The sequence below is a fragment of the Nycticebus coucang genome, chromosome 14 (genome assembly GCF_027406575.1).
Source record: "Nycticebus coucang isolate mNycCou1 chromosome 14, mNycCou1.pri, whole genome shotgun sequence".
Classification (NCBI taxonomy): domain Eukaryota; kingdom Metazoa; phylum Chordata; class Mammalia; order Primates; family Lorisidae; genus Nycticebus; species Nycticebus coucang.
The window spans coordinates 11,695,014-11,834,604 of NC_069793.1; the positions used below are offsets into that span (position 1 = coordinate 11,695,014).

Sequence of the window (139,591 nt, forward strand, 5' to 3'; positions counted from 1 at the left end):
TTTGTTCCACAGTCCCCTGAAGGGACGCAGGGGAGTCTGGTTATTGCAGGGAGAGGTAGCCAGCTATTCTACAAACAGTGGCTGTGCATCCTCGGGCAAGTCCTGTGCCCTTTCTGTTTGGTTTCTTCCCATGGTGCAGGGACGGCATTGCTAAGTGATGTCTGAAGTCACCCAGTTCAAGGATTGTCTCTCAACCCTGTGCCATGGCCCTGCTTGGGGGCAATGACTCTTATCCCTGAGATATACAGAGGGAGGAGCACAGGGGCAGGGCTGGGCACAGGAGCTGGGAATGGGCAGTGGCCTGTCTCTGCCAGGCTTCTGGGAACCTGCACTTTATTAGGCTGCCTACGTGCAGGACACAGGAGTGATCAGAGCAGCCAGGCATCGTCAGGGCAGGCACCAGCCTCTGCCGGGGCCTGAAAACAAAGCTGCTGGCAGATGCTGGCTGGCTCATTAAAGGGCTGAGGGGCAGGGCTGGGGCTTTGCTGAGCACTTCCTCTACCCCTACCCCAACTCCAGCCTTAACACACCTGGCACTTAGTGGTTTCTCCCCACCAAGCATTAGGGAATGATAAAGAACATGGTGTCTCTCATAATAGTCTATGGAGCCCATTCCACCCATTAGCTCATTGCAGGCCCCCTGTGAGGGAGTCTTTATTTCTACCTCCAGGTTGAAATAAGGTTGGGGATGGGTGGAGCAGGAAGTTCCAGGAAGCAGAGGCCTCAGCAGGGCAAGGCAAAGCAGGTCTCCGTACAGGACTGTGAGTCCCATCCCAGGGCTCCAGATCCTATCTTGTGGACAGCCATGGTCTGGGGCCAGCCAGTTAGAGGAGTACAAGGCCACATTTGTCCCGATTCATCCTCCCTTTTCCCTCCCTACACACACACACACACACACACACACACACACACACACACACACATATCTTCATATCTTCAGCAGAGCCCCCTACCCCCTGAATTACAGCCTCTAGGAGTCCCAGACCTGGACCTAGAGGTTCACAACTTCAGAAAGCTCTTGGCTGTGTACAGAGAAAGTAATACCCTGCCGTGGCCCCTTGGAGGAAATGGCCTCCAGAGGGTGGGGAAGGAAACACAGGAAGGGCCAGGCTGGGGCGGAAGTCTGGAGGGCGGGGCTCAGGGGAAGAGGCGCCAACGCCAGCCCTTCACTTCCTCCCTGTGCTAGTGGGCTCTGCCAACAGAGTGGCCAGTGTAGCCCTCATGGGCTGAGCTGAGAACTGTCCTGGGCTGCAATGGTGGGTCTGTACCCAGTTGGCTGCTGCCCACCTGAGAGCTTTTTTTTGGGATCCCAGTTCACATGATGGGAGCTGAGCCCTGTGGTTGGGGAGTATGAGTCTTCCATAGGTCAGGCATAGATGTGACACCTGCCATCTTCTCCTCACTCCTTGCCACGCAGAAGCTGACAGAAAACTCCCCATCCCTCACTCACTGTTCATTCCTCATTAATGAACTCTCCTCCCAGCCAGGCCACAGGCAGAAAATAGCAACGACAGTGCTTACTCCTTCTGTTGCCCCTATTTTACAGATGAGAAAACTGAGGCCTGGGAATGTTAACAACAACAAACCCAAACCTAAACCTTGTCCTGGTGACTCAGCAAGTGATTAGTGGAGGAGAATTCAAATATTGTTGGCCTGACTGCACAGCCTTTACTGGTCACCCTGTCCTGGAGGAAACAGAGCAGTAAACACTTAACATTCAGCAGTTCAGGAGTCCTGGGAGCTGGGAGGTGGCCACTGACCGGGCCTGGTAAGGCAGGAAGGCTGGCTGCTCCAGATCCCTCCCACTTACCACTGAGTCCTTCCACCCCCCTGCTTGTGGGCGAGTCTTAGTTTCTCACGATCTCCTCTGCTCAAACTCCACCCCTGCCACCCCCTGTCCTCACTCTCAGCTGTTGACCTTATTTCCCACTCCCTGAAGACAATTCGGTCTCTCAGAAGTACTCCAGATTCGCACACGGGCACATCCGCCCCCACCAGCATCTGTACCCACACACTCTGCCTCCCCGAGTCCTAGGAGAGATGACTACCCACTCTCCCACCCACCACTCCATCCGCCAGCCCCTCTGATCTGCTCAAGGACACCGCCCCACATCATCAATTCTTCCCTCTCCACTGATCCTTCCCACCCTCAAGCAAACAGCCTGTCCTCCCATCTTACACAGACCGCTCTCCACCTGCCTCCCCTGCGGCTACCGCCCATGCCCTGTTCCCCTCCCGGAGTTGTCTCTTTCTGCTCTCATCCTCCTGCTCTTCTTTAACCCACTCCAATCTGGCTTTTGTCCCCACCACCATGTTCCTAATAAGCTCTCCAGTGTCTGTCTAGTGCCTAAACTCAGTGGTTAGTGCTCAGACTTCCCACTGCTTGCCCCCCACCATGGCATTTGACATGGTGCAGCTTTGCTCTTCCTGGAAACAGTTTTCACTGGGCTTCAAGGTCTCTGTTGTCCTTACTTGGTTTCCTCCTACCTCTCTTAGTGTTCCTTCCAACTCTCCTTTGCTGGTTCTTTCTCTTTTCCCAATATGTGGTACCCCAAGCCCAGTCTTTGGTCCTGGTCTGTCTTTAAACTCACTCCCCTGGTGAGCTTACCCCATCTCATGGCTTTAAACAGCCTGTGACTTTCAAATCCACACCTCAAGCCTGGACTCAATGATCACTATCCATTCGACATGCCCTCCGTGTAGTGGGCAGCTCAGACCCAATGTGTGCAAAGCTGAGCTCCTGCTCTCTCTCACATGACAGGCTCTAACACATGCATTCACCACAGGGATGCCCTCTCCCCCTGGGGGGTGGTTAAAATTGGTTCTTGGGAGGTACAAAAAAATCTTAGCTATTACAATGTTTTGTGACTCTCCAAAGGGCCAAAGTAAAACAACATGTATGCATTACAGCAACAGTATTAAAGTTCCAGAGGGAGGGGTGATTTTTAAAAAGTCTAAAATGTCTGCTGGGGGTAGGCCAAAGCAGAAAAGAGATTGAGAAAGGGCTACTCCAATGCAAACCTCCACTCCAGCCAACAGCATTCCTCTCCTTCCATTGCTCAGGCCAAAACCTTAGAGATCTCTGCTCCTCCCTCTCTGACACACCCCATATCCAAATCCTTCAAGAAATCCCACTAGTTCTGCCTTCAGAATAGATACAGAATCCAACACACTCCCACCACCCTCACTGCATCTATCCTGGTTCAAACTACCATTATTTGTTGCCTGGATTATTGCAACTGTCTCCTAACTGGTCTCCCTTGCTCCCTCCACATACAGACAAGGCTAGTTTTTACAAGATGAGTCAGCTCATGTGCTTCCAAAAGTTCTCACAGTGACCTGTCCTCCTGGCCCTGACCTCCTCTTCTCTTCCTCACTTGTCTCCAGCCTCACAAGCCTCCTTGCTGTACCTCAACACAGCAGCCACCTAGCACTGTTACCCAGATCGCTGCAGGCTAAACCCCTCCCCTCCTTCAAGTCTTTGTTCAGATGTCAGCTTCTCAATGAAGCCTGCCCTAACCACCCTTTCTCTGTTGCAATCAGCCCCCAGATAACCCTCACTTCTCCCCACCTTTTATTTTGCATAACACTCACCACCTCCCCACATACTATAACATTTACTTCTTTTGCCTTTTGCTACCTCCCCCCTGCGAAGATGCCAGCTCCTTAGGACAGGGATCTTTGTTTTGGTCACTGCTACAGTCCCAGGATGACAACAGAGCCTGGCACATGGTAGGGGACCTGATCCATGCCAGGCTTCATTCCAGGCTTCTGCTGTATCTGTTTTCTGACTTTTCTGCCCTAATCTCCATTGCATCTCCCCACCTTTGTAACCACTGTTCCCTCTCTCTGAAATGTGCCCCATCAACCCTTTAGTGACCTCTTTCTCAGCCTCACAGCCCTCTCAAAGATGATTTCACCAGACTGGGCATGGTGGCTCACACCTGTAATTCTAGCACTCTGGAAAGCCAAGGCTTGAGAAGTTCAAGGCCAACTTGATTAAGAATGAGATCCAGTCTCTACAAAACTTGACCAGGCATAGTGGCCAATAGCTGTACTCCTAGCTACTGGGGAAGCTGAGGCGGGAGGATTGAGCCCAGAAGTTTGAGGTTGCAGTGAGCTATGATGGCCCTACTGCACTCTAGCCAGGGCAACAGAATGAGACTCTGTCTTAAAAATAAATAAATAAATAAATAAAGCAAAAAAGAAAAAAGACTTCATCTCTGTTTAGGTCAGAAAGGGCCTTGCCTGGCAGACAGGAAGTTTGAGCTATTTCATAGCACAATGGAGACCCATGCAAGGACTTTCAGCTGAAGAGCAATATGGTCACACTTGTCCTTTGATGCCCAAAGAAGAATGGACAGTGAGGAAGTCATGCAGGAGGCAGAGATGGGACCCATGGAGGAAGCTGATGTGGGATGAAGGGACTTGGACTATGGCTACAGATAAGGGATGGGGTGGGGGTGGGGGGTTGCAAGGATTGGAGAGACAGCCAGGAGTGGGGAGGGACCCTAGCTTGCCTTCCAGGTAAGGAAGAGAGGGGAATAAGGTCCTGGCCCAAGTTTCTGCTTTACAGGGTTGGAGAGGGAGGGGTGCACTAGCCAAGGACAGGAAGTCAGGGTCACACATCAGTGGGAGCAGTGGTCCTATGGGAGATGCTCCTCTTTTCTATCACGGCAGTTTCCATCCCTGTTCACCAAGGGCATCTCGTACCTTATGGCCACAAAGGGAGAGGCTGACGGGGATGTGGAAAGAGATGGAGAGGAGGAGTCTCTCTCAGAAAACAAGCCCAAAGCTCTGCCCCAGACATTCTAGGGGAACTTCTGGCTGAGAAGTCACCTTCTGCATAGCCTAGTTTGACCAGAAAGACAAACAGGACAGGGAGTGGCCTTGATGACAGTATGAGGACTCCGTATCCCAGCCCAGGGTGTGGCAGGAGAGGACCAAGGGCATCCCTGGATCAGACACAACTGACCTGGGGCATCTCCCTGGAGGAGCCAGAGACCCTCAGAACCACTGTATTCCATGTCCTCATGTTGCAGATGGGGAAACTGAGGCTCAGAGAGAGATGTGAGTTACCACAGGACACATCTGACATTTCCCAGGGGGGAAGTTGAGGCTTCAAGGAGAGGTATTAACCTGGTCTGATTGGAATAGACCAATAATATCACACAGGTATTTTCTTCCTGGGAGTTCAGTGCTCTGTGCATCTGTGATCTCATTTGTCTACAGGACATCCCTCTGGGATGGGTGACAGCGCCACTTCATGCTCATGTTGTGAAAATGCTCTGCCATTGCCCACCCCGGAACCTATGTTTTCTTCTTCAGTCTCTATTATGTCCCCTTTCTTCTTCCAACCAATCTAATTCAGCAAAGATTTATGAGGTTACCGCGTGCTTCAAGGCACTGGGTGTTTGGGAAACTTCAGGATTTTCCCAGGGCCAAGGACATTGCCTGTCTTCTGTGGCCCCAAATCTTCGTTCATGCCTGCATTGGTGCACATCACATTGTTTCTATATAGCTACAGTCCTGGTGGGCAGAGCTGGGTCTTAGTCAAGCTTTCATTCCCACATAGCACCTGCAGAAATGCTTGCTCAGGGCAAAGTGACCCCTGACTGTGTCTTTTTTTTTTCTTTTTCTTTCGGTTTTTTGGAGACAGTCACATTCTGTCACCCTGGGTAGAGTGCCACGGCATCATCATAGCTCACAACAACCTCAAACTCTTGGGCTTAAGTGATTCTCTTGCCTCAGCCTCCTGAGCAGCTGGGACTACAGGTGCCCACCACAATGCCTGATTAGTTTTCCTATTTTAGTAGAGATGGTGTCTTGCTGTTGTTGTTCAAGCTGGTCTTGAACTCCTGAGCTCAAGCAATCCACCCACCTCAGCCTTCCAGGGTGCTAGGATTATAGGCGTGAGCCACTACACTCGGCCTTCCTGAATGTGTCCTGAGCGTCCCTCCTTTAGTGCATCTGTCCCCCTGTATGACATCCAGGGGAGGAGCCCAGAGTAGGAGTCTGTATATACAGTGCCTGGTACATAGTAGCTACTCAGTTAATGTTTGCTGAATGGATCAATAATAAAGTGAAAGAAGGAAGATGAGATGGATAGGAAGGGGATCTCCTTGCCCTTAAAGAGCTCCTATCCATTGCAAAGGTGGAGGAGGTAGGCAGAGAGTGAGATTGGAGAACAAATACTATTAAAGTAGACAATTCCATCAAAGAAGCGCTGTGGGAGTACCATGAGGCTACAGAAGAGAGTTAACTGACCAGGGAGAATCAGAGATAGCCCCCCGGAAAAAGTAGCATTTGAGATTGCCTTTAAAACGTGGAAACCCATAGGCAGAAACTCAGGAAAATCTCAAGCAATTCTGCTCATGCCTGACTCCGCGGGCAGCAGGGAGCCATAGAAGGCCTAGGGGCCAGGGAGCAAGCAGCTCAATCTGATCCTGGGTCTCAGAAATCATATCCAGGGAGGGCACTGGATTAGAAGGACTGCAGGAGGCAAGCAGGAGCCTCCACTGAGGTGCAGGGTGAGATGCTTGAGTGACTGAGGGAGCTGGCCGTGGAGTCTGAGAAAAGGGCATGAGAGGCTCCATAGAGAAGGCCTGAAGGAAGTGGGAATTAGTTCGGTGTGGGAGAAGAGTGCTGGGAGGATTTGGGGAATTGATGTGGGGCTTGAGAGAGTAATGAGGCCTTAATAGGCATGGTGTGATCCCAGGGAGGAGCTGCTTCCCAATCAGTTCACTCTACCTGGGTGGGGATGACACAGATGCGGAGCTTGGGAGGGAGGTCAGGGTCCCAGAGACAGCGCTGGGAGTTGGCTGAAGCAAAAGCTGAGGCGTGGGAGTGGATGAGGTCATGAAGAAGAGAGTGTGGGTGAGAAAAAAAGATGGAGGCGGAAGACAGAGCCTAGGGAAATGCCCACTGTTGGGAGGGGAGGGATCCAGAAGAGAGGGGAAATGGAGCAGCCAGAGAAGTGGGAGTCCCCCCATGTTCTCCTCTTTTTCAGTGCTGTTTGGCCTCTGCCCAACTTGGCCCTGAGCTGTGCCACACCCTGCTGAGAGCAGACCCTGTTGCTTGCCCAGCCTCCAAGGAGTCAGGCAGCAAAGCTCAATGGTTGAGTGCTTGGGCTGTAGACCTGGTCAGAACTGGGCAAAATTCCCAGGTGTCCCCAACCCAGACCTCAGGCAAGCCACACTTTTTCTGGTCCTCACCCCCCTCACCTTCCTAAGGGAATCACAACGGGACTTCTGTGACTATTAAATGGGATAATGCATGTTATGCACTTGGCACTAGAGCCTGGCAATCCCTCAGAGCTCAACAAATGGTGGCTGCTATTATGATTATTACAGAACAGGAATTGGGTTCTGGCGCTCGGTCTGGCAGGTCCAAGGAGCCCAGCAGCTCCCAGAGGCCTTGCTGACTGATGGGGCCTGGCCACCTGAACTCGCCTGCTCTCAGAGCGCCCAGACCCCTCCTGCCAGCCTCCTGAGGCCAGAGCCAGGGATCGTGGAACTGGGGCAGTCAGCTCTGCTCCAGGAGGGACAGGATCCCACCTCCACTGCAGTCTTCAGTGCCAGCTGGGGCGGGAATGGGGCCTCAGTCCCAGGGTTGGGGATCCTTCTGGGCGCGTCAGCCGCGTCCCCACCCCCGCAGCTCGGTGCACCGGTTCCTCTTCCTCCCGGGCCGCAAGAACCAGGGTCCCCAGCAATTTGTCTGCTCACGCGGGCTCCGCGGCGCCCCCTCCGCGCACGCGCATCCCCGCCCTGCCCCCCTCCCCCCGCCCCAGGCCCGGCTATTCCCGGTGCTCAGGGTGGGTGGGTCCAAGTTGGGGACAAGGTCGCGGGTATTGAGGGGCCAGTCGCGGAAGTGGCGGTTGGAGCCAGAGCCCGGCGTTTGCGGGTGCTCCTCTATTAAGCACGCAGACGCCTGGTCCCCCGTCCCACAAGAATTCTGCGGCTGGGGCTCACCCCAGGCACGCCCCCTTCGGGGTCCTGGAGGATGGCCGGGTGGCGCCGGCTGGTGCCTGCTGGCAAGGCGGCTACCCGAGAGGGCGAAGGTCTTGAGATCGGTGGCTTCTGGCTGTTGTCTCTTCACTCACTGAAGCCTGAACCGAGGACTCTATAGTCTCAGTTGCCCCTTCTTAACCTTAGGCTAACTCTTGGGAAACGGGTCAATTGATCCTGTCTATGCAGCCTCATCTGGGCTGGAGGAAGAGATATGGTCTGGTCCGCTGAAATCTGAGGGACACTTATCCGCACCTCATCCTACCAGACCCGGCGAGGGCTCCCTGAAAAGGGGGGGCTTGACTTTCTACCAGCTGGGCTCAGGTCTGGGGGTCCTGACTGTTCAAGCCAGAGTCGTCTGACCTGGGAGGCCTCCATTAACTAGGCCACTCCCGGGGGTGGGCGGCGGGGGCTGGATCTGGGTCTCCAGGGGAGGTGGCTGCAAGGGCCAGGGCTTTGAACAAACCACAGAAGGTTTCTGCAATATCAAAAGAGCTCTTAGAGACTAATCATATAGCGGGAGGGGGAACAGTTGGTGAAAGAGCTTCTGCTTGGCTCCCATCACGGAGGATCAAAAAGCATTTGGTCAAAGAACCTTTAAATACCTTAAAAAGCAGGTGAAGCCAGTTCAGTGGGTTCTAAGAGGGATTGAAACGCTGGTCTGAGCTGCAGACAAGTTGGACAGCAAGTGCTGGGCGGGGGCTGGGGAGGAGCCACTGAGATAGGTGGAAGGAATGGAGACAATAGATCACCAGCCCACCTCCCCCATGACCCAAAAGTCTCTGTGGAGAGGATGGGGAGGACAGAAAACAGAACTCAGTCTGTCAGAATTGCAAGTGACCCTGGAGGCTTCTGCGCAAAGGATTTTTATCTTGAACCTATAGGACTTTACCCCCAACACATACCCAATTATGGGTAGAATGTGTTTATATATATATATATATTTTTTTTTTTTTGACAGAGTCTTACTTTGTCACCCTCGTTAAAGTGCCATGGCTTTGTCACAGCTCACAGCAACCTCCAGCTCTTGGGCTTAGGTGATTGTCTTGTCTCAGCCTCCCAAGTAGCTGGGACTACAGGTACCCACTACAACACTCAGCTATTGTTTTGTTCTAGTTTGGCTGGGCCCGGGTTCAAACCTACCACCCTCTGCATATGGGGCCAGAGCCCTACTCACTGAGCCATAGGCGGCCGCCCAGGATGTGTTTATGTTTACACATGCATTTTTCTACAGAGGTGAGATCCAGGGGTCTAAAACCCAATCAAGATTTTAAAAAACAGGCTAAGCGCAGTGGCTCACTCCTATAATCCTAGCACTCTGGGAGGCCAAGGCACTTGAGGCCAAGCCTGAACAAGAGTGAGACCCCTGTCTCTACAAAAAATAAAAAATTTAGCCCAGCATAGGGGCACGAACCTATAGCCCCAGCTACTCAGGAGGCTGAGGCCAGAGGGTTACTTTGAGCCTAGGAGTTTGAGAGTGCAGTGAGCTATGATGATGCTTCTGTACTCTATCCTGGGTGATAGAGACCCTGTCTCAAAAAAATAAAACTAAAAACACAACATCCTTCTGGTACAGACTGGTAAACTGAGACTCAGAGGATTGAGTAAACTGGCAAGCTAAGGAGCTTCCATAGAACATCCTGATGAGGGGGCTCACTTGCACCCATGGCCCTCTGTCAGTCTAAGGGCCCCAGAATTTGCTCAAGACCAAGGGGTGGAAAATCATCTTCTAAGGGTGGTGAGGGATTTGAGGGGCTGAGCCAAGCACTTGGGGGTGTCAGGGTGGCCATGGAGTAGAGGGAGACTCAGGGCCAGGCTCTGGATGGGGAGGGAGGAGGTTACAGGGAGAAGGGACGAAGGGGAGTAGCTGGGAGTGGGGTAGGGTTTCTGGCAAGAGAATGTTTCAGGCCCTGTGACATGTCCTGAGAAACCCTTGGGGACCTATGGCTATGGAAGGTCAGCCTGAGGTAGGGTCTTTGTGGCTGGACCAACAGGGAGCCAGGAAAGACACTCAGCTCTTGGTTATCTCCCCAGTGTACGCTCATATCTCTAAGTGTTGTGATTAGTAGGCCTATTTTATGGATGAGAAAACTGAGGCCCGAAATGTCAAGTAACGAGCCAAAGCCAAACAGCTAGAGAAACAGGCAGAGCCAGACTTAGAGTTCAAGTCTAAGATTCTTCCTTTGATGCTGTGGGCCTCTTCAGTACCAGTACTCTGCCTCTAAAGCAGAGCCTGGCAGAAGTGTGAGGTGTGCAGGCCCTGGGTAGGCCTCTGACTTTTGGTAGTTCCTGGGTCTGGAGAGAGGAGGTAATTAATCAGCGACTAGTAATTGTGATGAGGTGGGTATAGAGATGGCTGCCATCTGGGAGTTTGCTGTCATGTCCTTTCAGAGTAGATGATATCTGTTAATTTTATACTTTTACCTTCTCCAGACTCTTATCTTCTGCAGAGGAGGAAGGAGAAGACTGGCGGGTGGCTATAGAGACAAGATGGTTCAACAAGTCCTTGCTCCTGGCTCTGCTGTTGCCCTTCACAGCTGTCTTCTAGCTGGTCTCAGCCTGTCCCTTCCAGATCAGGCCAATGCTCAGCCTGAGCCTCTTACCACATAGACAATGGCAAGGTGAGAGGTGTGTTTATTCTGTCACATGAGCTGCACAAACAGCTTCCTTAGCATTTTTATTAATAATTCAGCCTGTAGCCCAGGGGGTTCGGGTAGGGGGATAGGAGCTATAGAGAGACAGCAACAGTGGAGCTGGTGCCAGATAGAGGCCAGAGGGGAACCCAGGAGCTCTGCCACCTAGCCGTGGCCTAGCAACAGAGCCAGGTGGCCTCAGGGGCCCTGGCTGGAAGAGTAAAGACCTAGCATCTGCTCTTAAGGGACAGACTGTCCCTCTATGTTTCAGGTCCCTCCTTAAAGTCGACCCAGGACACCCGGCCCTGAGGATAGTGCCAGATCGGAAACAGGCCTGAGGGGTTCACAGCATGCAGCATGGCAGTCCTTGGGGAACTAGGTGCTGCCAGCATTTCCTGCCACGTCATGGAACCCAGGACTCAGGGACCAGTAAGGTCATGGAATGAGAGAGACTCTCTGGGCCTCCTTTCACTGGGGGCTAGAAGGGAAAAAGCTAAACACCAGAGACCCAGGCCCTCCTGCTGTGCGAAAAAGGGCAGAACAGGGGTGATTCACAGCCTCTGATTTCTTTTCTCAAGGGAACTGTATACTTCTGTAGACTCTATTTCCTCCCTCTCTCCCAATTCCCTGGGAGTTCTCAGAAGATAGGAACTCACAGCTGGTTTGGCTCTCATCGATGCTCCAGCAGAAAAAAGTAGCCTTCAAATGCAGCAGAATGGCTTGAGGTTAGACATCCTGAAGAATTTCTCTGACAGTCAAAACATGGGAATGGGGAGTATGTGTTGTCTCTCTTAAGGATCAATAATAATAATAGCATTCTGTGTCTATAAAGAATAAGTTATATGCTACAAGTATCATTTTAAGTGATTTAATTGTTTCATCACAGTTAACCTTATAACAGTTGAAGGAAATTGGTGTTATTATTATCCCCATTGAATGGATGAGGAAACTGAGACTCTGAGGTATCTGCCCAGTATAAATAGCAGAGTCGCATGAATTTGTATACTTACCTCTTTCCAATGACAAATGTAGAATCATTTGTCTGGGCCTAAACAAAGTGGCTGAGGCCCAGAGAAAAAGTGCCTTTTTTTCCCAGTGTCAGTGATGTGGGCAGGAACTAAAAAACCATCTCAAATTCTCAATGCCCTAGAACCTTATTTTGTGCAACTGCATCTCATTGGGTTTATCTTGTATGTCTGAGGGACTGTCCAGCTCTGACATCCTAGAACAATGACCATCTAATGCCTGCTGGGAGTATGTGAGACTGAGATTTTTATTTTTGTAGGGAATAGGCTATAAGCTCTCAGATGGGAACAAGCACTGGGTTTCTTTGTGAATCTCACAGTAGTTGGCAAAAGTCTGGGAGTCATCAGCAAGGGCTGCCCTGAGTTTTCTTACCAGCTCCCTGGGCTGCTAGCTCTGGAGCTTTTAGCTCTCTTGGTCAGTTCCTTCTCTTCCAGAAGCCTTGTCTTCACCTTCTGACACCTAGAGGAGGGGTGGCCCGAGCCATCTCTCAAATGTCCTCTCCATCAACTCTGCAAAACTTGGTGATTCTAGATGCTTAGTAAAGCTCTGTGAAGTGGCAATGATGCAGAATTCTTCTTTCTCCGGACTCTCAAGTTGATAGGGGGAAGGCTCTGAGTTGGGGAGATTACTGAACAGGGAACCTTTCTTTGTGCCCATCCATGGTGGGGTGAGGGGGTGGAAGGAGTGGGGTGAGAAGGGATGTCCTATTTGCTCTTTACTAGGGCAATGAGGAAGGCAGCTGGGAGTGGGAGAGGTAATGAGCCAGGGCTGGAGGCCCTGCTGTCCCAGCCTGTTGATTTGACTTTCTGGGGTTTGCCAGGTCCAAAAGAGAGGTGTGCACAGCTCCTGATTCTTGGCTGCATGTGGGTGAGGATGGCTGCCGGGTATATGGAATAGACCTTGACCTGAGGGTGAGGGCTGAGATTTCAGGCCACTGAGAAATTGTCCACCTTAACCTACAGATGCCTTTTTTCCCCATCCATTTTTAATTAGAACATGCAATCCCAGGAAATCTGTTCTCCACTGGAACAATCTTCCAAACAAACAATGGAGGTTTGCTGGGGGAATTTCCTTATCTGTTTTGCAACCGGAAAAGCTGTGGGTGGAGGTGATGTGTATGTGTGTTGCAGGGGGATAGGTTCCATGTGAGTTCAAGAGGGTGGAGTGTGTGTGTGTGTATTGGGGAGACTTGACACAGAGCTTTGTCCCTGTGGGTGCTGCTGCCTACTGTGCTGTGGGCAGGTAGAGGCGTAGCTGGACGTGAACCGTATAAAGTCAGTTAAGTGGATTTCTCAGGGTAAGAATAGGAATCCTGGCTCATCTGTGAGCTGCAGTCTCAGTGGAGGGGAGGGCAGGATGCTGCCATAGGCCCTGGGATTTTGCCCTCTTGTCTACCCCCTTCAGTGCGGGGTAGGCGCAGGACCTCTACTGTGGGAAGCTTCAGTGTGTGTGTCTCTATGTGTGGGAGGCATGTGTGTGTGTGTGTGTGTGTGTTTGGATTAGGTATGTAGATGTATAGGTGTGTTCAGGGAGGTCTATGATATTTCAGTTCCAAGCTTTCAACGCACATGGGAGACAGATCTCTACTCATCCCTGCCTCAGAATCAAATAGTTTCAAAGCTGAGAAAGGAGTAGTGTTCACCGAATTTGGACTGTGCTGAGTAGGCAGGGTGGCTGATAGACAAAGAGAGCCCCCAGGTTAGAAGAGGAAGGAGAGATTTCCTTCCTCCCACTGAGGTGCTGGGGTCAAGGATGGAAGGGCAGGTGCAGCTGCTGGAGAGAAATGAACAAAGATTGGAATGTCTGTTTTCTTCTTTTGCGGGGCTGGGTTAGATGGGCAGGGTCACTAGATCTAGTCTCCCATTCAGAACAGAGATCCTGGCCCTTTTCAGTTCCAATCGTGCGGAAGCTCAGGGAATGTCCAGAGTGGTGGTGCCCAGGCTCAGCCCTGGCAAAAAATCCACTCCTTGTTTTTGCACACACCAGCCCATCTTCCCAGGACCGCCAAGTAGTTGAGTCCAGAGCTGACGCCCTAAAGCCTCCACCAAGCGGAAATCCAGGAATGGATTTTCACGCCTTTCGGAACGGAGCCAAAGGGCACCTCGGAGGAGGTAGCCTGCTCGGCGGCTCTGTTCCGTGCGAGGCTGCTGCCCAAGGGGCGCACGGGCAGGGTTGATCGCTCTGTGCGGCGGGACCCGCAGGACTCGAAGAGCCCGCCCGCGAAGCTCGGCTGCCCTCCCCGCGGGGTCTGCGAGCGGGCGGGGCGCGGGGCGGCGGCCGTGCCCTCGGGGCGGCTCCGGGAGCGGTGGGCGCGGACTGGCTGCAGTGCGGCGCGCGGCCGGCAGCGGGCGGCAGCGGGTGCAGGCGGCGGCCCAGGCAGCGGCGCTCCGCGGCTGGCGGGCGGCGCCGGCGGTGCCCCGGGAGCGCTCGCACACGCGCTCACACACACACAAACACACAGCCTCGTACACACTCACACACGCTCCGGCGCGCACACGCGGCGCGCAGGCCAGAGGGAGGAGGCTCGGCTCTGCGCGGCTAGGCGGCGGCAGCAGCGTGCTCCGCGGGCGGGCGGGAGGGCTGGCGGGCGGCCCCCGCTCCCCGGCTCGGCGGCTCTGTGCAGCCCGCGCGGCCCCCGCCCTCGGACCCGCCCCCGGGGGTCGCCCGGCTCCATGCCCTGCAGTGGCGGCGGAGCAGCGCGCGGCCGCGGGCGGCTCTGAGGAGCCCGGAGGGAACCGGCCAGGAGGGGACCATGTACCGGGACCCGGAGGCGGCCAGCCCAGGTAAGCGCGGCCCGGCGCGGACTGGGGCGCCCCGCGCAGGCGGACAGGACGGCGACAGCACCGGGCGCCGTCTCGGAGCCCCAGCCTGGGGCTGCTGTCGGCCAAAGCCGCACGGACTCCCCCCAGGGTCATCGTAGCCCCAGGGTGCGGGTTCGGTTCGAGAAGCAGAGGCTCGGACCCCGGTCCCCTGCAGTCCAGACACTGCCAGGCTTGATAGCCGGGGCCGGCTTCGCAATGTCCCCAAAAGGACCTGCCCCCCCAACCCCCAGCAGCCCAAGGACAACGTGTGTGGCGGAGCGAGGAGCCGCTGCCCCCGTGGGAGCCGGGCAGTGCCTTCAGAGGCACCCCTGGCTCCCCAGCCCAGGTCCCCTGGGGGTACCAGCCTGGCGGACCCCAGGGCGAGGATCTCCACAGCTTTGGGCCAGGGTTGTGGACACCGGAGATCGGAGTGGCATCGGCGGTGCCAACTATGAATTGAGAGGATGCCAGGGGGCAGGTGGGAATCTGGTGCTGCGGCAGGACAGAGAGGCTCTGGGGGGTGGGGAACTGCAGGAGCGGTGAAGGGGAGACAGGGCCACCTGAAGGGAAAGAGCAGAGGGTGATGAGAATGGGGGTGTCAGGGGAATGTTCTCCTCGGCTTGGGGAGGGGGAAGCAAAGAACCCCAAACTCACTCCAGTCCTGTCAGGGAAGTGGGGGAGGGGCCGCACTCCTTTGCATTTCTCCTTCCACCGGGGAGTGGCCTGGGAGCCCACTGTCTGCTTGGCGTCCTCCGGAGCCAAAGCCTAGGAATCTTTCCTCCTCGGAAATTGCTCTGCCATTTCCTCCCTGGCTCCTGATGTCTCCTCACCCAGTGCCCACCTGTAGGCAGGTCCCCTGCAGCTCCTGCCCAGGCTCAGTCCCAGCTCTCATCTGGGGTGTTGGACCCCGGACCCGGCACCCCTAGCCTGCCAGTTCTGGCATCAAGGTCTCTGTTTCTGGGCTTGTTTCTAATGTTAAAGGCACAACATCCCAGCCCAGGAGCTGGTCCCAGATAAAGAGCCTCTAGGCCCCCTGCTGTCAGCCTTCTGGGGGTTGGAGAGATGCTGGGGCTGGAGGGACAGCTCTAAGACCCTTTGAAGCCCCGAGTCTCTAGAGTGCAGTCCGGTGAGCCCTGGCTTTGCTGGTTCTTGCACCAGACCTACATTTGCTGTTTCTCCTCTAGGAGCAACCTCAGCCTGTCCCTGCCTCCTGAAGAAATCGGCTCCCACCCCCTTCAATCCATTTCAGCCCAGTCGATTGAGGATGACCTCCTGGGCATCAGGCAGTGCCCTCACTCAGCAGTTGGGTATAAGGATGAAAGAGACTTAGTCTCTTTCTCTGAAACCTTGCACCTTTCTGTGCACGTCCTTTAGGTGATGACAGAAGCAGCATTGCCTTTGGAGAGCCCTCTCCTCATCTGTCTGGGCCCAGATCACCTACCCTGGCATCTTCCCCCAAGAGGCTGCCAGCTTCTAGCACATGGAGCAAGGACAAGGGCATTCTCTTGCTTGATCTGCCATCTCAGAAGCCAGTAGCTTAGTTCAGAGACCAGCTTTGGGGCATGAGGATTAGAAGGGGGAGTACAGTAAAGACATTCCCCTCTCCCTGCCCTGCCAGGTTGGCAGCCTCTCCCCATCCTGGTAGGCCGCTGGCCTGGGACCATGCTCATGTCCCTGTCTTTTCCTCTTCTTCCCTTCTGTGCCTGGGCACCATGACATCACCACTCTTCCAAGCACTCCTGCCCTCTCCATGGAGGCCAACTCAACATACCTGGGCTCTTCTGAGCAAAAGCATCTGGAATCCCATGCTTCCCCTGGCGTGTTGGCAGTCCCGGGGCCTTTTCCTGGCTACCTCCTTGAATGTGCCTCCCTGCCTGGGGTTGGGACCTGTCTTAGCCACTTCAGCTGTAGCTGCAGGGCCCAGCAGTGCCTGTGGCAGGGCCATCTCGCCCCGGGAAAGGGGCTGACCTAAAGCTTCCCTCCGGCATGGGCACTGGGCTGGGTGGGATCAGAAACTGGAGAGAGCTGTCTGCTTTTGAGCCTAGTCTTTAGGGGATCTCCAAAGGATTGGAGGTCTCAGTCTGGCCTCAGTGTCCCCTAGAATGCCTGCTCACCTGGTATAATCCCTAGAGCTCCACCACAGCTTTTTCTCCCTCTGCTCCAGCTAGCCCAAGGCCCTCAAGACTTCACTCCCCCAGCCAGGACTCTGTTTCTCCCATTTCTGCCCCCACAACTCCCCTTGGCTGGCACCAGGTGGGAGCGAGATATGCAAATCAGTTCCTGTGTAACTCAGGCCTGTCCCTCCTCTCCCCTCTGGTCCCCTAGGGGCCAGTGCCTTTTACATACACCCTGATCCCCTCATCTCTCTCCCAGGAACACCTGCGGCTCAATTTTTTTAAAAAAAGATATCTTCTGTCCTCCCCTGCTCTGTCATGCCCCACTGGTTCCAGAGAGTCCCTGTGGTACTCCTTCCCTCATCCCACTCACTCAGCAGGTCCCCAAAGGCCCAGCCTTCTGACAAGTGCAGTTCCCTCACCACTTGGGTCCCTAGCCCCCAGACACTTTACTCTCTGATCTATTATGGATGAAGAGAGGGACTGTGGGGGGAAACCAGGAACGTAGTGAAGACTAGGCACCAGCCCTGCCTCGTGCACACCCATGAGCTTCTGCTCCAGACTCTGCCCAGCCTCCCACAGGCACACCTGCAGCCTCCTTTCTGCCTGATCTCCTTCCGTAGACTTGAGGCCCCTCCCTGCCCTCAGCCTTCATCCTCTGCTCGTCCTGAAGTCCCTCTGTCCCTCCGACTGCTTGTCCCCAAGCCAGGCAGGGCCTCAACAGGCCTGCAGGGGTCAGCGTTGCAGTGGGCAGGCAGGACAGCAGCAGAGAGGGAGGGAAGGAGGGAGAGGTGACCTTGCAGTGAGTGAGTGAGCAAGGCCAGAGGGACCTGCTGGGAGAGAGGTCAGGTCCTGAGGACTGCCTGCCCTGCTCCCCTGCCCTCCGTAAGCTTGTCTCTGGTGATTGCAGTCTCCTTTTCTCCCACCTGTTAGTGAGCTCTGTCCCCTATAGACACTCTGTCAGGCAGGTCATTCCTTGGGGCTATAGGGCATAGACTCACCCATACTGCATGGGATAGGGGACCTTGGCACAGTGAGTATCCTGAGATCGTCTTGGCCAACCCTGTACTCACTAGGCATGAGTTAGGGGGAGAGGCTGGAGCAGGGCAGGAGTAAGGGATATGGCTGAAAAGGCAGATCAAGGGTAAGCTGTGAGGACCCTACCAGAATTAGGGACCAGGGCTGGAGTGTGGGAAGTTTCAGAGTCCTAGCTATGTGTGAGCATTACACTGGCAACCTCTCTCCCTATCTACCTCCCCTGAACCTGTCCTATTGGTGCAGGCACAGGCCTCCCTGGGCTGGGTTCAGAGTCTAGGAATGAAGATCAAATAATCTCCCCACCGACCAAGGCAGGTCTAAAAACCAGGGCAGGATGGTTTCCATGGGGCATGGGCTAGAGTAGCCAGCACCTCCAAGCTGTAGTGTTACTGTGGAGACAGGCCTCTCTTTGGCCCTGGTTCACAGTGTTCTGTGGCCTTAGGGCGACAGCTTGACTAACAGGCTGGGTATTCAGGGATTGGAGAACAGTGGGAGGGAAATAGCCCCAAAGCCCCTCCTCATGAGGGTGGTGGCTTGAGGTAAGAACATATAGGGCCAGCAGGTGACAGGTAAGGGGACAGCTGCAAGGTAGGAGAACAGGTGAGTGTCAGATGAGCAAAGACAGGGCCTGGGCAGCTAGGTCCTGCCCCAGGCTGACTCCAGGTTCAGGCCTAAGGGGCTTTGAAGGCAAAATAGATTGTCCTTGGGGCTGTCCCCTTCTCACACCCTCTATCCCTGGGTTGCTGGATATTTTGTGAGAATGGCAGGGAAGGAGTATAAGGTACCCCTCCTTTCCCACCACTCCTGAGTTTCCTCCCCACCCACTCTGTGTTCACTCAGGGACCGAACCCTTATTGAATCTGAGGGACCGTTTTTAATAACTGCTTCCCTTGGGGAAGCAAGGCTGAGAACAGCAGGGAGAGGATGGTGAGGGTGTGAGGGGGTCACATTGGGGCAGGAGGCCCAGTCCTGAGCAGAGGACTCAGCTAGAGGAGTTGGCTTGCTGGCCCCAGAGGCATTGAGGCATCCCAGGTGGGCACGGCCAGCCCTTCATGGAGCTGGCCTCCTGCCCCATGGAGAGTGCCCAGCAGGTGGCCCATGTGCCCAGTGAGGTCAGCTTGTTTTGTCAGGGCACTGGCCATGTGCTGGAGCCAGCCTGTGCCAAGCCCAGCCCAGGTGCCTGCCCTCTTTGTCAGGGCACCCCAGCCAATGGTGCCAGGCAAATTGTGCCAGTTCCACAGACGTGGAGGTCCCTGACCTTCCAGGCAGCAGGGCAGCCCTGCTGGGCTCTATCCAACTTGTGTCTGGAGGGCAGGGCTTTGATCTCACCCAGAAGAATTCCCCAAGGGTTGAAACAGAGTTGGCAGACAACGTAGGACCTGTGGAAGGGGCTGGACAGCGCCCAGAGCCTGTGCCTGGAATTCCAGACCTGGTTGGTTGGAAGGTGGGCTGGCGCATTGGGCCTGCCCTGGTGGGCCCTGGAACTTCCACTTGGTGGGGCCCCTTGGGAGAGGTATGTGGCCTGTGGAGCTGGGCTAGGAGCTGACTTGTATCTTGAGCCAGACCCCCTGCAAATTAGTATGTTCAGGGAATTAATACATTCACACGATTGCGTGTGCCATGGGAGGGAGGGCAGGGTGGGGGAGCCCTGTGTACACCTATGTGCATGTGCGGGCGGCAGCTGGACAGCCGTAATAGCTGTGCTCGTATGAGTGCTGTGCCCGCTGTAAACAGCAGCTAATGAGTGTATTTGTAGCGAGGTGCGTCGAGGTGCGTGGGGAGCTATGATGGAAAGCTTTGGGGGAGGGCCCCTCCTCCAGCCCTATACCTAGCCAAGCAGGGCCTGTACCCTCCAGGGACCCTGCCTGCCCCCTGCCACACCCTCCCACCTGCCAGCTTGGCCACAGAGGCCTCAGTCTGCTGGGAGCAGTGTGTCCCCTGGCTGTATGGTGTGCATGGGTGTGGACGTGGGGGATTTGTGGCTTTCATGTGCGATTTGAGTGTTTCCACAACTCTGTGGGCCTTTTCATGTGCACGTGTGTGTATGTGTGTCTGAATCTGTGTACTTGTGACTCTGTCTGGTTCTGTGCATGTGAGTATGCACCCCACCCCCAACCCTGATGGCAGAACCAAAGGTTCTGGGAGGGTAGGCATGTGCTATTGGCCCTGCCCCTTCAGTGCTTTTTCTGGAGCACAGGAGGTTGGGGCTTCTGGAGCTTCCTAAGGGAGAAAAGGAGGTGACAGTTCTGCTCACTAGGTGAGACAGGAAGAAGAGGCCTGGGCTTTAGCCCCAGTGGGCTCCCATATTTGCTTTCCAAGACTGGAAAAGTTGGGGCTTAGAGAGCTCTCTGGCTCTAGAGCCCTCAGGAGCCCCAGGAGTGAGAAAGGAGGGGTGCTGACCAATTGGTCCTAGCTGGTTGGTAGAGTGTGTACCCTGCCCCCAGCCAGGGCAGGATGGTGAGGGAGGTGGGAGGCTGAAGGGGCACTGTTAGGCCCTGCACGAGGGGAGTGAGGAGAGAGCGTGTGGCTAATGTGTCCAATTAAATTACTTCAAACCCTGCCGCGGCAGCTGCTCCCGGTGGGGCCCTGGGTACAAATTGGATCCGTCTCATTACCACGGAGTGGTGTCAGCAGGGCCAGAGAGTGGCGGCCAACACATTGCAGGCCCTCTCCTGTTCTGCCTGACCTGGGCCCGGTACAGCCCCCTTGAACATTTGCTCAGTCCAGTGCCCTTCAGGTTCCTCCAGTCTAGCAGGTCCAGACACTGGGGCTTCCTGCGCACCTCCTTGCCATCCCAGCCAAAGATCCCCTCGGAAACCTCACTTTCTTTCTCCAGGAATGGTGTTTTGTACTTTGCAGGGGTCAAGCTTAAGGAATCGCCTCTCAGGTCAACCAACATACCCTGTAACCTCTCCTGATAATAAAAAGACCGCTTATTTGTGGACTGCTCCACACATGCTAAGCACTTTACATGTGTGCAGCCAAGATGGCTTGCTTAAGCTAGGGCGCTGGGGTCAAACAGCTGTCCATTTGAATCCTTACAGAGATGTTGGCTGCTGTGTCCCTGAGTAGAACACTCCACCACTCTGGCCTTGGTTTCCTCTTCTGTTAAGTGCATATGATGATCATTCCTACCTCCTAGATGGTTGCAGGATGAGGTGAGATAAGGCAGGAAAAGTATTTAGCAGAGCTTGGCCCATAGTAAACACTCAGCCAGCGGCAATTATTCTTGACATTATCCTGTACTAAGTGGTTGATGTGTGGGATGAGGGTTCTGGAAGCTCTGAGGAGGACATATCTGCTGCCTGTTGGAGTTGAGGAGGACTTCATGGAGGCAGTGTCAGAATAGCACAGACATGTTGCCCACTCATTCTGTGCCAGTTACTGTACTAAGCACATAACATGTGTTAGCTCTTCCATCCTCAGAACCTCCCTGGGAAGTGGGAACTGGCAGTTAGAAGTCGGTTTATAATTCCAACCACAATGCTGGACCTAAGAGCATGAGCTTTGGGTGCAGGGCCTTAGGTCTTGAAGGAAGAATAAGAGCTCACCCTGGGAGCAGGCAGAGGTGAGGCATTTGGTGAGTTGGAACAGCACGTGCAATGGCCCAGACATTTGAGGGGTCCTGGCCAGTTGAGGCAGAAATGAGTGCTTGGCTGTGGCTGGAAGGGAGACCTTTGGGGCATGGTAGTGATAAGTAAGGCTTGAGAAGGTGGTTGGGACATATTATAAAGGATTTAGTATTCTAAAATAGGAGAATTAGATTTTTTTTTTTTTAATTAAGGCAATGGAGAGCCTTGGATGGCTTTTTAGTAGGTCTCTGTAAAGAAATTTAACAACATGGTGGTGCAGAACATGGGAAGCCTGGAGGCAGCCAGGTAGTTGGAGCTAGAATCTCAGCTGTTTGCTTACCTGCCGGGCATGGGTACAGTGTTCCCACCTCCCTTGGGGGTCATCTGGAATGCTGGCAGCACACATGCATGTTGGCATTTTGGTGTGCGTGCACACATAATGTGTATGTGTGTATACCCTGAGGCAGGAAGCAGAGAAGTTGCCCACCCACCTTAGCTGGGTTTTTTTCTCCTTGGTGAGGAGGGGAGGTCAGGTGGGCACCAGAGAACCTGATGGCACAATGAACTGTGGGCTCCTGCCTCCAGGATCACAGTGGGAAAGCCAGCTAACAGAAGGCATGAAGAGTCAAAAGGTCAGGGAAAGCAGCAAGGGAGAAGCTCCTGGAGTGTCTTGGAGTGGGGGTAGGGGCCCATGGACCACCTTGTTCTCCACATACATCATTTCATTTAATCTTCACAGCGGAGTCCTTCAAGGAAGGTGTCTTTATCACTGTTTCCAGATGAGGAAACTGAGCCCCAGAGAGGTGGAGTGTCTGGCCTGGGTCACTCTGCCTGGCAGGGATAAAATTTCAAGTCAGCCTCAATCCAAAACCTTTGTCTTAAGCGCTGGGCTACACTGCCCGGTACCTCCCTTATCCTACTAGGATCCAAGCCAGCCTGTCTCTCGGCCTGTCTCTCAGAAAGGAGCACTAGGAGTTGGTATTGGCTGCAGAGCTGGACTCAAAGGATGTCCCCACAGCTTCTTTTAGTACTTAGGGTGTCCCATTAAAGTCTTTGTACTCAGATCCCTGGAGTAGAGGGGAGTCTCCCAGACTGTCTCCCATCTCTCTCTACTGGCAAGGTGGAGGGATCCTCTCACTTAAGGGGAGGCTCTGAGAAGGGGAGGAGCCCCTCGCTCCCTACTTGGCACCTGCCAGCCCTGGAGAAGCCTGATGAATCGTCTGTGTGCCCCCCCCCAACCTCATTCCTCCCTCTCCAGCCCCCGCCTGGTTGGGGAGGTGCGAAGGGAGCGATTTCACAGCCTGTCAGCTGAGGCCTAAAAATATCCAGAACTCTGAGATGCCTGGGCAGGGGGAGGAGAGAGCAGGGACCAGGGATAGGGTGGTTGGGGGTGTGATGGCAACTTGGCCAGAGGAGCCCTGGTGGCACCACAGTCCTGCTCAGGAGTATGAGCAGACCCTCTGTTCCTATCTGGCCCCGTATCTGTCAATGACAAAGCAGGGCCAGCATCTCTAGGGTCTTGAGAGCTCAGCTCTGGCACTTAGACCTAAGGGAGGGCTTGGTCCCAGTTAGGAACTATGGACCCCAGGCCCCCTAGAACCTCTAGCCGATGCCTCTTTCTCCCTCTCCACCCCCAGGTTGGCTGGCATCTTTGGACCGTGGGAGCTAGGCTGTGCCTGAGCCTGCTTCCTTCCTGGAGAAGGTGCCTGCTTCTGCTAGGGGAGAGGCGTGAGGAAGGCAGTGTGGATGGGGTGCCGGCAGGTGCGGGATGTGATGTGCCAGCCACCCAGGCACTAGAGGGAAGCAGAGGAAGAAGGGGTGTGGTGACCCACGTCACTGCTACGTGGCTGTGTGCTGCAGCATGGCTCACAGCCCCCACCAGTCAACCAGCGCCCAGAGAGTGGGACATGTGCATGTGTGTGTGCATGGACCTGCTGAGTTGGCTTGTTCTTGGTGCTGGAATGCTTGTGGTGGACATGTGTGACCCTCCCTGGCTATTCCAGGTGGAAACGAGGCAAGAGTGCAGAGTGGGTGTGGGAGCATGAGCAAGCACACGGCACTTTGTGCAGATGCGTGATGTGTGTGTCTCCTATGTGGAAATGTGAAATGTGACGGTACATGTGTCTGTGCAGAGGACATGAGCACACCTCTCTGGGCCACCAACCAGGGGCTAAGAGAGTCCTAAGGGAAATGATGCAGAGTGGCAGCCAGAGCATGGGGGCTCTGGATCAAAAGTAAAAGGGTTCATATCCCAGACATGCCATGCGCTGATTTGCTTGGTGGCCTTGGGCAACTGACTTTACCTTTCAGTGCTTCATTTCCCATCCGTAAAATGGGGATAAGAATAGCACTGATGGCAGCACCTGTAGCTCAGTGAGTAGGTGCCGGCCAGGTACTCTGAGGCTGGCGGGTTCGAGCGCGGCCCGGGCCAGCTAAACAACAATGACAACTGCAACCAAAAAATAGCCGGGCATGTGGCAGGAGCCTATAGTCCCAGCTACTTGGGAGGCTGAGGCAAGAGAATCACTTAAGCCAGCAGTTCTCAGCCTGTGGATTGTGACTGTATTAAAGGGTTGCAGCATTAGGAAGGTTGAAAACCACTCACTTAAGCCCACGAGTTTGAGGTTGGTGTGAGCTGTGACGTGATGGCACACTACTGAGGGCAACATAGTGAGACTCTGTCTCAAAAAACTAAATAAAAATAAAATAAAAATTAAAAAAAGAATAGCACTGATATGGAGTTGTTGGGAGAATGTGAATGTGCCTGTCACAGAGTTAGTGTGATGCATGTCGTAGCTCCTATTTTATCCAGTCCACCCTTTGATAGTATGAGTAGGAGCACCAAGGCTCAGAGAGGGCATTTGACCTGTCCAGAGTCACACAGTAAGTTACTGGTCAGAGCCAGGACTGGAACCTAGACTCTAGCACCTTAAGACAGAGCTTGTTCAAGTCTAGGACCTTATGGTCTACCCCCATTTGGGCCAGAAGAAGCCTCCACGATATGGAACTGTAGTCCCATTGGCATCTAGGGCCTGATTCTACCAGGCCTGGGCTGGGATTTGGGGCAGTCCTCAGCTTATGCCATGTCTGGGGGGTTCTCAGAGAAGTGGCCTCAAAATGTCCAGCTGCCTGAGTTAGAACTCTGCTACAAGCTAGCTCCGTACACTTGGTCAAGTCACTCACACTCCCTTTCCTGTGTTTTCTGTAATGGAATAACAGTGATGTATACCTTATGGGGTGGTCCTGGGGATCAAATGAGGTCCTGAATGTAATGTCTTAAGAGGCTAGCACACTGTACCTAGTAAGTGCTCAATCATGTTAACTGTGATTATAACCCTTGCAGAACCCTCCCACCCAGTACTCCATAAATGGTGACTTTCTTTGCTTTCTTTCTAGCCTTGTCCACCCTTGTTCCTTTCCACTTGCCACCCCACACTCCATAGGGCTGTGATTACAGACTGACTTGCTGGCAGCCAAGACCTGTCTTTGTCTCCTGTTGTTGCCCTTTGCCTAGGAGGAAACAGGATCACTGGGACTTGGCCCCTGAGCCCTCTGCATCTGACCCCATCACTTACTTGCTGTATGACATTGGAGAAGCAGTTTCCTCTCTGGCCCTTGGTCTTCCCTTTGAAAAGTGGAGAGGCTGGGCCTCAGAAACTCCTGGTTATGTTGCTCAGCCCACTGGAGCGGGTGGCAGGTTGGCAGGGAGGGAAGTGGGCTGGCTGCCCCGGGTGAGTGGAGCATCTGGGGCCTGAGCCGGTTGGTGGCCTGACATCTTGCCCGCCTGCACCTGTGGCTGCGTAGGAGGGTGTGCAGGCCTGGCTGGCTGGCCACTGACATTGGGGGAGGCTCAAGGACAGTGACGTAGAGAGAGCCCTTCTTGGGGCCCTGGGAGCTGCCACCAAGTCATCCTCCCCCGCTCTTCTCCCCTTCTCCGTGGGGTTTTCTTTCAGCAGTTCCTCCTTCCTTCCTGTCCTTCCTCTCTCCTTCCCCTTCCTGGAGTCTTCAAGTATCTCTCTCTACCTCCCCCCGTTCTGTAATCTTGACTGTTTTCTGGGATACCTTCTCCTCCCTCTCCCTCTGTAGAAGAGAGATCCCTACCCCTCCTCTGCCTTTCTGGTTCCTGAGATTTCTCCTTTCTTGCCTTGATGCATCCCATTTTTCTAGATCTTCTTGGCTCCGTCGGCTGCTCTAGAGCCTAGGTTTCTCTCTCTCACTCTTCACGCACATTTCTAGGCTCCCTCCAGGTTCCTACCCTTTGGCTCTCTCCCATTTTGGAGTCTCTCCCTCCCCAGCATCCCTGCCTCCCTCTTTGCTCCTCTACCAGCCCCCCTTCCCTGATGGGACCCTGACCCAAGCAGTTTCTGTTGCCGATACTGCTACCCAGTACCTCCACAGCCCCCCACCTCTGTAAGTTGAGAAAGGGATCAGCTCAGGGCCCAGGGACTGGCAGCATTGCCTCCTAATTAGCAGGAGGTAATTGCCTGGAAAAAAATTTCATTTAGAACGAGACTTTGAGACTCTAAGTTAAAGCTGAGCCAGCTGATGACCCCTGGGGACCGGGAGTAGGAGGTGGGAAGAAGCCCAGGTCAAGGCCTCAGGAAGCCCCTGAGGAGATGAAGTCCCCTGGCTTATACCCATGACCCCAACCTTGGAGAATTGGGAAGTGAGCACCACCATAATCACTGGAGTTCTGGCTCCACTGCTCACTGTTTGACTTAGGCCACTTAGTCCATTGATCATAGTTTTCTCTGCTGTGATATCAGAACAGGCCCATCCCTACCCCTCTCACCTCTTAGTAGCATGAGGGTTGATGTGGACAGTGCCTATGAAAACACTTAGCAGGCTGAAAAGTGCTGCGGAGTGTGAGGGGTTCTTCCTCTACATGGCTTTCAGCTGAGAGTGAGACTGGTGAAGGGGTGGGGTGGCTGTGGGGATACCTAAAGTTTAGTGAGGCCTCCAGAGCATGGAAAGATAGTGAGGTGGGAGGTGGATCTAACTGAGTAGCAAGATTAAGGGCAGACAGGTGCTGTTTCCCATCCCAACACTCACCAGTTATACTACCCTGGATGGTCACTCACCTCTCTGAACCCCAAATTCCTCATCTGTAGGTAGAATACTGAGCATGATGCTTCCTCCCAGAGGGCTTGGAAGGCTAACTGAGATAGTGTTTGGAGGGCTCTTAGCACAGTGATTGGCATACAGTAAGTGCTCAATAAATGAGACTAGCTGTATCTACTGTAATTAAAGGCTATTATCATGACTACCTGCCCAGATCCAGAGAAGCTATCATTTTGGCTGTTGCCTTTAGGTGGTTTTGTTTGTTTTGCTTTTTGTTTTTGGAAGGAGGGGAATCTCTACACCCACTGAGGCTAATATCAAGCAGTCCCTAGAAACACCAAGCAGATCAGCTTTTCAAAGAGCTCCCACCTATGGAGTGGGAGAACAGGAGTGGGCAGCAGTTGTGTTTTTTTCTCCCAACCCCTCACTTTTTCTCAGGGAGGCTGTGGGCAAAGTTCTTGACTGGGTGGGAGTGAGGCATGGGGCCTTTGTCTGTTACAGGCTTTTGTCTCTGTCTTAATGGTACTTGCCCTGCAGGAGGAAAGGTTGGTGTTTGTTTAAACAAGTCTACCCTCCCTCCCCCACCTGGGAGGAGGGAGTAGGAAGTTTTGAGCCTATGCTGTGACCCGGGCAGCATGGCTCCCAAGGCAGCCAGTATACAGTCTGACAGGCTGCAGTGTGTGGGTGTCGGGCAACAATGCAGGCTCAGAGCACCTTCCTGCCCCAGGAGTGGTGAGGGGGTGGCAGGGAGGGCCTTCTACCACTCCTGCCCAGCCACACCCTCTGTGCTCCTCCTCTGTGCACAACATCCCTGCCAGCCGCCAGGAAGCAGTGCAGCAGGCTCTCCTTAAGGGGATGGGCTGTGGTATTAGTATGGAGGCTCTTTTTGTCCCAAGTTGGGCTGCTGACTGGGTCTGCAGAATCTGAGGACCTAACTTGAGAGAAAGGGGGGTCTTGATGTTGGCTGGTTGCTTCTGTGGCTTCAGATGGAGGTTGATCTGGGAGGAATTGGTGGAGGAAGATGGAATAACTCTGCTACAGTCAAGAAAAGGTTCCAGTCTCTTGGGTCCTGCTGGCCGGGAGCAATGCAAAGGGCAGCCTGGAGGAGGGCGCGGCTCCGGGACTGAGTTCTTTTTCAGCACCAAGGACAGGGACAAGCGTTGCTGACGGTGGTTTCAGCACCGTAATCAGCGCTCAGGGGTGGGGCATTCGTGGCTCTGTCCTGATATCTGTGATGTGAAGGACACCTCAGAATATGACAGAAGGACACCTCCGAGAGGGAATCTCAGACCCTGTATTCCAACGAGGTGGCTTAGGACCAGAGTTGAGTGACTAGCTTAAGGTCATACAACCATTGTCAAAACTGGATTCAGATCCACAGTTGTCTCATTGCCCAACTCTCCCACACCTGGATTCCCACTAGTTACCTTTGTCCTTCCCACTAGTTACCTTTGTCCTTTTTAAACATCTCTGGGAGCTGCTTCACATTAATGTTGGTGCCGTGAGAGCCGCTGAGCTGGCATAGATAAAGTGCACTTCCCTCCTCCCCCACCAAAAGCCCTGGCCAGGGATTTGAATCCCAGGATGGAAGTATTCTAACTCGTGTGGCCTTCATGCTTCCATGCCTCAAGCAGGAGGGTGTCAGTGTAGGATTGGTGCTGGGCCTGTAAGGAGCCTGTTCCTGGGGAAGGTAGAGTTGAGTCATCAGTAAGAAGAATTCTTTAAGTGCTCTGAGATCCTCAAATGAAATATAGCCCACAGTTCCAACCCGGCTTCTTTGCAGCCGTGTATTATTAATAACAATAAGATGCTGATTTAGGCCAAGGCACAACAATGCATTATTCATAGGAGTAACTAGTGGTCAAGGCCCACACTTAATCATCACACGTCCCTGATCCTGCCTCTGTCCCACACTCCTGGTGGAGAGGCCCTCCATCTGAGCTGCTCCTCCTTTCCTGGGCTTCTGCTGCTCTGATGGGTGCTCATCAAGATGGGCGGTTCTGGGTTAACTCCTGGCTAGAGACTTTTCAGCCTGGGCTCCCTGCTCAGAGCTGACACCTGGCCCGATCCATCCCAAATACCTTTGATCCGTATCACTTCTAGGCTTAGCAGCTCCCTGGGCTGTACATATGGCCTGCCTCCCCTCTTTTGAGGCTGAAGACTGAAGCCAGAGGTACCAGGCTTCCCTAAGCCAGGAACTGTGGGAGGTGGGAGTGTTTGTGGCAAGTGAAGGGTGTCACCTGGCAAAAGATACCATCACCTCCATTAAATTCAACAACGGATGTAAAACCCTCAGTAAACTGCGGAGCACTTTGTAAATGGTTCTGCACTGTACAAATGTGAGCCATTATTACCAAGGCCACGCTCTCTGTGCATAGATTACAGGTAGGGAAGACATGGACGAGGCTCTCACAACTCACCAGGCCTTGCTCCCCGATGAGGAGTCTGAGTGCTTGTGGAACCTGACATGTCCCCATCCAATTTCTTAGTGGAACAGCTCCTGGCCTGTCCGGATAATCCTTCATTCGCTGTTTACTCACTTGGCATCTCCTCTGAATTCTAAACCGTCTGCATCTAGCCGGCCTCTGCGGCCCCTGCCAGCATGCTTTCTCTAGCTCACTCACGCATTATCTGTTTTTATTACAGTCAAGGTTGAAGAAGCTTGCTCGTGCTAAGCCCCTATTTTCAGCTACTTGTAACTTTCCAAAACAATTCCCCTTGGGCTTCCTCTTTTGCCAGCCTAGTTCCCTCCCAGGGTGAGGTCTGAGGGGTTGTGGAAGCCTCCACTGCTCAATGAAGGACACTCAGAGAGAATGTCCAGAGGGGGAAGGCCCAGGCCCAGCTTTCCTGGGAAATGAGCGCCAGTCTCTCTCTCTTCCTTTTTCTTTTTTCCTTCTTCCCATCTATCTCATTTTCTTTTTCCTCTTGCGAGGAAAGAGCTGGCCCTGTTCCCAAGGTGGGTGGCCTGGAAGGGGAAGCTTTAGAATGAAAAGAGGGCAGAAAATTCTGTGTGCTGACCAGACTTAGAGCTTTGCCTGGCTGTCTGGGGTCAGGGTTTAATTCATTGGTTTTCTTTTCCTTTCTCTCCATCCTGCCTCTTCTGGCTTTCTTGTGTGAATTGTGCTGCGGGGAGGACTGAAAGCAGCATATACACCCAAAATGTCTCCCTTCCTGTGCCCAAGTCACTGTGGGGGTTGGTAAACATTGTCCACTTGCAAATGCCCTCCCACCTTCCCCCATTTCCATCTGCTCAGCTTACACGTGGTGGGGTGCTTCCTATGAAACCCCGTGATTTCACTATTTTCCATCTTGAATGTCATCCTGAAACCCCCAAAAGGATAGGGTGGGGGAGGCTCTGGGGCTTGATGTATAATATAGAATCAGGTACAAGGAGGCGGTCTCAGGATAGGAACATGCTGGCAGATGTAGCCCCAACCGCCCCCGACAGCATCCCTACTTTATCTCCAGAGTAGTGGTTGCACCCTAGTCAGTACCAGAGACAAGGCCCTGGGAAAGTCTTCGAGCCACCCCATCCTCCCCTTCTTTGTACTCCCAGACCATCCAGCCCGAGGTGCCCAACCCCTAACTGTTCTGGGACCCTAAGGAAGGCTGAGCCTCTGTCTCCTAAAGGTGCTTTACTGAGCCCAGTGTCTGGGCCAGTGGAGGGGTAGGACCCTCAGGAAGGAGTATGTGTCCGAGGGGTCTTCAAAGTGCTGGGGGTAACATGGGCCTGGCTCTATTTGATAAAATTTTGGGGAAAGTGGGAGCCTTTTGCCTGGCTGCTCTTTACTTTGTGCTCACTCAGTTTCTTCTCTTTCCTCTATTCTTAGAGTGACATGTTTCAAGGCATAGCTCCTTAGAACAAAAGTGACAGCCGTAAGGTTTAAGGTCTTGTAGACCTCAGGTCCAATCATGGCTTCATTTCTCTTCTTCTGATGTTGGGCAAATATTTAACCCTTCTGAGCCTCAGTTTCTTTCTTTGTAATATGGGCCTCAGAGTATTTACTTCAGAGGGCGCTGAGGACCTGGGGCATCATTCAATGCAAGCATAAGTTAGTTACTGTGACAAAAGGCACTCGGTAAGGGAAGCAGTGATCTGGGATCTGGGGTTGCCTGAAAGAGCTGCCAGAGGGGGAGCAGTCTAGGTTGGGAGGGCTTGGGAGTGATGGAATAACTGAGGAAGGGCTAGGTCTGTCACCATCTGAGAGTGTAAGAGCAAGTGAATTCTTGGGGAAAGAGCCTATGTGCGTAGACTGCTGATGTGTGCAGTGGCTTCTCTGATCTGTCACCTGGGCTGCAGGCTGTGGGAGACCCTGGGCAATGGGAAGACAGGATATTTCCTCACTGGCCCTACTTTGGGAGCAAGTTTATCCCCTAGAAAAGGAGATTGGATGGAGGGTCAGTTAATTCAAGTTTGGAGGAGGACGATACTGTGGTGAGTGCCTGTCCTTGGGAAGGTTTCTTGGAGGAGGTGGGCTCAAACCTGGGGCCTTGATTAGTTTCATAAATTTGCTCAGTAATTCCTTGTCTGGCCTCTCCTGTGTACCAGACCTTGGGCTTCAGAGATGAGTCTCAGCCTCCCAGGTGTTCCCCATGTGGGAACATATTTATTTAACCCTAGTGAATTGTCCCATAGATTATGGGAAGGAATGAAGACCACCTTTGGGCACCTTGAAGATAAAGGAAGGGATTGAGTCAGAGGGGACAGCTTATGCCAAGCCTCATAGGTGTGAAGGGGCGGCCTGCTCATGGGAAGGAAGAAAGTCAGGTGTGTCTAGGTTGTGCGGTGTAATATTTTACAGAACACTCTCACATCCTTCAGCTCAGAGGGAGCTGCAGGAAACAGGGCAGGCCAAGGCTTAGCTTTCCTGGGAAATGAGTGCTAACTCACGTGGTGGGAAAAGGCAGGCTCAACTGCCTTTTCTTCTCCATGCCTCAGTTTCCTCCCCTGTGAAATGAGGAAAATAATAGTCCAAGGTGTACAGATGGTGCCTGTAAACTTCCTGGCACGGCGTCTGCCACATTGTGTGTGCCCGATTATGTTAGCTGTTATTTGATCCTGACAGCACCTCAGCACGTTATTAATGCACGTGGCCCTGGCCCTGGGTCATGTGACTGGCCAGGTGCTGGCCTGGGTCTTGAACCCAGGTCATCTGCCTCCAAGTGTGCTGCAGAAGGACAGATAGAATTTGAGTAGACAAATGACGGCAAATTTGTAGCGAGAGAATTCTGGGTCAGAGAAAGTGCACAAATGCTTAGACCTTGTGAGTGGCAGAGTAGGCTAGGCGCCTGTTCTCGGCCATGCTGTGGGGGTATGCGGTACGTGTGTGTATGCATGTGCGTGGGTGTCTGTGCCAGGGTGGGTGTCCATGGCCCCTGTGTGTGTGTGTGAGAGCCGTGGTTATCCGTGTCTGTGGCCAGTGTGCATCTACCTGCTCTCCTTCTGGCTCCATTCCCATCCCCCCCGGGAAGCTGGTGAGCTTGCCCTCAGAAGTCCATTCCCTCTCAGGCAGCTCCCCGGGGCATCCCAGCAGCTAGCGGCCCTGTTTGATTCTGTTCATCCATAAATCATGGCTTGCTGAGGAGATGAGAAGGAGTTGGGAGTGGGGCAGAGCCCTGGCAAGGAACTGAGTTCCCACCTGAGGCCCAGCCTAGCTTTCTGCTGTCTCCCCCTCTTCCATGTTCCCATGCCACAGCTCCCCCTTCCATGCCACGGTGCTCACTGATGCTTGCTCTATTCAAGCCCTGGGCTAGGTCCTGGGGCAGGGGAGTGGGGATGCACAGAATTGAATAAGACATGACCTTGGACCTCTGCTGTCTTCTGGGGAAAACTAGACTGTGTCCAATTCAGTATTTCATTCAACACTCATTGGGTGCCAACTCCACGTCCCAGATACCTCTAATACCGGGCATGACCTGGTAATGCTATGATAAGAGCTGCTGTATATTGCCTACTTATTCCGTGTCAGACACTGTGCTGAGTGCATTAAATATACTAATTCCTTTCATCCTCACAAGAGTCCCATGAGACCTGTTCTATTATTAGCTCCCATTTACAGATAGGGAAACCAAGGCATGCAGAGATTAGGTCATATGGCTTGGAAGAATCAGAGCCAGAATTTGAGCGCCCAGGCAGTTTGACTCCAGAGAATTAGTCTGGTGCTAATCACCACACTCTGAAAGAAGGACGTGGGCCACATCATTTGTGTTATGGGAACACACAGGCAAGAGAAATTAATTCCCATGTAGCATATTAAGGAAGACTTCACAGAGGCAGTGTTTTTATCTTGGTTTAGAAAAATCAGGGGGTTGTCAGGCAAAATTGCATGGGGGAAGGACAGAAGGGGTCCTGGAGGGGTGTGTGTGTGTGTTTGTGTGTGTGTTAAAAGAGGTTTTCAAACTCATCACTGTAGCTTCTTCTGTCTCTTCTCTTCCGTCTTATTTGGGTGACAAATGAGATAACATATGCAAGCATCGAACATTCAAAGGTATTTGTTGAGCAGCTCTTGTGTGTCAGACACTGAGCCTGTTACAGTGGATAATAGAGTGAGCAAAGTGTATAGTGTGGTATATAGTGGATGCTTAATAAGTGGTAGCCTCTATTATTATCCTTGTTCCTAGAGGTCTCTTCCTTTATTCTTTGAACAAGCATTTATTGAGCACCTACTGTGTGCCAAGATCCATCTTTGGTGCTAGGAAAACAGTGGTGAACAAGAGACTTAGCCCTGCCTTCATGGAGGTGACATGCTAGAGGGGAAAGCTGTGAAGGGGCATCTTGTTCACCCTCATCCATGGGCCACTTCCTGTGGCTTTCCCAACATCTTTTTGAGGGGTAGCATGGGCGGGGGTGCAACCTCCACCCACAGGGACTCAGTGGGAACCTTAATCCTGAGGTCTAATCAGTAGACATGCCTGCCACAGGCCTGGGCAGAAGGGCAGCAGCATTCCTGAGCCCACATCTCACTCCTGGGATACCCCCGGGATTGGACTCAGAAGGTTCAGCTCTTCCAAGTTCTTAGGTCACCCAAATGCCCAGGCCTCCCAAGGTCGTCTCTCTGCTCTTGTCTGTGTCTCACCCCCGGGACCGAGAATGTCTTCCCTGCCCAAAGATAGCTTGTGGAATTTAGCCCTGTCAAATAGCTGACTCGGGCTGCAATATTTTCTTTCCCCAAATGTTAATATGCTGACGATAAGGGGACTTGAAACCATGCATGTTATCTGAGGAAGGGTTAGAAGGGCTGAGGCAACTTTGCCTGGAGAAGACTTGAAGGGGACATGAGAACTGTCACCAAGGATTTGGAGGCCTGTCATGTGGCAGAGGCAGGCGGCTTGTTCCGGGCAGCTCTGGAGGGCAGGCAGAGGACCACAGGGAAAGTTCTAGGCTGACAGATTCAGCTCAGTGCAAGACACAGCATTCCATCCTCATGATGCCCATCCATGAAGAGTCTACTTTCTGCCTTCTGCTTCCTGTAGAAGTTCCTTGTCACCAAAAGGGCTTCCCAGGGATATGTATACATCCATGGGCTAACTCCATGACTTTTGAGGTCCCTTCCATCTGGAGACACAGTGATTCCATGCAGGGGGGTGGTTTACTCTGGCTAGCAGTCAAGAACACGCTTCCACCTCTTGAGGGCATGCTGGCTGAGGACATCACGTCACTTTTCTTCGCAACATCAATGCAATTTGCAATGGCAAGCTTTGGTTTCTCCCTGCCTTCACAGGCTGTCCAAGGGATGCTGAGGGGCCTGAGGACATCTAGCTGCTTGGAAGATGACAGCATCCTCCCACACTGCAGGAGACCCTAAGGTCATTAATCCAGAGGGGTTCAACTTTCCTTAGCAACATCCCCTTTTTCAAATAGAATTTTCTACAAAAGCCCACAATGTGAAACAGAGAGAAAGGATGAGGATGCTGCTCTGGTTGAAGAGGGCTTGCAGGATCATAGCAATATCTACATAGCCAACTTTCACCTCCAGAGTCTCTGAGTGATTCCAGAGTTCCAAAGAGCATGCTTTGAAAACTACCATCCAACCACCTGTGTAGCTGGTATGATGTCAAGGCAAAGAGTGTGGACTGTGAGCCAGAGTGCCTGGGCTCAAAACCTGGCTCCTCCGCTTACTAGCCGAATGACCTTGGCCATGTATTTGAGTCCTATGTGCCTCAGTTTTTCCATCTGTAAAATGGGAACAACTCATAATGCTTATGTCAGTTGATGTTGTGAGAACCAAGTTGTTAACTGCATGTGGCTTATCATCTGAGTGAGGAAGGGTCAGCTCTTCCACAGATTAAGGCACTGATAATCTGAGAGTTGAGTGCCTCACCTGTCACCACACATTTAGTTCTTCTAGACTCCAAACTCTCAGGTTTGGGCTCATTGTATGGGGCCCACAGAATGCTAATTTCTTAAGATGGGTATTCCTTGTGTTTCTGGGGACCTTTCAGACTGTCTAAAACTGGCTTCTGGGATTGACAGGCTTCTGTCTCAAGGGACTCTCTGGCCTACAGCAGGGTTGAAAAGGATCTTGTTTGATAAAGATAAGAGGGAGCTCTGGGAGGTGATCTTTTGGAAAACAGCCCCATGGCCAACAGGTATGGGGGGAGGGGGAGTGTGGAAAGGTCACCAGGGCAGAGGAGCCCACCTGGAGTATGGCTATGGCCTCCAAGTAGCTTGCTTCCATAGCTACCAGAACAAAAGCTTGCTAACACCCACTGATCCTGCCCCTCCATTACTCAACAACCTTCCATGGCTCCCAAGGCCTACAGTCTGACAGACACGGCCCTCCCTTCAGGCCTTCCTCTCCTTCCCAGCCTTGTCTATATCACTTTGCTCCATTCCCTCAGTTCCGTTCCTCAAACAGCAGGCCTGACGTTCCCCTACCTCCTTGCCTTTGCTCTCCCTCTGCCCCACCCTCAGGACACACTAAACACCACCTCCTCAGGGGAGCCCTCAGCAAGACTGTGTCTTCATTTCTGCATCCAGAGCCTTTGTTTATACCTGAGATGAAATTAATGCCAACAACCATAACCATCAGCCAACAACCATCTATTGAGTGTTCACAAAACCCCATGGAGTGTGTGCCTTCATTATCTTCACAGCATAAAGAGAAAATGAAGACACTGAGTGGTTAGGACACGTGGCCAAGGACACACAGCTATTGAGAGGCAGAGGTGATACTCACACTTCAGTCTGTTCAGGGGTCTTTTTGGACTCTAGAGTCCTGGGCTGGGTGTCCTACTGCTTGCTGGTTCTGAGCACCTAACATACTAGGAAACAATTGGCTGAATTCTTGCCCATCTTCCCCTGGGGGTGTGTCCCCCTGTTTCCGCCATCCCCTGTGCTCTCTCAACACTCTCTCAGAAGCCAAGAGGTCAAAGGCCTAGGCCTCCTATTTGGCCTGGGATCTTTGGCAAATGTGGCTCCTCCAACCTTGCAGAGCTGTGCTCCCCAGGCTGGGAGAAGGAAGAGCAGGACCTCCTTGTCTGTGGGTGGTCCAGGCTGAAGCTCAGGGGTGTTGTGGGCCCTGAGGTTGACAGTGAGCTAGGTGCAGGAACTTCCTGGGGCTTGAGACATGGGACCTGATATAGAAGGCAGCTTAATTGGCCTGGCAGATGGACAGGTGGGCCCCCCCAACCTAGCAGTTGGCTTTTCCCCACAGTGAGAAGGCTCAGGAAATTAGGAAGGGAGAGGTGAGGCCCAAGTAGGACTCTAGCTGTCCCAAGTAGGATTCTAGCTGCCTTAGGTGAGGGAGGGTGGTGGAAGAGAGCCCAGTGGGCCCTGAGAGCAGGGCAAGATCACTGGGCCCTCCTCCATGAGGCCCCACGGCCAAGCAGGAGAAACTAGGAATGGAGGGGAGGCAGAAGCTAAAACTGCAGGAATCAGGACCAGACAGATAGCATCAACTCTTAATTACCATGCTCACTGGCGCCTAAAGCCCACGCAGGCTCCTCTGTAAATAAACAGTGTCTTCATGACCTTAGGATGCACCCCGGCACCCGCACATGGATTTACAATGTTCGTTATCTATGCCAGTCTCCCCCAACTTGCTCCTCCGCCAAGATAATTTTTGGGCCGAGTTTTGCCTCCCTTACCTTTGGTTTGAGGTACTGTTTACAACCCCAGTGAGGAAGGCAGGGGAAGACGTCTCAGTCACATTTACAGAGGAAGAAACTGAGTGCTTCTATGATTTTTCCAAATCACACAGGTAGGAAGAGGCAGGGTTTGGACAGAAGCCTGGGATTGTCCTCCAAGCGCAGGTCTCATGTTTTGTGAGGGGTGTCAAGGTTTCCATTTCTGAAGTATATGGCCCCTCAGCTCTTGGTCCCAAGAGCATTTAGGATATTACAAACAATGCCAGTGAGCTGGACCCATTAGCTCAGGGGCTGAGGGGTTAAGAAGGCAGAGGTGGGCAGAGGCCAGTGCGTGGGCTTCCAGTCCACGGAAAACTGAGCTAAATGAGGCAACAGAAGGTCAGGGTGTTCCAGAAATTCCCCATGATGACACATGTGGCTGTCTTGGCCAAAACTTAAGAGGGTCTGTTACTGCAGGATTTAATAATAATCCTTTGGGCACATTTTGCTGGCACTGTGGCTCCGATTATGTGGAGTGGGGCAGGGGTGGGGGTGGAGGATAGAGGAATGTTGGGCAGGAAGGCCATGCAGAAGCAGTGGCTCCTTTAGAGGGATTTGATGGACGTGGTAAAGTCTGGCTGAGCTAAGGGACCCATTTGGCCTCTCCCTTTGAGGGTGTTATGTTTGGAGGATGGCACAGATCCCATGGACTCACACAAGGTTCATGCAAGGATAGAACAAGAGAGACACTACCAGCACAATTCACCCCTTTTACAGATGAGAAAGTTGAGGCACACAGAGAAAGGGACTTCCCAAGTTCATCCAGCAAGGTAGAGCTTAGAGCAGAACCTGGGTTTGCAGCTCCCAGTGTTATTGCCAGATGGAAGGGTAGGATGGTTGCTGTGGGGGATGCTGGGCTGAGGGAGGGTGGCTGGCCCTGGCCACTGAGGGTCTGACCTGTACGTGTCCTCCCCAGGGGCGCCCACCCGCGATGTCCTGCTGGTCTCTGCCATCATCACCGTCAGCCTTAGCGTCACTGTCGTCCTCTGCGGCCTCTGCCACTGGTGTCAGCGCAAACTGGTGAGGCTCCTGAGGGCCCCTGAGGGACGGGGCCCGGCCCTGTACCCCGCCCCCCACAATAGGTGCACTTGTGTGCGTGCAGACAGCCCACCTTCCCACTTAGGTGCACTTCCGTAGAAATTCAGACCGCACGCAGTTTGCCTGGGTCACAGCCCTATACGTCTGTGTCTCTACTCGGAGCCACACACGTAGGTATACATTCTAGGACAGACATGGAGCTCATTAGGCATTCGCATGCTCGCAACTACATACGCACGCGCGCACACGACACACGCACGCACATGCCCCACCTTCCGCGTAAAGAACCGCAGGCATCCGTGCGCTGAAAACCCAGGACCCCCACCTAGCGCCGCACCCCCTCCCCTCCGCCAGGTCCCCGGTGGGCGTGGCCGGGCCGGGTCTCCTGGCCAATGAGGAGGCACCTTCCGCCCAGCTCCCAGCCGCCCGCACATTCATCCTGGTTCCCTCCTCCAAACCTCCGGGTTTGTACAAGCACAAACGGCTTCTTTTCATTTTTAACGAGGGCTAGGGAATTAACGACCAGGATTAGGCCATCAATAAGTAACGAGACAGTCAGGAGGGACATTCATCACCCGAGGGCGCCGGGAGGGGGAGCCAGGCCCAGCTGCCGCTGCTGCTCCCAAATCCCCCGAGGGCCACTGCGCTCTGCAGGATCCCCACCTCCGTGCCTGCATCTCGCGTCCTGCCCCTCAGTCCAGAAGCACCAGGGGACTTTGGGGAATGAGGGGCACCTCCGATGGTGGGCCCGGAGGTGTCCGAGGTGCGGGGCCTTTGCACTCCGTCAGGGGAGGAAAGGTCCCTGGCAGGAACTGTCCAGTCCCGGATTCAGCTGGGAGTGGGGACAGGGTGCCATATCTGGGAATCGCATTCTCTCCCTGCCCAGCCACGAATGGGCGTTAAGGATAAGAAGTTAGGGCTGTGGCCGTGGGTAGGCGGAGGCTTCATACCCACTAGTCTGGAAGAGGGAAAGAGTTTCAGGGTCCTGAGAGGGACCTGTGGGAAAGACCCAAAATGCCTGTAACCCAGCGTGTCTCCTTCAAGGAAAGCAGGCTGGCAAATGGGGAGGGGCATCTCCATCCTGGTTGTTGAGCCAAAGGCATCTCTGACTCCTGGGGAGGAGCCATGGACAAGGCCAGTTCTGCTCCACGTGTATGTGTGTGCAGGCATACCCAAGACCTGGCCCTGCTTGTAGGTATGTGGAACCAGGCTGACTGCCCTACACTGTTTCTGGGTAACCCTGCATCTGCGTCTGTCTCAGAATTTCAGGGGAAGAGGAGGAGAGAGCTTGGCCCCATGCAGTGGTGTCTGAGTGTCCTCAGGGGCTATGGGAATGGCTGCGTGTACACTGCAGCCCTGTGGAGCTTGTTGCAGGACCATTAGGTTGTCTTGCTGTCTGTATTTGAGGCAGGGGAAGAAGGTTGTGTGAGCAGGTACTGCAGCAACCTTGTGAGTGTGTGTATGTGTGATGTCTTTGTGCTGAGTGCATTGACTTTGAGGATATTGGTGCAGTGTGTGTGTGTGTCTTTCTACCCCTGAGCATCTCATCGGATCTCTGTGAGCCGATGCTAACGTCTGCCCCATTGTCCTTACTCTCTCTGCGTATGTGCTGCAGTCACTTATGTGCATCATCCTTTGTGTGTGCATGTATGCTGAGAGTTGCCTTCCAGGACCAGGGTTCAGTAGGCCCCTACCTTACCCTCACTCACCCCCAATTGAGGCAGGGCTTGGGGAGAGGAGGAGTTCAAAGATGACAACTTTTGTAGTAGGTGAGGGGCGTCAGTGCACAACGTACCCTGGGAGCTAAGAGATGCAGAACCAGCCTCTTCCCTGGTCCTGGTCCCTTCCTCCAATTCCCGGCCAGGAGCCCTCCAATCTGTCCCTCTGGACTTAACTCTTGTTAGAATATCTCTTTCTCCAGCCCCTAAAATCTACCATCCCTCCCATTAGACCCATGGGTTCCAGAAGCCAGGGAGTTGTTGCCCAGGCTGTCTCTTTGCTTCATGGAAAGGACTTTTAAATGCCACACACACCCCTGTGGTTGCTGGGCTCTCCTTGCCTGCCTGTCCCCTCAGCAGCAGTGATGTGATACCCTGACAGCCTAGATCCCATTTCCAAACATTAATAACTTCCTTAATCTCCAGCTGGCTTTTTCTGGATCAGCCTGGCCAACCGCCTCCCTGATAGGCAGGCTGGTAGTATCAGGCTCCTCTGGAGATGTCTAATGTCACCTGGACCTAGCCTGGGATTTCTGTTAACTTAGGTTGTCCCACTGCCCTCCACATCAAGTCCTGATCTGGTCCCTGTCCCTCTAATACCCTGGTTCCTACTATAGAGTGATAGGCACAGTCAGAGGGGAAGGTTCTCTGAGTTGTGCAAGGAAGAGGGACAGGCAGAAGCCCCAGGAATGCTCTGGGGGAAGCAGAGAAGGCTGACCTAGCCCCACATGGCCTTGGGAATGGGGCACCTGACCAACCTTAAGAGAGGGTGCCTTCCAAAAAGGAGAAGAAGGAAGGGTGGCACTGGGAAAGCCCTTAGCAGGGCCCATCTTGCCTTACACTGCCGCAGTGACGGAGAGTAGTGGGGCCTAGACTCCTGCCTGAGGGTTCCACCAAAGGGAGCACTTGGCTGCTGTGGAGCCTCTCTGTGACTCTACTCTGGTCTTCGTAGTCCCAACTGGGAAATGTTTGAGATTTGAACTTCTGGGTGGCGATGGGAGGCATCAGAGACAGAGCTGAGTGTGGACAGTTTTTGTGATCCAGAAGGTGCAGCATCTCTGCATTTTAACTCTTAGAATTCTGGCTCAGAGGCAGCAGCCGGGGCCCAGACCCCAGGGTTGGTGGGGCATAGAAGAGGTGCTTCTGAATGACTTTGAGAACTGCCTGGCAACGGGTTCCACACAGGATGCTAGGGACTTTGCCAGGATGACATGGTTCCCCTGAGATGTAGGGACCCCCATATACACCTTTCTGGGAGCTTCACGCTGATCTTCCTAGACAGGCAGCTCCCGTGTCCTGGACAGGGCTGCAGCTGGCAGGAGTGTCGGGGAACATGGCTGTGGCAGCTCTTATTTTGCTTTAAGGAGGATGGAATAATTGACTGTTGTGGCTGGGGTGTTGGTGCACATGACAGGATGTTGGGGAGGCATTCACGTCTACGCGTGTGCATGTATATGTGTCTTTCCTTATCTGGGAAGGGGCAGGCCACTGCCCACTGGGAGAATGGGCTTGGGGGTACAGCCCTTGCCCCTGCATAGATCCTAGCCCCCCATGGCCTGCACCACCCCTGGGCCTGGCCCAGGCCCATGGCCCATGGGTGCGCATGAGGATGCCTGGTGGCAGCCAGGAATGTTAATGGGGCTGGGCTCTGCATGAGCTATATTTAGAAACCCAAACCGAGAAGGCGAATGGTGCTCACCTTCCCAGCAGCAGGCCCAGTTGCTGCTGCAGCCACCACCCTTTCTCTATTTGGAGGAGCCGGGGTGCCCACCCCTACCCTGCCCCCCTCAACCTTCATCTGATGGTATGAGAGACTCTAGGGGGGTGTCCAGGGACCTAGACTGCCCCCACCTGCCTCTGAGTCTGCAGGCAGCCCCTCTTCCTAAGATTGCCTTCCCAAAAGGCCCTGTCCCTACCTCACTGCCACAGGGCACAAAGACCCCCAGGGAACCACTACACTACATTGGACAGAGCCCCAGGCAGGAATAGGCACGTGGCCTTCTCCCCACCCCCACTGCTCACATCACTGGCCGCTGCCAACCTTGCCCTGCAGGATGCCACCCCCACCATCTGGGGGTGGTGACGTGGACACTGTGACGTGGCAAGACGCCTGAGAGCCGTCTGTCCATGGCAGAGGGAACTGTGTTTCTGGGAGCCAGGCCAGAGCCCCAGGAGATAGGCAGACAGGAGGGGCCTGATCCCTGGGGATCAGGGACAAGGGACAGGTCAAAGGGGTAGGGCAGATTCTAGAGCCCAGTGGGTCCCAGGAGCTGCTGACTGGGAGCAGGAATTGATATGCCTTGTGGTCAAGGCTAGACCCCATCTACTCCCTCTCCCCTGGGGTCCCTGTTTCAGGGAGTGGGGAGGGTACAGCCCTGTTCCCCAGCAGTGACCCTGGTGCTGTTTTCACAGGGCAAACGCTACAAGAATTCCTTGGAGACGGTGGGCACGCCAGACTCGGGGCGTGGGCGCAGTGAGAAGAAGGCCATCAAGTAGGTGTCAGGCTGCCAGTTTGGGGTGGGGACGCAGAGACAGCCCAGGTGGGAGGAGCTCCTTCTCTCCCCTGCCCCCGCAAACCTGGCCATGTACACTCACTTTCCCCCCTGATGCTGTTCTACTACCTCCCCCACACTCCCAGCACCTCAGGGTAGTCCCAGAGCCCTCCTTTTCTGCTTGTGTCCCAGACTCACACCATGTTCCAGGGTCCCTGTCTCTTTCTGGCTGCTCTTGCCCCAGTACCTTCTCTGCTCTCCAGGGCCACCTGACTCTCCTCTGGCCTCTGGTCCTGGGTTGGAGACCCCCTACTAGGAGGCCCAGCTTCTCTTCTCAGAAAACATCACCCCACTGATGTTTGAGGGTGACATGGAAGGGAGAGGCAGAAAAACCTTGGGGACCCCAGCTGGCCCTGGTGCTGGGCCACTCAGGGGAGAGTGCTCCCCATCACGTTCAGCCTCCTCCACATGTCTTGCTGCCTCTGATGTGCCCAGGTTTCCCTGTTTTGCAGTTAAGAGCCCTCTTCAAATGGCAGGCTGCCTTCTCCCTGCAGCCCACCTCAGGGGACACCCGGAGAAGCCCCCTGCCCACCTGGCTGGGGACTCAGGCTCCCACTGGGGTCTCTATGCCCACTGGCCAGTGGCTATAGCCCCTTCCTCTCTTCTGAGCCCAAGTTTCACTGGAAGGCTGTGAGGCCAAGGCTCAAATAGGTGGTCTGTCATCTCAGCCTGGCCAGGCCAAGCCCAGGAGCCAAGGGCTCTGCACAGAAGCCAACCCCCACCAGCCCTGTCTGTTCACCCTCTCTCCTCCAGCTCCAGGCCCTAGCTGCCCTCCCCTACCCCTACCCCTGCCCTCTACCCCCTTCTCCCCCCCCCACCCCGTCCCCTGTGTGTCTTTCTGTCTTTGTCTTTTGCCTTCCTTCTCTTCCTCTCTTCTCGTCTTCACCTCATCCCTACTCCTAAAGCTTGTTTCCTGGCCCTCTTCTGCCCCCCTTTTTCCAATCTTTGCACTGACCTGTTTGGGGCCTTCACAGAAGCTGTGGGTGTGTGTCTGGGATGGGGGTAAGTGGAGAGTGGGCCTGGCTAACGCTGCGGGTGTGAAAGAGGCTGCAGGGAGCCTTTGAAGCTGGGTTGGGTTGCTACTCTCCAGTCTTCAAAGCCAGGAGTTGGCAGGTCTCAGGGGCTGGTGCCCAGCACAGGCCCCCAGCTTTCTGGAGGTGAGAGGGACCACATAGGGAAACACAGGACAGCCCGGCACCCACTGCTTCCAGGCCAAACTGATGACAGCCATGGGCCAGGGCAGGGGCCCTGTCTGCCAGGTGACCATAAAGCTTCCTGGATAGGGGTGCATGTGCCAGGGCCAGGAGTCCTAGAAAGGGCCCACAAGAGGAGAGAGGATTCCCAGCCAGGAGGCAGGGTAGGCAGCAGGCTGCCAGGTTGGGACCAGTGCCCATGAGGGCTCTAAGACAAAGTGAGAGAGCCATGGCTGTCCAGCTAGCCCATTCTGTGTCTCTGCTCTCCTTCCTCTGCCACAGGGGAAGGGAGCCACCGTGCATGTCTGTTTGTACCCAGGCCTTTGCCTCCTGCCAGAGAAGAGCACAAAGGGCCTGGGCAGTGGAGTGACAGGAAGCAGGGCTTACTTTGCCCATAGGACCTCCTCCAAACGGATCATTTTGTCAAAGGTTCTGGGAAGCTACCGTCTTCAACAGTGCTTCCCAAACTGCTCAAACTTCCTCAGAGCACTTGTACCCCCCAAACAATTAATACTCCCTGGATCTGGCTCTGCACCTGTAGCTTAGCGGCCCAGGGCGCCAGCCACATACACCGGAACTGGCGAGTTCGAATCCAGCCCAGGCCTGCCAAACAATGACAACTGCAACCAAAAAATAGCCGAGTATGTGGCAGGCACCTGTAGTCCCAGCTACTTTGGAGGCTGAGGCAAGGGAATCGCTTAAGCCCAAGAGTTGGAGGTTGCTGTGAGTTGTCATGGCATAGCACTCTACCAAGGGTGACAAATTGAGACTCTGTCTCAAAAAAAAAAAAAAAAAAAAAAAAAATTATTCCCTGGATTAAGGGTCCCAAGGGTTCCATGGCCAACAAAGCTTGGGGAATACGCTTGCTCTGTTTCCTTTTGGACAATACATTTGGCACATTAAAGGCTCTGAGAAGGCCTACAGTAAAGAAACCAGTGTTTCCCAGACTTCTTTAAGATACTCTTTTCTAGCACCACAGTGGAAACTTGGGGGCCTAGAGCTCTTTGGAACATAGGGTGGGAGACCAGCCTGGCACTGATGACTCTGGGTAGATCTTTTATCTAGGATGTAGGGTTGGATGGCCCTCGATTTTGGAGATCTGGAGAGGGCAAAGGAGCACAGCTTCCTGCCTGCTCCACGTCTCTGTTACACCTGACACAGAGCTTGCCACGACCTTTCCACATCCTGCTGGAGAGAGGGGCAGGGAAGTGAGGCCAACGATGGTACTGGGGTCTATTATTAAGGGAGCAGGTTCCCCTGGGGCCTGTTCTGACTCCCCCATCTCCAACCCCACTGCCTCATGAACTGGCTCAAGGCTTTGGCTTTGTACACTGTTCATAGAGTCCCCTATGGGGCATTTCCAAGGTGTACCCTGGACAGACACTCTCCATGCCAGGGAGGCCCAAGGTCTTGGTCTCTGTGATGGCAGCTCAGCTTCTCTCCATCTTTCTCTCTTTTGTGCCTGAGTCTGGTCGAGAACTAAGATCAAGGCCACACTCTCAGTGGAGAGTAAAGCAGGACCCCAAGAACATGTCTGCTTGACCCTCAGGGGTGTGCCTCCCTTGGTGCCCTCCCCCCCAGCATCCTCACCTTGACCTTGAGCAGTGCCACAGCCTCTGCATACTCCAGGACAACACTCCTCCAGAGCCCCTCCCCCAAGAAACATGCCCAGGCTCGGGCACAGCTACCCTCCAGAATAGTACTCTGGTCTGGGAGCAGCCTCTCTTCTTCCTATATACCCAGCCCTGCTCCTTGGGGCCCAGTAGCCTGACAAACTGGCAGGGCTCCCCTTTCCTGGGCTCCAGGTCATACCTCTGTGGCGGAGGCTTCTGCCAGCTGCCCCACCCGAAAGTCTCTGTATTCTCTGTGCTTCTGACATATCTGCTCCTTCAGTATGATGTATTACAGAGCAGGAGGGGCTGGGGACACCAGGGTGAGGGTCCCTTCCACACTCAGGAGCTCCACTTCGTAAAGGGCTAGGACCCAAAGAGAGAGGGGCTGTCGCAACAGGCTGGCCACATTCACAGAAAGGGCCTAAGTCTAGATGTACTTCATCGTCCACCACTGAGAAGGGCTTCCCTCTACAAAGGACCTAAGGGGCTCCATAGTGACTTTGGTGATGTCCTAAGCAAGCTCAGAGGCCTGGGAGCGCTTCCCTTTTCTGGGTGGTGACTGCCACGTTTACAGTGAACAGAAGTGGTCTCCACCTCAACTGGGATCCCCCAATCTTATGTAAAGACTTCCTCTGGCCCTCACCAGAACAAGAGAACAAGCAGAAGAGGCTGGGAGCACCTCAGGCCAAGAGGAGGAGGAGATGGGCAGAGAGCTGGGCCTGCCCTGGCGTGGCTCAGTAAGAGAAGACAGAGGGGGAAGAATCTTGGGTCTTCCAGAACTAGGGCTGCTACCCGGCTATGAAAGCTGATGGCCTAGCAGTTACAGCCAATCTCCTCCTTTGACAGGCAGGGAAACTGAGGCCAGGAGAGGTTAGCAAGTTGGCAGCAGGTTTTGATCTACCCTTCAGCTCTTTCTAGCCAGAAACCAGCACCCTCTCCTTTCCTCACCACCCCCATCTCACCCAGGCCTTGTCCCCAGCCCCGCACCCCTCTGCCCTGCTCGCTCATCACCTTTCTCTCTCCCACCAGCTTCCGGGTGCCAGGCTCGGTACGCCGCCTGCAGCTCGCCTCCCCTCTGTGCGGCTCCCCTGGCCCTTGAGTGGGTGCGTGTGTGTTTGAGTGTGCTTGTGTGTTTGTTTGCGCATGTGCCAGCCGCAGGCTGTGCAGTGCCCCCTGCCTTTCTTCCTCCTGCAGGAGCAGTCCCTCGAAGCCCTGCCCTCTGTGTGCCTGGCCCCGGGGTCCCAGTCCCTTCTGCCCCTGCAGGACTCGCAGTTCTTGTTTCTTCTTGTATCTCCCTGTTTTCTCCCCTCTCTCTCTGCCCCTCCAGTGATCTAGACAGAGACTTTTGGAATAACAATGAGAGCACAGTGCAGCAGAAATGGAGCTCCTACCCTCCCAAGGAGTTTATTCTAAACATATCACCCTACGCCCCTTATGGCGACCCACGACTGTCCCTCAAGTGAGTGACTTTACCTGGTTTGATCATATGTACCGAGTATCCGCGCACACCCCCCTCCTCTCCTCCCCGTTTCCCACCTCCTGGTCCCATCACTCCCTCTCTTCTCCTGCTCCTGTCCCCGACTTCCCCACCCATCCACCCCATGGGCAGGCTGGCCATGGAGACGAGCAACCCCTCCTGCCCCCTCGCCTGCCTGCCTGCCTGCCCTGTCCCTCTCCAAGGGCCAGCCACACAGGAGAACCCCCTCCACAGCCACGCCTGGCCCCCAGCTGGTCCCGGCCCCAGCCACCCTCTGCAGTCAGGATGGGGGTGCCCGTTTTGGTCCCTCCCTCCCAGTTGTGGCTCGCCTTTTCCTCCCCACTGTGTGCTGCTCCGTGGCTGCTCGGTGGTCGGTGGTCGGTGGTCCGTGGCGGTGGTGGTGGTGATGGTGGTGGTGGTGGTGATGAACTCTGACTAACACGGCTTTCTCTTTCTCCCTGCCTTGGGGCCTCCTGGCCTGGACAGCCCGCTCTTCCTCCGTCGTTAACCCTTCGTTGTCCTGTGGGATAGAGTTGGAGGTGGCTGCCCTCCCCCCACCCCCGCCGCCCCTGCCCCAGGCGGTGGGGAGGGGTCCCCCCTCCGTTGTCGTGGTGCGTTGTTCTCCAACCCCCAGCCCGCCCAGTCCCCCTCTTTCCTCTCTGCAGGCTCCGCTGTTAACCCATTTGCAGTGCTGATGTCTCTCTCTCTCTCTCTGTCTGTCTCTTGTCCGTCTGTCTCTCTCCTCCTCCTCTCTCACTGTCTTTTTCTTCCTTTTATCTGTCATTGTTTTTTCTCCTCTCCCACCCCCTACCCCCATGTGTGGCCTGCCCTCTCTCCCCCACCGCCACCCCCGGTGCCCCTCTGGCCTGGCTGCCTTGTGCATGCCTCCAGTGGCACCCTCCTGTCGGGCGCCAAAGTGGCCGCCGCGGCGGGGCTGGCGGTGGAGCGGGAAGGCCGGCTGGGGGAGAAGCCGGCATCGGTGCCGCCACCCGGAGAGGACGCCTTGAGAAGCGGCGAGGCTGCCCCCAGCGAGCCGGGCAGCAGTGGCAAGGCGGGGAGAGGCCGCTGGCGGACAGTGCAGAGCCACCTGGCCGCAGGGAAGCTCAACTTGTCCAAGTGAGTGATGGCGCCCCATGGCTGCCGGAGCCAAGAGCTCAGGCCTGCCCGCCAAGGTGGACAGCGGGACCCCTGGCATGCCCGCTGCTGCCCCCAGAGGTGCCATCTTTGGCCCCTGGTTCATTCCATCCCTTCACCAGACTCTCCCATTGTCCTTGCCATCAGGCGTAACCAACTCAGCCATGCAGTGTCACATTTCAGCCTCTGGCTGCTGTCCCATCAGTTTCTTCCTTTGCCACTGACCAAGTCATTCCATTTTCTGCCCCTAGGGCAGCTTCATTTCAGTCCTTGGGTCATCCCATCCTCTTTGGCTGTCCCATCTCAGCTGTCAGGTCATCCCTCTGTGGGCAGTAGGCCTGTGGTTGTTCAGCCATTGGACCATCCCATCCTTGGAGAGCTGGCCCACTCACCAGCTACTGGGCCTTCCCTCTTACGCCCAGCAGATGGCTCTAGACCCAGTGGTTGAGCCATTCCATTTTTGACCATCAGGCGACTCCATTGGCTTGTCCCAATCTTGCTTGAACCATAACACCATCTGTTGCAGAGGCCACCCATGCACAGCTGCGGGCAGCCCCATCAGCTCATCCCCATCTCAGCCATCCCTACTGGCTGTCCCAATCTTGGTCAGCAATCTACCCTACCAACTGCTGTTGGTATTGTGTATTCCTGGAGGTTGGGTTGTAAGCCCCAGATGGCTTCTCTCTTCAGATGTCAGAGGGTGTCTGCACATCAGGCAGAAGTTCTCTTTCCTCTTTAATAGCTCGTCAAACAGTCAGATCCACTCTTGGGTGATGGGTATAGGGTTGACCCCTGTTCCTCACAGATGTTATATCCCTACCTGTGGGACAGCCTCATTCTTATCTTGCTTTTACAAACTTCAAGTTCCCCACAGTGGAACCCTGACAGGCCCCCAAGTCCTTTGAGCTATGACCATCCTCACCCATTGGGTCCTAGGTTCACTTGCAGTTATTGGAACTGCCTCAACCACTTATAGGGCCAACATCCCTGACCACTTCTTAGTTGTTGGGCCATCCTGTTGCCTCAACTTAGGGCCCTCCTTGGTTCTCTTCAGAAGGCCTGTGGTTCCCTCCATTAGGACCACTTGAGGGCCACCAAGCTGAGACCTCATTTGCTTGTTGCCTTGAGTGCACACAAGCTGAGTTCTCCCAACATCTGGCTTCAGGAGTGTCCCAGACGGAAATCCTATACCCCTTCAGAGAACCAGGCCCAGAACCTCTCAGGCTGGCCCGGCCAGTCTCCAGGCTGGCTAGGCTTCTATGCCATCCTCTGGCTCCAAGCCTAGAGGAACCAATTTTAGTTTCCTGTGACTGAGAGGTTGTAAATTGGACTAATTTTGGATGTGATAGGAAACCAAAATGAGGTCAGCAAGGAGGAAGAGGCAGCCGCCAGTGTGCCGTCCTCCCTCTGCCTCAGCTCGCCCCCAGGGAGTCGTGGGCACACCTGGCCAGCTAGGCCTGGGCTTGCCCCTAGTGGAAGCCCCTCACTCCAGGCCTGAGCCAGGCAAGGCTGCCACCCCCTCCGAGACCCCAGCTAAAGCCACGTTTTGCCTTCTCTCTCTCTTTTTCTTTCATTCTCTCTTTGCTCTGACTTTCTCTCTCTCTTTTGCTCTCTTTTTCTCTCTTTCTTTCTCTCTCAGCCCACAGGGGTAGCCTAACTGTTGTCTTTTGGTTCCCAGGGTAGGCTCAGGGGGTGAGGAAAGCTGAGTTCTGGTTGCAGTGGTGAAAGTGGCTCCCAAGGGCCCTGGGGCCTCCTCCCTTGGGCAGCCTGGCCTATTTGGCTGCCCCATGGCCCTAGACCAGAGGTCGGCAAACTTTCTCAGTAAAGGGCCAGATGGGAAATTTGTAGGCTTTGCAGGCCATATGGTCTCTCATACAACTACTCAACCCTGCTGCTGTAGTGTGAATGCAACCAGAGACAGCACGTGAACTCATGCCAGTGGCTGGGTTCCAGTAAAACTTCATTTACAAAAACAAGTGGCAGGTCCAGTGTGGCCCACAGGCCATAGTTTGCCAGCCTCTGCCCTAGACCATTGGATTGGGAGGTGGAGGGAAGGGACAGAGGAGGAGGAGGTTGGAACCTCTGGAGCCCAGAGAGAAGTGAGTCATCCAAAGCTATTCAGCCAGTCTCAGGCCTGGTATTTTGGTTCTCCAGGGAGAGCCCAGCCCTGGCCCTGTCTGTAGGACATGGTAAAAATCTCTGGCCAGTGCACAAAGCAGGCAGGTTTCCTGGGGGAAGACCAGGAACTTCTAACTCCCACCACTGGCCTGGGAAGTGTTACCAAAGTAGTGTTGCCCTGGGCCCAACCTCATTATATCCTCATAGCAGCTCTGTGACAGAGGCAGCTCGGGGTTTATTTTATACCCTCATTTTACGGATGAAGAAACTGAGGCCCAGAGCCATGGAGTAACCTTCCCAAAGTCCTACAATTAATAAGTGGCAGAAATGGAGTTAGACCCCTGACCCTGCACTGCGTCTGACCAGTCAACCACATCTGGTTCCCATCTGTCCTTACCCCCCTTCCCAGCATTTTTCAGAGATGCTGGTGGCCTGTGGGTTGGGCACCCCCTTGTAAATGCATTAAAGTGGCCAAATGAGTGGGTACTGGGTTCCTACCTCATGTGTGCACTTTCCTGGGTCCCCTCCTCTGACCCAGAGACATTCCCTAAGTCCAGGAAAGGATGTTGGACCTCAGAAACAGCAAAGAACCCTGGAAGGAGGGCAGAAATCTGCACCACACCCTGAATCCTAAGGCCAACCTGGCCACAAAGCAGAGGTCTGTAAGCCAGAGGCCACTTCCTCACCTCTGAGGACAAAGTATAGGAATCGCTGGCTTCCCCAGCCTCACCAAGATTACTAGGCCAGCTCCACACGGGCCTGCATTTCCTCATGTTCTCCTTAGAACACAGAGGCAGACTGCCGGTGCCCCAGCAAGACAGTGGGAGGGGCAACAGCAGCTCCCCCACTCCTCCTACACTAGCTTCACAGGCAGCCACAGGGCCCCCGGGGATCTGCCTTCACCACGCAGCCGCCACCGCAGTGCTTGTGGCCCACTCAGACCTGCAGAGAGGTTGGCCCGAATAGGAGGTATTGGGCACTAGCTGAGCCAGAGCCAGGGGGCAGGGTGGGCAAGCCAGCCCAGGGGCCTCAGGGTGAGCTTCATGGCCTCCTGAGAGTGGCAGTGGCAGCGACGGCAGCAGCGACAACTCCGATGGAGGCCTGGCGAGGTCCGGCAGAGCGCAACCTGCACTGGGGCCTCCTAGTCCTGGCGCTCGGCTTCTTTCTCCTCCACTGTGATCCCTTCACCTGCTTCTCCTTTCTCTCCTCTCCTTCACCTGCCCCAAGTTTCGAGGACTCCACCCTGTCCACGGCCACTACCCTTGAGTCTATCCCCAGCTCCACGGGAGAGCCGAAATGCCAGCGACCCCGCACCCTGATGCGGCAGCAGAGCCTGCAGCAGCCGCTGAGCCAGCACCAGCGGGGCCGGCAGCCCAGCCAGCCCACCACCAGCCAGAGCCTGGGCCAGCTGCAGGCCCACATGGGCTCGGCGCCGGGCTCCAACCCCCGGACCTATGGTCGGGGCCAGGCTCGGCAGGGCACCTCGGCCGGCTCCAAGTACCGGGCGGCCGGGGGCCGCAGCCGCTCCAACCCGGGCAGCTGGGACCACGTGGTGGGGCAGATTCGAAACCGAGGCTTGGACATGAAATCCTTCCTGTAAGTCCTCCCCTTGAGCGGGCCGGCCCCATCTCCCCAACCCAGCCTCCACCCTGCAGAGCTCCTTAGGAGCAACTGGCCATGCCAGCTTCTTAAGACACCCTCCATGTCCTGGCCAGGGGCAGAGCAGACTTAGCTGCCCCCTTCTCAGCCTCTGTGGCTTGTGCCTGAAGGCCCCTCATGGAAGAATACTCAGCCACTCCCCTCTGAGGTCCCCCAGTCCCCTTCTCCCCTACCCATACCCGCCCCTACACTCAGAGTTAAGTGAAGAATAGACAGTGCTGCTCAAGTGCCTGACACCCGTATCCCACTGGGCCAGTCCCAGGCTGCTGCGTCTCTGCCAGCCTTGCCCGGTCCTCCTGCCACTTCTCTCCTTCCCCTCCCCGCAAACCATCCTTTTTATTCCAGGCCACCTCCTCCTCTCCATTTACTTCTTCCCTGTAATCCGACTCTGCTGGCCCTCCTGCCCTACTCCTCCCGCCCTCTCACTTGCCCTGTCCCTGTCCCTGCCATCAGCCCTGCCCCCCCATCTCTCTGACCTTCTGTAGCCACCTGTCCTCCAGCTCCTGCCTGTAATGACCCCATCCCCTGAGGACAAACCTGAACTGTTTCTCCAAAGCCTTAGAAAATGTTTCTAAATCAGAATTTTCTTTCAAGTATGCAGGTCTGAGAAGTGACAACGCACCCATCATGTCTGACCTTAACCATTCCCCCAGCCATTCACCCACCCCGCCCTCACCGGAAGGGGCCCTACCCAGGCTCCCTCGACCCCAGCATCTCTTTGGGCATCTTCTCTCACTCTCAGAGCCCTGGAAAGGTCTGGGCTGAAATCCCTGATGTCACCCACCCCCTTTCCCCCAGCCTAATGAGCTTTCTTCCAGGCTCTGGGGGTTATTCCCATTGCCCAGGTCTAACTGGGCAATTTTCATGGAGTAGGAGACCAGAACTCTAAGCCTGGGAGCAGAGAAACAGAGGGGTAAGGGGAAGGCCAAGGTCCAGCTCATTGGCAAGATGGAGAGGTTCTGAAAGCTCACCCTGCCCTACCAGCCAAGACCTCAGCCAGAGCTACCAGGTGGACAGGAACACTGCCCTGGGAGAGGTGCCCTACCAGAAGCTTCCCACACCTGTGCTAATAGCCTGTGGCCCCAGCCCAGCAGGACATACTGCTGTGACTCTCCTTGGCAAATTGAAACAGCATATCCACTAGGGCTCTACCTGACCAAGGACTCTCCGGAATCTACCTGGACATCTGCACAAGATACAATGCCCAGCGCAACCTCCTATCTCCAGGTGGCAGTTTGTTTTGGGACAGAGGCCCTGGCATGGATCTAGAAGAGTCTAGGGAATTGGTTCTCCGTGGCATGAACTGAACTGAGAGCCAGTGGGCTCCTGTACCCTTCTGCTCCTCCTGACCTCAGGCTGCTCTTGACACAGTCACTACCCTGCTCCCTGTCCTAGCAGCCCTCAGACTTAGCCAGGAGCCATCCCCACACCCTCCACTGCTGCAGGAGGAGCCTGGTACTGACTCTCCCTTGCCCACTGCCTTCCTACTCAATCAGAATTTGATGAGTGTGTTTTGCTCATGCACCAGCATCCTCTGGCCCCTCCTCTCCACCCCAGTGAGCTGGCAGCAGGGGTCGGCAAACTTTTCCTGGAAAGGGCCAGATAACAAATAGTTTAGGCTTTGCAGGACACATGTGATCTTTATCACATCCTTTTTTTCTTGAAACAACCCTTTAAAAATGTAAAAAACATTCTTAGCTTATGGGCCGTTCTTTGCTGACCCCTGCCTTACAATTTAGCCACTACGCTTCTGAATCTCTTCCCTTGCCCCAGGTGTGGCCCTGCTGGAAGAGTCAGGTTGTGAGGGCCATCCAGAGATGTCCCCCTCATGGGGAAGGTGTATCCCTCCTGCCTGATGGGTGTGATCTCTCAACCCGACAACTTCTCCCCTAACTCTTGCCCTTGTGGTCTGCGAGGCTGGAGGGAGTGACAGCTTGGGTATTTATCCAGAGGAGCCATTCTGTTTTTAAGAAGAGCAAGAGGAATATCTGAAAACTGCAATAACCAGAGAAAAACATGTTGTTTTCATTGGGTTCATCTTCCCTCAGCACAACCAGCTCCCGAGCAGCCAAATGGAATTTTACCAAGTCTAAAACAGTACGGATGGGCAGAGAACAAAGAAATGAAGATTTGTCCTGAGGGAAGTGGGAGAGTCGTTTCCCAAAGGTTAGATGCCAGCATAAGTGCCGGCCTGGAGTAACTGCCCAGGACAGAGAGGCACAGACAGAAGAGGCACTGCAGCCTCTTAGCTCCCCCCAGCCCTGGCTTGGACACCAGTGGTTTGCCCAATTTTCTAGGACCCTGTGCCCCTGTCCCTCACCTCAGATGTCATTTCTTTCTTGTTTGAATTCTCTTTTGACAACCTAGCAGAGAAATAATCATACTGAGTTCTTCCTCTCTAAACCTTGACTTCCTTAATGGTGGTTGGAGTGGTAGACTCACTGACCCAGGATCCTCTCTCTTCTGGAACATTCTGTCAGCACTACCATCTGTCCTTTGGCCCATCTTGAGATGTGCTTCTGTGTCTGCCTGGTCTGAGAATCCCTCTCTTTTTGTTCTGAGACTCAGTGCTGGATGAACTGTGCAAAGGCCCATAAAATGCTTACAGACTCTGATGGTTTGGAAGGGCAACAGGCCACTGACGCTTCCTTTTCCTCCCTGGAAAGTGCAGGCGACCCTGAAAAGCCCCTGAGCAGTTGCCCATTGGTTCTCTGAGAATGGCTCATACCAGAGGTGTGGCATCTTGACCTCGGTGCCCATATGTCCATTCCAGGAGACTCTCACCTCATCCTAGTCTGCCCACCTGTTCTGCCATGACTGTCCTCTCTCCAAGCATGACCTCTGACTGCAGGCACAGCCTCCCTGCAGTCCTGCCAAGACTTCTGCAGACCCTGCTAAGCTCCTGCACTTTCCACCTTTGCTTTTGGAGGCCTTTTGGACACCTTCTCCTGTAAAAGGCCCTTGACCTGAGGGCCACTGAAGCCCTTGGCCTTGGTGATTATTCTCTGGATCTCCAGGAAGCAGGACACAGGAGATGGCCCATTATGGCTGGGACCTTTGTTCTCCTCTGATGGGAGATGTATGTGGGAACCCAGGGGAAGGGAGCTCCTAGAGGACCCTTCCTGGCTTCAAGGACATCTGGTTGACTATGACCCAGAGTTGTCTGTGAAGGGCTTCCATGAGCATTGGAAATCCATTGGATTTCAAAACTTTCTCAGACCCTCTCACCTGGGTGCCCAAAGCTGCACACTCAGTCCCCATGCAAGATGGCTACAAGCCCCTTCCTCTTCTCCCGGTGGCCCTGCTGATCAGAGCAAATTCAGCTGAGCATGAGTTGTTAGCCTTTGGAAATCTGTCATGTCCCAGAGCCTATGCCTTGTTTCCCCAGGCTTCCCCTGCAGTGTGTTCCCTTGGGACTGTCCCAGTTACAGGCTGACCCCACAGGCCTCTGCCCGGCCCCTTCCGGATATGCACCAGACAATCTTGCTCTCTGCCCAGGGCGAGCAGGTCTCAGGCTATACACGCCTCCCTTCCCTCCCTGCCTCCACCCACTGTGCTCTGCAACTGTTAACAGTGCTGAAGTTTGGTTTCCTTCCTGCAGGGCCAGTTTCTTACGCTTTTTTCTTCTCTCTCTTTGTCTCTGTCTCTCTTTCCCTCTCTCTCCTTCCCCCTGCCCCCACCCATGGGGCCTCCTAATTTCACCCCGGCTGGTGGGCTGCCCATCCGGGCAGGGAAGGCCGGATGGTGGTGCTATCCTTGGTCTTAGGGCTTTCGGAACAGGATGACTTTGCCAATATCCCTGACCTGCAAAACCCAGGAACCCAGCAGAACCAGAGCGCTCAGGGGGACAAGAGGTACGAGCACAGGCGAGGGCCTGCGGCGGCGGCAGCAGCAGCAGAGAAGGAGGTGCAGAGAGGCCGCCTGCTTTGACCAGCCCCAGCTGCTGGATGAGGCGGTGGTGCCTTCAGCGGATGCTGGAGCAGGAGAACAAGCCCCCTCCCAGCCGGTGCCCTCATACACGGCCACCTTGGGGGTATCCCTTTGGTCTGAGGCCACTTGTGGCCATCCTGGGACCATTCTGGATCAAGCCTGCTCCCTGGCATGCTTGCCCTGGCCTGGAGCAAGCCCAGCTTTTTCTGGCCCATCTTCCTGCTTGGCTCCCTCCACTGCCCTCTCCATCTTTCATCTCTGTCCCCACCGACCCGGAAATCCCTGTTTCTCTGGCGGTTGATGGGTGGGGGGGATGTCAGGGAAGGGGCACCAGCCTGGTCTCCCTCATCCCCTCCCCCTCAACTTCCCTCTTGCCTGGAGGTCCCTTGGGCTGCTTGGCTGATGGAAGAGGAGCCCCTGGTGGGAGGGTCTGCAACTTGGGAGAGGCCTGGTGACAGAAGGAATCAGAAGGGCAGCCCCTGAGCCTGGAGCACTGTGGGGCAAGGAGCTGGCAGCCACGGTTCTGAGCAAGGGTCAGACTATGTGTCCTGGCTGCTGGCCCTTAGGGCCCTATGTGGCCGCAACACAGTCCAAGCAGAGGACTCGGGATTTATGTGGCCAAAGCCTTGGCTATCAGGAATTCAGAGATGGAAGCATCTCTTGCTGTCCTTTGCCTCAGGGAGGAGGTGGGGCACTGCTTGTGAGGAAGGGGGCAGGTGGGAGGTCATCACAGGGTGAGGCCATCTCACACCTAATGTGGCCACCTCCCCCACTTGGCCTGAGCTGGGTCCACCACACATCTGTCATCCGCAGGATGGCAGGGACTCATCACCTTGCTCAGGTCTGTTTCCCATCAGACCTAAGGTCTAAAGGAGATTGTGCCACCTATGGCCAGGATGCCTGCCTTCTAGCTCTGCATCCTCAGACAGGTCACAGCCCCTCTCTAGGTCTCTGCTTCCTCAGCTGTCCAAGGAAGGACTGGACAGGATGACCTCTAAAGAATGGCCATTCTGGCTCAGGCATACTAAGCATCTAATGAGGACAGCGGGCCCTGAGGCTGGGACACTTGTCAGATCTGATAAGATGGGCAGAGACTGTTTGGACAAGTGATCCTGAGGCTCATGAATTGGCCCTCAGGGGCAGGAAGGGACTGTCCCAGGCTGCTGCCAGGGGCTGTGGGTAGGGGAGGGTTAGAAAGCTGATTTTATCGTCCCTTTGGTGGCTTCTGGAGACCAGCCCTCTCACTTTACTCTGGTCCTGAGTCCACAGTTGCATGTTCATGGTGGGCAAAGCTGGAAGTCCCCAGGGAGGGGGACCAGTTCTTCTGCTTGGTGGCACAGATGGTGTCAGGTCCTGAGACCATGTCTGAGGGTACGGGAGTTGTGGAGCCTGCCACCCCCAACCCACCTGGGCCCTATAGGAGCTGTGATGTCCTGGGCAGGTGCCTTGGAGCTGGACCACAGGCTGGTGGGGGTGGGGGTGGGCGGAGCTGGGGTCCAAGGGTGGTAGATGTAGAGGGCTGGAGCCCTCTGAAAGGTGTGAAGTGTGAGGGAGCAGATGCAGGCTGGAAACAAGATTTCACATCACCCATGTGTTAATTAATGGTTCCATTGTCACCACAGCCTATTTTTACCTCCTAGTCACTTGGATCTCCCTCCATATTTTAATACCCCCATATGATCATTACATCAGCTTGTCCCCTGCCTTCCTGGGAAAGGTGGGTATAGAGGTGGAGGCCATGGGCACTTGCCCCACCCCTGCCTGACTTTCCGAGTGGACTCTTGCCATTCCCATCTGCCTGTGCCCACCCATCCTGGAAACTCATTTCTCACTGGGTGTCTGGAATCAAATTCATCCTTCTCAGAAGACGCACCCTGTCACAAGACTTGACATCAGCACCACCTGCCAGGCACCAGGCACCTTAGGGCTCCACCATTCTGGGTGCCTGGATACCCAGACAGACCTTAGAGTGGTGGCCTTGAGCCTTGTTAGCTTTACCCCCTAAACCCAGGGCTTGCCCCGCTGCCCCTAGCCCCACCCATCCCACCCCAGCAGATCCCTTGGCCAGATGTCTCTGGAGGAAGGGCTGGTGGCCCTTGGCAGTCATTGGAAAGGACATTCAGCCCCTTGGTCTGTTAGCAACAGACTCACGGGAGACGGGGCTCCTTGAGAAGGAGTGGCCACTCCAGGTCCTAAGTGAGTTGGGAGTGTGCCCAAGAAGCAACAGGAGAGGGGTGGGTTGGTCATTGTCTTGGCCCCCATGATTCCTGGTAATGCTGAAGTCCCCACCCTACAGAGTGCTTATGGGCCCAGGCGGGCTCTGGCTCCCAGCCCTGATGTGCCATTCCACCCTCAGCCATTCCACCCCCACCCAGCCCACCCATGCTGTCCGCCATCCTCCTCCATTGCTCCTTGGGATCCAAATGGTTTCCACCGTGGCCCACCCCCACCCCGAGTGGGGGGCGGGGCAGGGCGGGGACCAGGCCACCCATTGCTCTCCTTGCCCTGAAGCCACCATGTTCCTCTGTCACAGTGTGTGTCCCCGCCTCTTCTCTGGCCGCTCGCTCCTCCTGTCCCCTCGTCCACCTGGCAGCCTCTCACGTTTCTGACTAACCTTTCTTGGCCCCTCTCTTCCTCTGTCTCCTTCCTCCCATCTGCTCCTCACAGGCTGCCCTGGGCCGGTGACAGGCCCCTTGGCCTCGGCCTCTGTCTCTCTCTGTGCCTTTCACCTCTGTCTCTCTGTCCCGTGACCTCCGACAGCTTCAGTGGCGCTGACCGACTTTCCAAGGCTGCTTGGCAGCTGTGCCAACGCTGTGGCGTGGCCAAAATAACTCCAACTTTCTCATACCTCCAGCAGTCAACCTCGCGCTGTCCCCTCCTCCCTGCCTTCTTTCTAACCTGACTTTACCTCTCCAGCTGTTTCAGCCTCCTCTCCCTCCCCGTGCCTGTCTACGTGAGCACATGTCCACATGCACCTGTGTGTGTGTCCAAAGGTGTGCGCTGCCTGTGTGCCCTGGTGCGTGTGCTGCCAGCTCCCCACCTTTGGGAGTGTGTGTGTGTGTGTGTGTGTGTGTGTGTCTGTGTGCACACTGGCATGTGCGACACCAGTGGGGTGAGCATTTCCGTGTTGTTGAGGCAAAGCTAGGTTTTCACAGTGGGTGTATTACTCGTCAGATCAGCAGGGTATCTGTCCCTGAAACTGCTCCCTGCTTTTTTTGTTCCAGTCTGTCCCCTTCCCGCATGTGTGTGGCATGCCTGGGTCTCCCTGAATGCGTGTCGTCTCAGGATCTAAGTGTGCCTGTTGCTGTGTGTGTGTCATCATGGCTGCCCTGGTTGACCTGCCCATTGCCCGTGCCATCCCTCCCTGCTCCTCTGGGTGTCTGCGGGGCTTGTGTGCATCTGTATGTGTGTACGTATGCATGCCCGTGTGTGTCCGTGTGTACGTGCCCTGCTGTGGGACCCTGGAGTCTCCCCTCCAGAGCCTGGCATATTCTGTGCATGTCTGTCTGTGCCTGTGTGCTGGCAACTGGTCCATACCAGAGGGCCGTGGCTTGTGTCCAGCCTGTGTGGCTCTGAGTCTGTGGCTCTGTGCTCTCAAAGCTGTTCTATTTTAGCCTGTCTTAAACCTCATGCTGCAGGCCCCCTGTGTCCTTGCTGCCTACCTCACCTCTCTTCCTCCTCATGGGACGTTCCAGCCTGGTCCCTGGGCAGGCATTTAGTGCCCACTTCCTGAGCCCCAGCTGGATGGAGCCTGGGCTCACTACCCAGCATTGGGCCAGAGAGCTCAGCGTCTTGGGAACAGCATGGAGTTGGGTATAGACAGGGCTTCTTGGTGACACCGTCTTTCTCTGACCCTGGGTGAGAGCTTTATTAAATGTGTGGTCTTCAGAGTGGGGAAGGGTGGTGACTGGGAAGTGTGGGGCTTGCCCTAGCCCATATGGGGCTATAAACCTAAACGATTTCACATTAAATACAGTTAAAAGTTAGCTCTCCATCACCCGGGCCACATTGCAAAGGCTCAATCACTGCATGCAACTAGTGGCAGCCATAGAGCGCTTCTGTCACTATAGACAGTCCTGCTGGGCAGAGCTGTGTGGACCGTGGGCCTGACTCCACCTTGTCAGTTTTGAGTCTGAAGGGTGGGAACAGCAAACACAGGTGGGGCCTCTGGAAGTCAGACACTCTGGGCTGTTTGCAGAGGGTAGTGACACAGAGAGGCATCCGGATACACCGGCCACATGGAGCCTCTGTGATGAACCCCCTCCCAGGCTAGGGCAGGCAGGATGGAGCAGGCATCTGGGGAGGAGGCAAGCCAGTAACTGGAGGGTAGGGTTTGGGAGGAATAAGAAGTGTGAGAGCCCCCACAATAGCCCCGGGGGATAGTTAAGCCAGGATTACCTAGGGCAGAGGCTGCAAGAATGGGCCCTGAGCACTGGTCTCTAGTGAAAACCAGGCCTTCCACAGACAAGAGTGCCATGCCTGCTAGCCCCAGGAAGTGGCAGCCTCTGGGGTCCTCAGAGAAAATCCTGCGGCTCCCAGGCCGCCCACCTCCAACCAGGGCTCATTCGGACTCCCCACCTTCAGGTTACCGGCAGGAGGGAAGCCAGTGAGTACAGCCCCGGTTCCAGGCCAGACGCCCCATGATGAGTCTGACCGCCGGACTGAAGCACACTCCTCTGTCTCGGACCTCGTCAACTCCCTCACCAGCGAGATGCTCATGGTGAGAAGTGGGGAGGCTGCACCCCTTGGAGGCCCAGGGGTAGTGGGAGGGGCATGTGTGCAAGCTGGAACCAACGCAGGAATGGCCCACACCAGCTAGACTCAGCCTGGACAGCCAGGCCCAGCACGGGGACTGCTTAGCACTGAGTGTGCAAGGCCTGGTTCTTTTCTCAGCTCTTTCTCCAAAACATTCTCTCTGTGCCTCAGTTTCCAGTTTCCTTTTTTTTTGCAGTTTTTGGCCAGGGCTGGGTTTGAACCCGCCACCTCTGGCATATGGGGCCAGTGCCCTACCCCTTTGAGCCACAGGTGCCACCCCCTCAGTTTCCTTCTTTATCAAGTGAGATTAAGAATGTTCATCATCCTTTGATCCCTTCCTATAATGAGAAGGAGCCTAAGAAAACCTAGTCATTAAAGATACTTTTATGAGTCTAGAGGCTGGTGGGCAAAGGACTTATGGCAGAAGGTGTCCCCTCCCTCAGAGTGGTGTCTTCCTGAGCAGAGGTCTGGAGCAGACCCCCCAGCCCAGAGAGTCCCATATCCCCTTGCCAGCAACTGCCCCACTCCCCATTTCTGGGAAGGCCCAAGAGAACAGGCGAACAGGAGCCCACCGACCCTGACCTCTGAGGGGACAGCTGTGCTAAGTGCTCCCGTCCCTACCTGGCAGATCTTCATACTAGGCTGCTTCACCCAGGAAGGGGTCCTGGTTCCCATGGCACTCCAGGAGGCAGCAGTGAGGGGGCCACAACCACAGGGAGAGGAAACTCAGGCAATTTGCAGGCTAGAAACAGTTAAGGGACTCGCAGCTCAGAAGTCCCAGGACAGCTTGCAGAGGGCATGAGGCTGAGAACCCGAACACTATTGCTACTGGACATGACCTTGAACAAAGCATCTTGGTCTCCTTCTCTCCTATAGAGAAAGGGAAGTGGGTCTGGAAGCACCTAGCCCCTCACCCATGGCCCTGGCACCGCAGCCTGCAACCCCCGGAGGCCCTGGTAGCTGCCACCCCTACCTTCTGCCATGCAGGGTTCCAGCCAGCCCCAACCATCCATCTTCGCTACTCCTCCCAGCCTGGTATTTCTCAAATTGCTGTGGGCACATGAATCACTAGGGACCTTGGTAAAATGCTGATCCCATTCAACAGGCCTTAGGTGGGGACTGGAGACCTGCTGCCCCAGACATTCTCTACATTTCTCTTGGATCCAGATTAGAGTATCAGATTGCCCCATCCCAGAGCTGACTGCCTCGGCCTCCCTGCCTCTCCCCTCCTCAACATCCCCAGACACCTGCATGCCCGGCCCTCCCTCCACTGCCCTCCTTCCATCTCCCTGCTGTGCTCGCCTATGAATGGGCCATGGCCACTGCCCACTTTCCTCCCACCCAGCCCCTGGGTTGTTAGGCCTTCCTTTTCAGCAGCCAGATTCCCAGAAGACCTTTCCCAGATGGCTTGCCTTCCCCTGGCTGCCCCCAGGGAGGGGCGGCAGGAAGTGCCACCCCTTTTCCTTCTCAGTGCTAGGGCAGATAGTCAGAGGTGGGAAGATAGAGTTTAATTGCCCTGCCCTTTGCCAAAGCTGGGTCATTGGCATTTATGGCAAAGATAAGATAAGCAGGGCAGAACAAGCCCCTGAGACCTCATCCTGATCTCCAAACCCCAGGCTGCACAAGCTGAGGGTCAGAGTCAGGTGCCCAGAGAAGGGACTGAGAGGTGGGAGTGTCCAAGAAGAGGCTGGGCCACACCCACCTGCCCTGGCACAGGGCCTGCTTGTTGAGACTGACTTCCATAGCCCAGGCAGCCCTCCCCTGGAGCCATGGCAGTGGGACAGCCTAGTTGCCAGGCTCTAGCTACTGTCCTGGCTGGGTATTTAGGGCTTGGGGATACATGGCTTAGGAAGGCTGGGAAAGCCACTCCCTCCTTCCCAGGTGAAGCCCGCCTGGCCAGCGCAGGCCTGCCCCAGACCACTCTGTCTGGGAACTAAGTGACCAGAGGGACCTCAGCTGGGGCTGGGGCCATCCGAGCTTCAGTCACCAGCAAGTCTACCTTGACTTCAGAAAGAAGGGGGAAGGCACATGGTCATTGTTGGCACTGCCTACTCCTGCCATGCCCCAGGCTCTCAGCCCCACAGCAAATGGGCCAGGTTGCAGAGCAGGATTTGGGAAGGACATGGACACATTAACTCTCCCAGGACCCTGTGAGGTAGGCCTCATGGTCCCCATGCTGCAGATGGTGAAGCAGGTGCGGGGCTGTATGAGGGAGTGGGGCTGCTGTGAGCAAAGGGAAGGGGTGGGGGAAGCAGGCGGTGGGTAGGGAAGCCATGTTCTCAGTAGGTTTGGGGGGATTTCTCTGTGGCCAAGGGGGATAGGGGATCCTCTTCTGCTGTGAGGTGCCTCAGTGACCTCCCCCCCACCTGCCATAAGCACACCAGGCAGGATGAGGGCAAAGCCCCAGACCCTGCATCTGAGTGTGTAAGTAGAGGCAGGCAGGAAGGCACTTGAGATTGCTGAACACCAGCCTGGGTTCAGTTCCCGTTGGCCGTTGTCACAGGTGACTTGAGGCAAGTCACCTAACCCCTCAGTGCTCCCAACCACAATTGGAACACAGGAGCGTCTGCCTCACTGCGATGTCATAAGGAGTAAGTGAGGGCGCAGCACGTGGCACAGGGCAGGGCCTGGCACGGCAGGCAGCTTGCCAAGACCTGGTAGTTACTATTATTAGTGTGACTCAGATGCTTTTCACCTGGCGTGGGTGAGTCTTTGCCACCTTGGTGGGGAAATCTCACCCTTGCCCTGGGGCTGGGCCTGTTCTGGTGGAAAGAGCAGGCTTTTAAGGCAGAGAGGGTCCTTCCTGCTGTGCATCCCTGGACATGCGACTTAACCTCCATGAGCCAGTCTCCTCAGCTAGAGGGTGGCGGCAGCTGCCTTGCCCAGCTGTTGTCAGGATTCAGTAAGAAGGTGATGTAAGAGTCTTCAGCCATGGTAGGTAGACACTATATGCACCATTATCATCTGTATTATTTAGTGTTTCAGAGCCTTACCTCTCCAGGATGAAGAAGGGGGCACAGAGGAGTTTCCTGCAGAGGGAGTAAGGGAGAAAAAACCAGATGTCTGATGTTTTGTCTTAACTCTGATACCCTGGGTCCCACTCCAGGCCCTCATCCAATCACCAGACAGATGTCTGAGCTGTGTGCAGCCCCTGACTGGATCTGCTGTGGGGGTGTCATTGCCTCCAGGCGGCTGAGGGTGGGCAACATTCTAAAACCTCCCCAGGGATTCCCAGAGTGTAGGCACATCCTCAGACATTTGACTGGGAGACCCTTGTCCCAACTGTTCCCTATTTTTCAATGTCAGGATGGGAATGTGACTGCCCCCTCCCTCTTCATGACCATCCATTGCTGGGTCAGCCCAAATGCCCTCCCTCCCAGCAGTCCTCAGCCCCTGTGGGTAATGCAGTCACCTCAAGGCCTTTTAAACAACATTGATGCCCCAGCCCCCGCCAGCCCCATCCAATCAGACTGCCTGGAGACACAGCCTGGGGAATCTGTATTTTTCACCTCCACGGTGATTCTGCTTTATACAAATAGACATTGCTCCTGAAAACTTGCCTCTCTCATTTTGTAAATCACATCATTCGCAGCACCCCAGAGAGTCACTTTCCAAAAATATTGTGGTAAACTCTTCTGAGATGGGAGCAACCTCCCTTGGCTGTTTTATAGCCCAGGTTTGTGTAGGTGTGTCTCACAGTGGGCGCTGCAGCTGTGGGAGGGTGCAAAGGTGAAGAGGAGCTCAGGAACCCCAGTACCCACCATCCCACAGTAGGCTGGAGTTTGGGATGGGGCAGACCCAGGGTCGCAGGAGAAGCTGGGGCGGGGGGTGCTGTGTATTGCTCTGGGTTTCAAGAGACGGAGCTATCCTGCTCTGCCTGCCCCACCCTCCAATCCCCTGGTCAAGGCATTAATTTGCCTTTGGCTTTAGCATCCCCCACTGAATGTAAATGTGGGACAGGCCACACCACTGGTCTGCGTGAGCCCACTCTGTAACTAGAGAGGAAAGCACTAGGCAGCTGGACTTGCCCCAGCACAGGGAGGTCTCTCAGCCATGCTAGGCTGCAGTGGGGGTTCCCGGGGAAGCAGAATCTTCCCCAACCCTGGTGACCTCTTCCCTGCCTCCAGTTATCTCCAGGCTCCGAGGAGGACGAGGCCCACGAGGGCTGCAGCCGAGAGAACCTGGGCCGGATCCAGTTCAGCGTCGGCTACAACTTCCAGGAGTCCACTCTCACCGTGAAGATCATGAAGGCCCAGGAGCTGCCAGCCAAGGACTTCAGCGGCACCAGCGACCCCTTTGTCAAGATCTACCTGCTGCCAGATAAGAAGCACAAGCTGGAGACGAAGGTGAAGCGGAAGAACCTGAACCCCCACTGGAATGAGACCTTCCTATTTGAAGGTGAGGTTGGTGCCACCCTCCCCACCCACAGTCACTCTTGCCTTATACCACCCCCAGCACACATGTGGCCACAAGCCCAGACATGTGAGCATACATACACCTGTGGGTACGTGAATCCATAAATGCACGTGCAAGCAGGTACACGTGTGCACACCTGCACGTGTACACATATACAGCTACATATGTGCACTCTTGTGCATGCCCACACAGGCCACATGTCTCGGCCCTGTCAACCGGACACATTTTGTGTCTACCTGGGAGCAACTCACTGAAGCCCAGTAGAGTCAGCACCCTTGCTGGGCCAAGGAGAAAAGCTGGCATTTCATCCCAGACACAGAGTTCCTGCGGAGGGCAGGCAGGGAGGGAGGCACCCAGGGGATTCAGAGGGACAGCGCCCAGAGTGTAGTGGTTAAGAGCACAGGTTGTGGCCCAGACTACCTGGCCTCAACTCCTATCTCTCCCACTTACTAGCCGTGTGACCCTGGGCGAGTTTCTAACCTCTCTCTGCCTTGGTTTCCTCAACTATAAAATAGAGATAATAATAAAGTGAGGATTAAACAAATTAGTAAATTGTAAAAGCACTTATAGCAATGCCTGATACCTAGAAATGCTTAATACCAGCTGTTGCCATTCTCGGACCCTCCCCCTCATGGGATGGGAACAAGAGCTCTGAACCCTGCCTGTAGGTTGCTGAGACAAATGTCCTTTCTCTCTCCTGCAAGCCCTCTCAAAGACCCACCTTTATCTCTTATCTCTGAAGATTCAAGGTAACCAGGAAGCTGGACATACGGTTAGGAAGCGATTTCTCTCCCAGGATCTTTGGGGGGTAGGACCTGCTTAGAAAAACTATAACCCTTTCCTGAAAGCATGGTTTAACCAATGAGAGTAAATCCCTAATCCAACAGCCTGGAGCCCTGCTTTCCAGAACATTCAGTGTGTACCCCATAGGGCCTTTCCCCATCTGGTGACCTAGCCATTAGACACCCCATCCCTTCTGCAAGGTGACACCCAGCTCACACACTAAATAAGTTGTTGAGGGTTAGCAGTGATGCTCATGTGTTTCTAGACCCCAGCTCCCCTAGGTCATTATGGGGGCCAGTTTAGAGATAGCACAACCTGTGAGTGGCTCAGTTGTCTGGAGGTGTGTGTAGCCAGCTGTTGGGGTAAGGTTTACAAGCAGAGTTCCAATTCACTGGTGTCCCCTGCAGTCATGTACCTGGCATCAGCTATGAGCTGCGCACTCTTCTGGCTACTGGGGATGCAGAAAAGAGCGAGGCACTGTTATGGCCTTAAGGTAATCCTGATGTAATGGAGGACATAGATGTGTAGATAATTAAGCCATGCACAGCATGACAGGAGTTGTGGGAACCCAGTATGAGCTCAACTTGATTGTGCTGAAGAAAATTTCCCAGGAGAGGGGCCATTCAAGATGGGTTCTGAGGGATGAGTAGGAGTTTGCCAGATCAGAGCCTGCCTCCTCCGAGAGCTGACTAAAGTGCTGGGACCTCTTGGAGCCCCCAACATTTCCAGAACATTTGTCTTCATTCACTTCACCTCAAGAGATGCCAAGGGTCTCTGAGCAAGGTCCCTGGGGAATTCATAGATAAGCAAGACACAGCCACCCTTGATATAAGAAAAGGGACCTGGAACAAATTCAAAGAATCTCCTCTTCCAGCTCACCTGCTCCTGTGCAGGCCCCTTCCTGCTTCCGTGTCTCTGGGAGAAGGTGGTAGAATGCTCTGAAGCTCTTCCTTTCCTTCCTCTGCTCCACCAGTCAGCTGAGGAATTAGGTGTCCTCTCCTTCCTGCTCACCCCGGGTTCAAGATCTTCTCGCCTCAGGCCTCCAGGCTAGCTTGTGCCCCTTTACCTCCCAGGCTCAAGATCCTCCCCTGGCTCCAGACCTTCCCCAAGCTCCCTTCTTATCCCTTCCAAGCCCCTCTCCCATCTTAGCTCCACCCCTCCCCCATCTTAGCCCTGTCTCACCCCTTCCTCCCGCTCCATCATGCCACCTCGTTGGCATTTATTCATCCACTCAATTATTTATTCACTTAACAAATATTTGTGGAGTGCCTACTACGTGCCAAAAATGGCATTAGACGGTGAGATCCAGAGGTTGATAACAGAAATGCCTTCCTGGAAATCCCAGCCTTCTGGGAGAGTCAGACAATAATCAAGGAAACAGACGGAGAAATTCTGTTACAGCTTGTGTTGCGAAAGGAAAGCACTAGAGCATATAACAGGGGCTCAGACGCTGTCTGGGAGGGCAGGACAAAGAGCTGGGACCTGAAAGATGAGGCCAGCTGGGAAGGCGGCGTGAGGGGAGGTAGCATGTGCCAGGCCCTGAGACTGTGAAGGGCTAAGGGGGCTGGAGCCCAGTCACTGAGGGAAGAGCAGTCATGAGACAAGGCAGGGAGAGGACAGCCAGGCCAGACTGGCAGCCAAAGTAGGGTGCCCAGCTTTTATCCTGAGTGCACTGAGAGCCATTGAGAGGCTTTAAGCAGGAGAGTATCTGATGTGATTTCTATTTTTAAAAGATCACTCTGGCTGCTGTGTTGAGTATAGGCCGCAGGATGGAACGTGGAAGCGGGGAGGACATTTGGAGGCGCTTGTGGCTGTCTAGGCAAGAGGTGCCAGTGGCTTGGACGAGGGAGGTGGCAGTGAGAAGGGGACAGCTGTGGGAAGAAGAACGGAAGGGCAGGCTGATGCATTTGGAAGGAGGAGGAAAGAGGTGGGGTCACAGGATGCTTATCCGTTCCAGTGTCTATGCCTTTGCAGTTTCCCTGTGCCCTGCATGCTCCTGGGGCTTGCATTCTGGCAGCTGTGGCAACCTCAGGCAGAGCCACCTGCCCAGGCTTGCTTCAAAAGAATAGGGAGTGGCTGCCCAGAGAGGGAGAGGGCCACTGCCCAGCCATCAGGAAGGACACAAGGGCAGTGCCTGTAGCTCAGTGGATAGGATGCTGACCACATATACCGAGGCTGGAAGGTTCGAACGCAGCCCAGGCCTACAAAAGCAACAATGACAACTGCAACAACAACAAAAAAAGTAGCCAGGCATTGTGGTGGGTCCCTGTAGTCCCAGCTACTCAGGAAGCTGAGGCAAGAGAATCGCTTAAACCGAAGAGTTTGAGGTGGTTGTTAGCAGTGATGCCATGGCACCCAGGATGACATAGTGAGACTCTGTCCCAAAAAAAAAAGGGCGGCGCCTGTGGCTCAGTCCGTAAGGCACCGGCCCCATATACCGAGGGTGGTGGGTTCAAACCCGGCCCCGGCCAAACTGCAACCAAAAAATAGCTGGGCATTGTGGCAGGCGCCTGTAGTCCCAGCTACTCGGGAGGCTGAGGCAAGAGAATCGCCTAAGCCCCAGGAGTTGGAGGTTGCTGTGAGCTGTGTGAGGCCACGGCACTCTACCGAGGGCCATAGGGTGAGACTCTGTCTCTACAAAAAAAAAAAAAGGACACAAGATGAATGAGTGAATGGGTGATCCCAGTTCTGCTCTTTAGTAGCTGTGGAACTTTGGGCAAGGTATCTGAGCCTCAGTTTCCTCATCTGTAAAATGGACAAGATACCATCACCTTGGAGAATTATTGAGACAATAACAGCTCTTGCTAGCTCCTCAGTGAGGTCTCTGCAATCAGGTCTTGCCTGCTGGGCTAGGTGGGCAGCAGGGGAAGGGCAGAGAGCTTGCCCCCTCTTCCCAGGGCCTGCCTTCCTTCCTGGGCCCTGTGTAGTCCCTTTGTTCACTCTTCACTGGTACTTGTCCGTCTCCCCAGGTTTTCCCTACGAGAAGGTGGTACAGAGAGTCCTCTACCTCCAAGTCCTGGACTATGACCGCTTTAGCCGCAACGACCCCATCGGGGAGGTGTCCATCCCCCTCAACAAGGTGGACCTCACCCAGATGCAGACCTTCTGGAAGGATCTGAAGCCATGCAGCGATGGGAGTGTAAGGCCCCCCCCAAGAGGCTTGGCTGGAGGGGCTGGCGGGTCAGGGCTGGCAGGTTGGGCCTAGACCCTCCTCAACCTTAGAAATGGTGGGAGGGTTGTGGGAATGGGTGCACATGGGTGGACCCCCAGGAAACAGAGTTCCCACCAGCAGACTAAGTGCTGGTAAGTGGCACTTGGGGACTCATCTGACCTGTGAGAAAGAAGCTCGTGGTTTGTTCTGTGCATGGGGGCCCTGAGAGGGAAGACAGTGTGCAGACCCACCAGAAGAGGGGAGATAGTTTGACAGAGGTGACAAGGGGGAAGCTCCTAGGTCAAGGCAGAGGGAGTCTGGTGGCAGTTGGGCCAACCAAAGAGACCTCCAGCCATTCCCCACTCTCCTCCTGTTGTCCTTCCCAGGGTAGCCGAGGGGAGCTGCTCTTGTCTCTCTGCTACAACCCCTCTGCCAACTCCATCATCGTGAACATCATCAAAGCCCGGAACCTCAAAGCCATGGACATCGGGGGCACATCAGGTGCTGGGCTCCTCATAGCAGAGGACAGGCGGGCTGGAGAAGTCCTGGGGACACCTGGGTTATACTGGCTGTGGACAGCAGGGTCTGTGCTGTGGCTCTCACCTGACCCTCGGACCCCCACCTCCAAGTCCCAGCTCCTCCACCCTAGAAATCTCAGTGGCCCCCTTTGGAGCACCCTCAGGGTTGGCCTCATTGTGGACTGTCTTTCCTGGAATCAGAAGGAAGGGGAATTTTGTGGCAGGAAGACCCAGATTCTAGCCCCAGTTCTGACACTGCTTATCTGTGACTTCAGGCAAGACCTGGCCTCTCTGGGGCTTGGTTTCCTCATTCGTGTTAACGGGAGGGCTCTAGGTCATGACTGAGGTCCATCTGCTGATTCCCTCAGATCTCTCTTGTTCTTGCTAGGATCTTTTCTCACCATCTGGGAAAAGCATATAGCTCCTCTACGTCAGCTTCCATACCTGGAAAGGGAAAGGGATCTTAGGAGGCTCTCCTCCACTGTCCCTCTAACCCTCCCCCTACTCCCCCCACCAGACCCCTATGTGAAGGTGTGGCTGATGTATAAGGACAAGCGGGTGGAGAAAAAGAAGACAGTGACAATGAAGAGGAACCTGAACCCCATCTTCAATGAGTCCTTTGCCTTTGACATCCCCACGGAGAAGCTGAGGGAGACGACCATCATCATCACCGTTATGGATAAGGACAAGCTCAGCCGCAATGACGTCATTGGCAAGGTGGGGGTGAGGCAGGTGGACAGGAGGGTCTGCTGGTGCCCAGTGAGGGGCTGTTCCTTAAAAGAAGCATCAAGGGAAGTGGTGAGCCCAGCGCTGGGTACCAGGAGAGATCAGGGTCAGTCCCTTTCCTTCTCAGGCCTCTGTTTCTTCATCTAAAAATGGAGGGATTGAATGAGAACCTCCTTGAGATCCCCCCCTAAGTGTTCTCCTATGGATTGGTCAGTTCAGGACAGATTTCTGGAAGAGTAGAGAAAGAAAGAAGAGGGAGAAGGATATGCCCTGGATCTTAAAGGAAAGTTTTTTGAGCAGGACTGTCAGGGTAATGACCTTGGCACAGTATTGCCCGGGGTTCCATCTGTACTGGGTGAGCTGTGTGAGGCAGTATTGAGAGCAGTAATCAGGCTCCAAAGTCCCAACTTTATTTTATTTTATTTATTTATTTTTTTGTAGAGACAGAGTCTCGTTTTATTGCCCTCAGTAGAGTGCTGTGGCCTCACACAGCTCACAGTAACCTCCAACTCCTGGGCTTAGGCCATTCTCTTGCCTCAGCCTCCCAAATAGCTGGGACTACAGGCACCCACCACAATGCCTAGGTATTTTTTTGTTGCAATTTGGCCAGGGCTGGGTTTGAACCCACCACCCTCGGTATATGGGGCCAGTGCCCTACCCACTGAGCCACAGGTGCCGCCCCAGAACCCAACTTTAGTTCCCAAGTCAAATGGCAATAAATAACAGTATGACCTTGGGCAAGTCACTTGGCCTCTCCAAGCTTCAGTGTTCTCATCTATAAAATGGAGCTACTAATAGTGAGCCTATAGAATTTCACAGTATGGTGAAAGAATTGCCTGAGATACATGGACAGTCTTGTAGAAAATAACCTCTCCTCAACACATGTTAATCAAATTTATACTTAGCTTTGACTTTTTCCAGGATGTGATTCTATGACTAAAACCCTGCCATTTTTCTACTTCAAAATATCCATTCCTGTGTTTATTTACAGTTTAGTGTTGAAAGTGTGGGCTCAGGAATCACACTGTCTTGGTCCAGGCCCCAGCCCCACCTCTTAACAGTTGTGACCTCTCTTAGCCTCATTTCCTTCTCTCAGAATGAGATTTAGGACAGTTCTAACCTCCTGGTTTGCTGAGAGGATTAAATAAGGCAACACAGACGAGATATTTGGCATAATACTTGGAACATATATGTTAGCTAGTATTATAATAAAAGTTATTTTTGAAATGTTCCCCATCAGGCACAGCAGGAGCATTCCTGGGAACTAGTGATCAGGGCAGGAAGGGGGAAAGGGTAGAACACAGGAGTGAGTGAGGGGAGAATGTAATTCACTGAGGAAATTGCCATGTGGAGGGAAACAGGGAGAAGGGACCTGGGCACCTGCAAGGAAGGGAGCTGAAGTGGAGATATCCCTCAAATAGATGGGTATAAAGAAATCAGCTTTGGGAGTAAGGGAGGCAGTCAGTCCTCAAAGAGAAGAGCTGCTCCTGCCTACTATCAAGTACTGCTCAGGGACCATGACCGGCCAACCTATGGTCACAGGTAGGACAGCTCCCCAACACAGTGCCACCCATACTGTGGAGAGAGCATGAACTCTGGACAGGACTTGGAGTCTGCCCAGCCCCCCTTGACCCCTCCGACCCAGGGCCAGGTAACCATATCTGCATCTAGGTTCTTTTGAATTACCCCTTAGGATTTGAATGTTCCTTAGATACCAATTATAACTCCTTCTGAAATAGTCCTCCCTTCCATTGGCCAAACCAAGGCAAAAGTGGATTTGTTCTCATTTTGGCCTGGGTAGCTTAGGGAGCCCAGAGATCTATGAATCCTTACTATTTCAGGCCTCAGCTCAGCCTTGGAAGCCAGGAGTCTGTCTGGCATTGCTCAAAGCTGTGAGAATCACACTAGGCTGAGGTTACAAATGTGGCAGACACCCAGTGGCCTAGGGCCCTTGGGGATGAATAGTCAACCAGCTTCAAAGGGACGGAGCCCACTGACTGAGGGCATGCCACCATGCCCACATGAGCACATGACACGTACCATTCCAACTGTCTATAACCCTGGTGCCACCTTCAGCCCCATCCCCACACTGGTCCAGCCTGGGGGAGAGGATTTCCTCCATTTTTGTGGAGGAAAACCTAAGGCTGAGAGAGGTCACACTGCCTGCACATGGCAGAGCTGGGGTTTGCTCCTTTCTCTTTTTTAAAAAATTTCTTTTTATTTCAGAATAAATTTAGATTTGTAGAAAAGTAGCAAAGATAGTGCAGCATCCTTGGTTGTCAGCCTCTCACATCACGATGCGTACATTTGCCACAACTTAAGGAACCAACATGGGTGTGTTACTGTGAACTAAACTCCAGGCTTTATTTGTGTTTCATCAGTTCTTCCATTAATGTCCTCTCTCCATTCCAGGATCCAATCCAGAGTATCACTCTGCACTGAGTTTCCATGTCCCCTCTGGTCTGTGACAGCCTCTTAGTCTCTCCTCATTCTCTACATCTTAACAGAGTCTAAGGAACACTAAGAAGCTGTCCTAGAGAAGGCCCCCCAAACTGTGCACCTACTTCTTTCCCCCTAGTGCCTATGCTTTTAATCATCCACCAATCTCAAGGCCAGGGTCAGTGGGGCCTACCCTGGGGGCCCTGGGCACCCATGCATGAGGCTGGTATTGGGAGGTCTGTGTTGGTATGCAGGTCACAAAAGACCTGGATCTGAACCCCTCAGCACCACTTACAGACTCTTTGACTGAGGGTAAGTGTCTTAGCTCTTGTACCTTAGCTTCCCCATCTGAAGAATGGAATAATAATATGATAAACCTACCTCATATGTTGTGGGATTTGATGATCTATGTGTATGAAGCCCCTGGCTCCATGCCTGATGTTTATGTAGTTAGGTGCCCAGGGGATGGGAGCGATTATAATGGAGGTGAATGGGACAATGCCATGGGGCGAACTGCTCCGCCCCCACTGCAAAATAGGTCAGCTATCTCATCCCAAAGGGCTAGGCAGGCTGAGGCTGGGGGTGTAGGGAACAACCAGGAAAACAGGTCAGGCTGGCAGAGGGGAGGAGGAGGGAGCCTCTGCAGGTACATTATTACAACAGGCGGAAGTCCAATGTCTCCACCGTCACAGGTGGACTTGGAATGTCATCCTCTTGTAGGGGCAGGGGTCAGTGCCCCAGAGACTGTGCTAATGCCATCCTCTTCCGTTTCTCCCCAGATCTATCTGTCCTGGAAGAGTGGACCAGGGGAGGTGAAACACTGGAAGGACATGATTGCCCGTCCCCGGCAGCCTGTGGCCCAGTGGCACCAGCTGAAGGCCTGAGTGGGGCCAAGGGAGGCCCAGGGGGCCAAGGACCCGGATCCCCATCATGCCCTCAACACTTTATGCACAACGCCCAGCCTGGCGCCCCTGCCATGGGTGAGGGGAGGACCCTGTGGGCTCAGCCAGGGAGGGGTTTCAGGACTTTACTGTGCCCCATTTCTAGGAAGTACCAGCCCCACCCCCCACTGGTCCAGCTTGGGGGAGAGGATCTGGGAGCCATTTTCCTGCTTTCCCCATTCCTTCCTGACTTGCTGATACTAAAGAAGTGGGGGAGAGCCTAAGAGCCAGATGGGCAGACAGGCACATCCCTCCAGAGGCCCGCCAGGTGGGCATGGCCCCCCATTTTCTTTAAGGCAGTGCCTGGAGTGGAGAGAGGCCACTCCCTCCCCAGCCCCTGATGTGGGCCCAGGGGAGGGGAATCCGAGGCGTTTGGCCCCGGCCTGGCCAGCAGAGGCCCGTCCCCAGGGCAGTTTCAGGTGCCGGCTGGGCCCTGAATGCCAATGATAGTATATAGCCTGCTCCGGGGTCCTGGAGCCGTGGTCCTGTGTACTTGTGTTGTGTCCACTGTGTGTGTGTGCATGGAGGGGGGCACTTGCTCCCTGTCCCCCTGGGGCTGGCAGTGCTGAAGACCATGCAGAGAAGTTAGGTTTTGTGAAGGCAAGGTGGGGATGGAGGCCAGGGGGTGGGAGAGGAGAGGCCAGTAGGGTTGAGTGAGGGTGGGGGGCAGATCCAAGAGCTGAGCTGAGAATTGGGAGCCTCCTGCCACACACCCCCCTTTGCCTCCCTCAGCTCACATCCTTCAGCAGCTCTTTGCTCAGCAATTTCATGTCTTGAATGTCAGTTCACACCTTTAAAGCACCTACTGTGTGCGCAGCATTTTACCAGGACTTAGCCACTCCTTTCCTTCTCAGGGGTCCCAAGCCCCCACTGGCTCTTCCCTAACACCTTCATCCACACACACCCCTTCCCACATCTCTCATCCGAGCCAAGTTGGCCATTCTTTCCATGCTTCCCAGCTTCCTTGCCCTTCTTCTCCCTGCCTGTGCAGGCCCCCACCCCTTCCCTCTCCACCCTTCCACCACTGCTGCCTGTGAACATTCCCTTTCATTCCCTATCTGTGGTCTCTGATGTCCCATAGCCTGATCTTCTCCAGGACTGTCTTCTAACCCTTCCCCACTCCTCAGTCCCCAGAGCAGCTCCATCTGCCCCTGCCACCCCACGTACAGTGCAGGGCGTGAGGCCTGGGAAGACTAGGACTGTTGTGGGTTCTGAGCTTGTCTGTCCCACACAAAGTGGTTTCTCTGCCTTCACCACTGCTGAGAACTGGATTCCCCTTGGAGAAGCATATTTCAGGGTGATCCCTCCTTAAACACTATCATCCCTACACTGGCCCCGATAATGATACAAGACCCAGCTGGTGACAGAGCTTCAAATCCTGGGAGTCCCCGAGCCTAGGCCTGACATTCCCGGCACACACCGCCAGGTGGCGCCGGGACACCACAGTCTTGACCACATTTCTACCTGGGGAGGGCCTGACATCCCAAGGAAAGACTGGGGTCTCTGGACAGGGCGCTCTGCGAAAACATAGACGCTTGGAAACCATTCTTCTTCAGTAGGCTTCCCCTTGAGCTGTGCATTCTATCCTGTGTGGTAGACAGGTTGCCTTTTGCCCATAACAAAATTTTTGTAAATTTAGTCTTCCCCTACCTCGCCCTCACCCCATGACCTTCCCCTGGGATCTAGAGGAATATCATACATAGTAGGTGAATCGTTTTGTAGAGTGAAGAATGCTGTAAAGCAAATAGGCATCCACATTTCTTGTAAATCCAAATGTTTCTATATTGTAGCTTTGCTTGAAATGGGGTCTGCCCCAACTGCACCCTCCTCGGCGGGAAGGCAGGCAGGGAGGGCTGTGACCCAGAGGCTGTGTCGAAGTAGGAGAGGGAGCTGTCCAAGTCCTGAGAAGAGGGGATCTGTCATTTTCCACCCCTCCCTTCAATCCACCTCAATTGCCGGTGGTGCCACCCCGACCCGGCTGGGGGCCCCCTAGCTTGCTGGGGGCTCTGGGAGATCCAACCACTAGTGGGCTGTGGGCGGGGCAATAGCAGTCCCTTTTCCAAACCACGCCCATGGAGCTCTTAATCAATCACGTGCAAAGAGCATCTCCGGGCAAAGTTTGTTCCCATCTGACTCCACCCAGGCACACTGATGACCCTGCCTGGGGTTCCCCGACCCCTTCCGCTCAGCTGGAGCTCTGGGACATTGGGGAAGGGCAGCAAGTGGTGGGCGGTGGGCAAGGTGAGCTGGCAAGGGAAGACGATGGGTGGTAGGGGGTGGGGGCAGGGGCGGTCTAGGGCATAGAAGAGCAGGAAACGGGGGAACTTGAGGGTGGAGGGAGGGCACCAGAGTCCTGCCACCATCCCAGGACCTTGGGCAAGTCACCCACACTACCTGGGCCTCAGTTTCCCCATCTGTAAAATGATGGTAATAATACTTCACCTACCTCATAGGGGAGGTTGTGAGGCCACCATCAACTGACTTGGGGGTTGCAGCAGGAGAACTCTGAAGGTGCTACCCGGGAGCAAAGTATTATTACCAAAACTTGAGAGCAAGGCCCACCTGCCCTTCTCCCCTAAAGCCTCCAGAGATAGCGGAAGCCAGCCCAGGCCCATCTGTCTCTTCACTGTGTCCCAGGCGCCTCCGTGAGCATCACCTGCCGTCTCTGTGGGTGCCCTAGAGTTAGTTGTTACCTTGTTCAGGTGTCCTTTCTTGTGACCATCTCCTCACGTGACTGCTGTACAAATTCCACCTGCCCCAGGACCCCCACACCTGCCCATTGGCACCAGAGGCCAGGGGAGGGACAAAGGAAAACAGCCACAAAAAAACCCAAGGGGGCCCCTAAGGCCCCCAGGGATGGGGATTGGTGGCCACTGTTTGTATTGTGTTTGAGTCCTTGATCGAAAATGTTTTATAAAAAATTAAACAAAAACGCACTGTCACAAAAAAATTTTTTTGCAGCAAAGAGAAATGAAGAAAAACTGAAGAAAAAAAGGGAAAAAGAACCATACAAAAATTTTCCACCACACGCACCCTCTAAGCCAGCAAGATTTCCTCTTTGCAAAATCATATTTTTGTGGGAATGGGCCCTGCTTTTTGTGGCAAGGCCTGTTCTGATTAATAAAGGATCATAAAAATTAGGGCCTTGGCTGTTTCCTCCGTGGGTCCCAGCCCTCTCTCCCCTCTCCAGCAGAAGCAGCAGCAGGGTGAAGGGGATGGGAGCCCTGAGCTGAGTCCCCCCCAACCCCTGCAAGCTTGTCGCCTTTGGGATTTGACTTCACTGATGACCAGTGGAATCTCCTCTAGGCCTCAGGCCTCACCCAGCCTGACATCCCCCTCCCTCAGTTCCCAGAGAACTCTCACCACCCTACAAAGTAGGTCAGACAGACCAAAGGGGGACTCTTCACCTTCCTCCTCACCACCTGCTGGGCTGCTAGAGTTTAAAGACCATGTCTTCTTCCTGGTCCCCAAGGGGAGAGGAAAGACACAGAGCTCAGGGTCTGTTTGCTGAGCTTATGGCTTCTTTTAACCCTCATTCGGTTGCTTTCTTTAGATTAGAAAAGTCTAACACAAAGAGCAAGTTTTAGCCTGAGAGCCTGGGAATCTGGGTTTCAATCCCTTCTTTCTCTGGCCTCCATAACCCTGGACAGGCTGCCTCCTCCCTCTGCCCTGTTCCCTCTGTCCACAACAAAGCAATAACCACCCAATCCCTTCCCTACTACACTGCCCAGGGCAAGCTGAGGCCTAGCAGCTCTCAGGGTACTTCAGAAGGAAGGTGCTACATCTGTTTCAGACACAGGCACAAAAGGAACGAGCCCATCCCCACTGTCGCATGTCCACCTGCTGGCCCCCACCCCACTCTGGAGTGAAGTGGACCTGCATGTCACCTGCGCTCAGCACTGGGGCCAGCAGCTGCCTCCTGGACTGCACTCAGCACCCCACCTAAAGATGTGTGCCCCTTCCTTTCTTATAACCCAGTTTAAACATCCCTTTAAAAGGTGGTTATATCCTGTGGCTCTTGATCTCTGTCCAGAGATTGGAGGGAGCCCTGGGGGTCAGGTAAGTAGCCTCAGGAGCACCCCTTGACAGAGCTCCTGTTCTGGCTTTCTCTGTGAAAGCAGCCCTAGAAAACTGAGTGTGAAAGTAGAGACACCTGGGGCCCAGCAGCGGCGGTAGTTCCTTGCCACCAGCCCTGGCCTCTTCCCTGGACTTCTGGCCTCTTTCCTCTGCTTCCACTTCTTTGGGTCGGTTTTGATCCACACGTACTGGGAGACATTTGCCTATCCTTCCCTGCACTTGGGACCACTGCCCTCTGTTTTCCTTCTGCAAGTCCCTCCCAGACACCACTGCTTTCTGGAAGGCCATCCTGGGCTCAGTCCTGCTCTTCTCTTCCTCCCCCGCAAAGACAACCAGAAGGACATGGCTCAAACACAGTGTGCCCCAGCTCGTGGCTCCCTGACCATCTGTTTCCCATGAAGATGCCCCACTCCCTGTGTCTGTGTCCTGTGTGTATGTGTTGTGTCTTGTTAGATTGTGAGCCCCCGGGCAGGGATCCCTGTCTGACTACACACTCTGTGTAGCATGCCTGGGTGTGCTAATAAATGTTCATCTTCAGAACCAGAGTGCCCGGTGTGTTGAGGAAGCTTTGGAACAGATGGCTGCATAAGCCCAGGTGGTGGCCTTGGAAGCAGGAAGGTGCTTGCTATACTCTGTTCTCCCCAATCCCCCGGCAGTGGGTGGGAAGTGGTGGGGAAGGGCAACAACAAAGGTGGGGGTGAGGGCGAGGGTGGGAAGGGTCCTCCCTCCCAGTTGAGACTCAGCTGCTGCTGTGCTGGCCAAGGAGATCTGCTTTCCTGGAAGCTCAGAGGGGGAGGAAAAATAGGTGACAATTCTCATCCATTCCACTCAGAGACCTGCCATTCCAGGTCAGAGCAGTTCTCCCTCGATAGCGAGCACTGGGCTAGGAGTCCTCCCATACCCTAACCCCCATATATGGGCAAGTCATGCTCCCAGCCCTGTTTCCTGCCCTGCTGCCTCCTCTGTCCGTTCTCATCACTGATCCCACAGCAGGCTTTTCTGCTCTGACTGCCAGCTCCGATGGCCTCAGCCCCTGAATCCTAGCACAAACATGACTCTTCTGAGCCTGACCTACTCTGCTCTCCCACAGCCCACCCAGCTCTGAGTGCCCTTGGACAGCGCCAGAACCTCTTCCCCTGCTCCCCAGTGGCTAAACAAAAAGTCCCAAGAAGTTGAGGGAAGGGCGTGCTAGGACTCCCAATACAGTGCTCTCTCCATCAGTGAGGAGGGGACTACTGTCCCCAGCAGTGGAAACCATGTGGAAATGGTCCCCCCCCATTGAGACAGAGAACCTCGACAGTGCTCTAAAGGCAGGCATCAGCACCACTTTAACCAAACTACCTTCCCAGAAGGTCTGGTTCCTGATAGTAGAGAGCAAGTGCCTGGACAATCTCCTCTCCCTTTCCCTGGGGAAAAACTCAGCCTTGGCAGCCCCTGCTTGGTTGGCAAGAGATTGTGGCCAAGTGTGCTACGTTTGACAAGCAAAAGTCAGGGTGCATCTCGGGACGGCAAAGCCTTGGCCCTGACTGAGATTCCTCAGTGGATGCAGCAGGGGAAAAAGGTACTGGGAAACAGACCAAGGAAGTCTGAGTTAACGCTGGGGTTACTGCTGGCTCCCACTGCAGCCCCCTTTCCTTGAGTCTAAAGGAAGGTAAAGAAATACTTTGGATGGAGTACTGAGCTATAGCATCAGGTCTAAATAAACCCAACTTCCTGTATATAGATAAGAGAAACTGAGGCCCGGGGGGGCATGACTTGCTGAGTGGATGCAGCTCCTACCCCATCTGTGTGCTCATCTGATCTCTCATATTCCTTCCTGCAAGTTCCCAGATCCCAGGAGGGCCCGTTGACCGTGATGGAACCTCAACAGGAGGAACCATGGAGGGTATGAGATCTGCAGCCAAGCCCCAGACCCCTGTCCTTCTGATCCTCCCCAACCACCACCTCCTTCTGTCCACTCAAGGCCTTCACTGTCACTTACAAAGTGACTGCTCTGTATCCATTCCCAGCCTCCTGCTCAGCCAGGGCCCAGCCCTTGTGCCAACAGAGCCGCTGGGCAGGACTTGACCTTTTGGCCCCGTATGACATCAGCCCCTGTTGCCATGGTGATGGAGGTTTGGCAGAATCTTCTCATGGAGCAGGGCCTCCAGGCTTGAGGTTTTACAATTTTCTTCCTTTCTTTAATTATTCATTTATTTATTTATTCTCCTGAACAACAAGGGAAGAACATAATGCCAAAATCGAGCAAAAAGAGACGAGAGAGAAAGAGGAAAATAGAGTGAGAAAGCTGGAGGAAGGCAAGTATAGAGGTACAGAAGGGGAGGAGGAGGTGCAGTCTGGGGAAAGGTCAGCCCAGCCTGAGGTGATTCAGAACATAGAAAGAGGCCGGGTGCAATGGCTAACACCTGTAATCCCAGCACTCTGGGAGCCTGAGGCAGGTGGATTGCTTGAGCTCAGGAGTTTGAGACAAGCTTGAGCAAGAACAAGAGCCCATCTTTACTAAATACAAAAACTGGCCCGGCACATAGTGGTGGGCACCTGTAGTCTCAGCTACTTGGGAGGCTGAGCCCAAGAGTTTGAGGTTGCTGTGATCTATGACACCATGCACTCTACCCAGGGGTGGGGGGAGGGAAAGAGAGAGAGAGAGAGAGAGAGAGAGAGAGAGAGACCATGTCAAAAAAAAAGAAAAAGAATAACATAGATAGTGGAAGAGATGGGAGCCAGGGGAGGGGTGCACTGGATGCAAGAAAGGCCTTGAATGGCCAAAGCCAATCCTGTCTGAGAAGTGTTCATTGTCCAGACAGACAGCATACAAAAGTCAGCCCGGTCAGCCTGACACAGAGCTGGAGCACATGCTGAGGGCAGTGCCAGAGAGAGTTCAGGGTCCCCACAGCAGTGGGACGCAGTGCTCCCAGGGCTTATAAATAAACAGGCATGTGGGAAATGCACATTCTTTCTCCAAGAAATATAATTTATGTATACAGCCAGTATTTTTTCTAAAGAAAACATTACCATGTGGGGCCCCTGCCCCAACAGTGTCCCTGAGTGTCCTCGGCCCTGTCCCCCTCCTCCTGTTATTGCTTGGATAGGAAAGACCTGGCCCTGGGAATTACAGAGCAAGGCCCCTCTCCTCACCCCCTCAAGGCTGTCCCTGGTGATGGAGTGGGGGCACAATGTGCCCATCCTGCGCCACGTGCTGTGCCAGCCACCCTGGCTGTGCCCATTTAAGGGAATGGAGAGTGCAGGCAGTAGGAGAGGCGCTGAGCAGCCTCCCAGAGCAGAGAGCCCCTCTCTTCAGTGCAGGAGGCCCTGAGGCACGGTGGCTTCTTTTCAAACTTGACAGCTGGAAGGCTCGGGCTGTGGGGAAGGGAGGGAGGGCTCTCTTCACCCAGCAAGATTCCAGGCACACGCTAGGAGAAGAGAACAAAATGTAAGGTGGGGGAGGAGAACCTGCCTTCTGTACCCCACACAAATCTCAGGGGGCCTGGGGAGGTATGTACTATGAGCCCCCACAAGGGGTGAGGAGGGCAGCTGTGGTGTTTTGGCCTCAGTTTCAGTTTCCCACTTCTGTCCTGGGCACCAGTCCACTCCAAGCCCTGGGCCAGGCCCTCCTCCCAAGGGCAGTTCAGCCTCACACAGGTACACAGTCCACCCCGGAGGTAGTGTCTCCTGCACCATAAAGGATGGGCCTAGGTCTAGGAGATCCAAACCCTAGTATAAGGGAAGGAGGTGGGTGCCCTGTACATCCAAACTCAGCCAGAAATGGTGATTCCGTGGACATCTGTGGCCCTGGTTCCAGAAGGAAGCTGGCACCTCTGTTGTGTTATCAGTTGCTCTGTCAATCCTGGACCCAGCCCAGACTTCTTGGTCTGACCGCTGCTCACAGTTCAGCCAGGGACCAGTCTTCTTACTGCCCAGGAGTGTCTGAAGATGGCCCCCAGGCAGCTTGCCCAGTGTGGCCCTTCCATTGCTCCAAGTAGGGGCCTAAAGGTCCCACAGGCCCAGGAAGCCAAAGCTTCCCAGGGCCCCTCTTCCCAGAGTGGCCGAAGCCCATGACACAGACATAGGCTCAGGTGCCCAGACCTGGAGCGTCTTCCAGGGCGCGGAGGCTGCCCCCGGCGGGGCGCAGACCACGGGATCCAGCGCCCCCTATGAGCAGGTCTTCTTCCTCCTCATCTTCAAAAGCCCTCGCCGGTCGCCTGGGCGGTGGCCGGGGTGTCGGCTCGTCGCGTTCGGCCATGCGCTCGACTGCGCCCTCGCCCACGAGGAAGACAGTGTCGGCGACGCGCGGGGGTCCAGTGACCGGGTTGTGGTCATAGGAGAAGACGCGCAGCGCGCGCAGAGGGTGCAGGTCGGGAAAGCCGCCCAGGCGGTTGCGATCGAGGTCGAGAATGTGCAGGCGGCCCATGCGCAGCAGCGCGGGCGGGAACTCTTCGAAGCGATTGCCGTAGAGCCAGAGGCCGCGCAAACCCGTCATGCGTGGCAGCTCAGCGGGCAGTGCGCGTAGCCGGTTGTCGCCCATCTGCAGCGACTGCAGCGCCACCAGGCACAGCAGCGGCCGCGGGAAGCGCCGCAGGAAGTTGCCCTCTATCCAGAGGCAGCGCAGGCTCTGCAGCTGCGCGAAGTCGGCGGGCAGCGCCAGCAGCCGGTTGCCGCCCAGGTAGAGACGCGTGAGGTGCGGGAGGCGACACAGGCCGTCGGGCAGCCGCTCGAGCTTGTTGAAGTCGAGCGCCAGGATGCGCAGCTCGCGCAGCTCCTCGATCTCCTCGGGCAGCTCGCGCAGCCCAGTGCCGCTCACATACAGTTTCTGCAAGCGGCTCAGCGCGCATACAGCGCTGGGCAGCCGCCGCAGCCGCCGCCCGCTCAGCTCCAGCTGCTGCTCGCCGCTGCGCAGCTGCTCCTCTGCGTCCGACGGCAGCTCGTCCGGCGTGGACTCGGCGATGCCCATGATCACCGGCCCCAACCGGGGCCTCCACCGCTGCCACCACCCGGCATCGCCCTACCCCAGCGGTCCCCCGGCCGCCCCGACGGGGCCGGGTGCTCGCGGACCCCGGGGCCCCCCGCCCCGGCCTGCCCCTGCGCGGGGAGGGGGGCCGGGCCGGGCCGGGAGGAGGCGCCCGCTCGGGGCCCCGCCGCCGCGCGCGGAGCTCAGCCGCCCGCCCTCGGGCCTCCCCCGCTGCCTCCGCCGGAGGCTGACTGGCTCTGGTTAGCGCTGACTCGCAGCTTAGCGACCCGTCGCCCTGGCAACCCCGACGCGCGTGTGGCTGCCAATGAAGCGGAGGGAGGGCGGGGCGGGGCGGGGCCAAGGAACCTCCAGAGCTGCGTCCGGGTTCCCAAATCCGCCTTCTGCCGGCCTATCCCGCCCACCCCAGAGAGAGCACGAGCTAAAGGATCCCTCCCCTCCACCCCGGGGCGGGGCTGACTCTGAGACCCGACATCTGACGCGGTCTACACCTCCAACTACACGAGCCGTTTTGTGTGCTTGTGCGCACCCCAGAGCCGCTGGTCCAAGAGGAAGAAATTGAAGACCGAGGAAACCCGGGCGCAGGACCAAGGACTCTGAACAAGAGGCTCTCAAGGAGGGAGGGCTATTCACGTCCAGTGGCGTGCGACCAGGCTCCCTGCGAGGGTCAGTTCAGTGCAGTAATTCTAAACAGTGTTACTTTCTGGCCCTTTTCACACTGCGGATTTGCGGTGATTCAGGACTTGGCTCTGCTCCATGCCCGTTCCTTGACCACGGCCCCCTCTTGAGGGCACCATTTTCAGCTGCGTACCCTCTACCGATGCCCAAGGTCTGTGTGTGGTTGCGGTGAACAGAGGACTGAGTGGGACAAGTGTGCCCCTTTGAGTGCCACCAACGATGACCACCCTTATTCCGTGGCGCTTCTCCTTTTGCTTGCTACCACCATTTACCTCCCCTCCCATCTGGAGCCCTCCTGTCAGAGCTCCTGGCAGCAAGTCACTGGCTCCGTTTTATCGCGAGCCTCCCATACAAGCCCAGCATTGTGCTAAAAGCATTGCACGGAGTCCTTCGCACAGCCTGGGAGGCAGAAACCCTCATCACCATGACCCCAATTTCAAAGATGGAGAAACTGAGGCTCAGAGAGACTTGACTTGAGCTGGGTGACTTGCTCAAGGTCACCCAACTGATGAGCAGCTGGGATTTGAAGCCAGGCAGTGTGATTAGAGAGCCTATAGCCTAAACCATACATCATGCCAACAAATGGAAATGAGGACCACTCGACCCCTGGCAATGAACTTTCTCACAACAGAGCCTTTGATGCTTATGACAAAACTACAAGGAAGACATTAGAATCCCATATGAAAGATGAGGAACTTGGCCCCACAGGAATTAGGCAACCTGCTTAAGTTCACGTAGTAGAGTTTGCAGACAGGAGCTAGGTCTGCAGGCCTCATGCCTCCTCCATCCTGCCTTGTCTTGGACCCCACTGCTGTGACCCATGTAACTGGCCGAATAGGCTGATCTCAGGGCAGCACCCCACCCTTTGGTCCACCCTCACTGCCATCCCCATTGGGGGGTAGGGGGAGGCCAGCCCAAGGACACCTGGAATATAGGCTGCTGGGCCAGGGAGGTTTGTATGTCCCCTTCCCTCCTGGCACTAGCTCTGCCACATAGTAAACAGTCGAAGAAAAATGTTAACATTAATAACAATGGAGGCATACTTTACATACACCTAAAAGCATAGATTGTAAGTGTACAATTGGATGCATTGTGACAAATATACACAGCCCAGTCACATCCCCACCACCCTGAGAGTTCCCTTGAATCTCGCCAATCTTCACCTCCCAGAGGCTACCACGATCCTGACTTCTATCATCATGGATCAGTTTCGTCTGTTCTTGAATTTCATATAAGTGAAATCATTTAGCATGTATTCTTTTTTTTTTTCCTCCTGGCTTTTTCTGTGCTCAGATCCTCATTATTTGTTGGATAAATGGAATGAAAGGGCAGAGCAATAGCAGTTGTAACAAGGGGTGTCATGGACAAACAGGTGATGAGGGAAAAGTGGCAGGTGTTTCTCTGAGCCAGGCACCAACTATGGATCCACATCCTAGGAAGGACTGACAAGGTGAAATCAGGACTCTAGGCCAAGGTAGAGAACTAGGCAGGAAATGAGCAGAGCCCAGAGCCCAGACACCAGACCTGGGGTGTAGAAGGATCCTCAGCCCCAGCCCAGACCTCGTAAGCCCCAATCCAACTCTCTCCCTTCTCCTTTCTTGGAAGGACTTCCTGGAAGAGAAAGGCTGGCCCCTCAAGGACCACAAAGGTGGAAACTATATGGTCAAGCTGATGGGATGAAGTTCCCTCTCTCCTCATCTTCCTCCTCTCTCCCCCACCACAAGCAGTTTCACCATCGAGGGAACATTGGCTGTGGAGGAGGCAGCTTAGCTGGCCCAGCCTGGCCACATGCTCAGGCTGGCACTCCAGCACCAGGCAGCCCTCTGGGGCTCTGCTGGCACAGGCTTCAGTCACATGAGCCCATATACCAGCCTGGCATAGCTCCCTGGGGCCAAAAGCATGGAGGATCAGCCCTCTTCTTTCTCTGAGTCTTTTTCTTGCTCTGGGTAGATCTTGTTCCTTCACCTCCCACCAGGCCCTTCTCAGTGGGTAAAGGTAAAATGTGCTGGCGTTCTGGGCCCACGCAGGCTGGCAGTGGGGCAATCATCATGATGAATCACTCTGGCACCGCAGGTGCCCGGTCCTTGTCGAGGCGTCACTAATGAATTAGCTTCGCCCCCAGCATGAAGCCTCTCAGCCTTTCCCCACTTCCCAGGAAGGCAGGAAACTGAGACCTGGGAGGGGGAACAAGGAAGGGAGGAGGAAGAGGGTTCTGTCAGCTCTAGGCATGGCTCCTGGACCCTGGCCATCCCCTCTGCCCACACATACACTGCAAAAACATTCCAAGTTCAGGTCCGCAGGCCTCCAGAAACTGCCTCTTTATTCCTAATCATGAGCTATAGCAATTGTGCCCACCCCCATATCAGTACTTTTAAATATTTTTTGAAATATAGAAAAGGTACAAAGCTCTCTGTGATAAACACGGCTATGCCCGATATCCCCATTGACAGTTGTTCACATTTTGTCATACTTACTTTAAATCTATTTTATTTTAATCAAAAGGAAGAAAACAGCACATGTGATATAAAAGTCTCTTTTGTGCCCCCTCCAGCGTGCCCACAGGCACCTAGCCCTCTCCGCACTGACCCTGCCAAAGCCCCCTCTTCTTCCCCACTCCTGCCTTGGTGCCAGAATCACTTGGCTGCTGCGAATGTTAGCATAGTAGCTTGTTAGAAAGCAAAGAAGGATTCCAGCCTATTAGAGCCAGCCATGAAAAGTCAGAGCTGGGAGGGTGCTTAGCTCCTCTGGGAGATCACAGGATCTGTTAAATGTCTGCAAGAAGCTAGAGACCTTGTTGCAGAAAAACGAGTGGAGGTGGGAACTCACCCAATGATATACACAATTCCCATAGCTTTGTGGTCTCCTGGGGGTCTGGTCCAGCTCTCTCATTTGGCAAAAAATGGAAAGTGATGCTGTCCTTCAGGCCATGGCCCACTCCCCTTACCTGCACCAGCCAGAACTTGAGTTCCTGCCACCTTTCAGGTATTCATTCAACAAACATTAAGCACCTAAGCAGTATCTAGGCGCTGGAGATTACTATGAATGTGAACACACTAGGCAAAAATTCCTGCCTTTGTGGAACTTACATTCTTCCAAGTGGAGATCATCAACAAAATACATGTGTCACCTTATGATCAGACTGCGGAGGAAACAGAGAAAGAACAACACAGAGGAGGACTGGGGAAAGGGAGAGGGGCTGCCATTTAAAACTAGACGGCAGAGGGAGCCCTCCTTGAGACGATGGCATTTAACAAAGGTGTGGGTGCAAGCCATGACGATATCTGGAGGGGACACATTCTTGGAGGAGGGGAAAGCAGTGCCAAGACTCTGGGGCAAGAGTGGGCCTGGGCCTTCAGGAGAGCAAGGGAGCTAGGCCTGTGTGCCCCAAGCCCAGGGAGCAGGGGGAAGCATGGTAGCCGATGAGATGAGAGAGAGAGACAAAGAGAGAGAGGAGGGGGCTGGCCAGAGAGGGCCAGGGTGAAGACTGTGGGTTTGACTCTGGATCAGAGGTCACTGGAGGGCCTTGTGCAGAGGGCACACATTTCGATAGGATCTCTTTGGCTGCAGCTGCAAGAAAGATGGGGGGGGGGGAAAGGAGCTTGTGTAACTGGTACTCCTTCATCTTGCTTCTCTCCCACATGATAATGATAGTTGTCATTTACTGAGCACCTACAGGTTGTCAGATTTACCCTTTGTCACAGCTCTGCCAGGCAGAAACTATATTCCCTGCCACCCTCCTCTATAAATGAAGAAACTGATTCAGAGAGATTAAATAGCTTGAGCAAGGTTACACAGCTGGTAAGAGGCAAGGCCAGGATTCAAACCCAGTCCATCTTACTATAAAGCCTGGGCTTTTCCTACTGTCTCACTGACACTCTCATCGGGAGAAATTAGAGAAATCACCCAGGGTGCCAAAGCTTGTCCCATCCTGCAAATGGCAAAAAGATTTCCAGGAGTGCCCTACTTGGAGATTTTGATGTTGTCAGAGAGAACAAGAGCAGCTGAGAGCTGCACCACTCCCCATTTCCAATCCCAGTCCCCAGGGCTCAGTGTGTTTCCCTAACTTGGGGGTGGGGTATCCTAAAACCCACAGGGCAAGCCTAAGAACCCCCAACGGATTCAAGAGGACAGAGCAAAGAGGCCCCCAAGTCCTGGATCACTGTAGGTTTGTCATCTGGGCTCAAGGTTTACTTTATAGCAAATTCTAGGCAGTCCCCGGCCCACCATTGGCCCAGAGCCTACGGTGGACAAACTCACTAAGCTGGCTCAGCCACTGACAGCCTACTCCTCCAGCACTCCCTAAGAAACAGGAGCCCAGGCACGCCCTGGGGATCATGTTCTCCTGGAACTCTAGCTCTGTAAGTCACCTGCCTGGTCTGTTGAAATCTGAGAGTCCTCCCCAACAACCCCAGCCTGCCAAGGGACACGGGAACTGGAGCCACAGAGGGCAAGGGTACTTGAGGAAGGGGAGAAGATGACTTATGCCAAAGGCCGTGCCTCCATGCCATGGATGGGAACCTGACCATCCTCATGGGTTCTGGTAGGCCACCACGTAGCAAAATGGGCTCCAGGCATAATGGCCCCTTCCTCCTAGGAAGAGGCAGTAGTGGTCATGGCTGGCAGCTGCTCTTATGTTAATACCTTTCTGGACCTGTCACCAAGTGCAAATCAGATCTTCTCTGAGAATACAGACTCAGGCCCCTACCCAAACAACCAAGGACTCACTTAGTTCCCTGTGGCAGAGGATGCTAAGAGACATCAATTTCTGTTTTCCCCCCTTCTTCTTGAGCACTCAGCAAAACTACTTTTCCCAGGGCCAAGGGATAGAAAGAACTCAGAGATGAATACTGATGGATGTGGATAGAAGTGAAATGTACCACTCCTGCACTCATTTTTATCTTCTGCAGTGTTAAAGATAGAAAGGAACCTGGATCCCTGAGTCACTACATGGAAATGAGCTACCTGACCCACGTTAGCTGAAGAGAATGAGAAATACATGTTTAATATATTTAGGGATGTTTGCCACAGAATCAGCCTGGACTAACACAATTCCTCTCAGTTTCTCAAACTCATCAGCTTCTTTCCACCCCAGGACCTTTGCACATGCTGGGCCCTCTGCTCAGAACCCTCTTCTCACTTTGCTGGGTTCACACTCCTCATCTGTAAGGTCTCAGCTAAAACCTCCCTTCCAGGATTCTCCAGAGCACATCAAACACCCATGTTACAGATGTAACATGATCTGTAACATGATAAGATGTTCTTGATCTCCCATGTTTCTCCTTCAAAGTATTTATTCCAATCATAATCGGATAATTATGAATTATTTCCCCTGTACTGGGATGTGAGCTCCATGAGGGTGGAGAGCTTCTCTTCCCCTCATCCCCCTGGGGCCAACTGTCCACTTGAACTACTCTCCCTCTCTGGACCTCAATTCTTACATCTGTAAAATAAGCCTGGACCAGGACTTGGATGATGGGAGGGAGGCACTTTCCCTGGGAACAAAATTTAAAAGGAGGGGACAAAAAACTCCACAATCAAGATAAGTAATAATTTAATGCAATATTTTTATAAATTCAAAGTTAATGCCAAAAAATTCATAATGAACAATACATTAAAATTTCAAAGACCAGATTAGTACCGGGGCTGTGCCGAGCCCTTACTGAAGTCAGCAGCAAAAGGAAAAATCAGTAACTAATTCTCTTCATCTAAAATTTTGATATTTTGTTCATCATGGATTTGTTGGCATTAATTTTGATTTTTTTTTTTTTTAAGAGACAAAGTCTCACTTTGTTGCCTTGGTTAGAGTGCTATGACATCACAGCTCACAGCAACCTCCAGCTCTTGGACTTAGGCAATTCTCTGGCCTCAGCCTTCCAAATAGCTGGGACTCCAGGTGCCCGCCACAACGCCCGGCTATTTTTTGTTGTTGTTGTTGCAGTTTGGCCGGGGTCAGGTTCTAACTCACCACCCTCTGTATATGGGGCCGGTGCCCTACTCACTGAGCCATAGGCGCCGCCCTAATTTTGATGTTTAAAATGATTGCATCAAACCATTGTCTTGATTATGGAGTTCTTTTGGCACTTCTTTAAATATTGTTCACAGGGACAAGTGCTGTGCTCCCCTCACTCGAGTTCCGGCTCTGGAAGGGGCAAGATCACCCTGTCTTCAAAGGACTTACCATGAAGCATCAGTGAGATAATATGGGAGCTAGGTATTACCATTTTGAGATATTAACTTGTTCCACTGTAGACAATTTCCTTATATCTATTCCCTGGCATTCAGATGCTAAATTGGCTTCCTATATTCTCTGCTCTCCAAGGGAAACCCAGAACAAAGAGTCAAATCCTTGGCTTTGAGTTGCAAAAGAAGCTTTGAAATCCAGAGCTGAGACTATAGCCTTACAAGAGCTGGGTTTTGAAAGAGAAAAATCATTTGTAACTTAGCTTTGGTGCTTGGAGAGCAGGGGCTGATGCCATAAGCTTTGGATAGGGGAAGCATCTGGCACATCATCTCAGAAGCAAAGATCCCACCCCAAAAGAGATAAAGGTCCCACTGGCAGGTGAGAGAGAAAGCGGAGCAGCACCGCTAAACACAGATCCAGCCTAAACGGGAGTCCTCAGCTGTACCTTCCCTGGTACATGTAAGAGAAGCCCAGGTACATTTGGGGTTCCACCAGAGCAGCAGGGACCAAACTGCACTTCTCTTACGTTGCACTTCTCAGATGTGGCCTGAGGATGCAACAGGCTACCCATAAGTCCTCTATTTGTATGGAGAGGCCTCAAGAGAGTAGAAATGGTCCTCCCTGAGTCCTCTACACACCCCTATCACCAGGAGGAGCTTCCAGAAGTTTTCATAACTCCCAGGCAGACATGGGTGTGGCTGACAGGGGTAGAACTCATGTCTTTGCTAAGTTCGGTTACTAAAAGAGCAAGACACATTTTTAAGCTCCTGAGTGTACCCTGTGAATTCCATGCCTGGCTGACAGGTCAACAGGTCATGCCATGCACAGTGGAATCATGTTCAAGGGCCTGGCTGGCACCAGGAACCTAGACTGGAGTCAAGTGTCTGGAAGAAGGACATCTTTTGCCAAGTCTCACAAAGTGTCCTTGCAGGCCAATATCGCATCCCCACTGGGAGTGCACAATACCCGAACCACAGGAAGGGTCTGGAGCAGCCAGGCATTCCACTAAGAACAAATGCTTTGCCTTCGCAGTGATGCTAACCTGAATGTGAAGAATGTTTGAATCCTTTGGGGAACCCAGCATCTGAAGCCCCTTTCTGTATAGGAGACTCCCCCCGCTGTACTGGAAGCTGAAATTGCCGACTAGTCACTTTCCCTACACCTACACCTAAGCTGAAAAGGCTGGGGAGTAGCTTTCCCAGCATCCCTTGTAGCCTGTGACCTGGGAATCACCCCCCGGAGACGCCCAGCCCACATTTTAAATGGGAAACGAGAGCTGTCGAGCAGATAGGATCATGCAGGACTCCTTTGAAGGGTCGTGCAAGGAGGGGCTGTGACCAGGGACCACAGCACAAAGCCCTGGGGTCTTTATGGGACCACGGCTGTGGAAGGACTTCGGCTGTGGTTCCTAGGTGAGTAGGCTCCAAGCTTTGTTCTAAGTCTCCCTGAAGATTCTCTGAGTGCCTGAGACTTTTCATAAATTCCTTTGTTCTTGCTTGCAAAGAACCCTGACAGCTGGCTGGGTCAGACGCATCAGGCAGTGACCGCTTGGGGAGTCATGGTCGTCCACCTATCCCCTTCCACTGTGGTACCCAGAGCCTCTGCACTGGGGGTGCCTCCTCTGTGCTCATGCCCTTCAATGCCAGCCTCCTGCTTACAGTGCCACACACCACCAGGAGACTGTGGCCTTGCCCTAAAGCTGTCTTACCATGGGGACCACGCCTTGTCATGGGCCCCATAGCAAGGCTGCTTAAGTCCGGATCTCATGAATGTCTTTCCTGAACACACTTCCCTCACAGCCCACCCAACCTAAGGATGGCTGGATAAAAGACGCCTTCCTCCCCAGGCTCTTCACCTGGGACCTAGGAAGACACACACACACACACACACACACACACACACTGTCACAGTCACACACACTTTCTCACACTTATACTCCCACACTCACTCTCACACACACACACACACTGTCATACACACACTCTCACACTCAAATGCTATCACACTCTCATTTTCATACTCACACACTGACACACTCAAATGCTGTCACACTCATACTGTCACACATACACACTCTCACACTCATACAGACACACTCAAATGCTGTCACACTCCTACTTTCTCATTCTCACGACATACACTCACACATATACACTCTCGCACACATACACATTCTCACACTCAATGCTCACACACATATACACACTTCACACACCCAGTCTCACACTCTCACACCTTCACATGCTCACACTCCTGCTCTTACACTTTCACACCCACCCTGTCACACTCACGTTCTCACATACACTCTCACACTCACATGTACACTCACATGCTCACATCCTTTCATACCCACACTCACTCTCACATTTTCACATCACACTCGCTCTCACACGCTCACTTCCTCACACTCTCACACCTCGCATTCACACACTCATGCTCTCACACTCACACGCTCACTCTCACACACATACTTGCACTCACACACTCGTTCTTTAGCAAAAGAAAACAAAGTTCCATGCTTACCACTGGCTGCAAATGTGATGCCCAGCTCTCCCCCAAGCATCCGGGCCCTGCCCCTGCCCACTCAAGAGCCCAGGCTAGTGAGAGTGAGAATTATCACAAGGTCCTGGTTATTACGCGGGGGTGACGTGATTCAAGGAACTTGGCAGAGCCTGTAGCATCATCTCAGGAAGCAAGATAACAGGATGACAGGCAGGCCCCATCAGGACCCTCTGACCCTTCAACAGAGGCCCTTGGTGGGAGTGCCTTGGTCTGATCCCTCCTTTATCCTTGCATATTTTGTTGTTTGGGAAAGAATTCCAAGGGAATGGGTGGTCCTCGAGATGGCCAGAGGAGAAGCTGGGGAGCCAATTCAGAGTTTCATGTAATGCATCTGCCTGGGTGTACCATTCCCACCATCCTCAGTCTCCCCACACAGGGCTTCCCACCATCCCTGGGGCCTGTAAACATCGGCCCCTACCTCTGCTGGGAGCCCTTTTCTCCCAGCTGGAAAGCTGTCAAGCCCATGAGTTGGTGGTTCTGCCTGCCACAACATGACCCAAGCCAGATGGTACCTGTCAACAGCAGCTGTCACGAGGCCCTGGCAAGCAAGCACCACACACACGTCCACATGCGTCACAAGTGGGGCCTGACTGTGCAGCACCCAGCATCCATCCCCACCTGCTGGGGTGCCAGCCCTCTGGGCTCCACACCCCCACACCAATGCCGTCAGCACACGCACCCACCTGTGTCCCCAAACTTCCTCCAGAGGGAGGCCCCTCTGTGTTCTCACTGAAAAGGTAAAGGCCCACGAATATTCTCAGCTGTGGGGGCTTAATAAAGGTTAGTCATCAGCCCTGTACATCTCAGGAAGTATTCTAAAATATATGGGGGCTGGGGGCAGGAAACATTTGGTAGCAACTACAATAGTCACCCATAGGAAGGAGTGATTCCATTGAACACCCAAAGCCTGGTTACCAGGTGAGAGGGGAGAAGCAGGCAGCTCCCAGGAAGCCGGCAGGTGGCCTTGGGGAGGCAGCCCCCTCCAAGGGGAGCCGAGGCCTCCAGGTAAAGTCATGAAGGTTGATAACCCACCCACGATGGAGTGGAAGCCTGTTCCCAGGGAAAGGTCTTCAGGGTCCTGTTCAGGGCCAAGCAGGAAACAAGCTAGACTTGTGACAGTCTACAGTGTGACCTTGATCAAGTCCCCTGCCACTCTCGGCCTCTGTTTCGTCTGCTACACATCAGAGCAGCTACTGTTCATGTGCACATTAAGCACCCTTTGGATGTCATCTTACTTCATTCACCAGGTATCTGCTGCTATTAGCTGAAGCTCAGAATGTTAGGTGACCAGCTGGAGGTCATACAGCTGGTGGCAGGGAGTAGCCTTGTGTTGTGGAGAGCTGGGATTTGAATCTGACAGTCTACTCCAGAGCTCAGGTCTGTGACAGCCACATTTTGATGGAGAAGAAGGGGCTCTGGGCTGATGCTGGCCAGAGGCAAGAGGACAGGGAACCCCAAAATGAAGCCATGTTGTCAGCACCCCCTAGCCTGCTCCTCTCACAAGGCCGTCCAAAAGGGGCTTCCTGCCCTATGTCTCTTCCAAGCGCTCATCACTGAAGCTCTCGTGGTGGCCTGCTAAGGGCACAGGGCAGGAGAGTGATGCCGCCCAGCAAGATGGTCCCTTAGACAGGACTCAGTGTTCTAAGGAGCCACAGGGCTCCTGCCCTTGGGATGCAGTACGGACTCTCCCCAGTCTTGGGAACTGCCAGGGTCAAAGTTGGAATATGGAAGCCCTAAGGCCACTACCAAAACCAGATGGGGTTGATTGGAGGTTGGGCATCATGCAGGGGGACCGAGGGAGCACAGCCAGAGGGAAAGGCACAGCCTGGAGGGCAAAGCAGCGGTTATGAGGGGCCACCGCCATGGCAGCTGGGTACATAGGGGTGGTGCAGTGGGGCTCAGCTGCCAGGCTGCACAGACACAAGGAGTCTAGGCACCTGACATCCTGGCATCAAGGTGGGTGATGCCCAGAAGCCCACATCTGGGGTGCCCCGGCAGACAGTATCCGTTCCTTCATTCCCTCATCCCTTCATCTGGTATTTACTGAGTACCTCCAAAGGGACCTCCAGTGCACTGTCCTGGGCTTTGGAGTTTCAGTGTGAAATGGTCTGTGCTCTTGTCAGCCTCACAATTAAAGAGTATGATCCCCTAGTGGGTTCTAGGAGGGGCCTCAAAATTTAACCAACACCCCTTCTCCATGGGAGTGCCCACTTTCAGCTTCACGGGTCTTCCCCTCCCCTGCCAAGCCTGTGCTGCCCTCCACCGCATCCCGGCCCACATTCCCTCCTCCCCATGAGGCCTGCCTGGAGTGCCTCAGCAAGCAGTGGTCCAGAAGGAGGGGGACAGGGGACTAGCAGTTGACTCACACCCCTTGTCCCCAAGGTTGCTACCACTCTGGGCTCTTGTTCACCCCTTGCCAGCAGGCCCCTGTCCATGGTCCCCACTGACTCATCATCTGTCTCCTCTCCTGAGATGTGAAAATCTGTGCCCTGTACCAAGCAGGGCTCCAGAACCACCTAGGCTTGGCATGGGCCCCTCTGGAACCCCCTTCCTGCTACCATGCCCTGGGCTGCCCTGTCCCCATGTAGCCCCTTGGGCTGAGGCACAGGACCCAAACAGGGGGGTCCGGCTGGGCTCCCTGAAGAGGCTGCAGCCCCTGTGCTGGGTGTAGCGTAGGGAGAAGGCTGAAGCTGAAGGGAGCACAAGATGCTGCTTGGCCCCCTTTCCTGGGGCAGGGTCCATTGCTTCAGTTCAGCAATCTTCAAAGGGTGGCCCCACTTCCATGCCCTAGAAAAGGGGGGCAGGACGATGGGAGACGGGGTGTAGTCAGCCTCTGGTGGCACTGACACCATATCCCCTGCTGAGCCAGGTAGAGGATGGGTGACCCAGAAACGGTGAGCTGTAAGAGGACACCCCCAGGGAGGGAAGAATGGAGAAGTGGAAAGGGAATGGGTGTGCATGTCTGATCTGTAAGTCTCTGGATGTTTGTTTTTGTGTGTCTGTGTGTCCATGTCTATGCACATTGGTGTGTCTACAGGCTGCCTCTGTGTGTGTGTGTGGCTGCATTGCTCTACAGGCTGCCTCTGTGTGTGTGTGTGTCTGCATTGGTCTACAGGCTGCCTCTGTGTGTGTGTGTGTGTGTGTGTCTGCATTGGTCTACAGGCTGCCTCTGTGTGTGTTTGTGTATGTGTGTCTGCATTGGTCTACAGGCTGCCTCTGTGTGTGTGTCTGCATTGGTCTACAGGCTGCCTCTGTGTGTGTGTGTGTGTGTGTGTGTCTGCATTGGTCTACAGGCTGCCTCTGTGTGTGTGTGTCTGCATTGGTCTACAGGCTGCCTCTGTGTGTGTGTCTGCATTGGTCTACAGGCTGCCTCTGTGTGTGTGTGTGTGTGTGTGTGTGTGTCTGCATTGGTCTACAGGCTGCCTCTGTGTGTGTGTGTCTGCATTGGTCTACAGGCTGCCTCTGTGTGTGTGTGTGTCTGCATTGGTCTCAAGCTGCCTCTGTGTGTGTGTCTGCATTGGTCTCAGGCTGCCTCTGTGTGTGTGTCTTCATTGGTCTACAGGCTGCCTCTGTGTGTATGTGTATGTGTGTCTGCATTGGTCTACAGCCTGCCTCTGTGTGTGTTTGTGTGTGTGTCTGCATTGGTCTACAGGTTGCCTCTGTGTGTGTGTGTCTGCATTGGTCTACAGGCTGCCTCTGTGTGTGTGTGTGTCTGCATTGGTCTCAGGCTGCCTCTGTGTGTGTGTCTGCATTGGTCTACAGGCTGCCTGTGTGTGTGTGTGTGTGTCTGCATTGGTCTACAGCCTGCCTCTGTGTGTGTGTGTGTCTGCATTGGTCTACAGGCTGCCTCTGTGTGTGTGTGTGTCTGCATTGGTCTACAGCCTGCCTCTGTGTGTGTGTGTCTGCATTGGTCTCAGGCTGCCTCTGTGTGTGTGTGTGTCTGCATTGGTCTACAGGCTGCCTCTATGTGTGTGTGTGTCTGCATTGGTCTACAGGCTGCCTCTGTGTGTGTGCGTCTGCATTGGTCTCAGGCTGCCTCTGTGTGTGTGTCTGCATTGGTCTACAGGCTACCTCTGTGTGTGTTTGTGTATGTGTGTCTGCATTGGTCTACAGGCTGCCTCTGTGTGTGTGTGTGTCTGCATTGGTCTCAGGCTGCCTCTGTGTGTGTGTCTTCATTGGTCTACAGCTGCCTCTGTGTGTATGTGTATGTGTGTCTGCATTGGTCTACAGCCTGCCTCTATGTGTGTTTGTGTGTGTGTCTGCATTGGTCTACAGGTTGCCTCTGTGTGTGTGTGTCTGCATTGGTCTACAGGCTGCCTCTGTGTGTGTGTGTGTGTCTGCATTGGTCTACAGGCTGCCTCTGCGTGTGTGTGTATGTGTGTCTGAATTGGTCTACAGCCTGCCTCTGTGTGTGTTTGTGTGTGTGTCTGCATTGGTCTACAGGTTGCCTCTGTGTGTGTGTGTCTGCATTGGTCTACAAGCTGCCTCTGTGTGTGTGTGTGTGTGTGTGTCTGCATTGGTCTACAGGCTGCCTCTGCGTGTGTGTGTATGTGTGTCTGAATTGGTCTACAGCCTGCCTCTGTGTGTGTGTGTGTGTCTGCATTGGTCTACAGCCTGCCTCTGTGTGTGTGTCTGCATTGGTCTACAGGCTGCCTCTGTGTGTGTGTGTGTGTGTGTCTGCATTGGTCTACAGGCTGCCTCTGTGTGTGTGTCTGCATTGGTCTACAGCCTGCCTCTGTGTGTGTGTGTGTCTGCATTGGTCTACAGGCTGCCTCTGTGTGTGTGTGTGTGTGTGTGTCTGCATTGGTCTACAGGCTGCCTCTGTGTGTGTGTGTGTGTGTGTGTCTGCATTGGTCAACAGGCTGCCTCTGTGTGTGTGTCTGCATTGATCTACAGGCTGCCTCTGTGTGTGTGTGTGTGTGTGTGTCTGCATTGGTCTACAGGCTGGCTCTGTGTGTGTGTGTGTGTGTATGCATTGGTCTACAGGCTGCCTCTGTGTGTGTGTGTGTCTGCATTGGTCTCAAGCTGCCTCTGTGTGTGTGTGTGCATTGGTCTGAGGCTGCCTCTGTGTGTGTGTCTGCATTGGTCTACAGGCTGCCTCTGTGTGTGTGTGTCTGCATTGGTCTACAGGCTGCCTCTGTGTGTGTGTGTGTGTCTGCATTGGTCTCAGGCTGCCTCTGTGTGTCTGCATTGGTCTCAGGCTGCCTCTGTGTGTGTGTCTGCATTGGTCTACAGCCTGCCTCTGTGTGTGTGTCTGCATTAGTCTACAGGCTGCCTGTGTGTGTGTGTGTGTGTCTGCATTGGTCTACAGCCTGCCTCTGTGTGTGTGTGTGTGTGTGTGTGTGTCTGCATTGGTCAACAGGCTGCCTCTGTGTGTGTGTCTGCATTGATCTACAGGCTGCCTCTGTGTGTGTGTGTGTGTGTGTCTGCATTGGTCTACAGGCTGCCTCTGTGTGTGTGTGTGTGTGTGTATGCATTGGTCTACAGGCTGCCTCTGTGTGTGTGTGTGTGTCTGCATTGGTCTCAGGCTGCCTCTGTGTGTGTGTCTGCATTGGTCTACAGGCTGCCTCTGTGTGTGTGTGTCTGCATTGGTCTACAGGCTGCCTCTGTGTGTGTGTGTGTGTGTGTCTGCATTGGTCTCAGGCTGCCTCTGTGTGTCTGCATTGGTCTCAGGCTGCCTCTGTGTGTGTGTCTGCATTGGTCTACAGGCTGCCTCTGTGTGTGTGTCTGCATTGGTCTACAGGCTGCCTGTGTGTATGTGTGTGTCTGCATTGGTCTACAGCCTGCCTCTGTGTGTGTGTGTGTGTGTGTGTCTGCATTGGTCTACAGGCTGCCTCTGTGTGTGTGTCTGCATTGGTCTACAGCCTGCCTCTGTGTGTGTGTGTGTCTGCATTGGTCTACAGCCTGCCTCTGTGTGTGTGTCTGCATTGGTCTCAGGCTGCCTGTGTGTGTGTGTCTGCATTGGTCTACAGGCTGCCTCTGTGTGTGTGTGTATGTGTGTCTGCATTGGTCTACAGGCTGCCTCTGTGTGTGTGTGTCTGCATTGGTCTACAGGCTGCCTCTGTGTGTGTGTCTTCATTGGTCTACAGCCTGCCTCTGTGTGTGTGCGTGTGTCTGCATTGGTCTACAGGCTGCCTCTGCGTGTGTGTGTATGTGTGTCTGAATTGGTCTACAGCCTGCCTCTATGTGTGTGTGTGTGTGTGTGTGTCTGCATTGGTCTACAGGCTGCCTCTGTGTGTGTGTGTGTGTGTGTGTGTCTGCATTGGTTGGTCTACAGGCTGCCTCTGTGTGTGTGTGTGTGTCTGCATTGGTCTACAGGCTGTGCCTGTGTGTGTGTGTTTGTGTGTGTGTGTCTGCACTTATAAGTGTCTTGGGAGTTCATGTGAAGATCTGTGTGTCGGTGCACTTGATCTGTGTTTCCACATGTATGATTGTGTTAGTGAGTCTGTGTGTACTTGTCAGCATCTCAGTGCCTCTAAGTGTTTGTACATGTGTGTCTTCAAGAGATCGTGTGCAGTTTTACTTGTGTTTGTGTGTACTTTTGTGTTGACGGTGGGTTCTTGCATGTGTGTGCCTTTGGGTGGGGAGGACCAGACCGATCCTCCCCATCTTTACTACAGACAGGCCATGATGGGGGCCCAGGCTCTGGTAATGTGACTCACCTCTAATGTTGGGTGCCATGGACCAGCAGGTCCCCACCCACAGTCTGGGCTGTCACGGGGTCTTAGTCTGGCTGGGTTTCTAGCTGAGAGACTCTGTGTCCTCTACTCCCCTCCTTCTAGGCTGGGACCAGCTGGAGCCTCCCACACCCCACATGGAGCCCCATCCAGGCTGCGGACAGCACCCAGGCCACTGCTCAACACTGCCAGGAACAGCCAGGCCCCGGGGCCAGCAGAACTCTCCACAGACACCCACTAAGGGGCAGGGCAGAGACAGGGTAGAGGGACAGCTGCTGAACCACAGAGTGCGCCCTCAACTGGGAGGGGCTGCATCCCCTGTACAGAGTCTTTCTTCCCCACGCCGCCTCGAGTAGTTTCTGTACCCTCTTTGGGCACAGGTTTTTCATTTACAAAATTAAAGGCTGGTGCCAGCAGGGCCACAATATACAGTTGCAGCATCGTGCACTGCACAAACACACCTGGCTGACGAAAGGCGCCGAGAGCCAGGCCTGACCCTGCCTGGCAGGCTGGGACCTGGCACCAGCTGCAGCACCCAGAGGAAGGGACGCCTTTCTCTTCCCACAGGACCTTGCACATCAGGTCTGCACCTACGTGGGGCATCTGCCTGGGGGACGTCTTGTTCTCATTCTCACAAAGGGGCTCTGGTCACCTGGGCTGGAGGGCGGGAGGCACCAGCCTTTATAATCAGCCCCTATCCTCTCTGGTCCAATGTCCAGGTGCCCATCTGTCGAAGACTCTCCATCTCTCTGGGGACAGATCTCTACCACTTCCCATACCTACCATCATCTTCCTTCTCCTTTATGGCATCCAATGTGGGACGCAGAAGGGCCTGGAAGTTCTGTCCTAACCCTCCCCCCATTTTATAGACCAGGTAACTGAGGCCTAGTGAGGATTCCCAGCACTTTGCCCCCTTGCCCCACTTACCTCTCCCCTAGAGTCCTGCCTGCCACACTTGACCAAGCACTTTCCCAGACAGCACAGGCTACAGAGATGGAATGTGAGTGCCAAGAGTAAAGCTCCTTGTCCACAGTGTCATAGTGACTCAGAGGTTCCAACTAAGCTCCCAATTCCAAACCTGGCCCCCCAAGCCCTGCCACCCTGCCCCCACTACCCCAGCTCAACCTCTTTTTCCCTCTGCCCTGACAGCCTGACAGCGGCCACTTCTGTGTTTCAGTGATCTTTATTCCATTAGGAAAGAGGCCTGGAGTCCCGGTGGGGGAGGGGGCGGAGTAGGGACAGTAGCTGGCTTCTATCCCCAAACCTGTGTGGATAGGACAAAAGCCTGAGTGGGGGGCTCAGTGGTGCTGTGCACCCCCCTCCCCTTCAGAGGCCCTGATCTCCCTACCCCACCCAGGCTGGGATCCCTGGGCAGGACTCATTTGGCCCAGGGGTTGGGACACAGGGCTGGCCCACAACAGCCACCTCCCCCCAACGGGAAGCTGCTGTAGCTGGGGGTCCCCAGCCCCTTACCAGGCCTCAAGCTCAGCTGGGGGCCACAAAACGGCTGCTATGAGGTGTGTCTCGGTAGAAGGGGTCAACGGAGGTCAGGGTTCTGCAGGGAGGAACGAGGCAAGTGTGAGGAGTGTAGGCAGAGCCTGGATCTTCTCTTCTGCCTGCCTGTCCCGAGAATGTGGCCAGGGCTCACCAGGGCAGCCAAGCCACAAACATTCTTCGCCTGCCAACTCTGTGCCATTGTTGGTATAATGAAATTTTTGAGAAATTGAATTGAGCAGAAAGGAGTCAGAGTGGGGCAGAACCACAGTCCATTCATCTTTGGATCTGTCCCCTCATACCCATGCCACCCACCTAGAGGCAGGTGAAGGAGGGATCCCTGGAGAGAGAGGAGGGGACAAGCCCATGTTGGCTGGGGAAATAGGGACAAAGCCAGCCAGGAGAAAGGGGCTTTCCTATCAACAGACAGACATGAAGAGAGGAGGGGAGGAGGGGCAGGAAAAGGCTTTGCGGCTGGGAGTGGAGAGGGAGGAGGGGAGAGCTGGCTGGGGGTGCTACCTTCCCACGTGGGGGTGTAGGCGCCGCAGGCTCTCGGTGGGGTTGGGGCTGGCCTCCATGCGGGTGACTGGCTGATTGAGGGCGTATCCTCCTGGCATCTGGGGCTGGATGCCACCTCGAGTCCAGCCTTCCCGGTCTAGACCCTTGGGCATATTCTCAAAGTACCTGGAGTGAAGGAAGTGTTGGTGAGAAGCCAGCCTCTGCCTACCTTGTAGCCTCTCCTGCCCTCAGATCCCTCAAGCCTCCTGGCTTTGGCCACACTGCTCCCTTTCCCTGGCATTCTCTAAGCCCTTGTCCACTTGGAGAATTCTTCCATAAGAAACCTGCCCTCGGGCGGCACCTGTGGCTCAGTCGATAAGGCGCTGGCCCCATATGCCAAGGGTGGCGGGTTCAAACCCAGCCCTGGCCAAACTGCAACAAAAAAATAGCCGGGCGTTGTGGCGGGCGCCTGTAGTCCCAGCTGCTCGGGAGGCTGAGGCAAGAGAATCGCATAAGCCCAAGAATTAGAGGTTGCTGTGAGCCGTGGCCACGGCACTCTACCCGAGGGCGGTACAGTGAGACTCTGTCTCTACAAAAAAAAAAAAGAAACCTGCCCTCCCCTGTCCTTGGGCTGGATGCTGCCCCTGACTTTTCCCTCTGCCCTGACAGCGGCCACTTCTATGTTTCAGCGACCTTTATTCCATTAGGAAAGAGGCTGGGAGTCCCGGTGAGGGAGGGGGTAGAGTAGGGACAGTAGTTGGCTTCTATCCCCAAACCTGTGTGGATAGGACAAAAGCCTGAGTGGGGGGCTCAGTGGTGCTGTGCACTCCCCTCCCCTTCAGAGGCCCTGATCTCCCTACCCCACCCAGGCTGGGATCCCTGGGCAGGACTCATCTCTGGCGAGGACCTTGCCTCATCCATTTCTCTCTAGGCATTCAACTTTCTTCCATTTCACCAATATATTAGGGCCAAGTTCAGAGGGTGCAAAGATGAGTAGTAAGATGTGGGCCCTGCCCTCAAGCTTAAGAAGGCAGGGTATGGATAGATCACAAGGAAATCAGTAATTCCCACCCTGGGGGCTCTGTGCACACCAGCAAGGAGCTGCAAGCCTGTCACCTGGAGAGTGGGAATGGGGAGCCTGCATAAACAGGGAGGTGGGGGGGACACACTTTGAGGACCAGGAGTTGGAGGAGGAACAGTGTGGACACAGGTGACAGATGCTGTGAGGGAAACTTGTGCTTCCCAGTTCAGGAGTTTGTCCTAAGAATTATGCTTCCTTTGCACCACTCCTGTAACACCCTCCCCACCTGGTCCTGGCCCTGGAGGGCTTCCCTGTGGCTCTAGGTGCCACTACCTTCTGGAAGCCCTTCCTGATGCCCAGATACTCACTCTTCACCCTGGACCCACACAGCACAGAGCTTACCTGCCAAGGGAGCACCAAGCCCACCTTCCATGGCCTGGATGCAGCGTCTTAGCAGATGCTGCTGTTGCTCCTGACCCCTTGGCAGCACCCACTTGTCTTTCCCATGCCACTAGCCTGGCCACCAACGTCCATTGCATCTCTGCGGGGTTCCCTTGGGTTGCTGGTACCTACTTTACCTGAGCAAGGATGGACCTGGCGATGGCTTTTAACCAATGATGGGTAGATGTGGGGTATAAATACCCCAGCTCTCTGACCCTTTGCCTGGACTAATTCTGAGTCTTGTGTTTTGCGCTGTTTTCTAGCCTCCCCTTGGGATAGCTGCCTTAGCAAAATACCCATCCTTGCTGCCTTCCCTCCCCCCTTTAATTCCCCCACTCCTCACACACCCAATAAAGTGCCTGCATCTTGAGCTTGAGGTCTGCTTCTGGGGGACCCTCACTAACTCAGTGCAGACCTTCTCCACAGAGCTGTGGGCTCGCTCATTACTAGTTCCAGTCTCAGTCCATCTGTCTGTCAAATGGGTTTCAGCTTTGGGTAAGAAGGGGCCTCACCCTTGGTTGTAGGTGGTCAGGTACTGATTATCCCTGTTAGGGTCGTGGGGGCTCCGGACATAGCTGGAGTTGTTAATGCTGAACCCTGTGGGCTCCTGCATGAGAGGGGTAGACCAGGGAATTGTCAGGTCAGGAGGTGTGGGGATCTGGAGGAAGGGACTAGGTACCGCAGCCTTACCTTCTTCCCCACAGTCTCCCGGCCAAGTAAGGCGACGTTTGTCTGTTGCACTCGCTGGGGTGGTTGGAACTGCCAGCGGCTCATGCTGCTGAGTTCTGGGCCAGGAGTGGGCACCTACAGGGGACAGAGCCGCAAGAAGGGAGGTTGTGGTGGCCCAGGGACCTGTCTTTCCTTTTCCAGCCAAGTCCAAGTCCCTGTGTCAGGCACAGTTTCCATTTCTGGCCCCCAGCCCTCACCCCTCCACCAGGGGACCCTGCCTCCACATCTCCAAATATCCTAATTCTTCCCATTCTTTAAGGCCTGGCCCAAATGCTACCTGATCCAAGAAACCTCCATCTCCCTTCTCTGAGGGAAGTGCCAAGGTCACTCACTCTGGTGCTCAAAGTCCTTTCATTCACCCGGCTGAAGCCTGTCTCCCGCTCAGAGCCTCTGGCCAGCACAGGCAGGAACTCATCTCCCTGGGATGAGCAAAGCAACCATGGCCAACAAGTGTGGCTGCTACCCACCCCCCACTGCCACCCCTGAACCACGTCCTAACTGCCATCCCTCTACCCCCAACGGTGCCCAACTTCCCCTAGCTCAGCTTACACGTGGGTGAGTCATGGGGAGGAAGTCCGACTTGGTGACACTCCGACCTGGGAGGAGGGTCTGGGGAGAGGCCCGCAGAAGAGCATCAGCCCAGCAGAGGCAGCAGGAGCCCCATCCTCAGTGGAGCTGGTTGGCCCCACCCTCTTTGCTCCAGGGCCCTACTGTACTAAGTACAGATGAAAACACAGCACAGATGGGCAGATTTGGGGAAACTGAGGCAAGGGGAAATTTTGGGGGAGAAGAAAGGGGAAGACACGTCCCTGAGAAGAAAACAGCAGGCCTGGGTTCTTGCCTAAACTCTGAGTGGCCCTCGCTATGCCCTTCCATCTCTTTGGACCTCAGTCTTCTCATCTATAAAATGGAGGAGTTGGTCCAAAGCAGCAGTTTTCACCCGAGCTCTTTACTATGTGTTTGAACAAAGGGCTCTGCAGCTCCCATTCTTTACAAAGTTAGAAACCCCAAGACTAGAGGGCCTCAAGCACCCTAAAGTTCTAGCTGGGGTCCAGTGGACTTACAGGGTCCCCAGGGAGGGCCTGAGAGGGTGGCTGGAAAACAATGGGGCTCTTGTTGGTCTCTTCAGTGAAGCCTGTGTCCTCCTTGGCACCGATTGTTTTCTTCTGCAAGAGATCTGCAAAAGACAGCTGTCCTGGCCCACCCACCGGCTTCCAGAGGCTCAATCTCCCAGCAGGTGGGGAGGGAACTGACTCAGATCTGGAGGCCTGAGCCAGGAGGATCCCAGCACCAGGGCAAGGACTCCACAGTCCAGGCCAGAGAATAAAAGACAGAAAGGCAGGAGGCTGAGAGCTGGCAGGCCAGGAGCCCCATGATCAGCCGAGCAGCCCTGAGGCCCAAGCCACATTAGCCTGGGGGGGGTCAGCAGGCCTAAGGCACTGAGGTCAGCCAGGGAGGGACAGTTCCCTCAAGACAACTGTAGGGCTTTGTTTCTTCCACTGGTGCCTTCCTGGTCCTATGCCACCTCCAGGACCCTGGGGCCCTCTCCTTGGGGAGAAGGATCAGGACAGAGGCATGAGTTCAGACAGGGGCTTACCTGGCTGGTTTAAAGGCTCACTGAGATACTTGGAATTGTACTCAGAAGTCATGAAGCGCGGGCCCTGAAACACAGAGGATGGAGCAGTGGGAACCCAGGACAGCCCTGGCCCCGAAGGCCTATGGCAGTGATATGGCAGCTCTGGGTTATCTGTGCACCAAGCAGGGCTGTGTGGCATATTCTGAGAAGGGAGGGCCTGCACAGCACCTTGGACATAAATCTCTCTCTGATGGGCCATCCCAGGGCCAGAAATACCACCATGAGAGTACGGCTCCCCATGACAATGTGGCTACGTCACATGCCACGGTGGACTCCTAGTAGCAAGCAAAGGGCTCACAGGTACCCAGGCCAGGAGGGACTGATGCCCATTTCATGTAGCCCTGGACCCTGAGCCTCTGGATGGGGCAGAGGAGAGAAGGGGCAGAGGAGAGAAATCACAAGGGGCCTGGGACACTATGATGTTGTTTGGGAAACATTCAGTATCATATCCGTTGTTCTCCCAGTTCTGTCTTGGCACCAGGCCCACAGAGTCAGCTTCTGGGGTTAGTCTCATTGCACCTGTGTTGAAGAAGAAGGAGGAGGAGGCCCCTTCACCTGCCCTGCAACCCCTAGCTGGGCGCCACTCACGTATCGCCAGTTCTCCCACTCCAGGGAGCCCTTGCCCTGCTGCTGGTGGAGCAGTGGCATGTCCTTTGGTTCCAGCCCTGTGATGGCCTTGGGCCCATGCTCCTGGGTGTCGAAATGGACCTTCCTGACCTGGGAGAAGGGAGTGCCAATTACCCTCTGGGCAGGTGAAGCCATGGCAGTCACATCCTGACCCCAGTTATGCCCTTGACCCCTATAGAGCACAGTATCTGCAGAGCAGCCGAAGTAGTCCCTTTACGGTGAAACTGGTCACAGTCTCCTCTGCCCAGCACCCTGAAGCCTTCCCATCACACCCCCGGGGAGCTCCATGTCCTGAAAGTGACCCTCAAGGACCTGAGCTCCATATTCTGCTCTAGCCACCTGTCCCCCTGCTGCCTCCTCCCATCAGACACTCCTGCCACAGGCCCTTTGCACTTGCTACTGGCACTGTTTGGGCCACTGTCCCCTCAAAGAGCTGCAGCTGGAATATAAGGTCTCCCTTCGATTCTCAGTTCATTGCCTCCACAGCGTACTCTTTCCTGACCTTTCCCATGTGCCACTGCCACTCCTTCACTTGGACTTCACTCTCTACTCTCCCCTGTTGCATTGCCCCCCAGCTCTTGTCACCTTCATTGTAAAAGAGATGTTCAGAACATACTGGGAGAGTGAGTGAATGCAGAGCCCTTCTGGTGGTGGTGGTGATAAGAATGATGGTAGTAGTGATAATAGAAATTAAGAAGCTAGGGTAATGATGACAACAGTGGGGAGACAGTGGGGGTGGGGATGGCGGGAAGGGGACGAGCACAAAGGGGAGAAAGGTGAATGAACCTCTACCCCCCCAGCATGGCTCCTCGTGCCCCGTCACCTCTGCCATGACTGGCTGTTGGCAGTGCAGGCCCACCCTGCTGGAGGGATCCCACTCTGCCCAACCCTCAGCCCTCCCCACACCGGACGAAGGCACACCTCCCTCCCTCCTGCCCTGGCCCAGTACTGACCTCCTTGGTAGGGGGGCCTGCACTGGGCTTCTCCCGCCCATAGCCAGAGCTGGTCTGATGCAGGTTCCTAGGGAGGGGATACCTGCCATCGGGCACTTCCAGGGGACGGTAACTCTGACTGGTCACTGTCTTGTAATTGTCCCGAACTTGCTCCCTGAGGGTGGGGCAGGAGCAGGAAATAGGGCCACCTGCCTCTCTCCTCTGGGGGCTGCACTGCTTATGTCCTGGGCTTCCCACCCTTCTCAGCCCTCCCACAGTTGCCAAGCTGGGTACCATCTCCTGAGTCACCCAGGACGCCAGGCCTAGGTCAGGCAAAGCTCAAGGTCCCCATCCACAGAGCCCAGACTTTTTCTGATGAGAATCAGTGTCCTGTAGAGCTGAGGCCCGGGGTGAGAAGGGGTCACACACACTATACCCCATGGCAGGGTTGTCCACGGCGTCCAGGCTGGCTTGGTAGGAGACCACGGGCCGGTAATTTGATTTGTATCCTGTGCCCATGTGACTTCCCATGCGGGGCTTGAACTCCTCCCGCCCTGCCAAGAGGAAACAGGGAGACAGGACTGCAGGTCAGCAGAGTGGTGGCGGGGAGTGAGAAGGGCTTCTGGGCAGAGCCAGCATGCCCCTGAGGGCTCCTGAGGTCTCCGTGACAGGGGAAGGCTCAGAACCACCAGCAGAGCTGTGCCAGCCTGGCTGGTCAGGACTGTGATGACAGGAAATGGAGTCAACAGGATGGAGACAGGGTCAGTGTGTCAGAATCACAGTGACAGAACTGCAGGGACAGAACCCAGGAAGGGAACAGAGCGATTCTGTGTGATAGGGTCACTCTGCAGTGTGACCATCCAGAGGGGCTGCTCCCCCACAGAGGGCCTCTCCCTTCATGTCCTGGTGATGGCTCCTGCACAGAGGTCCCCTCACCATAGGCTGTGCAGTAGCTGGTGGCATAAAACTTCAGGGGGTCTGTGCAGCCCCCCGAACTCATCTTCACATAAGGGGAGACAACCCCCAGAGGGAGTTTCCCCATCATGATGCTGGGGCAGGGCCCAGAGGCCTGGAAAGAAACACAGGGGCCTTTCAGTCCCAAGCTTGGGCTCAGAGGAGCACAGAGGTGGTGTCAACCCCTATCCCAAAGCCAGTCCCTTTCCTGGTCCCACACTCCAGACTGGTCACCAGCACTTTTCTCATGCTTTACTGTGTCTCCATTTGCCTTCCCAACCCTTCTCATGCGCTCGTCACACCTTCATTTTATGGTAAGAAAGTGGGCTCCAAGTGACAAAGGATTTGCTCATAATAAGTGGTAGAGCGAGGGTTCAGACTTCCTCAGGCCCTAATATGAACCATGACCCACCCTCCTCTAGGAAAAGAATGACCTGACAACCTCCCACCAGCAAATTCCTGGCCAACCCAAATAGTCCGGCTTGGACGCCCACTTAAGACCCCAAGTTTTTTGTCTCTCCCTCAGCTCCCTCAGCCTGGCCTCCTCCCACTGGAAGTTGCCTCTGTTCTCCTGGATCCAACCGCAGCCACCCTACCCTCACCTGCCCTCTGCAGTGGCTCTGAGTTCAGGGAGCGGCTGAAGGAGGCTGGAGCTTCTCCAGGGAAGCCAGAGCCCTCCCAGAGTGGCCAAGCCAGAAGAAACAGTGCATTGCTTAGCAACTGGTGCCTGGCAACAGCGTCCTCATGCTTCTGTGCCCTTCTAGGGCCAGGGCCCATTGGGAGCTGACCTGGTCAGGAAGAGAGGGCCAGAAACTGCCCAGGCAAGGTCCTGCCTCCACAGCTCCTGCTTCTGTCCCAGCCTTTGCCAGAAGGCAGGAAGAGTGGCTGTCTGAGTGACATGAAATAAAAGATAATCCCAAACACTCCCATTTATTGAGTACCCACTTCTCTCCAGACACTTTATATCCTTTATCTCCGTCCTCAGAGCAGCTCTTCTGGGTAGCTATTTTTATCCCTATTTTCACTTGGGAAACATGAGGCTTAGCCAAGCAAAGTGACTTGACTGGCCGGAGATCTCGCAATCAGAAAATAGCCCAGTTGAGAATCAGACGTGGGTGGACCAGATCCTACTCTTAAGCCTCTTGGTAAATTAATGTTTACTATATTCTGCCTAAGCCAAGCCTGCACTAAGCCCTTTCACACACATTACCTCATAAAATCCCCCAAACTACCCTATGAACTGGGTTCTATTCTAGGGCCAACAAAAAACAACAGGTAAGAGTGTGGTTCAAATATGACCTGTTGCCTTTGATGAGGTTCTTCCTATCCTCTAATCACCCTCATTTCGCCATCTTGCTGAAGGATGTAACTGAGCCCACCTCACAAGGCTGTTGGTAGATTTGATTAGCAAGGGATTCAGTACCTTGCAGATAGTAAATGCTCAATTTTTGAAAGTCCCCATTCTATAGCCTATTATCTTAATTTGCAGATGGGAAACAAGGCTTAAAGACAAATAGCCCAGCCCCCTAGTGGGTGGAGGCAGAACTGGACCCATATCTGATCGGGCAAGCTCCACAGTCCTCGCATGCTCCTGTGACAGGCTGATTGCCTCAAGCTGGCTTTAAGGCTTGTAAATGGTGTAACAGTTGGATCTCGGGAAGATGGGGGGGAGGGGATGATCTGTAGCATTTGCCAATATCTGGGGTGTAAAGACTCTCATCAAAGCTGCTTTCCAGCCAGCAATGTCACATCACTGAATGGGGACTTGGGAAGGTAGCTCACTGCTGTACAGAATTTCCACCATACACCTAAAACAGACCTAAGTCACCCCAAGAGCACAAATAATACAAAAATGTACTAATATAATTAGGAAGTGATGTGCTTTAATACCTCTGTTTTTAACATAATTCGTTACTTTGTAAGTTTAAGTCATTTAAGATTTTAGAATGGCAGAGTTTAACAAGGAGCTCACAAATTTCCTGGAATTTTCACCTTCAGTCTTCATGAGTCAGTGTGAACTGGCTCCGGGGCACCCCTGCTTTTAGGGGATAGAGAGGATGGAATGCAGGGAAAGGGGGCTGCCCTCACCCAGGAGATGCCCTTACCCAGAACATGTTGGGTCCTACCCTTCAGAGTGACAACTCTATCTAGGGGTCAGAGGCCGCAGGCACACAGGAGTAAATGCTACAGAGGCTCACATCAGCTCCATGCATGAAATGCAAAGAAGGCTGAGACTGCCACCCAAGACTGCACGAGTGGGGTGCTCATGCAGGGTGAAGGGAGAGAGCAGCTCTCCTCAGTGCTGCAAGAGTGGTTACAAGCCAGAGCTCAGACTCTGAAGCCAGATGGCATGGGACCTGGCCCTGCTGCTAACTATAAGCCTTACAGCATGTTACCTGTGCTTCAGTTTCCCTTTCTGGAAAATGGGAGTAATGATGGTACCCACCTTTGGGGTTGTGGTACATGTGAAACACAGTAAGTGCCAGCTAAGAGTTAGGGGAAGGCCCTGGACAGAGGTGCCTTTTGAGGGTTCACTGCCTGCTAGAAAAAGGGCTGGCCCCAAGGGTTTTAAGTAGGAATTTCCCATAGCCCTGCCCACAGCCAGGAGGGGATCTCAGACACAGCCAGTGTCCGGTAGCTAAAGAAAGCTCAGCTACCGAACCTGAGCTCAAAACTCACTTCTGCTGCCTATCTCCAGGTTTCCCCTTGCTGAGCCTGCCCTGGCACCTGCAGGCAGGGAATAACTGTGCCCACCTTGCAGGGTTGCACAGGCGCGCACCAGGCAGAGATGAGGAAGAGCGAAGCTGAAGGCGACAGGGAGGCTGGGGCCAGGTTTTCTTGTAGGCGAATGCGGGGGAACAAGAAGGGTTGATAGAAAGCTTTGAAATCGTCCATTAGGGCGTCCTTCAGGGCAGTTCTGGGCTGGAGCAGACAAAGGACTTAGGCAAGAATTCCCAAAGGCTGCTGTCCTGTCTGCCCTCCCCTTAACGCCCCACAACTGGCCGTCCCCTCACCGGCGGCCTGTTTTATTTTGTTTTGTTTTTTCTTTGCTGCGTGGCGACGCCCAGCGGTCAATATTTGAAACTGCAGGAGCTGCCCTAACAAGACGGGGCGCAAGGACATGGTGAGTCCAGGCTCCAGCCACTGGACTACCCTGCGCCACGCACCCCGCCCCGCTTCTCCAGAACAGAAGGGGCAGGGAGAGAAAGAATTGGAGCCTACAAGCAACAGGAGGCTAACTGGACTATCTGTGGGACTCAGTTCTTCTGTGTAAAATGAAGGAACTGACTAAAAAGATCCTTATTTGAGTCTTCTAAGTGGAAATTCTGGGCCCACCTCATAAGTGTCCCCATTTATTAAGCACTTCCTCTGTGCTGAGCCAGGTGCTGAGCTGCAAGTCATCCCTTCACTTCTTGCTCTGACCCTGCAAGACAGCGACTATGTCCATTTTTTACATGTGAGTGGAGCTGACATCAGAACCCAGCTTTGACTCCAGAATGAACATCCTGGCAAGTGCGGAGACTGTAGGAGTGGACTCTAACACCACTCGGTCAAGTTCAATGATTTTCCAAAAAGATGACTGGCCTTTGCCAGAAGGGCAACCTCTTTCTCCTTTCTAGAGCTGCCCAGAACTGGGCAGTAAGATTCACTCATTTCTCTCCTATAAAGAAGGCAGGGCTACAGGTATGCAGGGTCTGGCCCTGGACACCAGTACATGCCTTCCCTCTGATGCCTGGGAGGTCAAGGCTTCCAGTGAGGACCCCAGTGAGAGAAAATCTTGGGACCTACACCCCTAGAACTCCTTAGCTGGAACAACTGGGGTCAGGCTTTAATAGGCCTCTGAGGCCAGAGTGCATCAGCATTTGATGGCTGAGTCTTGAACAGAGATAGATCTTTGCACTCTGCTCTGGGCTTCACGGGCTGCAGTCCCCAGAGGATAAACCCAAACAGATGAGACAGCATGCCACCAAATGTGTGTTGTTTTGTTTTGGTTGACATGGGTCTTCATAGCTGGCCTCAGATGGAGCTGGGGCTCTGGTAGGGAAGAGATGGATAGGTCAACAGACTTACAGAGGGAAAAGCTTCCAAACACACTAAACCATCTAATAAGGGAATAGCCTGCCCTGGAAGGAGTGAGTTCCCCCTCCCAGAAGGTGTTCGAGCAGGAGCTTGATAGAATAATATTATACTCTCCCTGAGGGTTTATTAAGCACGTCCCATGTATTGGGACATTTAAACCTTACCACATTCCTATGTGGTGGGTAGTATCCGCTCCTCCATTTTACAGATGAGGAAACTGAGACACAGAGAGGCTGCATAAATTGTCCAGGGTCACAAGGCTATTATCTGAACTCCAAAAGCCTAGCTCCAAAAGTCATGCTGGTGACTACTTTGATATCACTTCATAGGTTGAACTGAAGGTTCTCCAAGCTTTCTTCAAAATCTGACCTTTGATGACAGTTTTTTAAAATCCTTTTTAAAACCTCATCCATCCCGTGGTCTCTCTTATACCTGGCTCCTTGGTCTGTGTTGGGCACTGCTAGGTGAAAAGCCACAGAAGAAAGGTCTGAAATCATCTGAATCAGCCAAGATGGAAAAGTGGGGAGCAGATCCCTGGGATGCAGCTGACAGACCTGAGCCCTCACGGCCCCGGAGGCTGGGGGTGGCAGGGAGAGGGCACCTTGCTGTACTCACACTTGAAATTTGCTATGTAGGAGGATGGGGCAAGAACCAAGAATGCTGAATGGCTCCAGGTGGGCCCTGAAGCAAAGAGAACCTGGGCTGGGGGGATTGGATGGGATCGGGTGTTGCCCCCAGGAACAGCCTGGAGGAAGAGGCAGAGATGCTGATGTCAACTGAGGTCACATCCCTCTTCTTCCCGAACTTCTAGAACTTGGGTTGGAGGTCTGGCTCTGGCAAAAAAAAGTGCTGTATGACCTGTCTTAATTAACTACCTCATCTGGTCCTGCTGCCTGTAGAAAGGGGCTGAGCCAGAATAGGAGGCTTGGCTTGTTTGCTTTTAGTTTGGGATGTGTTGTTTCTTTGGCCTTGAGGCCTTGGAACTCTTTCTTCAAATAGATACTGAAATGATGGCTGGCTCCATGTCCCCTTCCCCTATACCCCACCATTTGTGAGACAGCAGGCCCCAGCCCACCCCCTTTTAAGGTCCTTCCCTTTGCCTTGTTCTAGGGGATATGGAGGGAGTCTGCCTCACCCCAGCCCACACTCAGCATGGCCCTCTGGGGCCAGCTGGACCTGCGCTGGCTGTTTCTTCTGGGTCAGACTTAAGGTGTGTCCATGGAGGACACAAGGTCCTCAGAATAGAGCTCAGCAAACATCTCATTCTACCCACAAGAATGCTGTTTCCAAACCCAGATTTTTCTGAGCCCCTTGACAAACCTCACCTTGGTCAGGTGCCCCCTATGGTGTGACCTTTGGCTCTCAGCTGCTCCAGAAGACCTGCATAGGGGAGCAAGTTGAAGCTGGGACCCAACATGGAGGAGTCATGGCCGGGAAGAGCTTACTGGGGCAACACCAAGCCCACAGCCCTATTATCCATGAGATGGGAGACAGCAGGGAGGCCTGGAGACCTGCAGCTGCCCCTTGGCAGCCCTGCCCCATGCATGGGCTCAGCTGCTTTGAGGGTGTTTGTTAACCGAGTTGGGGAGAGTAGATGCAGAGGGACTGGGTCTGAGTGGCCTAGCATTAGGCTAAGAGCGCTGGCTTTGGGGCCTCCCGGAACTGCACTGGGATTCTGGCTTCCGTCCCAGACGAGCCAGGAAGGCGGCTCAACATTGTCCCTGCACCTTGCTGTCCTTGTTATAAAAGGAAGAGGATGGCTATGCCCAGAGCTGTTGTGAGAGAGAAGTGAGGGCCGTAAGAAAGGAGCTCAGCAAGGCGCCTACATGGCGGGCACCAGGGAGGGCCGGGTGATGAGATTATTACAAGTGCACAGATTGGGTCCAGGGAACAGGCCAGCAAATGGGGCCAGACGACTTCAGGACCCACTGTCGTCAGCCTTGCCCATTCCCTGTTTCTGTGCACTGTGACTTGAGGCAAGTGAGGCAGGAGAGCTGCCCAGGATGGGGACCCACCTGTGCAAAGTGCTTTAGGGGCTTTAGTCACTGAGCTGTGTCATTACCAGGAACTGAAATAGGCTGAGTCTAATGGCCTAAGTCCAATCTCTCTCTCCTTCCTAACAGGCAGCAATTCCCTTGATGATCAGATTGCCCTCCCTTTCCCTGCCTCCCACTAGCCTGGCATAACTTCTTGTAGTTCATTTCCCCCCCTGCTCTGGCCACTTCCTGGAAGAACTCTATCTTGCTTATTTGATAGCTGTTCTGTTTCTGCCTGTTCTGTTCTTTTACTGTCTCCTCTGGGTGAACTTGTTGATCTTGTACAAGGTTTAAAAATTCATGACTCCTGGGGAAGACAAAACAGAAGATGAGACAAAGCAGAAAATAACCCACTCCTAATACTCAAAGGAAATGAAGATATTCCTGGCAGTGATCAGTAAGACCTCAGGGCAGGGGTAAAGAGGGTGAGGTCAGGATACGTGGAAATCTGGGTTCAAATCTCTAGCTGTGCCTTTACAAGGTATATGCTCCTGTACAATTTCTTCAACTCCTCTGAGGCCGTTTGCTTAGCTGTATGATGAGGTCACAGTAGAACTGAGTAGAATTAGGCTGAGGAACAGAAAAGACAATATTTAACTGCTTAGCAGTCTATAGCTTGGCATGGAGAGAAAGTATTCAACACATGTTGATGATTATCATTACATTTCCCAGCTTCCCTTGCAGCTAGATAAGGGCCAGGTGGCTGGTTCTGACCAACATACTGTGAGTGGAATTGAGGAACACTATAGCCCATCTGGGGTATTCAGGAGTGGGTGGATCACTGGGTGGATCACTTGCCACAGGGGCTGGCAAGATCTGGGTGAGTTGATTGGTAAACTGGAGATCCAGCAGAGCCAATGGTTTAGTTCTAGTCTAAGTTCAAAGGCCCGAGGACCAGGAGAGCCAATGATGTAATTTCCTGTCTAAAGGCCAGCAGGCTTGAGACTCAGAAAGTCTCAAGTTCAAGTCTTCAGTTCAAGTCTAAATCAGGACAAAAGCCAATGTCCCAGTAGTCAGGCAAGAAGAATTCCCTTTTACTCAGGGAAGGGTCAGCCTTTCTGGTTTATGCAGGTTCTTAACTGATTAGATGAGGCCCACCCCTATTAGGGAGGGCCATCTTCTTTACTCAGTCTACCAATTTAAATGTTAATCTCATCCAAAAATGCCCTCACTAAAATACCCCACGACTGCTGGCCGGTCCCTTCTCCCCCATCCCAATGGGCATCTTTACTGTCCTGTCCCCATGCTGTATCTGTTACCTGAGTGTGCGGGGAGAGCAAGTAACTTGTCTTTCAGATTACTACAACTCTGGATCAAGAGGGGCTGCAACTGAGGAAGAGGCCTCAGGGCACCCCAGGAGATCCTGGGATGCAGGCAGGGGCTGAACGTCACTTTGGGTTTTCTTGCTTAGAGAGGCATTCATGTGTGTTGTGTGCAAAAAAAAAGAGAATCAAATGCAGTATTTGGAGACCAGCAGGTGGACTGTGGTAGAGTGTTCTAGGGCTCGGCCAAATCTGGTTCCATCCTCCTTCCTGGGTACCAAGAGAACCACACCTCCCAGGCTCCTTGCAGTGTGGCAGGCACTCATCACTGGCTGTGTTTCAAGGGCAATGAGAACTGACAAGCTTCTGGGTTTGTAAGTGGAGGTGAGTCTCCACACTTATCGTCTCTCGTGGCAACCTTGGAGAAGACCAGAGGTTGAGATGGCAGGACCAGGTCCCCGGGTCGCCACATGAAGAAGCTGTCCCGAGCAGTTACCTGATTCACACGGACTTGGCACCAGTGAGAAATAATCTTGCTTTGTTTAGTCACTGAGTTTTGGAGGGGTTATTTATTATCATGATCTAGCCTAACCCAACTAACACACTTTCCTATTAGAAAGACTGTAGGTATCACAAGAATGGAAAAGCAAGTATCCAATGTACTCATTACTAATAAGAAGCCAGAAGACAAACTAATACAAGAGAAAAACTCAATCGAATTCAAGTTGGAGGGACGTGGGAGGAAAGGGGCAGGAGAGAGGGGATTTGGTGAGCTCCCACCTGAAGGGCACAATGTAAGGGCACATGACACACCTCCTGGGCCAGGGGCACAACTACAACAGGGACTTTATCTAACAAATGTAAACATTGTAACCTAATTTTGTGTACCCTCCTATTAATCTGAATTTGTTTTATTAATCTGAAATTTTAAAAAAGGCTGTAACTAGCTATATCATGCACAGGAGGGAGAGGAAACATCTAGAAGGTGTGAAAAGTTTCATTATGTAATGAAACCTCATAAAACACTCAAAACAGGTGGTGCCTGTGGCTCAGTGAGGAGAGCACCGGCCCCATATACTGAGGGTGGTGGGTTCGAATCCGGCCCGGGCCAAACTGCAACAAAAAAATAGCCAGGCATTGTGGCGGGCGCCTGTAGTCCCAGCTACTCGGGAGGCTGAGGCAAGAGATCCCCTAAGCCCAAGAGCTGGAGGTTGCTGTGGGCTGTGACGCCATGGCACTCTACTGAGGGTGACAAAGTAAAACTCTGTCTCTTAAAAAAAAAAAAAAAAAAAGACACTCAAAACATCTTCTATTAACTTGCTGGGTTTCTTAACAACCTCCATTCGCAACAGACTAAAATGGTCTTGGATCTAGTAGAGGCAGCTCCATGAACAGCTCCATCAAGCTCTGGCTTCATTTGTTCCATCACTCAATTTAGTTATTTAACAAACATTTGTTTAATAAGCACCAACTATGTGCCAGGCATTGTGCTAAAACAGGAGATCGAATGGAATATAATGTCTAGTCCTTAACCCCATGGAACTTATAACAGAAGACAGTTACTAAGGACCTGTAGGGTAGTGGTATAAGCATGGATGTTGAAGGCTGTCCAATGCCAAGTAATCCCACTATTGTGCTTGTTTAGCACAGTGCCTGACATGTGATAAGTGCTTCATACACACACACACACACACCCCTGCCCCAAGCTGTACTAAAAAAGCAACAGAGTAAAACTCAAACCCACGCCTGGCTGATCCTGAAGCCTGCAAGCCTAGCCACAATGCAATGCTGCTTCTCCAATAGCCAGGTCACAGTTTTGTGTGCTTTATATACATACTGTGTGGTAAAAGTACTGTCTACATTTTATAAAGGCTCAGAGATGTGAAGACACTGGTGTAAGGACACACAGCACATCAACAATAGTGCGAGGGATCCATGCTAGGAAGGTCTCACTCTTACTCATCAAGCTCTACTTCAGACGTGACTATGCCATTTCTATGGGTCTCCAGGGCCTAATCCATGGAAGCATACAGGATGGTGCCTGCACACAGTGAGGGTTCAAAAAATGTTTATAATGATGGTGAAACCTGCGCTGCTCAACCCTATTTCTGACTCTCCACCATCTGGTCATGGGGGCGGCACTGCACTTTCTGGCTGCCTGTGGGGCTATGTGACCAGCTCTGACTGAGTTAAGCAATAGTAAAGAATGTTACTTCCAGGATGAGCATTTAATTGCCATCCTGCGACCCTCCAGAGCTCCCTTTTCCCTATGGCTGTGGACTGAGTTGTGCCTCCAAACAAATTCCTATGTCCAAGCCCTAATCTCCCCTCCGCCATGTGACCATTGGAGACAAAGCCTTTAAACAGCACATAAGGGAAATGAGGGTGGAGCCCTGACCCCAAAGAACTGATGTCCTTACAAGAGAGGAAGAGACAACAGAGCCCGCTCTCTCTGACATGTGAGGACACCGTGAGAAGACAGCTGTTTGCAAGCCAGGAAGACAGCCTTTACTAGAAAATGAACCCTGCTGACACTTTAAGCCTAAAATGTTCAGCCTCCTGAACTGAGAAAATAAATTTCTGTTATTTAAGCCACACAGTCTACGGTACTTCATTTTGGCAGCTAGAGCAGATAAAGACACCTCTATTATTGTGACCTGCAATATCGCAGATGGAGCTGCTCTGCAGGTGAAGCCTGGAGGACAGCAAAGATGTCATGCTGAGCCCATCTCAACCCTCCATGACACCAAGTGGATAGACTTGTGCTGTTTGGAGCCATGGAGATGTGGAGTTGTCACTGCCTCACAGTTGAGCCCATCCTGACTTTTAAGCACTGTAATTTTTAAGTATTATTATAATTTTTAAATAATATCATCTCAGAATTAAATGAAAATGGTTTAGCTAGACTTATAAAATTTGGTTATCCTTCCTTGCAAGCCTCATCTCAATGCCTTTTCCACAGGTGCCCTCTGCTCCAGCCTTGCCAAACCATTTCAATACTCTCCAATTGTGCCCTGCACGTTCTGACCCCCTTGCCTTTGCCTAAGCAGTTCCCTCTGCCTGGAATGCCTTTTCCCAGAAGCCTGCCAGAGTGCTCTTTCTAAAGCATACATCTGAGTAAATCACTTCTCTGCTTCTCTCTCATCATTCTGGAGGAAAGGCCTAGAGGGGCTCATTCTTAAGCTGTATCAGGGTGTTTTGTTTTAATAGATGATGGACATATTTAATAACTAGAGAGCAAGATGGATAATGAGGGCTACTCACCTGTACAGAGAGGAGTGCAGAGGAGATCAGAGAGCACCATGACTGCTGTGAGGATCCAGAAGGAAGGTGGCCTCAAGGTAGGGGTGATTGGCAGGATGTAGGCAGCGGGCCCCAAAGAACAGGTAAGGTTCCCAGAGGGGGCATGCTCCTTGCTGTTTTAGGAAGAATACAGTTTGTTTTAAACTGAAAGTTATAATTTTTAGTTCCTGAGTAATGGAAACAGCGACTCTAACCAACACACCCCATCCCTTTTCTGAGAGAAGGCAACATAGCAGAGGTGTGAAGAGGGCTGGCCATGGAAGCAGGCTGCCCAGCTTCAAGTCCCAGCTTCCCCAGTGACCAGCTGAGCCACCTTCGGCAAACTGCAGCACTTGTCTGTGCCTCAAATACATGAGATCAGTTAGAAGCATGTTTTACTTGTGATAAGGACATGTCACTATTTCTCTCAGGATAAGGCGAAATACAGGAGGCACTGATTGGCAAAAGGAGACTAAAGGAGGCATTGTCTTGGCCGTCTTCCTGACCAGGACACAGCTCATGTGCCCCTCAGCCTCCCAAAGCCTGCTGCCACACTGTCAATGAACAAGGTAGATGACAGGGGCCTCTGGTGTGGATTTTTGAGCACTGAACTTACACACACCACTGCAACAAAACTACTGGACACTGATGATCATTTTTTATGAGACAAACTAATAAATACTGGTGTCACAGAAGGCAGTGAAAATCTTTTCCTGTCCCCACCTACATACATATGGCTTTGGCATTCACAATGCTGGTTAATATCAAAGTTTAAAAAGAAAATTGCCTTTTGATGAAGGATTTTGTCTTCATTTTATATATGTTATATTAAACTGAAAATCCTTTTAGACTAATCATAATCAGTTCCATTTTTCTCAGCGAGGAGCTTACTTTTAAACATAAATATTTGTTTGGGTGGTGGCCATAGCTCAGTGGGTAGGGCGCTGGCCACATACACTGAGGCTGGTGGGTTTGAACTTGGCCCAGGTCTGCTAAACAATAAGGACAGGCTTGGCACCCACAGCACAGTGGCTATGGCTCCAGCCACATACACTGAGGCTGGTAAGTTCAAACCCGGCCCAGGCCTGCTAAACAATGAAGACTGCAATAACAAAAAAACAGTTGGGCATGGTGCCTGTAGTCCCAGCTACTTGGGAGGCTGAAGTAAGAGAATCAGTTAAGCCTAAGAGGTTGAAGTTGCTGTGAGCTGTGATGCCAGAGCACTCTACCGAGGGTGACATAATGAGACTCTGTCTCAAAAAAAATAAACACCCATCGATCCACGAATGGATTAATAAATTGTGGTATATGTACACCATGGAATATTATGCAGCCTTAAAGAAAGATGGAGACTTTACCTCTTTCATGTTTACATGGATGGAGCTGGAACATATTCTCTTTAGTAAAGTATCTCAAGAATGGAAGAAAAAGCATCCAATGTACTCAGCCCTACTATGAAACTAATTTATGGCTTTCACATGAAAGCTATAACCCAGTTACAACCTAAGAATAGGGGTAAGGAGGAAAGGGAGGGGAGGGAGGGGGGAGGTGGGCGGAGGAGGGTGATTGGTGGGATTACACCTGTGGTGCATCTTACACGGGTACATGTGAAACTTAGTAAATGTAGAATGTAAATGTCTAAACACAATAACTAAGAAAATGCCAGGAAGGCTATGTTAACCAGCGTGATGAAAATGTGTCGATCGATCTATAAAACCAGTGTATGGTGCCCCATGATCGCATTAATGTACACAGCTGATTTAATACTAATAAAAAAAAACAATGACAACTGCAACAATGAAAAAAAATAGCTGGACGTTGTGGTGGGCACCTGTAGTCCCAGCTACTTCAGAGGCTGAGGCAAGAGAATTGCTTGTGTCCAAGAGTTCGAGGTTGCTGTGAGCTGTGATACTACAGCACTCTATCCAGGGTGACAGCTTGAGACTCTTGTCTCAAAAAATAAAATAAAATAAAATGAATAAATATTTGTAACTCAGACTACTTTTACTTGCACTTTATTTTCATTTAAACTGTTCTTTTTTTTTTTTGCTGATGTTGCTTTACATTTGTTTTTATAGTTACAGATAAATTTTTTTTTTGTTTTGTAGGGACAGGTCTCACTTTACTGCCCTCGGTAAGAGTGCCAGGATGTCACATGGCTCACAGCAATGTCCAACTTCTGGGTTTAAGCGATTCTCTTGCCTCAGCCTATCGAGTAGCTGGGACTACAGGCACCGGCTACAATGCCTGGCTAACATCACCCTTTTTTTTTTTATTTTTATTTTTGCAGTTTTGGCCGGGGCTGGGTTTTAAACCCACCACTTCCTGCATATGGGGCCGGCGCCCTTCTCCTTTGAGCCACAGGCGCTGCCCCCAGTTACAGATAAATTTTTGCCAAAGATGGCAAAGCAATCCAATGGGAAAAGAAGTTTTTTTTTGTTTGTTTGTTTTGATAAATGATGTTACAATAACTGGGTATCTATATCAGAAAAGAGTTAATCTCAACCTAAAAAGTCATCTGAGATATGAAGATACCTTCATAACTTGGGGATAAGAGTCTTCTTAGGTTACATAAAGCAATAACCGTAAAAGAAAAAAAGGAAAAATTGGACTTCATCAAAATCTAAAATTTTGGCTCTTCAAAAGACACTGCTAAGCAAATGAATCAACAGTCCACAGACAGATTGGGTAAAAATATTTGCAAACTAGTTATATATCCCACAAAGGACTTATACGTAGAATATATAAAGAACATCTATAATTCGATAATAAAATGACAACAACAGTCACTTCTCAGCCTTTTGGCTAAGATCAGGTGTAAAATGACAACAACCAAATTTAAAAATAGGCAAAAGACTTGATCAGATAACCTACAAAAGAAGATATATCAATCACATGAAAAATATTCAACATGAATAATCATCAGGGAAATGCAAATTAAGACCACAATGAGGCTGAAACTTAAGACTGAGAATACCAATTGTTGTGGGGCAACGTACATAGTTGGTAGTATTATAAAATGGTACATCTACTTTGGATGTTTCCTTTAAACTAGATATATGTCTACCTGATGACCCAGAAATTCTACTCCTAGATATTTACCCAAGAGAAATAAAAATAGATTCACAAAGAGATCTGTTTGTATTATAGTATCTGATGACCCAGAAATTCTACTCCTAAATATTTACCCAAGAGAAATAAAAATACAGATTCACAAAGAGATTTATTTGTATTACAGTATCTTTATTCACAAACAGCCCAAACTGGAAACAGCTCAGGTCTCCACCAGTAGAACAGATAGACCAAAAACGGTAGAGTCATATAATAGCATACAACTCAACAATGAACTAATTACTGACGTGTGCAATGACATGGCTCAACTTCAGAAACATTGCTTCAAGTGACAGCAGGCACAAATGTATGCCTCCTGATCCCATCTCTATGAAATTCTAGACAAAACTAACCCATGGTGAATAAAATCAGAGGTGGTGGCTGCCTGGGGCTGGGAAGAGGTGTGGTGTGAGGAGTGACTGGGCATGAGGGAACTTTCTGGGGTGATGGCAATTTCTGTGTCTTGGTAGAAGTCTGGTGTGAGCATTTGTCAAAACTTAGCAGACATATACTTCAAATATGTGTGTTGTAAATTTTATAGCAAAAAACCTTTAAATATTGAACTCAAGCTAATTTTTTGAAATTCACCAAAAGGAGCTGGCTTAATAATGGATGGATAGAGGGATGGAAAGATAGAGCAGTGCGTGATGAATCCAAAGTTAATGGCAGAATCTAGGTGGTGGGTATGAGAGTTCACCGTAAATTGTTCAATTTTGCTGTATGCTTGAAAGCTTTTACAATAAAATGTTAGAAAAACTTCATTAAGATTGAATGTATTTGCTTTTAGTATTGTCTTTTTAATTTTGACAAGTGACACTACTGATGTGACTTTTCCATTTAAAGTTGGGATGTAAAGTTTCCTTTTAGAAGTAATTCATTTAGAAAAGAGAGGGACTCCATTTAAAAAAGACAGTAAGCAAATATTAGTATAGATGATTATCATACTATTCATCAGCAAAGCTCATGACGGCAATGTGTGAACGGATAAGTCTGATACAGAAGGGTGTTGAGAACACAAGATCTAAAGAAATGTGGATTTAAACCTCAATCTTGCTGCTGCCCAGCCCTGTGACCTTGGACAAACCTGAGTTTCAGTTTCCTCATGTAGAAATAGGATATGGGCGGTGCCTGTGGCTCAGTGAGTAGGGCGCTGGCCCCATATGCCGAGGGTGGTGGGTTCAAACCCAACCCCGGCCAAACTACAACAAAAAAATAGCCGGGCGTTGTGGCGGGCGCCTGTAGTTCCAACTGCTCGGGAGGCTGAGGCAGGAGAATTGCGTTAAGCCCAGAAGTTAGAGGTTGCTGTGAGCCGTGTGACCTCGTGGCACTCTACCCAAGGGCGGTACAGTGAGACTCTGTCTCTACAAAAAAAAAAAAAAAAAAGAAGAAGAAGAAATAGGATGATGCAGTATCTCCTGAAGGAAGGCTCTGAGTATGAATGAGACAACCCGAGGAAAGCATAGCTTGGTAGGTCTCAGCAAGGGGCACCTCCCTCCTGCCTGTGAGGAAAAAGGCAGAACATTCCTGTCTGAGAGAACAGTTTGAAGGATACAACTGGGGCAGGGATGTTGGGGACAGGCGGTGGGGAGAGAGTCTAAGAAGGGCCCACCAGACTGAATGGGGAGTGAGAAGGCAGAGCGAGCCAGTACTCAACACCCACACAGACATTCAGCATGGCCAGGCTATTTCTGCTCCTCCAGCATGTCCTCCTTGTGAGAAAGGCAATGCCCCCTCCCCAGCAGGGGTGGGTGGACTTGGAGCTCTTGGGCTCCAGGACTGTTATGCAGCATCTATTTTCTAAAGTCTGTCTGCGTTGGGAAGTTTGCTTCTTTTAACATTCCAGGTCTTCTAGAGGCCTGGGCAGAGAACCAACAATTCTCTACTTTTCACAGCAAAGAGAGACAGATCTTAATTGATTAAAACTCTTCTCCCCAGACAGCATCCAGCCACCTGCAAAGCTGGGGACTATCTTTCAGGCATGCTGAGCCACTGGACCTGGGGAGGGGGAATCTTGTCACAGCAGAAGGTCCAAGGTTTCTGACTCCTGCAGATCCATAACTCTGTTGGAAAGGTTTACTTTGATGGCTGGGTGCAGTGGCTCATGCCTGTATTCCTAGCACTCTGGGAAGCCGAGGCAGGAGGATCTCTTGAGATCAAGAGTTTGAGACCAGCCTGAGCAAGAGCAAAACCCCATCTCTACCAATTATGGAAAAATTAGCCAGGCACTGTGGTGGGCACCTGTAGTACCAGCTATTCGGCAGGCTGAGGCAGGAGGATCACTTGAACCCAGAAGTTTGAGGTTACTGTGAGTTAGGGTGACACCGCAGCACTCTAGCCTGGGCAACGGAGTGAGACTTTCTCAAAAATACAAAGGGTTTACTTCCAGTTCTGAAATCAGATTAGTCCATCAAGTGACTAATTTTTTTCCCATTTCATTTCTTAAATATTTCTATATGCCAAGTTGATGTGCCATGTTCATACTAAGCAGCTACCTTTTTAAAGAAAGTTAAGTGAGAGGTTCACCTGTCCAGAGAACAAGATACTCATTCTGACAGGTCACTGATCTTTCTCTCTATACAAGTATCTGCCTGGAAAGCCCAATAATCATCTGTACCAGTTAGCAATTGCTATAATAATAATACTGCCTAACAAATTACCCCCCAAAATTTAGGTGCAAAATAATACACATTTATTTAGCGTGAACGTCTGTGGGCTTGGTGATTTGGACTAGACTTGGCTGAATAATTCTGGTCTTGACTTGGCCCATCTGTCAGCTGACTTAGGTAACTGACGTGACCTGGACATGTCTCTCATCTTCCAGAAGTCTAACCTGGGCAGGTTTTCAGATGGTGGCAAGAGCTCGGGCAAAGGCTCTTCCAGGCTCTGCTTGCTTCACGATAACTGACAACTCACTGGCCAAAGCAAGGCCCTTGGCTGACCCCAGTGAGTTCCTCAGAGACGGACAAGATGCTGACTTACTGATCTCCAGCAGCTAATGATGACCATTACAGTGTATCTTTCAAATTAGGTTTCTGAGCTTCACTTTTCCTGTTTGGACCAAGCTGATACCTGTTTCTACTTGTGCTAGAAGCTGAATATCCAATGCAACAAACCTTCTCACCCCTGCATGATGCTGCTGAGGGGAATGGGAGCCAAGACAAACAAGTGAGGAAGGGCCCTGTTCACAGGGGGCCTGGCTTCAGGGCTCTGGAGCAACTCATCTTGGGAGCTTGGAATGAGGGTCATTTGGGCTTCCTGATGGACACATACAACTTTCAGAGCTAGTTGTATGGGAACTAGATGGGAAGACCCAGAAAGTACCAGAGCTTATCTATCTCTGCTGCTTAGGGTAAGGACAAAACCCTTGGGACAGGGCAGAATTTGAGCCCCTTGCCTCTGGCTCCCTCCAAATCCAAAGAGGTCTCTCTGAACTTCAAACTGTCACCTGGAGAGCTAGGTTACATGCATACAGCCTGCTTGGAGGGCTCATGTGACTAAGTATGTAAGTGCTGAGGTTGTGATATTATCTCTTTGGGAGTCATGGCCCCAGGGTCCTATAGGGAACCAACCTGGCCAAAGCAAGGCCCTTGAGAGGGTGGCTAAATCTGTGCAAAGTTGTCTACACCAGCAGGCTTCCATGAACCAAGACAAGATGCAGGATGAGCTGGTAGCAGACAAGGAATGATGATTTCCCCGTTTTCACGCAGTGTAGTGTGGGAGTTAGATTTGTAGTGTAGTTTAGGCCAGGCATTTCCGGAGGACCTGCTGACCAGAGTCCAGGACCCTCAAATCCCGTATGTCCTGACACACTGCGCTCAAGGCTAGCAAGAGCCTGGTGGTGTACAAAGGGTGTCTGCACCTGGCGAGTCAGGGCTAACATCCCGGAGGTCTCATCTGACCAGAGTCCGGGACCCTGCCCCTCCAGGTGCTGCAGACAGCTTGACTGGTATCTTGAGGCTGAGAACAGAATGCTTAGCAACTAAAGATTACTATCGCTTGAGTCCCACCCAGGTACGGATGGGAAGCACTGAAGGGAATTAGGAAAGCTAAAGTTTACCCCCTAATTTGTTGCTGTAGTCACCATGATGCATCTGCAGGATTTTCCCCCCTTTTGTTTACCCTTTTGGTTTTGATCGTTAATGATTGCTTGGGCCGCCTACCTATGAATTACTAAAATTAACTTTATGTTTTATGTTGTCAACATGATGTATGGTTTTGGATTGACCTTTTGGGAATGGACTAAGGCTGCACTTGCTAAATGCTGCTAGTGACAGTGCACACCTCTCTCAGGCTCCCATCGGTTATTTCACCTGAGACAACTGAGTCTAAGCCTTTTCTCACATCGACTGCCCTCAGTGCAAAATCCTGGCAAAAGCTGTGGGGACCCAGGCCCCCACAGTGTAGCATATGGTGCCTAAGTGCATGGCCCCTGAAGGCCCACTGCCTGGCTTCAGACTTTAGTCCCACCACTTCCTACCTCTGACTTTGAGCAAGTAACTCAATGGCCCTGAAGCTCACTTTCCTCATCCATAAAAGGGGAGTAATTGTCTCTGTCTCATGGCACTGTTGTGAGGATGGTATGATGTAGCCTGTGCAGAGCTCTCAGCACTGCTGGGCACACCGTGGACAGTACCTGTCAGCTGTTTCTACTACCAAGGCTTTCTAGGGCACCCAGCACCACACTGAGCTCTTCACAGGCACTATTTCATTCAGTCCTTATACCTACACTGTGAAGTGGTTTCCTTTTCTTTTTCACACATGAGAAACAAAAGCATGACGAGGTTAAATAACATGTCCAAGGTCACCCAGCTGGTCACTGGTAGCTCTGGGATTCAAACTTAGGTCTGATTCCCAAACACCTGCTCTTAACTATTCTGTTCTTTTTCCCCTAAGCATGTGTTCCAGGCATCACTAAAAGTGAACAATTTATTAACCATTAGTTAAATAACCTGAGATCCACTGAGAAATATATGTACATCTTACTGTCATCATTTGCTTTTAAAAACTACATGCTGTGATACGTAGTTACATAAAGTGACATGTCTACCCTGCCTTCTCCTTTTTTCTTTTTTTTTTTGAGACAGTGTTTCCCTCTGTTGCCCAGGCTAGAATGCCATGGTGTCAGCCTAGCTCACAGGAACTTCACATTCCTGGGTTCAAGCAATCCTCCTGCCTCAGCTTCCTGAATAGCTAGGACCACAGGCACCCCTCACACCTGACTAATTTTTTCTGTTTTTAGTAGAGATGGCATCACACTCTCGCTCAGAGTAGTCAAACTCTTGACCTTGAGCGATCCTCCCACCTTGGTCTCCCAGAGTGATAGGATTGCAGGCCTGAGCCACCATCCCTGGCCTACCCTGCTTTCCTTTCAGGCAGCGGTTCTCAACCTGTGGGTCGCAACCCCTTTGTAACAATGAAAATACATCCTGCATGTCAGATATTTACATTACGAGTCATAACAGTAGCAAAATTACAGTTATGAAGTGGCAACGAAAATAATGTTATGGTTGGGGATCACCACAACATGAGAAACTGTATTAAAGGGTCATGGCATTAGGAAGGTTGAGAACCACTGCTTACTTCTTTGAAAGGAACATCTGGAGACAGGTGAGATCTGGGACATAGTAAAAGGCTTTAAATTTTCTCTTGCGGTTATAGGTTAAAGTCTACGCACCTCCTCTAAAAACTGAGGAGGTTATTGTGCTGGATAGCTTTAACTTTTCCACAGCCTCCTAATGGACTAACAGATATTGGTCTCTTAAAGCCACAAAGAGTACTGTTTGCCTTAAGTCCCCTATCCCACCTGTGCTGTTTTACCTGACTGGGGCAGATTTGAACGACGTTCCTCATTCCCGGAGGGCTTACTGAGACACTGAGGTGTCACAAAGTGGCTTAAGTAGGTGCTGATCAGTGTCATCAACTTGACAGCTACAGGACAGTGAATCCACTGTTCTCAGATACTATAGGATGTACTAATAAGAGGGACTGTCAGTTCCAACGTCCCACAGACCTGCTTGCCATTTAAGACTACTCAAGCTTACCCGTTGTCCAGCCTCTCTGTCTAGCCACAAAAGCAGCAGATGGACTGAAGGATGAATGTGAGATTCTCAACTATCCCTGTGGAATCTCTTTCCCCAGTGATGTTTAAAAGCGTGAACCAGGTTTGTGCTGGTGCCACTATGGCTGGAGCCGATGAGACAGACCAGACGACCTCCAGACAATGCTCAAAGCCAGTAAGAGGTATCTTTACAGTGGCCCCCAAAGATATACTCTAAGGCACAGCTTGGGCACAAGGTATTTGGCTTACGGATTTTGAAGACTTAAAATGATTAAGAGAGGAAATGATAGGAAAAGAACAGCATTTCCTGACCCAATTTGCTGTGTCACACGGGAGCCTGTGCAAGAGGACTCACAAGTCTACTTCAGATCGGTCAGGGCAGGGCCAGACGCTCATCTGCCCCACGCAGGCTCTGAATGAGGTCAGTGAACAGTGATGTATCAAAGGGAAAGGAATGAGTCTAGCTTCTGTTCATCATGGATCCTTGAGGGGGGGGGGCGGGGGAGATTGCTGGCTCTTGCTATATGTTTATTAATTTTTAAAAAATGCACTGTGGCCAGCCTAGTTTTACTTGATGCCTAATAAAGGGAAAAACTGTTTACATAGCACCCCTGGGTCTGACACTGAGCAGGTGAAGTTAGCAAGATCCCTCACTTTCAAAGATGACATAAGCCAGCAGTCTGGGAGGAAAACAATTCCTTTAGAGGCATGCCATTCCAGGTGAAAGTGGCAGCAGCTAAACATTTTGTTAAATAAGACAAAATCAGGGTAAGAAGGGATCAAACCCTAGGCAGGGACATAGTCCTAACTGCATACTTGGCTACTGGGGTTTGTTGCATAACGTGCACAGAATAAATGGGTAAGTCACTGCCCGATTCACGTGCACTTCTTACAGTCCAGATATATTTCTATATATAAACTCTCCTGCCTGTTTAACATTCTCCCCACAGCACATCAAATGCAGCCCCAAAGAACCGCCAGCATTTTCAGTAAGCTCCCAGAGTGACGTCTGCCCTGCTGCTGCCTCCTGAGTCTCAATCCCATTCCTTGCTCAGAGGAGAGTGCTAGATTTTTCCATCAAAGGTCTCATCACCAGGGTCTGTTTTCTCTCTATTCTCTCTTGTCTTCACCAGCCAGTAAGATGCTCCATGGTTACTTTAACAGGCTCAGCTTTCTAACCTGCATATGAGACTGCCCTGCATATTGCTATGGTGACCTCACTAACATGCCAGGCAAACTGTTAGGGACAGGTTTTAAATCTCAGACTGAGGTCATGACCCAATGCTGACATTCACATCTTCTGAATGCATACTGTGCGGTGGTACCATGTAAGAGCTTTGTGTGTTTTATCTCACCTCATCTTACCACCTAGTTGAGACAGGGAACATTATCATCCCCAATTATATATGAGGAAAAGGCTCAACTCTTTTTTTTTTTATCCAACAGGTAAACAATGGAGCCAGGATCTGAACTCATAGCCAGTGCACTGCACTGCTTCTTCACTTACAAGAGCTTCAATGGTCGGCCAAATTCAGATCTTGGCTGGGACTCTGGGTCAAATGCACCTTGCAGACTCCTACTCACTACATGATGCAGAGATCGGATCTCAGCGCTGTCAAGTTTCTTTGCGATACTTTTCTAAGCATAGATTTCTACTAAATTTCCAACAGTAGTGTGTTCTAATAGAAAGCTCAGGAGCTTTGGAAGCAGATGGAGCTATACTAAATTCTGGGGTTTTGACTAAATAGCTACTTGATCTTGGACAAATTACTTACTCTCTCTGAGCCCACTTTCTTATCTATAAAACACCACTTGTCTATAGGAGAGCTACAAGGCTTTAGCTGTGAGAACATAAAGAGAACATAAAGTTCTCTTCCCTTCCCTGCTTAGCTAGGGATGCTGAAGGGCACATGGGAACCATCAGAAGGCTCTGTGGAAACTCTGGACACATCCCCTTCCTCCCGAGTATAGCTCCTGCCATCACCAACCACCTGCTTGTCAATTCTGGCTAGCCTTTGTAGAACTTTCCCAGCCCTAGAGCTAAACACTTGCACCTAATTCATTCTAACATACTATTTCTTATGTATTATTATTTAGTCAATTAAAATATTGTGAGGACTGTCAAAATGAGGGGAGAAGTTTGCTACAGTGCTACACAGAAATAATACCTATGATTGCAGCCTTGTAAAACCCTATAAACACGGGACTATGGGTTATATGACAATAGACAAAATTAAAGTTAATTGTGAAGGATGGGGAATTGTAAATTTCCTTTCTTCAGTATTCTTTAATATTTAATTATCTTTCAATTTACAAAGTGCACATTTCAAAGAGAACCTGATGATGAAGATGTTGACTGGTAGCAGCATGCCCACACCACTCCCACCTGCGCCCTCATTCTGCCTGCTGTGCCTTTTAAGGATGTAGCTCGGGGGCTGGGATCAGCTTCCTTTGGTGGAAAGAACCATGGGGGGGGGGGGAGTTTCACTGTAACAAAGCTTTGGGCGACTGGAGGTGGGTCAGTGAGGGGGGAGGGAAAGCAGCCTTCTGTATAGCACACACAGCTGGCTGCCTCTTTTCTTTGAGCACACTTGGGGCTGAAGCAATGAGCGCAGTAAGCTCAATGAGCAAGCATAATTGCTTCCCTTATAGTGCCCTCTTGTGGTAACCTGCCGCCATGGCTAGCAGCCAGACAAAGCAGTCAAGTCTGCAAACCACTGATCAAAAAACTAGGAGAGTGGGCGGCGCCTGTGGCTCAGGGAGTACTGCGCCGGTCCCATATGCCAGAGGTGGCGGGTTCAAACCCAGCCCCGGCCAAAAAAAAAAAAAAAAAAACTAGGAGAGTGAGTCACACCATACTTTACATGTATGCCCTGAAGGAGAAGTATGTCCATCACTTGAGGCAGGACCAATGGTCTGGGGCAGAGAGGACCTGAGTGTCTAAAGAGAAGCAGGAAGCCAGTGCAAGTGTCCATCATAAGCAGTTACCGTCCACAGATTGAACCCCATGGCAAATAGTGGTGCAGCTCAACCTGACTTTTCAAAGAGGTATTCGAGATCTGGGGCACGCAGTCTCTGCTCTTTGTTTTTGTTTTTAGCAAAGTCTCTCAGCAGTGCCATGACTTCATTTTCAAATATTTCTGGGGCAGGTTTTGCTTCTGCAAGAGAAGAATGGACAGAAAGAATTATGCCATAGTCAGTCAATGCTAAGGTGTAAGGATCTTAAAACTTGGTAGACACGCAGCTCCATCTTTCTTTTAAATATACATGGTAAGCCGATACCATGGATTGGCAAAACATGTCAGCCTGCATTTGTACGTGGTCTTATTGGATCAGCCTCTCTCAATAATTTACAGATCACCCACAGCTGCTTTTGTGTTACAATGGCAGAACTGGGTAGTGGCAAAAGACCAAATATTTACTATATAGTTCTTTATGAACAAGTCTGCTGGCCCCTGGCCTGCACAATGCTGGCTGTACTATTTTGCTTTGCCTTTGACATTTTGTTTGTTTTTTAGGTATTTGGTTTTTCCTTCTAATCTTCAAGTTTCCTGAGATAAGAGCCCTGTTTTCCTTATCAGTCAGAGGTCCATGGTGGTAAGTAACAGAAACTAATAAGGAAACTTAAGTAAAAATAAATTAAGGGGAAGCATATGAGTCATACAGAATTGACATGAACCTGGGCAACCAGATTTAAGTGGATGGGCACTGAGTTTGAAGAAATGAGAATGCAAGCCTCCTCTCTGACCTTTCTCTCCTTCCACCCTGACACGCTCACTTCAGACACCAATTACAAGCAAAGCCTCCCGCTGGCAAAGCCTAGGCAATGTGCTCCGGAATCACCTTTCAGTCAAGACTAAACACCATGCCAGAAAAGGGAATTCCTCAAAACCAAGTCAGATTCTTTCCCCTTAATCAGCATAGGGTCTGGCATCTAGTGAGTGTTCCACTTTTTCATAATGATCAAAACAAGACCAAAGAGATTTTGGCTTTCTCCTAGATAGCAGAAAGTTGGAAAGAATATTATATTCACCTTTACAACAAGAAAAAGCCAGATAGGCAGCGCCTGTAGCTCAGTGAGTAGGGCACCAGCCACATACACTGAGGCTGGCAGGTTCGACCAGGCCAGCTAAAACAACAATGACAACTGCAACAAAAAAAACAGTTGGGCGTTGTGGCAGGCGCCGGTAGTCCCAGCTACTTGGGAGGCTGAGGCAAGAGAATCACTTAAGCCCAAGAGTTTGAGGTTGCTGTGAGCTGTGACGCCACAGCACTCTACTGAGGGTGATAGCTTGAGACTCTGTCTCAAAAAGAAAAGAAAGAAAAAGCCAGATAAACTACAAATATCATGACTTTTCTTAAAGTTATCAGAGATGTGGGGTTATAGTGCAATAGGAAAAGCTAAGGAAAGAGAGCACCTGGACATGAGCACTTGCTCACCTGTGACGGAGCACAGAGAGATAGGGCACTGTGTATCATATAAATGGGTAAGAAAAATTCAGCTAATTTTTTAAAAAAATGTATCTTATATTATTAATGACAAGGTCTCACTCAGGAATGACCCAGATGTTCAAATTATTAGACAAGCAGACAAAAATGTATGAACAGATGAGGAACTGGAAAAATCAAATGGAAATGCTGACCATAAAAATACAGTAGCAGTTATGCAGAATGGTCTCATGATTTCATGAGATCTGATATAATCAAGTGAAGATAGGCAACAGATATTAACCAATACAAATTACCCAAAATGACAAAGAGAAAAGAGTAAAAAACTCAAAACAGAGAATCCAAAAGCTGTGGGACAATATTAAATGGTTTAACCTAAGTGTAATCAGAATCTCAGAAGGAAAAGGAAGAGAGAATAAAGTAGAAGAGATAATGGCTAAGAATTTTTCAACAATAATCAAAGACATACAGAACCAAGGTCCGGCACAGTAGCTCACACTTAAAACTACAAGAGGCCTAGGTAGAAGGACCGCTTGAGCGCAGAGATTGGAGATTAGCCTGGGCAATAGCGAGAGCCTGTCTCTAAAAAAATAAAATTGGCTGGGCACAGCGGCTCATGCCTGTAATCCTAGCACTGTAAGAGGTCCAGGTCGGGGGACTGCCTGAGCTTATAAGTTCCCAGACCAGCCTGAGCAAGAGCAAGACCCTATCTCTAGTAAAAACAGAAAAACTAGCTGGGCATTATGGCAGGTGCCTATAGTCCCAGCTACTCAGGAGGCTGAGGAGGATCACTCAGGAGGATCCTACTAGGGAGGATCACTTGAGCACAGGAGTTTTTGAGGTTGCTGTGAGCTAGGCTGACGCCACAACACTCTACCCAGGGCAATGGAGTGAGACTGTCTCAAAAATAAAACAAAACAGGAGCCGGGCACAGGGGCTCACACCTGTAATCCCAGCCCTCTGGGAGGCCAAGGCAGGCAGATTGCCTGCATTCACAAGTTCGAGACCAACCTGAGCTAGACCAAGACTCCACCTCTAAAAATAGCCAGGTGTTGTGGCAGGAGCCTATAGTCCCAGCTACTCAGGAGGCTGAAGGCAAGAAGATCACTTGAGCTCAGGAGCTGGAGGCTGCAGCAACCTATGACCTTAACACTATACTGTAACCCTGTCTCAAAAAAAAAAAAAAGGACCCCAAATGCCCAGAAAACTCCAAGCAAGAAAGCAGAATATATACCAAAACAAATACTTAGACATATTCATATTCATATTCAAACAAGTTAGAAACCAAAGATAAAACACTGAAAACATTCAGCAAGAATAGATACATTACATACAAAGGAACAAAGATACACCTAGACCTCTTGTCAGAAACTATGTAAACCAGAAAACAGCACATAGTAACACTGGAGGGATTTAAAGCTGGTGGTACACTGAAGGCACCCAAAGCAATCACAAAACCCAAATCCAGGTCAATTAATTCCTGACCAGAATGACTTGACCTCTATTGTGCTAACATCCTAGGATAGAAATATGTCCATTTAAAGTGCTGAAAGAAAAAATATTGTAAACCAAGAATTCTACATCCAGTGACAATCTCTTTCAAAAGGAAAAAACCAAAGCTTTTTTTTAGAGATAGGGTCTCACTCTTGCTCAGGCTGGTCTCAAATTCGTGAGCTCAGGTAATCCACTCACCTGGGCCTCCCAGACTGCCAGGATTACATGCATGAGCCACCGCACCCAGCCTACCATGACAAGTGTTAAAGAAAGTTCTTCATGCATACGGAATCAGAAATATGGTACCAGACAGAAAGATCAATATGGTACCATGATCTCCGGAAATGGTTAAAATGAAGATAAATATAAAATGCATTTTGCATACTATTCCTCATTTTAATGTTCTAAAGATAACTGTCCAAAGTAAGAGGAGAGATGTAGTATAGGCATATAGGTAAAAGCAAAAAGTATGACAACAATAATACAAAAGACGGGAGAAATCAGAGTATACTGTCGTAAAGTTCTTACATTATATACAAAGCTATGTAATGTTTCTGGAAGATAAACGTTACAAAGCTATGTAATGTTTCTGGAAGATGTGTAAAGAGGTAGACTGAAAAAAATAAAAATATGGGCAGCGCATGTGGCTCAAAGGGGAAGGGCACCAGCCCCATATGCCAGAGGTGGTGGGTTCAAACCCAGCCCTGGCCAAAAACTGCAAATAAATAAATAAATAAGGGGGGCGGCGCCTGTGGCTCAGTCGGTAAGGCGCCGGCCCCATATACTGAGGGTGGCGGGTTCAAACCCAGCCCCAGCTGTACCGCAACCAAAAAATAGCTGGGTGTTGTGGCGGGCGCCTGTAGTCCCAGCTACTCGGGAGGCTAAGGCAGGAGAATCGCTTAAGCCCAGGAGTTGGAGGTTGCTGTGAGCTGTGTGATGCCATGGCACTCTACCGAGGGCCATAAAGTGAGACTCTATGTCTACAAAAAAAAATAAATAAATAAATAAGTAAAATAAGCAAAAGTAAAGATGTAGACTGTAAACCCTAAGGCAATTATTGAAAAAAATTATAGATATATAAATAATAAGCCAACAGTGGAGATAATAAGTAAAATAATAAAAAATACACAGGGAACAGTGGTTCATGCCAATAATCCTAGCACTCTGGGAGGCCAAGGTGGAAGATTCCTTGAACTCAGGAGCTCAAGACCAGCCTGGGCAAGAGAGAGATCCAGTGTCTTGTAAATAAAGAAAAAATTAGTCGGGCATTATGGCAGGCACCTGTAGTCCCAGGTGCTAGGGAGGCTAAGGCAGGAGAATCATTTGAACCCAGGAGTTTGAGGTTGCTGTGAGCTATGCTGACACCATGGCACCATAGCCAAAGCAACAGAGTTAGATTCTGTCTCAAAAAAACAAAAAACAAAAAACTACACACAGACATAGAGACTAGCCTGGAAATACAGTGAGAGCCTGTTTCATCAAAAAAAAAATAAATAAATAAAGAGCGAGCGAGCGAGAGAGAGAGAGAGAGAGAGAGCACGCGCGTGAGTGAGAGAGATATGAAATACTTTTCACCAAACATTAGGAATATGGCAAAGATGCCTACTCTTGCCACAACCATTCAACCGTAAGCTATAGGTCCTGGAGGGCAAATAAGAAAAATAAAAGATTAAAAAGGCACATAGATTGGAGAGGAATAAAGAAAACTGCCTCAATTTACCAATGACACAAATGTCTATATAGAAAATACCAAACAATCTAAAAAGCCTTCTAGGCTTGGTGCCCACAGCACAGTGGTTACAGCACCAGCCACATACTCCAAGGCTGGGTTCAAAACTGGCCCGGGCCAGCTAAACAACAATGACAACCGCACAAAAATAAAATAAATAAATAAATAAAATAAAAAAGGCTTCTGAGTTTAGCAAGGCCCCAGTATACAAAGCCAATATTTTGTACTGTCAATTATACTTCTATATTCTAGCAATAAATAATTAGAAATTGACATCTTTTAAAGTACCATTTATAATAGAACCCAAACATATGAAATACCTAGGTATAAATCAACAAAATATGCCAACTACAAACCATTGACTGTAGCAGGCCCCCAGTATGGCCCCTAATGATCTCTACTTTCTGGTATCATGTCCCTGAGCAATCTACTTCCCGAGTGTGGGCTATACTTAGTGACCTGGTTCTAACCAATAGAATATGGTAAAGATAACAAATTGTTACTTTTGTGATTAGGTTACAAAACATTGTGACTTCTACCTTGCTAAGTAGACTCTCTCTATTGCCTTCTCAATTTGCATGCTTTGATGGTGGCAAGCTGTGTGTGGGAGAGGTCTTTGTGACAAAAAAACAGGACATGGCCTCTAAGCAACAGCTAACAAGGAACTGAGGACCTCAGTCAAGCAGCCTGTGAGGAACTGAATTCTGCCAACACCAGAATAAACTTGAAACCAGATCCTTCTCTAGATGAGTCTCCAGATCATAGGCTGGCACCTTACTTGACAGCAACCTTATGAGACACAGACTTATAGAGCTGTCTGGTCCCACTCCATTCCTTGCCTGGTGCTTCTTCAACCTTTGAAATGGTGAACTTCACATACCCTTCCACTAGATTCCCTTTTTGCTTAAGTGAAACAGATAGGTCTCTATTTTACCTTGGAAACAAAGAAATTAAATTAAGAAAACAAATTTTTGCATACTTTGGAAAAATCTGAACAGTGTTTAAGTTGAGTATGTATTTCATGGATAAAAGAAATGAAATTGTCTAGGATATAATTCCAGACTCAAATGAGCTTAAGTCCCCTATTTTCACATTATGCTGTTTACCATGCCCAGTACCTGTGACCCAGTAGTAAATATCCCAGTCGTTACTGGGCTCATTAATCAGGCGATCGTAGAGGTGCAGCTGCTTCTCTGTCATACACTGCAGATGTTCTTTAGCAAAAAGGCTAAAAATAAGAAAGAGAAAGAGGCTGAAAAGGCTGTCTCTAACCAAAATGAAGTGATAATAAGACTCATAGCTCCATACCTAAGGAGAATGCAGTTTTCCAACATGCCCCTCTTTCTGCTCTCATAGAGCAGGCGGGCTCTTTTGGTTTCTATGGATTCATCAGTTCTCTCCCGCCACGGAGGTAAAGGGATTTCAATCATGTCTTTTTGGGAATCTGCTGGGCTGTCACCTCTGTAGAAGCGTCTGAATGATGTCACGCTGAGCAAAGGAGAAAATAGGCTGTGCCTGGATGGAACAAGCACCTAAAACAAATGACAAGTATCTTTATAATAACAACTATCATCACTGTCATTTACTCAATGTTTAGTAGGTGCTAAATGCGTTCAATCTCATTTAGTCTTTAAGAAGTTGGTTTTCCTTTACAGCCAAGGTAACAGAGGCTCAGAGAGATTAAACAACTTCAAACCAAAATCATTGAAATAGTAACTGTAGTTAGGATTGAACCCAATCTTAACTGCAAATGTGTTCTTAACCAGTGCCTTTCCTGAAATAAATCCAACAGAAATAATTTCTCTTCTCTTTACATTCTCTTTAAATTCATACAGTATAGTTTGTATTCTGTTCCCTCACCTACAAACCCTGAGCATACAGATAACATAGTCCCTAAGTCCCCCAAGGGCTCTCAATCTAGAGAAGGGGAACTTTATCAAGATACAATGTGAAGGTGGTAACTTCAGCAAGATGGTAGAATGGTAGATAGGAACCTTTCTCTCTGTGATAAAGACACTGACTCAACAAGAATACATAGACTAATTCCCTTTGTGAGCAACCCAAACGCCAGTCAAGAAGCTCCTGCACCCCAGATGAGGGCAAAACACTCGCCACAGTCCCTCCACCTCCACCCTGGCTCATGATCATGAGAAAACTCCCAGCTCCCAGGTCTACCTGGGAAGGGAAAGAGAAAACTGAAAAGTATGTCCAATGTTCAGACTTTGGGGGGGAGGGGTGGTTACCCAAGGAGCTGGTTTCTGTTTTGCCTGAATCTAAGTGCTGGCAGGAGAGGGCACCATGTTGAGAACAATAGAGAACAAAAGTGACAGTTTGGGCCAGGTATGGAGGCTCACACGGGTGACTGCCTGACCTCACGAGTTAAAGAACAGCTTGAGCCAGAGTGAGACCTCGTCTCTCAAAAAAAAAAAAAAAAAAAAAAAATAGCCAGGCCTTGTGGCAGGAACCTGTAGTCCCAGCTTCTTGAGAGGCTGAGACAAGAGCATCGCTTGAGCCCAAGAGTTTGAGGTTGCTGTGAGCTGTGATGCCATAGCACTGTTCTGAGGGCAACAAAAAATGAGAGACTTATCTCAAAAACAAAACAAAAAAAAAAGTTGACAGTTTGGACTAGCAAGCACTCACTTAATCATAGTGCCCATCCCTGGCTCAGTGTGGAACAAGCAGGAGAAAACCCATACCTCTCCGCTTCTCCCTGGGGAGGGAATGCATTGGTGTATGCATCCAATGTTCCGGCTTTTCAGGAGGCTGCCCACGGGACTGATTTCTGCCTTGATACACTTGACAGGACCTACCATACTCAAGATGCTTGGGGAGCACTGAGAACAAAAGAGCTGAGTGGTCTGCTGCTGATCCAGAGGACTCCTACAGCAGGAAAAGGCCAACACTGCTTGGTGGACTTTCCTTGCGGCAGTGACATTTTGGGGAGCTACCTGGAGACTGGTTTCTGTTTTGCCCAGCTTGGAGCACTGACCTGGCCCACTCCAGAAGTCTGGAGGCCCTTCTGAATAAGAGAACTGGCTGACTTGCAGCCAGAGAGAAACTGCAGTATTACAGAGAGATACCACAAGAAACAAAAAATTACGAGCTCCTGAAAAGGAAACTAGCAAATCCCTTTAACTGGAAATTTATACCTACAAATACAGAGAAGACACATTCGCAGAAAAGGATTGAGAGGCCCTCAGAATCTCTAACCAGTTTGATCAGTGAAAATCAATCATCAGTATGAAGACATGCCATAGAGCAGGGGTCCTCAAACTTTTTAAACAGGGGACCAATTCACTGTCCCCTCAGACTGTTGGAGGGCCAGACTATAGTTAAAAAAAAAACAAAAAAAACTATGAACAAATTCCTATGCACACTGCCCATATCTTATTTTGAAGTAAAAAACAAAACAGGAACAAATACAATTCACACCGCTTCATGTGGCCCACGGGCCTCAGTTTGAGGACGCCTGCCATAGAGACTGGAAGAGATTTGAAAATGTATGAATTTCGGTGCAGTTACATGGTACACAAACAGAGAAACAGTCCAATTATAGAAACAAAATAAATCTCCATGAAATAACTTTAAAGAAAAAGAAGTATAAGAATATCTTACAAAGAATTAAAAATAACCATAATAAAGATGTTCAACAAGCTCAGGAAAGTAATGCTTGAACAAAATGAGAATATCAACAAAAAAACGGAAAAAGTAATCGGTGCAGTTACATGGTACACAAACAGAGAAACAGTCCAATTATAGAAACAAAATAAATCTCCATGAAATAACTTTAAAGAAAAAGAAGTATAAGAATATCTTACAAAGAATTAAAAATAACCATAATAAAGATGTTCAACAAGCTCAGGAAAGTAATGCTTGAACAAAATGAGAATATCAACAAAAAAACGGAAAAAGTAAGAGCCAAACAAATTTTGGAATTGAAGAATACAATAACTAACTGAAAAATTCATTAGAGGGATTCAATAGCAGACTTGATCAAGCAAAAGAAAAAGTTGGCAAACTCAAAACAGGTCATTTGAAATTACCCAATAAGAGGAGTAAAAAAAAAAAAAAAAAAAGAAAAGAGTGAAGAAAGCCTAAGGGACATGTGGGGCATCTTCAAGGAGATCAATATACATATTATGGGAGTCCCAAAAAAGAGACAAAAGGGGAAGAAAGAGTATTTGAAGAAATAATAGCCAAAAACTTTCCAAATTTGGGGAAAGAATGGGCATCTAGATTCATAACGAGCAGAAACCCCAAGAAGTTCACACTGAGACACATTATAATCAACTTGCAAAATGTCAGAAAAAGCTAGGCGTGCTGATAGTTCTGAATTTCACTCACTTTTTTCTGTTAGTTTCAAGGTAGTATTCTAGAAATGAAACTATATTGGGTGTGGTGAAGATCCATAAGTCCCAGGAATTGTGTAACAATGTTATGAGTTGCATTAAAGAAATTATTGCCGGAAACTTATAATGGAATATAATCTGGGTTGCTGTCTCAAAAAAAAAAAAAAAAAAATTCTGAGAGGAAAACAATGCCAACCAAATATACTACATCCAGCAAAACTGTCCTTCAGAAACGTAGAGAAATAAAAGACTTTCTCAGCTAAGCAAAAGCTAGGGAGTTCATCACTTCCAGAACTGCCTCATAAGAAAGGCTAAAGTGAATCCTTGCTGTAGAAATGAAAGGATGCTAGACAACAACACGTAAGCACACATGTATAAAAATATAAATCTCACTGGCAAAGGCAAACATAATGCAGCATACGATAACAGTCTAACAACGGTATGCAAATCACTTTTAATTTTGGTATAGAAGTTAAAGACAAAGTATTAAAATAAATATAACTGATTGAAACAAGATGGCGGGCTCACGGTGAAGCACTGTCAAGGGATGAAAACTGATTTTTCCTAGAAGCAGATTTTAAAAGCAGTGTTTCTTCAAAACATCTTTTTTCATAAGTATCTTGATACACCATGGCTGGAGCAGCACTAAAATGGGTGATATCAAAGAGAAGTATCTTAAAACATTTATTTCCAATCCAAAATGGAGCTTTATATTGTGTTTGTCATAAATCTACATATTCTTCTCTACCAGATGACTATAATTGCAAAGTGGAGCTTGCTTTGACATCTGATGGCAGGACAATAGTATGCTACCATCCTTCTGTGGACATTCCATATGAACACACAAAACCTATTCCTCTACCAGATCCTGTGTGTAATAATGAAGAAAGACATGATCAAGTGCTGAAAACCAGATTAACAGAAAAAAGTGAACACCTTGAACAAGGACCCATGATAGAACAACTTAGCAAAATGTTCTTTACTACTAAGCACCGTTGGTATCCTCGTGGACAGTATCACACTCGTCGTAAGAAACTGAATCCTCCAAAGACAGATGATACTAAGGTTTTCCGGGGAATCGGAGAAAAATGTGCCTCAGATGGCATTTGAGAAAATGCAATGTGGTATATTCATTAATATGTTATATAGTAAAATAATAATAAAATGCCTTTTTGTATAAAAAAATAAAATAAAATAAATATAACTATAAGAATTTGATATACAGCATAAAAAGATATAATTTTGACCACAATAACATAAAATGGGGGGAGTAAAAAGAGCAGAAATTTGATATGCAATGTAAATTAAGTTGATAGCAGCTTAGAATAGGTTATTATAAGATTTTTTTTTTGTCAGGTGCAGTGGCTCACACCTGTAATCCTAGCACTCTGGTAGACCAAGGTGGGTGATCACTTGAGCCCAAGAGTTTGAGGTTGCTATGAGATAGCTAGGCTGATGCCACCTCACTCTAGCCTGTGCCGAAAACTGAGACCCTGTCTCAAAAAAATAATAATACCAATAAAAACAAATACAGTTTAACAATGTTTTTTGAGACAGAGTCTCACTATGTTGCCCTCGGTACAGTATCCTCACCTCATAGTTTACAGCAACCTCAAATTCTTGGGATTAAGAGATTCTCTTGCCTTGGCCTCCCAAGCAGCTGGGACTACAGGCGCCTGCCCCAATGCTCTGCTATTTTTTTGTTGTAGTTGTCACTGTTGTTTGGCAGGC

General features: G+C 52.1%; 5 protein-coding genes across 15 annotated transcripts in view; 2 read left to right on the forward strand and 3 right to left on the reverse strand.

Annotated features, from left to right (window-relative positions):
• Positions 1-14,055: 14,055 nt before the first annotated feature.
• On the forward strand, positions 14,056-75,670 carry SYT7 (synaptotagmin 7). Of its 9 annotated transcripts, none has more exons than XM_053562669.1 (13): positions 14,056-14,448; positions 37,296-37,399; positions 41,548-41,627; positions 45,821-45,952; positions 46,862-47,086; positions 50,450-50,818; positions 54,613-54,735; positions 59,396-59,531; positions 63,694-63,964; positions 67,735-67,904; positions 68,303-68,417; positions 68,952-69,151; positions 72,379-75,670. In XM_053562669.1, exons 1-13 carry the CDS (start codon positions 14,418-14,420, stop codon positions 72,481-72,483), a joined length of 2,061 nt encoding a protein of 686 aa, XP_053418644.1. In that variant the 5' UTR covers positions 14,056-14,417; the 3' UTR covers positions 72,484-75,670. The 9 variants fall into 9 exon arrangements, with proteins under 9 accessions (XP_053418644.1, XP_053418645.1, XP_053418647.1 ...); XM_053562670.1 differs by having other exon boundaries at positions 50,501-50,818; XM_053562672.1 differs by lacking the exon at positions 46,862-47,086 and having other exon boundaries at positions 14,057-14,448.
• A 3,897-nt stretch (positions 75,671-79,567) lies between these two features.
• Positions 79,568-81,777, reverse strand: LRRC10B (leucine rich repeat containing 10B). Of its 2 annotated transcripts, none has more exons than XM_053562687.1 (2): positions 80,431-81,777; positions 79,568-80,027 (listed from the first exon to the last, which is right to left on the reverse strand). In XM_053562687.1, exon 1 carries the CDS (start codon positions 81,563-81,565, stop codon positions 80,687-80,689), a length of 879 nt encoding a protein of 292 aa, XP_053418662.1. In that variant the 5' UTR covers positions 81,566-81,777; the 3' UTR covers positions 79,568-80,027; positions 80,431-80,686. The 2 variants fall into 2 exon arrangements, with proteins under 2 accessions (XP_053418662.1, XP_053418661.1); XM_053562686.1 differs by having other exon boundaries at positions 80,362-81,777.
• Positions 81,778-98,842: 17,065 nt separating this feature from the next.
• On the reverse strand, positions 98,843-106,937 carry PPP1R32 (protein phosphatase 1 regulatory subunit 32). 2 transcript variants are annotated; one of them, XM_053562685.1, is made up of 13 exons: positions 106,799-106,937; positions 105,493-105,610; positions 105,078-105,231; positions 104,086-104,214; positions 103,459-103,522; positions 102,926-103,038; positions 102,411-102,470; positions 102,194-102,280; positions 101,823-101,936; positions 101,645-101,739; positions 99,692-99,856; positions 99,152-99,233; positions 98,843-98,942 (listed from the first exon to the last, which is right to left on the reverse strand). In XM_053562685.1, exons 2-12 carry the CDS (start codon positions 105,585-105,587, stop codon positions 99,164-99,166), a joined length of 1,146 nt encoding a protein of 381 aa, XP_053418660.1. In that variant the 5' UTR covers positions 105,588-105,610; positions 106,799-106,937; the 3' UTR covers positions 98,843-98,942; positions 99,152-99,163. The 2 variants fall into 2 exon arrangements, with proteins under 2 accessions (XP_053418660.1, XP_053418659.1); XM_053562684.1 differs by lacking the exon at positions 106,799-106,937 and adding an exon at positions 105,993-106,119.
• Positions 106,938-128,106: 21,169 nt separating this feature from the next.
• SDHAF2 (succinate dehydrogenase complex assembly factor 2) overlaps positions 128,107-139,591 on the reverse strand; it is a 17,372-nt gene continuing 5,887 nt past the window's right edge. The window contains exons 2-5 of the mRNA XM_053562689.1: positions 134,820-135,043; positions 134,630-134,739; positions 128,694-128,997; positions 128,107-128,587 (exon numbers count right to left, since the gene is read on the reverse strand). Coding sequence (XP_053418664.1) covers positions 128,867-128,997; positions 134,630-134,739; positions 134,820-135,043 — 465 coding nt within the window. The 3' untranslated portion in view covers positions 128,107-128,587; positions 128,694-128,866. The remainder of the gene's footprint in view (positions 128,588-128,693; positions 128,998-134,629; positions 134,740-134,819; positions 135,044-139,591) is intronic.
• LOC128565899 (39S ribosomal protein L42, mitochondrial-like) lies at positions 138,394-139,029 on the forward strand. Its single transcript, XM_053562690.1, has one exon. The coding sequence runs from the start codon at positions 138,491-138,493 to the stop codon at positions 138,968-138,970; it is 480 nt and encodes a 159-aa protein (XP_053418665.1). The 5' UTR covers positions 138,394-138,490; the 3' UTR covers positions 138,971-139,029.

Bases quoted from the DNA above. Each gene is read 5' to 3' on its own strand.
- LOC128565899 (XM_053562690.1), top strand. From the start codon at position 138,491: ATGGCTGGAGCAGCACTAAAATGGGTGATATCAAAGAGAAGTATCTTA.
- SYT7 (XM_053562669.1), top strand. From the start codon at position 14,418: ATGTACCGGGACCCGGAGGCGGCCAGCCCAG. The intron at 47,087-50,449 runs GTGAGTGATGGC...ACCTGCCCCAAG, and splicing joins GGGAAGCTCAACTTGTCCAA to TTTCGAGGACTCCACCCTGT. The intron at 67,905-68,302 runs GTAAGGCCCCCC...TGTCCTTCCCAG, and splicing joins AGCCATGCAGCGATGGGAGT to GGTAGCCGAGGGGAGCTGCT.
- PPP1R32 (XM_053562684.1), bottom strand. From the start codon at position 106,101: ATGATGGGGAAACTCCCTCTGGGGGTTGTCTCCCCTTATGTGAAGATG. The intron at 102,471-102,925 runs GTAAGTCCACTG...GCCTCTCCCCAG, and splicing joins AGGCCCTCCCTGGGGACCCT to ACCCTCCTCCCAGGTCGGAG. The intron at 101,937-102,193 runs GTGAGTGACCTT...TGTCCCCTGTAG, and splicing joins AAAGGACTTTGAGCACCAGA to GTGCCCACTCCTGGCCCAGA.
- LRRC10B (XM_053562687.1), bottom strand. From the start codon at position 81,565: ATGGGCATCGCCGAGTCCACGCCGGACGAGCTGCCGTCGGACGCAGAG.